This window comes from Anopheles marshallii, chromosome 3 (genome assembly GCF_943734725.1).
Source record: "Anopheles marshallii chromosome 3, idAnoMarsDA_429_01, whole genome shotgun sequence".
Classification (NCBI taxonomy): domain Eukaryota; kingdom Metazoa; phylum Arthropoda; class Insecta; order Diptera; family Culicidae; genus Anopheles; species Anopheles marshallii.
The window spans coordinates 69079031-69218631 of NC_071327.1; the positions used below are offsets into that span (position 1 = coordinate 69079031).

The following is a 139601-nucleotide window of genomic DNA, read 5'->3' on the forward strand; positions in this document are numbered from 1 at the left end:
AGGAACCGACACCAAACGGAGGAAGTAACAACAAAGAAACCGGCTTTTCGAGAAGGTTGAAGAAGAACGTGAAGAAAAAAAACCGGCAACACCCCGACGGATGGCGAGAACGAGGAATGGAAAGGAAAAACGGTGGAAAACATCCAAAACAGGGTGAATGTGATCGAGGCCGCAGACGATCGTACGATCTTTGCTGGTGGTGCGGCGGTTTGTTGTGAGACTGGGAGGTTTGCAGCCGGTTGTTGTTGTTACCATTGCCGGTGTTGAGAGAGAGAAAAACAAAACAGCACCGAGCAAGAAAACGAGTAGAAACCAGTATAGAGAAAGGGGGGTTTTTTTACAGGTGCCCATGTGCCAAAGAATGAGTAAAAATAACGATCAACAGCGGCGCGTTTCAATGCAGCTCACTCGTTGTCGAACCCGTAAGCGCACAAAAAACACATTCTGGCACCGTTCTGCCTGTTTTGTTTCGAATGACTCGTATGATACCGGGAGGGGGAAAAATGGGAACCTGCATGGAAATGGAATCTACACTAAGGTTTGGGTAAATCGTTAGTTTTGTGTGAACTTGAGCGAACCGGTTCGTTCTTTGCGAAGAACTGAACGCACGAAGCAGATCTTTCGTTCTTTTGACCGTCATCCCTTAACTCGTTCGTACAGTTCGCTCACCAAATGTTCCTCCTTTCGACGAGTAGTTCACTCAATCTGCCGTTCCTGATCGCTCCACCTACGTTACATTCCATTCAACCGGCGTTACAGCTAGTTCAACGTGCGTTACAGATAACTCAACGTGCGTTATGCGTCGTTCAACCTGCGTTACAAGCCGTTCATTTATCTTGCTTCATAGTTCGTTAAATTACTTTTACATTTAACGCCATAAGTCACTCGACCTGTCTATATTTAACCCGGCCGGACTATTCGCAGCAACTGCAGCAACATAGTTTGACGAACGAAGTTCGTTCGTTCACTTAAAACAACTGATCGAACTGTAACGGATTTCGTTCTTGTGACCCAACTCTGATCTAGACCCGGAGGGGTTGGTTGGTTTTGTGTATAAGGTTGATTGGAACCAAGGAGTACCTTGCATGATCAACAATATCTAGCGATCTTAAGGAATTCTTTCCTTTGAGACACATTTGTCGCGCATCTTTTGTTCTTCTACAGTTTGCTTCCAAGACTCGGTTATTGACCAGCACTTTTGCCAGTGAACATCACATTCATCAGGCAGCAATATACAACGCCACCATCGCCACCATCGTCTCCGAAAAAATACGTTAAACATTCGCAAATTCCCGTCTCCATTCACCCAGCTCCTTTATGCCGATCACGGACCAACCCGTCTGCGGCTGTTCGGAGGGGGCCATTCCATCATCCACTACCATCAACACACCCCATATTGTTTTTGTTGTTGTTGTTACCGATTACTACCATCTTACCTTCCTATATGGGGCGGCCAGACAAAAGAAGGCGCAGCGAGACGGCGAAGAAACAAACTAGCACCATTCGTCGTGGCCGTGTGTACGCGGTTTTTGCACATTGCCCCGGCACTTGGTTCTTATTGCCGCGCGGCTTCATGATCTTCTTTTGCCTGTAGAAACCAGCGAACCACCCGGATGGCCAGCAGCCGTGTGGAGAAGTGGCGTGTAAAAACAGAACGGAAGAAAAATAATAACAAAGCCGGCTGCCGGCAAACGGCGGTCATGCTGACGAGGTGACGTGAGCGAGACACACCGAGAGAGAGAGACGGGGCTCAAACGCACCGGGGGACCAACTTTGCACCCGTAACCGGCCTGCCACAGCCAGCCAGCCGTACAAGGCCAACATACTAAAAGCAGACACGCATCGACGATGGTTACGGGAAAGCAAAGAAGAAAAAGGAACCCAAGGGACAAGAAGATCGTCAAGAAGCAGGCCCTCCTCGGCGATCGCAAACCGTGTCGTCGAAGGTTTTGTTTTTTTTCTCTCTACCGCTGCTGCTGCTGCAGTCGAGCGTTGTGTTTGTTTTGGTCGTACAGTTCATTGAGACGAAGCAAAAAGAGAGAAAGAGAGAGAGAGAGAGACGCATGAAACAAGACAGCAAAAAGGATAATGAGAAGGGTAAGTAAAAGAAATTGGGACTGTTGGGGTGATCGTGACCGATCGTCTACATTAAGCGCTTTTAGGCGCATTTACGCTTTTTCGTGAATTTTTGGCTGCAACTGCACAGTGCGCGGGCATTATGGTCAGAATGAGTTTTTGAAATATTATAATATAATTTAAACGGATCTTTGATTTTCTTGGCGTAACGACATACTAAATCATGCTTGCCATTTTTTGGCTTATTTACACTTATTTTACCACATAGCTGGATAATCATCCCTTGCTACGGGTGAAGATCGCGCGCTGATCACTCCGTCCCCTGTGCAAACGTTCTCAGACAAAAGTATCCAACTGTAGAGAAATGTAAAGGTATCATACACTTTGATAGCGGCACAATTAACAATTTGAAGCTGTCTAATGCATCATTCATAAGGTTACCATAACGCATCAATGGAGTCTCGCGTATAAGGTTAACAGTAAGCACCTGCATCGATTCTAGCCAGGTAACGCTTGGCTGCTTTTCTTCCGATGTTTCTCTCTTTATCACTTCGCAGACTCATAATTAAGTGCTAAACAACTGAACCCAACCCTCCCCACCCTCAGAAGAGTCAGTGCGTTTCGACCACTAATTAAGAGTTTCAGTTTCAGTCCGATTCTTCAGGGCGAGAGACCCCTCCCAGCTTTACGATGCGTACAAGGTGAATGACGCCTTGGAATCCGCCGTCCATTGCCTTTGGTTGTTTCCTTTCTAGTGTGCGTTGAATTAATTTTAACGATTGTTTTTTTTTAAGCTAGCTCTAACAAAATCAGTAATAAAATTGATTTCTATTACTCTATCGAAGCAAGATGTCGTTGCGTGGCATGTTTTGCGCAAAAGTTTCTTCATATCAGCATCAACTTTTACCCCGCAGTATGTCCCACGGGATGGCCATCCGCATCAGCGTGGCGATGTTCCGTACAAGGTTCATTCCTTCAACTCACGATGTTATGTTGGAGAGAACAAAACAAACCCCAAAAAATAACGGATGGCCTTTCCAAATGCCTTTCCAACGCAGACAGCAGCATCCGGAGCCGTCTCGGAGAGCCCACTGGGACACCGTGCCGGAGAGCACACGAAGAACGCATCGCTACGCAGCCTTTGGCAGCATTCTTCACGTCCAGCGACCAACGATTCCCACATGTACGGAGATGTTGGCAGACTTCTCGGAATTCTTCTCTTCGCTTACGAAAGCGATCGGTCGCCTTTCCGGCGCTTTCCGTCACCGCCAGGCGGGAAAAAACAGGAACGAACAAGTTTCTCTCGGTTGTGGATTATATACGAGATGCGAAGAACTTGTGTAAATAGAGTGGAATTGAAAAGAAAGGGGGAAAACAACTACCCCGAAACGGCGCAAGAGGTTCTGTCCAAAACGAAACCATAAAATCGTTTGCGACCGTTTAATGTGTAGGCATGGGTTCAATGTGTCGGTTTGGCACTTTCCAAACGGTGGAGCAGTTAAACGAAATTATCCGGTTGGTATGTATGGAGCTGGAGCCGCACACTTAAATGGTGGACGAGACGGATAATGATTTTCGTTGCGTTACGGCTAGCAGCTGGTATTATTTTTAATGCTTTAAGACATCCCGACATAAAAAAAAAACGCCAAACTATGAAGTACTTGCCGAACTTCATATAAAACTAGTAACATATTTCATCCCTTTGACAATTAAGCGAAAATAGCAAACCAATAAATAAAATTCTTAACTGCCGGCGAGGTGCCATAATAAAGTAAAGAAGAAAAAAAAAAACATTGGTCTTTTTATGCTTGTGGTGGTGTGGCAGCGAATCTTCCCCGAAAAAGGAAACACATGTTAATGAGAGGAAAAAAGAACTGTGGCGTTAAGAAACAGGAAGATTACAATGTGAGACGAGCCGCATTACCCGCAACACATAGAGCCATGTGACCGGGGCGAGAGTGGAAGCGAAGCGAAAGGAAGCGTCTATTTAGTTTTATGAATGGGGTTTTGAACTTAGAAATATTCAAGGTTACTATCAGCAAACAGGCTGGTGATTGGGGAGCGTGATTATGGGAATCTGGCACATTTTCTTCGCAGTAAAAAAAGCGAATTTTTAGTATATTTTTGTTTTTCTAGAAAGAATAACATTATTTTACAGGTCTCAAATGAAGATGAGTTGTGAAAAAAAACGCATCCTTTCATAAACATTGTATATGAATAAGCGTTAATTAACCTGAATTTTGCACCAAATAGTTGAAATATGATAATAACGAACATAATTTTACAACTTTTTTTTTAATTACGCATGACCGACCATTGTGCAGTGAAATTTGGAAAGACTGCGTACAAACGAGGCTAGCGCCATCTCGTGAGAAATTGCTCTACGCACTATGCAACGATGGTTGGACAATGTTAGTAACGTAATTCAAATGGCGCATGATTCGTTAATTTCGATGAGGAAAAACATTGAAAATCGCAACAACAGTACAAAGATAGCGTACTTAAAAAAAACTTTTAAACAACATCAAAATGGTGACAAACTTTCATGGCCACATTACCCTCAACTCTACGATAGGTCCGGTTTCACTATGACAATTGATTAAAATTTGTTACTTGTATAATTCAAAATTATTCCTTTCGAAGCTTTATGGATTGAAATGAACATTCAAATTTCAGTTTTAGAATACAAATGTGGACAATAAACTTCTGATTCAACGAAAGAAGCTAAGCTTAAGCGGATTTAAAAGCTAATTTTGTATTTTATGTTAATTTATTTTTTGGCACAGTAATACAATGCCGTCCGCTAGATAGATCAGATAGGCTCCTTTTCTGGAAAAATTTGGAACCAGTTGTAGCTGGCTCCCGCTCTGCAGCCGTTTTCCTTATAATGCCTAACTGAAGTTAAAAATATCTCAAAAAATATATATTTCAAAATCTCCAACAATTTCTATCTGTCATTTTTTGCCCTTTTATCATTCTCTTTCCGTATTGTAGCATCAGCAGCATACATAAACCAACAAACTTATTATTTTGTCCAACACTGTAACTGTCAAAGTAGTTCAACAGCGACCGCCCGCCGTGATGTAAAAAAATGTCAAAATAAACCATCTAGAAAACCGGTGTATTGCGAAGGGCATAAATTACCGAAACAACATGTTTCTACCTGTTTAGGAAAACTTAACAAAACCAACTCAATACTGCTATCGGCAATACTGTACGCGAGACAGGAGGAATCGTTACTTCACGGCCCTGATCAAGTGTGGCTGCCAGACATAAATGTTCAGGCGCGACAACTAGAAGAGTTGATTTCGTAACTGCTTGTTATCACAGCAATCCGAACCACTCATAACTGTGTTGTGCAGCGGGCAGTTCAATAAACAATAAAGCAGTAGGCCAGGATCCTGCCGATCGGAAACCATGAGTGGATATTTGTTTCGAAACCTCGGCAGTCGCTACATTTCTGTGAGTCAAAAATTGTGCTGCGCTGCACATATTGTACAGCTGCATGAAGAATGAAATCTAGTATGCGAAAAATCACTTTCGCTTTCATTTCTGTAAGCAAAGGGACAGGGTCATCTGCTAAAAATAAGTTTACTCAGATCGTTGCGTACGGATTCAAAGCAACGCCAAGCAATATCGGCCTCATTATCATACTTATTAAGCTGACGTATCGTTCCTTTGTTGTTCGTTTTTTTTCAGATACTTAGCCGCGTGTGGTCGGGAAACTCACAAATGGTGAAAAATTCTGAAGCAAACTTAAGAAAAACACTCGAGACCAAGTTCCCCCAGGTAGGTGGAACCCGCGTGATAATAATACAATAGTGTCATCCCTCGGTAAAGGGCATCGGGTCGTTGATCGATCGTTGTTGAAGATTACCTTATCAGTAGCTTTGGCTCAATACACAATGGTACTCAAATTACGTTTTCTCTGGGATTTGCAGGCAAAGAACATCGTTGTTACCGATATCTCTGGCGGCTGTGGATCGATGTATGAAATATTTGTCGAAAGCAAAGAATTCAAAGGACTGTCCACGGTCAAACAGCACCGCCTAATAACGGAAACACTCAAATCGGAAATTAAAGACATGCACGGTCTCCGGATACACACATCCATTACTGAGTAACGGCCGTACGCCCATTGTACAAAGCATAATGTGCATAAAGCATTAATGTACTGCTGATCATCAGGCTATGAATAAAGATAGTTCGTAAGACGTGACCGCACCAATTCTGAATTGCATTGAAAATTAAATAAAACGATCATAAACACATACCTCGTTGCAGCAGATAACTTCACTTGTCACACACGCACACCTAGCACAAGCACAGACGGTAGAGCAACAATGGAGGATCGGATGACGAGAAACTTTCCGAAACAAATTTGCACGGAACGGCCAGTGGTTATAAGCGACGATTAAAACACAATGTTCTTTTCCTGTTTCGAGGAAATAAATGAACACGCTGTTGTACACTTTGATTGCTGACCACAGAGAATCAGTTATCACTTATCAGAACCACAGAGACTTTCAAACGATTATCAGCATTTGAACCGTGTCTTTCTGTGCGTTTATGCGCGTAGAGGATACGTAAGTAAACAATTGTTATTTGCGCTTTTGTTTATCAAAGTTCACTAAGGGCTGCCAGCGGACATCGAACTGACATTTCGCATGATAGTTTTTCTTCATTTGTATTTCGTATGTATTTCGAAAATCGGAACGGAAATCGTTGGTAAAATCTTGGATTATGTTGAAGTATTTTGTTTCAACGCATAAAGCATGAACGTATTGTAGGGGAAATGGTAAAATATTTCAATGTACTTTGAAGATTACATCTTCTTCGTCTGTGGTCTACTTCGTCGTTCCAGAAATCTTTTACTTCGCAGCTGTGCTTCACAAGATGGGTGCAACATCCACAAGTGGCCAAGGTTCGGTTCCGGCTGAGGTGTCTTCAAGAAATATCTGTGTTACATAAAATTTAGCAAAATAGTGTTTGTATTTGCAAAAGAGTTATATTTGTGGTTGTGGAATTAACTGTACAGATATGTTCAGGAACTGTCTCAAATACTTACGTCTTCATACTCAGGTTGTGCCGGATAGAGTTTTGCCAGGATTTGATAGCAAATTCACGATAGTATGGATACTTGTCCATTATAAAGGAGTAGATTTTGCAAAGCGGCAACTTCTTTTGCGGAGATGCGCTGATAGCTTGTATGATGAGCTGCGAATAGCTGTAAGGTGGTCGCTCGCCATGAGTACGTGGTGCCATTTCTTCATTTGTGCACAAGGGAACTAACTGAAATGCATTAAACATACAAAACAAATGTACACTTTAAAGGCCTTATAACGTTAATACCAACCTGAGACTCATGATGGTTGCAAATGCTGCCTTTATTCGCTTCAGGTACGACGGTTGTTTCGTTAATAAAACTTTTAAAATGGATTACATCCGTTGTGCTTGGAAAGCGTATGATGCAGCTGTAATGTAAAGTGGTGTAGGTTCATTAACTACTTCATAATTATGATACTGAACAATACAAAACACATTACACTTACTGTTGAGGTAGAATATACGGTTGCTCTCGTTTACCGTAAAACGTTTCATCAATCATGATGCCATTCTTGCTAAGGCACAGCAGAGTGAAGTTTCCATCAGAATCGTACGCAATAGTGAAATGTTTGCGAGATATTTGGTTGCTAGTACCAGCAGGGAAAATCTGCGGCACTGCCTCATCCGTTACCCGGCCAACCGTGGTCGGCTTGTCATTCAACAGCATTAAATAATCCGCACTGGTCAGCTGTGAGATTATGCCCGGATTGCTGGCACGATAGGAGCTAACCAGTGATCGTAAATTCTCGCTCGTCATTTTACAAATCGATATACAATCACAGTATGTATCAGGTTTCGTGTTTGCCTTAGGAGGCAATGAGTAGGGATTCATTATAACGGGCATCCTGAAACTGAAAAGCAACTTAATTTTAGTAATCGTAACCCTGCAATATGAATATGATACGCAACGACATAGGATCAACGATAAACTCCTCCTAGGAACAGTTTCTTGTAAATGGTGTACATCTTGAGGATCTCAAAGCTTTGCCATCTGGAAGTTAGTAACAGACACAACGTTAGCAACTCTTTCGCCAATGCTACACCAAATGGGGAGCACTATCAACTCTTCGGACGAGTAGCAAGAGCAGCAAGCGTCGCCTCTGGCGACTTTCTGAACAAATTACAGGATGGGCTTGGACTTAGATAGTCCTTGAAGTCAACACTTTTAGAGTATAATCGGCTGTAAATTGTGAGTGCTCAGGGCCTCCGTAAATTGTTAAAGACTGGTACAATTTTCCTCGAAGAAATCAATGGTAAGGCTCAATGTTTTCTAAATTGTTCCAGCAAAGACCGCTCGTAATCTGGAGGCTCGCGATATATTGACCTTCCAAACAGTTCTATGATGAATTCCTGATGAATTCCTATGATGAATGAAATGATGAAAGTGAACATACCCGTGAGGTTTTTCCTGTAGATCACTTCAAATGATGTGTTCTCTAAGTCGAATTCTCTTGATGTAACTAGAAGAAAGACTGAATTTACTGGGCCAGTGAAATAGAACGATGCAGCAATGGTGTTGTGCAAAATTCGCAAAAAAAGCACACGATGGCTACTACAGAACTAAACGAAATGAAACCACGCACTCGAGCCAACTTTGATTTTGACACTTTGGCGGCACCGCCTGTTTAGATCGAACAAAGGTTTTTTTTGGCGGAAAGTTGTCATGATGCTTGAAGCCCTTTCAGTTGAGAAGAGAACAACAAAGATCAAAGTGTGCATGGTTCATGTGCCACGCTTACTGTGCAATTCTTCAAGTTCCGTTCGCATTTAAAGTTTGTTCCAGGTAAGATCAGCGCCACATGCTATAACTTTCTGCAATTGAAACCACTGCAGTAGATTAACTCTTTGTTATGCAAGGTGCTGGTATGGCTTGTGTCATCCTGTGCAGAAAACTACATCGCTCTCGTCATAGCGATATTGACTTCCGGATGTACGGGTAGATAAGTCTCTGCGTAAATTGTGAACTCTCCACTGCTGATACGTCCGTTTCAGACAACTAATTTTAACTTTTTTTTTTGATACAGGTAAACTCCTATAGAGAACAAAGGATCTAAAATATTGCCAGATGATCTTGTAGCTCGTTTCTAACTTTCAAAATATACACATTAAGGTTAGACAGTCATTGAACAATATCTTCAATCACAATTGTGCCGGCTTGTGGGATATAGCGAGTCAATTTCAAGTACTCATAATGATGATTAAGATCTCAATTTTAACAAGACGAGCATTCGCAAAGCCTATTATCATAGATCGGTCCAAAAAAGACTAGTTTTCCAGAATAGTATTTGGCTCACTGTACGTTAAAAAATGTGTTCCAAAAGAATGGAGAGTCTTGTAGCAGTTCACAAGTAAAACTCGAGCGTTGATCAGTATTGACTTCTGAAGAGACTGTCTTGCAAGTAGTAGTAGTAGTAGTAGTAGTAGTAGGTGGCATCTCGGGATCTACGTTGATTTATGGTGTCAAGATGTATGTCACTGAAGATGATCGTGACGACCTTTCTTTTGTTTGGAGGTTGTTTCCTGAAAGATGGTCTAGAAGTATTTCCGTACGACTCATTGTCAATCAATCAATCCATTTATCAATAGGAAAAATGTTAGACATTGACGGACAGATATCGCGAGATATACCTAGTCTGTAACCGTTATTATCTCTTCCAGAGGTGCGACAAATAGAGCATGGATCGTAGAAACGGCATGAGATGGTTTAAGGACTAACGAGGACATTCAATCGTGAGCTCAACAAGGTAGCAGATACTAAGCAGACATGAAAATGATCAAAACTTCAAAAGTAGACAACACAATCTATACAGGCACGGGTTGTCTTTTGTTCACAATGTTAATATTGTTTTATTATACAATCTCTCTTCCTAGTGCTTCTCACAATTCGTCACATCTCGCAAGAAATGTTAATCGTTTATTCCTTCCATCGAATAGACTTAGTACCACCTAGTCGTCACACTTACACTTCATGATCATGATGAATGTTAGCATATTTGTCTTAGTGGGCGCAGTCGACTACCACACGTTTGCGATTGTTACAGCTTCCACCACCGGGTTTTGCGCAAGCCCGCTTTCAGACGTAAAAGCATGGTTCTGTGTGTGTGTGTGGGTGTGTGATTTTTTTGATGAAATATATTTGTAACAAATTTACATTGCAGCATACTGTCTCTATTCTAGGCTGTACAGATTAAGATTTACCATATGTCTTAATTGGCTACGTAACGCGTACCATCCCTGTTTGCTTTGCCCGTCTACTTAGCGCATCGTGACACGCGGACAGGTAATTAAGCCAGCGTTCAGTTCCTCTTCCTGTGCTTGCGTACGCTCAATTCGCATTGCCGCGGGACGGTTTCACACCCGCAGACGCATTCGAATGGCGATATACTTATTGCCCGTTTGCTGGTTTTGCTCACCACTCCGCCCGCCCGTTAGCTACTATTTCCCTTTTGTTTTTGTTCCTTTCTGTCCATTTTTGCTCGAGCCGATCGAGCCACAACAATGTCAATCCAACAGGCCAAAAGATGCAAATTTCCTATATTTGAACCCCCGTACTAGTTGTAAGACACTTCAAGATTCGCATGATTTCTTTCTTGGTGCTAGCCTAAGTACGCACCGATTTTTTTTCCTTTATTTCACTAAAATAGTTCGTACTCATCATCATCTTCATAAGCATCTTCGCGCATTCGTCAGGTTGGATATTTTCTTACGCTTTCTTCATTTTTTATGCGGTTTTTTTTTTAAAAAAGGACATTATTTTGCGCCTGTGTGTGTGTGTGTCCTGGTAAAACGGTTTGCGAGAAGGGGGTGATAAGAAAAAAATAATTATTTCACACATGCAATTATAACTTTCTTAGAAAGTTCGAAATATGTTTCGCGTCTTTTTTTCTATGACCGAGTAGAAAGACATTGCATGGTGTGGCTAAAAAAAAAACAATAACTAAACGTGAAATTAGCAAAAGTTACACACTTGCTCTTGCAGTCACACACTGCACAACATAAAACAGCTGATGAGTAGTAAAAACAAGTTGGTAGGCGAATAGTTAAAAGATATCGGTACTCAACAACAGCATGACAGATATATCGTAGCCCTTTTTTAACCTTCCTTCTGTACAAGTCACCTGTGTTTGCCTACTTTAGATTTGATATAGATCACACCTAGAGACTAACATGCACTCGTACGCAAGACAAAAAAAAACAGCTGAATGGAAACGATAGGCCAATCCTGCTTCCTAATAATCGGTATGATACCTCCGAACTAAGGTATGTGTGTGAGTGTGATACGAGCAGATCAGTAACTTGCATACATTTACAGCATATTGATACCGGTCGGTCCACCGGGTAGCGTTATACCGTCCAGCTTGATTGTGCTGCCCGAGGGTTTGCCTGGTGGAAGATTGAGTGACGATTCTTGCTGCTCGCGCAACTGGCGCCTCCGTTTTTTGCTCCAAAGCTCGTGACAATCCTGCCACGTTGGCAACTGCGGGGGAGGTAATCTGTGGGACAGAACGAAAGGGAGATGAGAAATGGCCTGGCGCAAATGGTGGCATACACCACGGTTGTGCGCTACTTACTGCTCAGGTATAACGTTTTTAAGCCAGTTTGATTTGAGCGCATCTTCGGCGGTGATGCGTCGATCGGGATCCAGCACCAGCATGCTGTCGAGTAGATCGAGCGAGGGTGTGGGCATGAAAACGAAGTCCTCCCTCAGCTTACGACGGTACTGTTTCTTTGATTTGAGCGTATGGAATAGGGGCAGCTTGATGACGTTCGGCCATACGGCCGGCGTGGGCGTACCGCATAACCGCGATATCATTTCCAGCTGGGCGGGTTCTTGGTTGGCTTGGAACAGGGGCTTCTTGAGGAACAGTTCGCCCAGTATGCACCCACAGCTCCACACGTCGATCGCTGGACCGTAGCGCTCCTCGCCAAGCAGTAGCTCCGGTGGACGGTACCACAGCGTAATTACTTTGTTCGTATACGGACGTTCCCGATTGTCTGCATTGTACAACCGAGCGAGCCCAAAATCTGCCAACTTCACCTCACCTCTGCAAAATAAAAGGGGGGAAAGAGAAAAGGTTACAGCCTATCTCAATTTATCGTTTAATTTATACTGTTATTGGAAAAAAAGTTGATCAACTTGAGGTTTTTTAGTTGCTTGGGTATGGGCCGGTGGCTGTCCCTCACATGACCAGAACCGGAACCAAATCGGAACGAAGTATTGAATGACGAAATACTGTGCAGCTAAAATTACCTGTTGTTCATGAGAATGTTGGAGCATTTGATGTCACGGTGGAGGAAATTTTTCTTGTGACAGTAGTTTAACCCATCCAACAGCTGGCGCATTATGCTTGCATTGTTCTGCTCATTGAAATCCACCATGCCCGACTCGAGCAGCCCCATCAGGTCGTGATCCATGTACTCGAATACCAGATAGAACGAACCCTTGTCCTTGCGAAATTCCAGCGCGTCCTGTTTGTCCGTTACAATCTCGCGCAGATTCACGATGTTTTGATGGTTGAGCTGGCGAAGGATCTTAATTTCCCGCACGGCCGTAATCGGGAAGCCTTCCTTCTCGTGCTCTAGCCGGACCTTCTTGAGCGCAACCAATTCCTTCGTTTGCTGATCTTTCGCTTTGTAGACCTGTACAAGCGTAAGTGAACGAATAACCGTTATTAGCGGCCGGGGATAAATTACTCGCCGTGCAAATACACTTACCTGTCCGTATGTGCCTTCGCCTATCTGCTCAAGCATATCGAACACTTCCACGCACCGTTCGCCCCAGTCCTTTCCACCGGACGCGGACATTGGCGCTGTCATGTTGCGCGAATGGCGCCGGTTTAAAATTCTTGGCCGTGTCATTGGTACCTTGCCCGCACCGGATGATGGCTGGTTGGCTGAGGCGGCAGCGGTAATCGCACTAGCGCCACCTCCTTTATACCGATTGTTTAAACTACTGTTGTTATTATTATTGACACTGGTTTGGCCTGATTGTGTTTGGTTCTGGGTGAGGTCACGATTGCTCTGCAATATGGGTGATCCAATGTCTTCGTCGCCACTTAAATCCTCCGATCCCGGTACCATCGGTGGCATGGGTAGATTGAGTAGACCCTTTTTGATGCCGCTGACGGGTAGCGTCGAGGTAGCTGGTGTAGTGGTGACTGCGCTAGAAGGAACTGCTGCCAATGTGGACACATTCAATGCGTTCGGTTTGCCGTGACTGTCTGGTCGCTGTTTGGCATTGTTTGCCACTGGCAGCGGTACGGCACCGGTAGTCGTCAGTGTAGGAATGGGCATAATTTTCATCGTACTCACTGCAGCGACCGGGCTGATTGGTCCCGGTGGGCTTGGCGTTTGGGCACCTTCCAGATCGGCCACATTAACGCCGGGCGGCATCGGCAGATTGGTAAGACTTTTTGGCTTCGTTGGTGCGATGCCGCTGCTTGTGTTGCTGTTGCCCGCCTCGGAGCCATGTGCCGCCGGCATCATTGGTTCAGCATTCGTTTCTACGTGCGCTAGATTGCTGAAGGTCGTACCGGAGAAGGTTGCTGCAGGGCAGTGATGAGAATGATGGTGCACTGCATTGTTCGTTATCACAGGTATTCGTGAATCGGGAACCAAATTACTATTGCTGCCATTGCTAATGTCACAACAGTTCGCAGAATGTGCAACCGCTCGGCCATCGGTTTGATCGCTGCGGGATGAATGTTCCGCCGACTCCGGCATTGGAATATCGGTAACGTTTGCCATCGACTCTGGGTTCCTTTCCTTTATTCCATTCGCATTGGAAGCTTCCAGCGAGTTCGAGGTACCATTGTTGCCATCGCTCTTCAGACTCTCGCCGTCCGGCGTTACGCCATCGTTAGCGGCACCCCCACCAGCAGACGATGCATCATTTTTCTTCTTGTTTTCCAAAATCTCTTGCAGCGTTTTATTGCGCTTGTGTTTGTCTTTGATCAGTTCTGCGAAGAAGCTGGTATCCGTGATTTTCTTCTGTAGGTCCATCTTTTTTGCTGAAGGCACCTGCGGTGAGCGGGATCTGCTGCTAGAGTAACGCTTGCTAGCGGATGATGAGAGGGGCGAACGTCGCGGGCTTCGCGAACGATGCCTCGAGCGGGAAGAAACATAGCTGCTACTGCCCCCGGTGCTCCGTTCCGGCGACGGGCTATAGTATCCGCCCTTTCGCGAAGATCTAGTCCTGCTCGTAGAGGCAGGTGATGGTGTACGGCGCGATCGTCGGTTACTGCTTGGGCTTGGAGTTCTGCTACAGAGGTACAGACAAGAATAAACCAACAATTAATAACCACGGCGATACTGCGGCTGTTCAGGACGGTTCCGTATAACTGATCGAATGCATACCTCAGGAACCGTTTATGGGATTCATTGCCACGGCGATCATCCCAGTCCCTTTCTCGCTTGCTGTAGCTACGGCTGTCCGATTTCCGATAGTAATCCTTCTCCGGGGGTGATCTGTCTCGCCGCCGTTTAGTAGGTGGAGGAGTGTGTGGTTTGTGTCGAGAATCTATAAAACATAATTAATCAAAGATTATTCAACATTATTTGTGGTAAACTTTCGAATCGTAAAATGACTCGAGTTTAGTAATTAATTTAGTTAAGTATCCACGTAAGAACTTTCCGTAGCAAGGATTTTACTTTGTAGCAAACATTAGTGACACGATTTGTTTACCGGATTGGCCCATAGTGGGTTAAATCCGGGTGAAAGCCAATCGGAATCGATTTTGACCGGTGGATGCAGGGGTTCCAACCCGAACTCACTGTGCCCATAGGTCGAAGTTGCTAGGGCTTTCTTATAGTGAAAGCTAGTTTGAAGTGGAACGGTCGATCTGATTCAATCCGAACGTAAAAACTCGTAATGCTAAAACAAAATCTTACTTGGCGAAGGTGTTCTTCTGGCGCTGTATCTTCGATCGTTTGATTGACTGCGCCGCCGACTGCTATCCCGATGGCTACTGCTCCGCGTGTGACGCAGCGCCGGTGGCGGTGGACTGTCAAGATCGATTGGACTACTCGGGTGCTGCTGGAGCGAACGATCATGGTACGACGATGAGTTTTTCTTATGCATGGCGACAGGTGGTGTATGAGGGGAAGATGTAATGTACATTTTGCGGCCGCTACCGCTGCCGCCAGCATTCGACGAACGATCCCGTTCCCGGTCGCGATGATCACGATCACGATCCCGTTCGCGATCATGGTCAATATCTCGTTCGAGCGGACTACGGCTTCGTCCAGCGGCATCATGATGACTGTCGTATGGACTGTTCAGCGAGTGGCGCGTTGAATGATGATGGTCTTGCAGCGGAGGAGTCCCTAAAAGCGAAGCAATACGACATTAAAGTCCACTGTTCGGTATTAGCTAGCATTTGATACGTACCTGGCGAGACTGGCGTAAGACTGGTGTCGTTGTGTACCGGCGTGTATGATTTGCTACCCTCGCGACTACCAACTCGATAGAGGGGCGACTGCTTCAGCGGCGGAGTCATTGATACTAGCAGCGAGTCTTCGCTCTCCGAGATCGTCTCAACGCTCGAAATCGATTTGGTGCGCAGTTTTCGCTTCCGCTTCTTTGCCTTTTTGTTCCGCTTGTGCTTTTTATCCTTCTTGCTTTTCTTGATCCGCTTCCTGCTAGAGACCGACTGTCCCTCATTGTTGATATCGTCTTCATCCTCCTCATCTTCATCTTCTTCCTCTTCCTCATTTTCATCGTCCAACTCTTCCGTACCAGTGCCGCCTCCATTCCCGTCCACTTCGTCCACTCTTCCATCGGCTTCGACGCTCCCATCGCCGTCTTTAGTTCGCTCTCCGTCCTGTTCATCCGCCAACGGATTTTCGGCGACCGTTTGTTGCTCATCGTTCAGTTTCGATCGTTTTTTCTGCATTCGATACTTCATGGATGAGGTATCGGACGATATCGAGTTGATCCTTTTCGATCGGTTGGACGAGCCACTGATGGAAGAGGTGGCAATGGCAGCTTTTGTTTCTGCCAACGACCCCACCCGGTTCAGATCCACCACATCGGGCAACGATGGTGTTCGGCTTCGCCCCTCCATTTCGCCTCTTTTTGACTGCGGTGTTCGCTTCCAACGCTTCGAGCTGGACCGATGGGAACTGCTCTTGCAGTGACCGTCCACAAGCGACGACTTCTTGTGTCGATGGTGCCGATGGCGGTGCCGTGACTTACTATTTTTACTTTTCTTGCTTCTGCCCATATCGTCCGCTTCATCGTCACCGCTGATAAACGAGTCATCGCCATTATCCACTACCACACCGTCGCCTTCCGCCGCACCCGACACGTCCGTTTCGATTTCACCCGCTTCGGGGGCGGAAAAATCGTCCGAACTGACGTCGGAATACTCTACGCCGGATTTGCTACCGGATAGGGTAGTGCGGTGCTCGGCATGCACACCTTCCAATTCGCCACTGCTATCGTCGTACGCATCCTTGTGTGATCGCGTGTATCGTTTCGCTTCCTCACCGAACGAAGGGGAAGACAATTCTTCAACATCCGAAGCCGATTGGTGTCGTTTCCTTTTGGACTTCTTGCTACTTTTACGGGATCGTTTCTTTGAGTGTTTGATACGTCCGCTGCTGGCGGCACCAGTTCCACCACCCACACTTCTGTCCCGTTCTCGGTCACGCTCAAGCCGTTCCATCGGTAACTTTGTGTAGCAAGTATTGCAACCCGCTAGCTAACTGGTACAAATGACACCAATTGGTTCGCGTGCCCCGCAGTGTGTTTTAACCGATAAACAAACACCTTTGCTAGTTCTTTAACTGTTAGCAGTGTTTGTTACTAAAATGCTGAACTAGAATAACGCATGAAGGTTGGATTTGTTATTACTGCTGTGGTCCAAGTGCGAGAGGTAGCCGATGCAGACACCGAGTGACGTGGAAACAAATGGCTTTTCCTAAAAAGAAATCGTAATAAAAACAACACAAACCGGTTAAAATATTGTACGCACATATAACTTATGGAACAAAACATGAGCAAGGGATGTTGTTTTCAACGTGTGGAACCGGAAGATCCGCGGCTAGGTGTGCAACACATTATTATCCTTACATAGCATGCCTTGGAAAAACTGTATTGACGTCTTTTGCTTCCTTTACCTCATACGTGAACCAAAACGGGGACGTTCTTCTCCAAATGGTTGGCGATGGGCTAGTGAAAGGGATTGCTTCGTCTTGGTGGTTCAATGTAGCGCAGAGTTTGTTGTTTATGAGTACTGCGATCGGCAACTGTGGATTTGCTCTGTGAAGAAGTTTGGTTGCATCGCTTCTTCGCCACTGTATGTAATTGTGATTCCGATGATTTTGGTAAGGAATGGGACAAACACGATACCGATTATCACTGACGGTCGATGTTTGACGCACCCCGACTGTATGTGTGTGTGCGTGTATGTCCAGTTACCGGAGTAGAGGACTTAGTCCTAGCACAAGCGGCACACAAGGAGAGACACTACGCACAATTCACATTGCGGCCATTCGTGTCCGATGGTTGCTACGTTCCAGATGGATAAATAAAGTCCCTTCTATTAGGGAAGGATCGGCCCGTAAAAAAAAAACACACACAGATTATCCGCAAGCAACCTCGGTTCCGATGCTACACGTCTCACTCGTTACTCATAATTCGCGTTAACCACTTGGGAGCCGCAACTGTTCGGCGGACAGTCCCGTGTCTGTATTCACAACACTCCGTCGTCGATGTTCAACCCGCGACGTAACTTTTATTGCACTGTAGTCACTTTTCTGCTCACTTTGGCGCATACACTCACGACCACGCACTTTTCAGGCCCGAAAATGCCGACTGTAGAGATTCTTATTTTCCCATCGCGGAAGTGGAAAAGTTGGCGGAGTCTCCGGACTTTTTTACAATGACGGCAAATGAGGGCTGCGTGCGTACGGTGCCCCTTTGTATCTAGGTGTGTGTGTGCGTGTGAGTGTACGTGATAATAGGTACCGAATGAAGAAGAAAGTTCTTCCGAGTACTTGTGAGGGTACGCTTATTAGCTAATATTCATCGAGCTTGATATCGCTTTTGCTAGCGCGTTCAGCCAGAAGGCATACCGTGAACGAACGCCAGAATGTAACGTTGTTCCAAAAATCAAAGGCGAGATGAAAAGTTCGAAAAGTTTTCATCAGTCCAAAAACTCAAGAGCTACGGAGAAAAAACGAGGGCATTCCGTCCGTGTTCGCTTTTGGCAAGGTGTACGTTTGAGCAGGTCCTGTCATGGTGTGGTGAGTTGACAGCACATGACAGCACCAAGCAAAGTAGACGTGGTGTGTTTGAAGTTTGAGTGCAAAAAAGGTACCGAACGGAAAAATATTGCTATTTTCCATGTTTGCTTATAGCTCGTGTTGGCGATGGGCGATTGTTTAGCAGTTTCAATAACTTTTACCTTTAAGTTTTAGCTTTATTACGTACACACAATGTAATTAATGAAGGGAAGTTTGAGATGGAAACGTCTGATCTGATCTGTTCTGAAGTTTAAAAATGTGGTTCAATGCAGTAATATCAGATCAAATATTTCTCCGCTCGTCTAAAAATATACTATTAACGTACACCATGCGAGGTACATCAATTTTCCTTCTGATTGCTCATGTTAATAGCGTTCCCAGGACACCTGTGCTTGACCATTCCATCTCATCTCATTCCATCTCTGAGCCATTCCTTTGCCGCTTGTAGATCACCTTTCCCATCCAGGCTTCCGACACAACGACATCCGATCCCAAATTTAGTTTTATTTCGTATTGCTAAACTCTAGGTCGGCCCGGTGGCATGATGGTAGAGGCGCCGATCTTCACACGAACGGACCGGACCAAAATCCCATCCGGGACAATCCGCCTTACGCAGGACCGACTGTCCATCTACGGGTAAATAAAGTCACTGAAAGCCAGAAATGGCAGGCCTAGACCTCTTGAGATTGTTGTGCCGATAAAGCAGAAGAAGACATAATATTCAACATTGCTGAGACCATCTGTCAAATGGATGAGCGACCAACAAATTATTTAGCCCAGCCTGCGTTACAAGAACAGGTGTCATGTACGGTGTGTCAAATTTTTGTTGATTTAATTTCAAACGAGCTGTTCGTAATTGTGTTTTTAAATTCAATCGGAATGTTATATGCATTTTAAAAATAGATAAGTAATGCTGAAAGCAAGTATTAGTAGTACGGCCAATCCTACAAACACAAAAGATTGATGCAGAAAATATATGAGGAACAATTCATTAAAATTATGTTTCATAGGTTCGATGAAGTCGTCGTTAGCGGATGAAACATAAGATTAGTAAATAACCTGCCATAGTGACATACAAACGCATAAGGATAGATGATCAATTTAGCGCTTAAATAGACTATTTAATAACTAAAAGCGATAAAATAGTGATTTGATTATAGCGCAGTTGGTGTTGGAAAATAATGCTTTAGTGTTCTCTGGATCTCGCTTTTGTACTCGTTTTCCGAGGCAAACAATCGTACAAGACGAAGTTGAATGAAGAGTTTAGTGGTTGTATTGTTTGTTTCTACAGTTTATTGTTTGAATTCGATTTTCAGAGTATCTTCACGGAAATAAGAGGAGCTCCAAACTGACGCTACTGCCCTACATTACATTTGCCCGTAATATTAAGAATAATTGTGGATTATCATGTCGAGAGATACTTGATGGTTGGATTACTTTTGAAACGAGAGCTTATCTGTGGATATTCTTTCTTCATTTGAGAGTAAGTCGCCTCTCGCTCGCTGTAATAATAAGTGGAATCAACAGCCAGTACAATAATGCTACCTAACAGGTGAACTGGCTTTATAGTATTACCCTCTCCCGAACGAAAGAAAAATTCCCCACTCTACAACGTAGTTTTGTCTTCCTTATAGTGTATCGTTGTACGTTGGATCCTCCAGAGCTAGTTTGTTTGTTTGCATTTTCTATTTCAGTATGAGGCTGGCATGGAGTTTGATTAGGACAATATTCGAAAAAGGTAGATACATGGGTTAATAGTGGAGCCACGTGACCGTGCGAAATCCCGACCAGTTTGAAATTTGCTCTATTAATAATACTTTTAAGCTGATTGAAAGCATTTCGTCTGTGTTCTGCACTAAACAAACTATATGAAGGGGCAGGAGTGCCGAAATGCATCACCCACCCATACTTGCATCGACTAAAAACCTAAACCGGTGTATTAAGAAGCACCACCCACCATGTAACATTTTGTTCGATAACGCTTTCGCGTGTTCGTAATGGTTACCGATATTGCGCAAATTGTTTCATGTTTCCAGTTTTTTAGCTTTCTAAATTTCATCTTTTGTTTTTTTTTGCGCAGTATAGATTAATGTTCTTCTTGCCCGGACGGAACGTAAGAAACATTTGTGCCCGTGTGTGTGTGTGTTTGTATGCGGCTTGTAACTTTTGATTATAACGAATTCATTGCTTAAATCGTGTAATTTGTGCATATATACGTTCGTAAGTAAAGCTCCGTTTTGTTATTGTTATACGACATTTTTACGCTTATTTTGTTTTACAAACACGTTTCCAATACTAAAAGATCAGATCTCGCGGTAAATATGAGTGAGAAATAATAGATTTCTTCTTCTAAAACAATTTAAGATCTTGTTTACCCCATTAGTTTTTTGATTTTTAACGTTCCATAACAAACTAACTAGCGTGTTACAAATAGTTTACGTTCCCTGGGTCTGGAGTTTTGCAGCATTCGGCGCTAATCATTATACACTAAATAACACAGACAAGAGAATCATTTTTGAATCACCTAATGTGATGATTTTGAACGTGAGGAAACATTAAACTCGAACATTCGGAAAATTAAGTTCGTTTTCTAAAACACAAACAGGAAACACAACAAATTTCTACCTATAAACTGTGTTGTTCCTCCAAAAACCTATCTGCACATTGCACTCATTGTACACTTATCGAGCATTGTTTGTTGCTGTGCTTTAAGAATAGTCATGCCTTTTAGGAAACGTGTATGCCATCGCTAAGTACCACCCCTAGCACGTGATCACGGATCGAGAGTATTTGCAATCAGGAATCAAACTACAGCTTACAATGCTACTTAAATTAGCCCTTTCTAAATAAATACGAATTATGGGATCGATTGACTGCTTACTGTATAGTTGTATCACTTTCCCAAAATGAAGGAAACAGGATGACGCGGATTCTTTTTCGGGGTTTGTTTTGTTGTTGGAGTACAATGTTTTGCTGCGCTTAAAAATTCAGCATAAACTTGCTGCAATCGTTTGTTCCATGAATGAATGGATGGAAATTGGTTCGCCTTGTCTTTAATCTGCTCCTTCCATGTCTGCTAAATTATGAGTAACATGACAAATTTGCATGGTCAACACAAACGCTTTACTTACTGCTTCATACACAAACACATCGACACGATCATATCTACATCCCGCTAGTTGTTTGCGATTCCCACGGCCTCTTTGGGACAGTGGCAGTTACCACCGTCCTATTTTCTTCTTTAAATTATCCTAGCCAATCTGCTAGAAATGACAATCATCAGCTACCCTGTGGAATAGAATAGAAACACACGTGAAATAGAAGCGGAACGGTGACAAACTCGAAATATGCTTACATCAGGTGAAATATCTGCCTGAATCCAGGTGTACAAAGGTTTGCGTATTAAGTTTACCAGTTGATAATGTAGCGAATTAAGCCCATCGCTATCGAATCGTTTTGCACCATTGACCAGCTTTTCGTACCTATCGTTTTGCGGGACAAGAGAGATGATTGATTGTACAACAATAACAATTCGTATGTACACGTACCGTTTGGGATTGGCCTTTTCCTTTTTGTGGTTTAGCATCGTATAGCGGGCTATGTTGACCGGGTAGCGGGCGATATGGAAACCGACATGTTTTAACCTGAACATAAATCAACCATTAATCAGCATGTTATGTTTTTTTTATAATAAAATAAAACTATCAAATATAGTTAACTCAGGCTTCATGACGGTTTAAAACCGTACCAATGTACCAGTTTTCATTGTTATGACGAAAATTCGTTATGCTCGGGAGGTTCTATGTCACACAATGCATATGAAAAAAATCCAAATAATTCGTTCCACGCCGGAGCAATGCTCATTCAAAGTGTTCATAATTTGTTTATCAACGTGATCAAATTGAAAAACTGAACAAACGCTGGATCGTTGAAACGTCTTTGTTTTAATATTGATCGAAAGTAAGATCCCATACGGTGCCATTCGTAGATTAGCGGAATGAAATAATATCCCATGCTTTCAACCCCTTCAAAAAGCGTTTGGTTGATTGAGGATTAGACTTGTACCCTTTGTAGCTGAAACTTTTTTCCCTTTGCACCTCCATAAGTTCTTCGGTGGATATGGGTCTTCCTCGTGCTCTGTTCGACCTTCTTCGGCGATATTTTTCAATTCCCAATGCAAAGCAATTAGGGGAGTTAGTATTGATCTTAGCAACTTCTGAACAATCAAAATCAGGCTAAAGTTTCTTAAATGGTTTCGAATTCCAGGAACCCTCATGCTCATTGTGCGAGATTTTCGTCATAGCAAGGGGTATTTTCATAGCATTTCGATTTGCCTTTTATGCGCAAAACTCGTTAAAAGGAGAAATGGTTATTAGATTGCGTTAATATCATTTAAAAATATTGATAACATACCTGTTTGACATGTCGTCATCTTCGCCACCCCATCCCCAGAACGAGTTGGAGAATCCGTTCACCATGCGAAACTGTTTCTCCGTCATTGCAGACACCCCGCCAAAGATGGTGCTGTACGGTAGCTTGAACCCGAAGGTATCGACAGCAACCGACATGTGGCGCGGTTGGTCCGGGCACGTATAAAGGTTGCGATCATCCATTGGAAGCAAATCGATATCGTGAAACACTATGCATTCCCAGTTCCTTTGTTTCATCGCTTCGACAAACCCGATGTTCATGAGCGCCGCACGGTTAAACGACGATCCAGCAGTCTGCTCCACTATGTAAATGCCATACTCAAGCTGCTGCTTCATCAGAAATGGGTGAATGTTCTTCAGGAAGATCGGTAAATGTTGTTCTCGATCACGGTACGGTACCACGATGGCGACACGGTTCCGTGCCGTACAGTCCGATGGCGTGTACTGGCCACCGGGCTGCAGTTTGAAAGCGAACCGTTTTTCTACCGCGCTCAGTGGTTCAAACGCGACATCCACATCGATTGGTCCGTCTAAAAAGAGGCAGAAATAAGAGCGAGTTTAAAAGTTTGATATCGACCATATAGCGTTACGTGGTTATTTACCAAGGTTTGGAGGAATTGGCGGACAGCTGTTAATGGTAAACTTTTCCGATAAATCGTCCAAACTGACGGCTCCCTCCCTAGCAGTACCGTACTCTATCGGTAACACATTCACAGGTGCGTCCAGCTTCGATGCCGGCACGATTGAGGAATTCACTTGTACATTGTTAACTGCTTCGTGTGCGGATTTGTTGCTGGCGGTGCTTTCCTTTTCAGACTTTACGTTATTGAACCCGGAGATATTGCCTACATTATCTATGCTATTGTTACTACTGCTAAAATGACTATTTGAGCTGCCAGACTTAGTACTAGGAGTTACGTTCGAAGAAACGTTACTATTCGACTTATCACCGTTAAGTTCATACTGTTCAGATACCGTAGCTGCTGCTGCTGCTGCTCCTGTGCGTATGGTTGGTTCTTTCGCATGGTTTTGTATCACATTCTTAAGTTCACTATTATTGTGCTGTACGTCCAAATCGACCGTTTGATTTCGTTCGGGCATTACGCGGATGGGTGCGCCCGATACGAACCCATTGGAATCGTTGTTCGGAGGTTGATCATCGTTGCTGTGATGCTGGTTGTTCGTGTTCGTGTCCTTTCCATCGTTACCTACCGTGGACGAAGACGAGTGTAACTCGGTGCTTCCGTGAGTTCGTTTTGGCCATGAGGTTGCACTATTGAATGACAGATCGGAGAATGAATCACATGTTTGCAAATGTTCAAGAGCGCTTTACATACCCCGCCTTCAGGTGTGGGTATCGGTTGGCGCTGCCGCTGCTACTATCCAACTTGGAGTTAAGTTGGTACAGAAGGAGAAGAAAAACCCCTGCAACCAAGACTGCCTTAATAGCGAGCGTGCGGTTACAATACGCCATGTATCCATTTACGGAGAAAAGGGGGTCAGCAGTGGAGAACTCGTCTTCGTACCACAGCACATCGAATATCCAGGCACCAGGTCCTTCTGTGAAGGTGAAACAAATCGCTTTTGTTATGCTACTCCGTTCTTATCTAGTTGGCCATGCTGCAGGTGTACACCATCGCAGTATTTGCAGATGCTCTTCAGATTACTTTAATGTATGATACACAGAACGCTATGTAGTACCGATTATCTACAAGGTTGGCAGTGATGGCAGGTGAATAATTTGTTAAAATTTAATGAATGTATTTCGTTTCACCTTCAAAAAGATTCAGAACGAAGTCGATTAGGCAAGCACGAATTACCCACTTCATACATTCATTGGTCTAAAGAAACCTTATCACATGATAACATCAAGTGGGTGAGTAAATGCACACTTTCTGCTTTACCTTGTTCGCCCTGAATCAATCTTTACGAGTGACTGAGCAGTTTATAAAATCATTTAATGTTTTCTCCACTGCCTACCGTACTAATTACGGAACTGTGAACTCACTTGATTAAACCGATTTTGGTGGCCGAATTTCTCTTTCCAAAATGATTCACGAACGATGATGCTCGTGGCAATGGTTCATCTCACGTTGCTGAAGTAGTTTCCTCCATGCTAGGCATCCGCACAAAACCGTTTGTCCACGGAATCACCAATCAATACTTCACCAAAAAACTAATCAATCGTACCGCAGTGCACTATATGCGTAACCGTCTCAGCCCCAGGATAGTTTTAATTTACTTTACGCGACTTCCCTGTACTGTGTGTGGTTGCGTTTGTTTACTGTTGGTAATCCTTAGCAGCTCATTTCCTGGAGATCTATTTTTGGGAAGCAAGTTTTGTCACAACCGAACACCGTTTTGTTAGCTGCAGGCCGAGCAAAACCTTCAACCTGAAGGACCGGCTAATGTGGTCCGATTTTATGTAATTTAGCTAGCCACCCTAAGTATTGTTTGTGTCTGGTTAGGGCTCGACTGAAGCAAACAGCAAGTACAGGGGGGAGTGTGCGTTGAGAAGAGAGTAGAGATTGATCGTTCAATTGACACACACACACACACCTTTTTGGGACGCTTACGTCAAACGAACCGTAAACGTCAAGCAACGTGGCCCAAAGCACAATCCAATTTAAAATGACGGTTTATGAAATGAGTGTGAAAAGCCGCTTTAGGGTAATTTGTCATTTTGAAGCAATTTATGCAGCAGAAATTAAAGTTACATCAAATTAATACAGTAAATTAAAAACATTATCAAACAACACGTATTTACAATGGGTTCCAATCTTCATTAGGTTAACATATACGTATATTTCGAATTACCTTGAACGTGAGACATTGTATGTTAGTAAGTAAGGCATTCAATTTTATTAATTGTAGTGTTACAAGCGCACGATAAGTTAGGCACCACCGTAGAAGCGTATTGGTAGAAAATTATTTCTTCGCCTTTGTTACTGGCGGTTTGATGCCCATCAGTGTGCATAGTTTGTTGCGTATTAGACGTGCCTCTTCAAGTTCGCCGTCCCATTTTTCTTCACTGAGACACACCAACACTTCGTCGAGTGTTTCTTCCGGTATGGCTGTTTGATCGCCGTACACTAGCAGTGTTTCGTACATTTTGAGAGCGGTTTCACGTCGAATGTTGACGCACACCATGCCCAAATACACGACCAGCTTGCTCAGTACTCGTTTGCATATTTTCGGTGACAGCATCAGGGTACAATAGACGGGAATGGAATCGATGTGCTTTTTGGTTTGGGTTATCAAACCATTTACCAAATTAAATATAGGCTCGGCAAAATCCACTGAGCTGTCTTCCGAAACTAGCAACACTTTAGCGTTCGCCGACGAATTCAGCAGCTCGGCGAGGAATTGAAATGTGGATGTAATAAACAGGGTATCTTTAACGGTTTTTTCCTTCAGAATTTTCACCACCACTGCTCCGAATGTTTCAATAAATGCTTGATGCGTTTTCAGATAATCGTTCAACGTTTTGGACGCGCACGTGTGAAGAGATTCGGTCGGTGCACCGACGCTTAGTATCAATCCTGCCGACACGTGCTCCACGTACATCGGTATGCCAAGCAGCTGAATGAACATCGGGAATGTGTGGTGCGGAAACAACCACAGAACCTCGGTTGTGTCCCGTGAGAATATACTTTGCAGTTCCTGTCTGTGCTCTACGTGCGGAATCGGTGGCTCGTGGTAGATCAGCGAGGTGAACGTTTTACCCGCCACAGCACGGATTTTATCGATTCGTTCGACCGATTGTTTCGCGATAGCGATCATTGCATCCTGCACGTGCTGTGGGGACAGTAATGCGGGCGGACATTTGGTGAGGAAAGCATAGAGAGCATTAATGCTGGCTTCTCGAACCCACGAACCAATATCGCCCCGGTTATCCAGCGCATACTCTTCGAGCGCTCGCAGATAGCAGCCGAAGGCGGACCCACAGAGAATCTCGTTCGATTTGTCCGAATGTGAGAATCCAACCGTTTGGACAATGTTCATCAGCGCGCGTATGCAATCACGGCGTAGTTCCGAGTGGTTGTATCCAACGGCAAACATTTCCGGAACAACCGTTTTTACGTCGATCACCGTTACGATTTCTTGCAAGCGCAATTCGAGCATAAACAGTGGCAAAGCACCAAGCGCAGAAACGATTCCTTGTGCTTTGTGTTCAATCTGCGTGTCGCGCATCTCCCGGATGTAGTTATCGATCAGACTACCCATACGATCCGCCGGTTCCGTCCTGTAGTAGGTATCACAAAATTTCGAAAACGCTGTCGTGGCCTGTTCCCGCGTCGTGGACTTCTCGTCGACGATGCTTTCGTCCAGCAGCAGTTGCCAAGATTCTATCGGTGGAAAGAAAAATTCGTTAAGCAATGATCTTTTGAGTAAATTTTACCATCTTACCTAAATATTCTCGTTGCGTGATCGGTAGTTTGGCTTCACTACAATTTCGAATAAAACTGGCACAACCGTGCTTCATGTACGTTCCGCTCATTCCCTTGAATTGTCCGCGTTGCCGATATTTGCCAATCAGTTGACCGGCCAGTTCGCTGATTTTATTGTTAATAAAGCTCTCCTGCCCGTCGCCAGTTTGCTGCGAGCTAAGCGTTTGCAAAGCATTTATTACTTCTCCCAAGGCCAGCACTGCACCGTGGCGCGTGTTGAGCTCCGTCGACTCAGCCAGCTGGAATAGCTGTGGCACGATCGAATCTCGCATGTATTGTGGGGCGTGCTTTGTCAGATTACAGAGCGATTGGGCTGACAGTTCGCGGATATTCGTATCCCAGTGATTGATTTTGCGACTAATTAAATGATCTACAACAGAGAGCAGGCGAAGGATTAATGTTTGAAATTATTCATGCGATCATTCACTCACCTATTAAGTTGTATTTGTATTCATCAAACTTTGCGATGTATTCGCTGATGTTCAAAAATGCATTACTCCGCACGGCGACAGAGAAAAAATCGGCCGTCGTAAGAATATCGATACCGTGCGGAAAATTGCCCAGTCGGCCGACGCTTTCCTGGAATGCAGCAGAAGCCGCACGTCTACAGTTTATTTCCCGGTCGAAAACGGCCGTCACTAGCAGGGCCGAAGCAATGCGCTCCACAAACGGTTGCAACACGGACGGGTGATACGCCCTGGCGAAAGCCCAGCTCATGTAGCAAGCTGCGTCTCGTATGTTTTGTCCCACATTGCGATATCCTTGAATTTCGTCGTACACCAGCGCTTGGAGCAGCAGTGGCACAATTTCGGATAATCGCGAGGGAAGTAGTAGACCACGTTTGGCCAGTTCTGCCAATGCCAGGCAGGCACCGTGCCAAGCATCATCCTGCTCGAGTGGATTTAGAAGTTCGATTACCGATGACACAACTTCGTCGCCCAACAGCTTCGGTAGCCGATTCGTGATACGACCGATACCCTTTGCCGATGACCAGCGCACAATCGTTGAATTGCCTTTCAGCCCAAGCAATAATCGCTCAACAATTTCCTCAATGTCGCCCGGAACTTCCTCGTCGTCGACATCATCCTCCTCTTCCGTACATTCGGGCAACGACTCACTTTGCTGTACCTCTTTCAAGGACGCCAGAGTGACCGTTTTCTGAACGTTGGCTAAGAGCGAACGTGCACCTCGCTGGTAACGCCATTTGGCAATTTTCGGTGGTAGCAGCACGAGCCCAATGCGTTGGCAGATTTTGATGCATGTTTTGTAGATTTTGAAGTCCTTCGATATCGTTTCGTACTCCAGGTGAAGTACCCAATTGCTAAGCTTTTTCACGTACGGAAGCAGATCCTCACGCTTTCCGTGCTTTAGTATGGATGCAATAGCCGTCAGTGGACCAATGTTAGCATCAACACTGTAATCCTTATTGACGCACATTGCCCAGTCGAATATCTTTTCCAAGTACACCATCTTTACATCGTTTCGTATGACGAAACGGGCAACCAGAAACGCGGCCACCGGCGTACAACTATCGTCCTTTAGACAGTTGACTTTGCACAGCTCGTAGATACGTTCCATCGTAGTGGGAGATCCCTGTTCCGAAGTATCCAATCGGCTTAAATCGAACGGATTGAGCACCAGTAGCGATAGCCACAGCAGTCCCATATAGCGCGTTTCCCAGTTTTGCCAGTCGTCGAGATTCTGTTGCTCGACCAAACCCAGCACGAACGGCAAATGCCGCACCTCGTGGGGGAGATTCTTTACGAATGCCTTAAACGTGCGCACTTTGCATAGTTGATAGAGATATTTCGCAGCACGATGTTTGGTGTGCAGCTCTGTATCAGGCTCTTGCAAGAATGGAATGATTTTGTTCACTATCTCCTCCAGACTACGGTCCAGCAAGTGGGGCTGCTCTTGGTACTTGGAAAATATCCCTGAATATTCCTGGTAAGCATGTTCGAAATCGTCCTCCGTGACCGATTTGTCATGCAGCTCGCCTATCAGCTGCAATACACGCAGTTTGTCGTTCTCCTGGAATGCGTCCAGCACATTTTGTGGCCCGTCGTCTCCTTTACAATCGTCAATAGTGGTTTCACCCATGTCGGTAACTTTTAGCAACGAATTAACAGCGATTTTCACTTATTCCTTCACCAGATGCGGTACGTAGTTTATTTGTTGTTGCTGTTTACCGTATACAAATTATGCGATGACTGACATTTCGGGTGGCTGACAGTAGCAGCCCTGTTTACGCCGGCTGGTTGAATGGGTTGAAAAGCGAATCGACGTATCGCTTGGTTCGTGTAAGTTTCATCGATTTGTGTAGATCGAAAAACCGCAGTTTAAATTTGAAATTAGCACCCCTACACGTGTGTCACTCGAGACGGAAGAAAAATTGTGTATTATGGCTTGATTTATCGTACATTAACGCTGATAAAAACAATTAATAAAAGCTCAAGTTGATATCAGATAAAAAAAAAACAGATCAATCAAACAGGTGCAAAACACGTGTTCAATTCGTTCAAGAATGTTTGCTTTCATGTAAAGTTATTTGTTAGGGCAGCTTGCTGCAGCAGTCGTTCATCTAAAAGTTCTCGCATGTAGGAGGTGTCGGGTTACATCACAGCAAAAGTTTAAGTAAAGTTGTCTCAGTTTGTTGATAACTCATGATGAGAAATCTCATCATCATCTCATCATCTCATTTCATACGAGCCAGGTGAGTTGACGCAAGCGAAATCCGTTCTTTTGTCATCATTTGTACATCAACGCTTCGACAGATAGAGTAGTATCTCGCCTTTAGTAATCGTTTCGAAAAAGATAACACTGATTTATCAAATCAATCAAATCATCCCTAAACAACATTTGAGATCATGACAATCACACCTTGAATTCATCCTTTCACGGGAGCTCCTTCTCATTCGTGGTCCGTGAATCGTATGTTTTTATTGACTTCTTTGCATAGTTGGATCATCATCATTTATACAGCAGGTATCGTTACACGAATGTATTTGACTATAACAATATTTACAAGAAATTCGTATCATTCTATATCATCCTCGTATCAACTTCGAGTTGTGCAACACCGAGCGTAAATAACAGATGTTTGATAGTTTGTCTATGGTACTCTGGGGTTGTTTTATTTGTTTACATACTATACTCTTAAACTTTTCCAGTGGAATAAAAATACGCACAGCTTTGGATGTCGGGATGGGTCGGTTGTGCAGTTCATCCCGCTGCCCACGAGGGACAAACTGCAGAACCGTTCTCTCTCTCTCTCTCTCTTTCTCTCGAGCACCTTTTAGTGTGGTTGACCCACAGAGAGTACCACAGTATATATGCTAGTAATTGGGTGAACACTATCACAATCGATTTGGAAGTACATTGCGGCGTGCTCGCGTGTATCGATTGTGATGCAGTCACAACAGACCATCAACCATGTTGCGGGAGTATCATCCGACAGGCAATCACCGGGTTATTTAACTAGCAGTGAGTAGGATAGTTGTAAATATTGGATTGCCGCAAGCCGTAGTACTACTTAACTTCCATAGTTTATAAGCTCTGACCGTAGATGATACTCCTGCAAGTAGTTAATTGGTGGTTATGGATTCAGCGCTTATCCATTTCATTCGTTGCTGCTAGTAGACGTACATTAAAGTACATTAATTTACGGGGTTCATTCAACATTCTGCTTACCGTGCGTTCATAAGATGTCATAGTTAATCTACATTTACTTCCGCGTATACCTACATCTTTGGAATACTATCTAAACTGGTGCGCTCGTGCAAGCGCAAACTATTAAGTGTTGCCCAATCCCCGGTCGTAGTGTATCGTCTTTCGCAAAGGTGGATCAGAATCGCGTTCCTACTGCACCTGCGTCCAGGGTTTGGTGTCCGGGCGTGGTTTCCGCCAGGACACGTGCAGCTTTGCCTGTCAAGTGCCACCGATTTTACAATTGCTCGACTTATTCACTATCATTAGCATGGTCGTTGGCCCGGTGACAGATTGTTCCTGCGTACCGGCACCATCTTCATCGACCAGAACGTCACCATCTGGTCGCATTTGTTCGCCGTGCTGTTTGTGGTGATGTTGCTGCTGCTGCTGTTGATGAGACCGATGATGATGATGGTGGTGGTGCATGGACTGGGTGCCATTGCCGGCACCGCTACCATTGCTGGCGGGTTTTCCATGCCCCAAACCGTTGCCATTATTGCCGCCCAGCGTGGACGAATTGTTCCGGCTCGTCAGCTGTAGCGTTTCACCGTCCAGGCTTTTGGTGAGCGCCAACCGTTCCTCGACGGAGATCGGTGAGATCTGTGGCTGCAAACTGCCCGGATGATTGATGCTGTTGCGACCATGCTGATGGCGGCTGCCATTGAATGACGTCTGCTGGGTGTGTTGCTGTAGGATGGCAGACAGGAAACACGGGCCACGCATTAAAAGAAACGTTAACGCACTATAAATCTTTGCTCGCGCCACAAGTTCACGCGCGCAAAGTGGAAGGAGAACAATAGCAAGTGACGGCGAATGTGTTGTGCGCTACAGTACAAGGTAGTAAGGAAGAAACGTGAAATAACCTTAAATCTGGCAACTCTTACACTGGCCAAATGGTAATTGCTTCTAGTGCTGGGGCTCACGTTCAAGCGCGTGGCCGTATGGCAGAGCGAACGATCATCGTAACCACCGACGCGGCCACCGTACGCGTGCGAGCTTCTCAGACAGCGACACTTTTCCAGTGCATTTTTAAACTCGCGTCGGAATTTGCCTGAAAAGAAAGTCAACGGAACATATTTTAAATTGTTGTTAGGCTGTACTAAAGGTGGAGCAATGTTGCAAATTGTCTTATAGTTGTCAAATGTCATTGGAAAACAATGAGGACGAGTTACTGATTTAATGTTTTGATACACCTTCAATTACAATTCCATTTGGTAGACCATTTTAAGGGGGTAGTACACTTGTTCCGGTTTAATTCGATCTTGAGAGTGTCTATTGTATCCTAAACTTTTCCCCGAAAAAAACTTTACTAAAACTAAACTTTTTGCTCTTTGTTAAAAGGTTCTTCTATGTCTATTGTTGCAATGAAAAGTTTGCTTTTTTAAAAATATCTCTCAATTATTCATTATTTAACGCACAGAAAATTTGTTAAGTATTATGATAAAAATTTTGATTTTGATTTAGCATAAACAATGTGGCTTTTAAAACAGTCCGCCAAACAGCATTTATCTTTGTAACCGGAAAACAGCAGCATAAGCTGCTGGTGAATATTTTCACCATATATTTGTAACAGAAAAACTTTATCCAAAAAAGAAATATTAAAAAAAAACATTAAATTTCTTAATTTTCTTCCGTTATAACCGTCAGAGTGTACTACCTCCTTAATTGCAACGTAAACTGCATACTATCGTTAATTAAATACTTCCGTATGTACAGTGTTTGGAAGATGCAATTAAAAGGAATTCCTCCTGAAACAAACAAAGAAAAAAATGCCATATTGGCAAATCCTTCCCCGAAATCAAAGCAAAACATGAACCATTTGCTTTCTAAAGCGTGTTTAATTTAACGATGCAAAATTCCAATGTGTCCACCGGCAGTGGACGAAGGATCAAAAGTTAATCGTGTCACGCGATGTACAGCCCACTCAGGGCGAGAAGTGTAGATGGAACGAATGGCCACCCACCCGGCATAACCTGCCCGTAGCACTGCGATACGTTGGGCGTACATACATAATTGATTTTGCAACCTTTTGCAACAACAACGCAGTCGATCGTACAGTTCCCGTACAATATTGTCTAACGAAGTGTGTAAACACGGTCCATGATGTCGCTGACAGAATATTGTTTTCCTCCCACCCTCCACGCCTCCCTTTTTTTGTTGTTGTTGTTGAACATGTTGCACCAGCTGCTTGTCGGTGTCCTCCTATGGGCTATGAATAAAACAAAATGTACGTTGCACGCCAAAAAGGGAAACGCTTGTCAAGAGCGCATATCGAAATGCTTCTGGGGTTATGGCATTGATTGCAGCAAAAGCGTGGAAGGATTGTTTTACAACAAAAAAGACAATATGAACGTTTGTTCTTGTAACGCGTATTTAGAGTAACGTTTTTAATCGGACTCCGTTGTTGATACACTTTCGGCATAATTTTGCTCGTGGCTTCGGCCGACTGTTAAACCTGTTGTAGGAGTTGCTTCAAAATTCGACAGCAAGCAGTTATTTCGTTTTTTTTTTTCGAAAGAATCGATTGATAAACTAATGTACACAATGCATTGATGTTGTGCAGACGTACCGCTCATGAAGTTGTAGATCACAGGGTTAACGGCACTGTTTGCGTAGCAGAGCCAGTGAGAAAATAATGATAGCACAGCCACGATATCACTCTGTCCAATATCGATAGTATACCTGAAAAAAATTAGAAACAAACACAGGTAAGAATTTATTTGTGCATTTTAACAACATAAAGTTAGGTATATAAAGTTTATATAAATTCCTAAAATATAAATAAGTTCATGCTCTTAAAAGTTGATCTTTTAGTGAAGTTTTGCAATAACGAATCAATTGTCATGGGTAGATATTTACTGTGATTCTTAAATTAATGTTTTAGTAACTCATAATATACCGCATCTAGCTGGTCCCACCAAATACAGAGCAAGGTCTTCTCACCATGAATGATCAGCTCAGTTGTTTAGCCAGAGATTCCGAGTATCCAGGGATTACTCGAGGCTTATTTTATGTGCTACTGGAGTAGTCAATCACAAGTCTAAAACAACGGTTCCAGATCTCTCCTGTCTTAAGTACCTGAACTTAATCCAATTCTGCGCCTTTTGGATCATTTCCATTGCTATTATAAACGATGATAAGCGGTTAGTTGAGTTTAATCCTCATTCTTTAACGATGCTTTGAGACAATCCTTGCATTCTAAATAAAAATTACCATCATGGAACCATGTTTTCATGACATTTGGAACCATGTTTTCCAACTCAAAAACCTTGGTGGAAATCATAACTCAAAACCCTCTTTTTTCCAAGATAGTTCAATTTTGTTTTAGTTTTGCAACATTAGTATACAACCCTACGTACGATTGGATTGGAAATTTATTGAAAATTATGAGAAAAATATCATTTTTGCTTTAATTTTATCAATGCATCGTTCATAATGTCCGCCATTTTGTACTCTCGTCCTGATACTCGACCTACTAGATCAGCCATATTGATTGATTCGCCTGTATTATGTGCATTTTTGAGGTTAAACGGAAATGTCTACCAACATAACCGTAGGAACTTATTTCAATACCCAACAAATGAAGAAATGATTGAAAATTAACCAATGCGACCAACGGTTCGCTGTGTTTGCCGATTCTGTTTTAATGCATGCGATACGGATAATACCCCTACGAACATACACTCGTATACTAATCTTCGCTTCGGATGGGCTCGGTAGCGTGGCGCCAATTCGTATCTAATGTTTACCTTGCGACGTTTAGCATGTGCACGGGAAAATAGCAACCGGCGAACATGATCACCACTGCTACCAACATTTTCGCTGCTTTCCGGCGTGCTCGCAGCTGTCCCATGGTGCTAGTGTTACCCACGCAGTTGAGTGTCGTCCTGGTGCTGTGCACTGTGTGGATGAAAGCACACGAGCAAATGGAAGAGAGAGAGAGATACCAACAAAGGAAGAAAAAAAAAGCGTTATTCGATAAAACAAACATAGAACGCATGGAGGAGAAGGAATCGTTGGAGCTTGACGTGTGATACAGCACACAACTATGTGTGTGTGTGTGTGTGGATGGCTTTAGTCCTGACCCACCTAACAGGGTGGTCTGGAATCTGGATGATGGCAGTGTCGATTTTTTACCCACCCATCATCGTTAGGATGGGAGAGAAATTGCTGGCCACCAGCTAATGTTGACGTGTGGCGTTAGCGCACGGGATAAATGGGAAGCAAACGCTTAAGGGTAGAAATGGGTTGCTAAACGATCTTGTGGGAAATGATGCCGAAATTCAGGTTTCGCAGTTTTTGTGCGAAACGCAACCGGAACCGGAAATTAACAGCGTAACTCGTACGGATACTTACTGCCACACGGCTGATTGCGGGATTCCCGGTGGCCGGGTATGGTGTCCGAGCGCCACAGTACGCGCACGATTTGGAAATAGGCTCCGGTCATGAATAGCAGCGGGACGCTGTGGAGATGTGGGCGAGAAATCGGAAGACACAAGTAAATACTTTTACCAACGCTTCAAACGCTAAGGTCCACCAACGCCACGAAGGGACGAAAAGGGATGAATTAAACGAAAGCCGCACGATATTGCGTTTGGGGCTGTACGTTGCACTACGACAACCATGTCACGTGAAATGAAAACAATAAACAATGGTGATAATGATTATTGGATATGAGGGGGGTTAGTAATGTTTACATTGCGACCTGGTGTGGCAACTTAACCGGTGGAGTCACGGACATGTTGTTTTTTTTGCCCCGGAAAGACACTAAGTTTGTTTCGTATCTCGATACGTACAGTGCTGTTCAAAAGTATGGGATTAATACGACTTTTGTGGTTTATTCAATATTGTGCGAATTATATCATTAAAGAATGTTTTCTATAAATTGCGGATGAACGCTAAGGGTTCCATAGTAGCAGTCGTAGTCGTAGTAGTAGTACAGACACCCCCCGAGATACGCTGTTATAGCAGACCGCTTTTTTTCCTTGTTCGATCTTATCTTTCTTTGGGCGAGTTACATTCGTGGACTTCTTAACTTATTCAGAAAATAAGGAGACTTTTTGAAAGAATACATTAAAATAAACTGAAAACAAATGTTTTATATGGCAAAGGAAGAATGCACCAAGGGCTTTGACCAATTTTTCACCTTTTTGGTTCGATTTGGTGCTATAAACTGATTCAGCTGTAAAATTTCCGAAAATTAAAAAAATTGTCAATTGTCGTGGATTGAATGACCATCATGCCAATTAGTTTCTAATTTATCTCAATAGATGTATTAAATTTCTATAATAAAAACTATATAACTTTGTCTAAAATTTTCTGAACATGTCCAACTTTATTAACTTTTTTTTTAAGGTGAAAGTTATATAATTTTGAAAAGACCTGTCCATCGTGCTACTCTTGATTGCACATGTAGCTATTACAGGGTTTTCCATTTCAATAGAGTGTTAGTAAGTTGAAGTGAAACATATTCCATCTTTCTGGAGGTTAGCTTAGTAGAATCGATTAGATTTGAAAAGCCTGGCAAATTAACACTTTAGCAAAGCTTTTTGACATGAGGCAGTAAATAATGCTTTGTACTTCAAACCTCTTTATCTATTAGATTACATGTCAATATTATACTTGTTTACGGGATATTTAGCTTGAACTGGTAAAATTGGAACTATTCTTTGATTATGTTTACATTGTAGTGGAGAACATTTGAAGGTAGACATGGAATCTTTCCATTCTGCTTGAGAAACCCTGTAAGCTCGTGGTTGTTTCGTTGTATCACCCGTTTCAGCCAAACATTCAAACTCTTTCCGCCCATTTTCCTTGGCAAATGTTTTTTGTTTTTTTTTGCAAACACAGACGACAGGTGCCCATTTCCTCACCACGCATAGCTCACTTCTTCCGGCAACCCCTTTACGAAAGCGGGCGGTATACATTGGACACGTGTGCACGAAATGCGTGTGCGCTGGGTGTCACTATACAGTGCTATGATGCGCAAATCTGATGGGAAATTAAAATGATTGGGTTCAGCAAAATGTCACGTGTGCAATTCTTCGGATTGTCGTGGCAAATCCATTACCCCTCGCGCCCGTGCCGCTAATAAGCAACGATATGTTTAGAACAATTGGCGGTCTGAAGGGGCGCGCACGAACATACCAGCACCAATGGGGTTGGTTAATGCGAGCGGCACCGTACATGGAAATGCTTCCATTTTCGTTCCGAAACGGAATGTCAAATAGAATTCTTGTGGGAGAGCGTAACGCGCATATACATCCAACATCCGCATCCGGTGGCGGTGGCGGTCGACAGTGAAACAATGCGAACCGCTTCCCGTGGTCCCGTGTATGCCGGCAGGATATATTGGGTACAGATTTTCTGCATAGATTTGTTGTTTTCGTTGAAAGTTGCTGCCAGCTGCCAGGTTGGATGTTGCGTATGCGTGAGACAATAAGCGTCCTGGTCGGGGAGCGTTAGACCCCCTCGCCCCGGAAGGCTTTTCCCGGTCGATGGGCGTTGATGTCAGTGAATAAGAATTCTGCCAGGTTTATCAGTTGGATAAAATCGGATTCGCTACGCTCGAATACGAACGTGGCCGTATGTCTTCAAATTTATTTCACCCACTTTGCCCTCCAGCCTTTCGCACGGCTTTCTCCCGTTCCGTTATCGTTTTCCGGTAAGCGACCGCTTCCGTCTTTAATTCACTCCGTGTGCTCCGTGTGGTCCGGGATTACACAGCGTGTGTGTGTGTGTTTTGCTTGTGTTTTTCACGATATCGGGGAGGTGCCATCGCCGGTGGGATACATTTTTTTTTGCTTCGATACGAGTCAAAATCAAAGCTGTCGTTACTATGGAACGGTGGGGCCATCTTTGTTTCTTCGTACATTGCCTTCCGTGGGCCGTGGGTGTTCATTCTTCCTCTGCTCGTGACGGTTTACTGCCGGAAGCGACCGTGCGAGGTGCCGGTTGTATCGAAATCGAATGTGAAAAAGATATCTTTCATACCATCACACACCGGATTGAGCCTGCTGGCAATGGGACGCCCCATAATGCCCTGCACAATCGGTGGGGCCCGTTGAAACAGATGGGCGCGCTCGAAGCCGGTTCTAAGCTGATTATAGCTGATTCGTTCCAACCCGGCGGCCGCACACACGCATGTCCCGGTGGGTGGGTGGATGGGCGAGCGAAACATTGTGAGATTGTTTTCGATTTGTTGTATCGCATGGGAAGACCATCGATGGGCCCACCGATTGCTGGGCACAAAGTGTGTAACAAATACGAACGATAAATATTACGCACAAGTCACATTATTAAACCTTAGCACGAATGTTCATCTGTATGTGTGTGTGTGTGTAGTAACTTGTATGACGCAATTGTGATCATGAGATAACAAGGTTGAGTGCGGTTTGATTAGGAGTTGTTCAATTGTATGGCTAAACCTTTTTTAGCTGTTTGCCCAAGATCGTGATTTTCCGGTTGCCGAAAAAGTTGACACGTGAAGGTGTTTAATCCTGTTATCTGGTATCAATTAAAGGTAAATCTGGCTGATTACCAGCCGATTTGTAATGTGAGTGTGTGTGGCGAAGCAATGGAGGTATGGGAATGGGAAAAGTTTTGAATGATTAATTCTTGTTTGTGTTTGATACATGCATGGTGTCCTTATGTGTTAAATATTTTTACTAATGCTGCGGGAATATGAATCAAATATCACGCCGTACATCAAAACTGCATGATTTATTGTTATGAAAATGCATAAATCTACAAAGATTAAGCAATATTTGGAGGGTGACAAATCTGTAAAACTTTAACTAACTTCAATTAGTTTAAGTGTAACTCAAGAACTCAAACTTTAACTAACTCTAAGAGATTCATGACACTCCAAAAATTAAGTCATTTGTAGAGCTTAATAAATGTTTGAAGAACAATGAGTCTGGATGTTTTTTTGATAACAGTCTTGTGTACATATGAAATAACCCTTCGATTACTTAGACTAATTGAGCTGAAAATACCATCGTTTTGTAAAGTTTAAGGATTATAAAATAGAATTTTTGCTTGACAATTTGGCATCGCCTCTGATACTTTTGAATTAATAAAGAAATATGGAAATAGATAATTAAATAATAAAGTTTGATAAGAAATGGTAAATTAAGTTTTATTTTCAAAATTCAAACATAACAATTGTATAAACTTCAAAAAATGTTTTGAGAATCTACTCACGATTCCAATGATCTTTTAGTGATAAATTCAAATTTTCTCATACAATTAATTAAGAAAAGTAGTAAATTTTGAAATAAGTAAACACAATCCACGCCAGAGTTCATTTAGACACTTCGAAAACGAATACAAGCAGCAAAAGAGCAAACGAAAGATGGCCAGAATGGTATGGAATGTTATTGGTTCTGAAAGCGGAATGGCACAACTGTTGTCGGGAAAGCGACACTTTCGTTAGCCATCACTCACCAGGAAACGCTCTGCCACGGGCAACCGTGTCGCCCTGGCGAACCCATACTTACGTGTAGAGCAGCACAAACTTGACGATGTAGAAAGTTTTTTCCGTCTCGTTGTCCCACGTTGCGACACATTGGGTGAAAAGTTTGATGTCGAAGCGCAACTTTTTGCGTCTCGTTGTCAGCACCAGGAACTCGGGCAGGTCTGCCGAAGGTGGTAAGCGATACGCAGTGCGAACCATGGAAGAAAACGGAAGGAGCAGTTGCAAAGTGAGTTTTTAATAAAACAGCTAAAGGAAACGTGCTTTGCTATGACATAAACACATACGGATCGGTTGATGCAGCGAGTAAATGAAAGGGAGTACAAACAAACGAACAAAAAAATGGCACCACGTACCCGAGGTCTGCAATGTAATTGAAATTGTTCGCCCGGCTAAGCCTTTTTTTGCGGGTTTTTAATTTGAAACGTTTAAAAACCCTGTCTATCAAAGCTGTCCAGTTCGTGCAGTTTAGTTGTTTTCTTCCCTTTTCATAAAATTGCACGTTCTTATATCGATACCACGAAACCATGGCAATTAATTTAATATTAATATTAGAAGTTATTGTTTATTAACAACAACTACATTTTCTACGGAGTTTAACTAGATAACTCTTTCTAGAAAACTTTGAAGTTCCTCTCTGGTTAACCGATTAAACGGTTAAGAATTCAAAACAATTATACTAGCTGTCATTTTTTAATTCACGGATAATCCGTCCGTCGGTTAATCGGGGCCCGGATAATCCACGTTCTACTGTATTTCGTTTCATTAGTCTTGTGAGAATTAAAAGCAGCAACGATTCACTCCCTATAGAATGAACATGTGAAAAAACCTATCAGTCAAATGGAAAATTTCAAAGACTCAAATAAAACCTTTTGTGTTCATATTCATTATAATCTATCATGATTATTCACTTATTGCTTCTTATTGATTTGTTTTTTAAGGATTTTGCTCTTCTTGCTATAAAGTTCTACTACAAAAAAGTTCTCGTGCTGCCTGATACCACATTCGGAACAACAAGAATTAGAATATAGACAAATCAAAATTGAGGTTTTATTTATGCCGAAATCTTTAACATCAAGAGCAAGAGCAGATTCCAGCCGGGGAATTGGAGGAGCTACTGTCGGATTATATTTGTACCTTTTGGCTAAAGTTTTGTGTATTTAGCAGCAGTATTAATCAGGCCCTTGTTTCAGGGCAAAAGATTGGTTTCCTGTCTAAGTTGGACAGGTCTGAAACTTCTCGGCGTCGAATAAGGGACAAGCTTTATCGGAATCCTCGTGAGAGGTATCGAGCGGTTGTTGTTCTTTCTTATCCTCACTGTATTTATACAGACTTTATTAAATAAAAAGATGATATTTGGTTTGATTGTACGTATGAGAATCGAAACCACCGTTGCAAAAACAATTTTTCCCTGTTCGTGTGGTGGGACCTGCATGAAATCTTGTACTGTGAGCTGTTTCGGTCAAAAATAGATATGGCAATGATGTAGCTGTTTTGTCTAGACATGGAAGCATCTTACGTGATTATTTCCACTTAAACTCCACTCTCTCCCTTTTACAGTTTTAAAATAAAACAAAAAACACGCTAAAAATGGTCAATCAGCCGGTTGTCCACAAACCGAAATTGGCAAGAAAAGTTGTCACAAAAATTGGGAAACAGCACGAGATGAAATAAGATAAACAACCGTCTAATATCGTGAAAACAAAGTAACAATTTTACAACTGCTATTCGGTTGGTTTAAAGTGCACACAAATCAATTGATTAAATTTGTGCCACCATCAAAATGCTGCTGTCAGATAAAGCTGTTCCCTGTTTTTTGAAAGCATTTCCTCACGCAGTTTGATGTTGCTGGGTGCGTTAAGGGGGTTATAAAATCTAACGGCGGCCGGGAAGCCGGAACGCAACTGTATCTGTCCATCTGAAGATGTCCGAATGGCTTGCCTAGTGTAGAGTGCCCGGGACCGGGGATGGAATGCCGCTGCAAAACATGATGTTTTCCAACCCTCGATTATGCGGCAGATGGTGGTGCATTAGATTAAAGACACCATCGTGTGAAATGGCGGAACGCAATGCCTATGGGAGGTGCCGCTCGAACTGGAATGTTAATTTCCCTTTGCTTTTGTGTAACTGGTTTGTCGCTTTGTTCTTTTCCACTCCAAAGTTTTGGCCGTGTGGTTCCAGTACCGCAATAAGTTGAAATGGTTAGCTCGGCTGTTAAATATTTCATTTACAATCCGTTTTGCATCGAGCTGGGGATGGTTTTATGTTTTATTTTGTGTGTTTTTGGTAGACCTTTCGCTCGAGACCGCTTCATCGAGTGTTGATAACTACATTTGCATAACAGGGAAAAACCATGTAGCACATGTTGGCTATCTTTTTCGCAAGGTGCACAAACAAATAGTAAATGACCAAAAAATGTACCGAGCGAGTGTGAGCCTTATTTTAAAAATGAAATTAATACATTATCTATGCAATAAGCAGTTATCGGAGGAGGGAAAAGAAACTCAACAAACCGTGCTGTAAACGTGCTAACAATTAATCATAAATATTGTGAAATGTCAATTGATGTAACACCGCAGGAGATTGCGATGATGCGATATGATAGACAACGATGAAGCCAGCTTAAGGGTCGATTTTTACCGACCCGACCGGCCACTTACCCGACAGGAAGCCAATGAGCCAAATGACGGCAATCGAGCGCCAGGCACGTTCGGGTCTCGGTTTGTAGCGCAGAGGGAAGCATATCGCATACCATCGATCGATCGAGATGAATGTCAGCGTTAGCACCGAAACTGTCACCGAAACGGTCTGGAACGAGTGAAGGAAAGCGTGTGAAAACGGGGAAACGCAAGGTGAACGAAGGTTCCGGCACTGGCCGGTGTGATTTGTATGGGTCAGTATTTGATAGCTAGATAAGCGCCGATGGGTTGCCTCTCGTGGGGTGGGGTGGTTTTTGTGGCTTACGGAAAACATTGAAGTGCCATTTAGGGACGTAGTGAGTGGACTATTTTTTACAAAAAAAATATAAAAGAGATGCTCAAACGGATAACATTCCACTGTAAATTTAGCCTTGTCGAAGAAGTTGCTATTGAAAGGCAATATTTTAAAGCAAATTTAAGGCAGGGTAAATAAGGTTTTAAATTAAAAGATGCTCAACAATAATTAAATTAAGTATTATTAACGTATCTACAAAAAAAAGATTTAATTAGCAATTAAACTACATTTATATACTGTTTGTAAAATATTACACTTAGTAGCTATTCCCGAAACCGAGTTTATTCAATTGGAAAATCAAATAAGATCGGAACAGCTTATTCAAATTAGAAAGTCGTTTAGTTGCACTGGAGCGATTGGCAGGATGTAATAAATGTTCCACCCCTGTGCGCTTTGCCCAAAATTTGTTTTTAGCTAATAAGATTTCCATAGCTTAAGCGATAATATCAGCTTAACCGCTTCAATGCTCACACTCACAGCTTCCCACACTGTTACTATTGCTCAGACACAGAAACGACCACAGTATGGTCCGCAAAAATTGGGCAGATCAATTTCTAGTCCTGATTTTTATTGCTAATTTATACAAAGTGATGCATAAATATTCGTACGCTATTTTGCTCGCTGTAGTGCCGTTAGAAGCTGCTTCGTTTATTGGAAAAAAAGAAGCGTTATCTCTTTAAGTGTTTCTTCTAACACCCGAGTTTTTCTTATCCGCGTTTCTAACATTTATTGCAAGTATATGTTGTAATGATTTACCTTCCATATTTGGAGTACTTTAAAGGAAAAAATATAAAGAACTGCTCAGACTATTCTGCTTCAGTGCTATTAACTAACCTTTCAATTGTTTAAATTGTTTGACAGTTTTTTTGTTATAAAACAAAATATGCTAAGCCATGAGATCCAAAGTCTTTCCACCGCCTCATTTCCGGTGCAAAGTGATTTAATAAACAAGTTGTGACGTATAATCAGGCGAATTAATCGGCAAAAACTTTGAAATCTCGGCGCGAATCTGGTGTGAAGTTTCCCATCACCAATCCGGTGGGGACGGGTTAACGTCCATTTAATCACCGTAACAGTACTTACGGTCACGTCTAAGACAATGTGCCCAATAGGCTCCTTAACAGGTAGATAAACACTTGCGGACGGTGTCATCGTTCGCACTTCGGCACCATCTAATCCGAGCGTCATTGATCGTTTGTTTGAAATCGCTTCGACATGAAATTGATGTTATGCCTCACTCACTTGATGTAGTCTTCGCTCGCTAATGGAAAATATTCCTCTAATGCTCGGTAAACACGACGAGTTGCCTAAGTAAACAGAGACTTAAATGGAGATTGCCTGGCACTGGCGAGCGGTGCTAAAGGTGCGCCTGACGTTGCAAGGGATGTACTTCACGTTCGGTTTGTTCGTACGATAAATAAGATTCGAATCCAAAAAATAATTCTTACAATATTTTGTCTTAAAAGTTACTAAGACACTAAGGAATTTATGTTCTTAGTGAGCAGGTTTAATCAACTATCTAATGGCTTTTCTTCTCCCCAAAACAAAATTCGTCTGCTCAATCTGCACCTTCCCGAACTACTGCAAACGTTCTAAATGCCAACCCAGAAACGTGCCCAACGGGGGATAATCGCGAACGGCAGCGATATTTTTGGACGACGCAAAGCCAGTGGACAGCGGGCGGTGGCGGTGTCCCCCCGCCAAAACTGAACCAGGATGTAATTACAAATGTACATAAATTACAACTAATGGTATGTGGCAAATGTCGGGACATTCTCAAGATTTATGCAACGTTTTGCTTCACGGGCACGAGCCGGAAGGTACGGAACGATGCCATTAAGTCTCGTTTTCGCTCGTCGGTCGACGGTCTGCTGCGGCCACTCCACTGAGGTGTCAGAATGAGTTTCTTAATTTTGCACTTGTACCAAAATCGATCGAATTTCTGGCGAGCTGTTTCCTGCCAGGTGTACGTCAAACGGTACCTCCTGTTGAGCCCACTGATCCGCTAGGTGTGTAATTGGCTTACTAAAACCTACTAAATCACGTTGCCACGTGTTGATTTCGGAAGCTTTCCAGTAGAAACCATTTCGGGATGCAATAAAATAAACCAAAACTCAGTTGAAGTAGTATCATCGGCCAAAGAAATGGAAATTTAAAGCTCGTGTCCGGAAAAGTATTGATAAGTTGGGATATAGTTGCAGTGCTAATGAAAAAAGTCTCAACAATGAAGTTGCATTTGGAAACTAATGAATATTGCATTATTAGGTATTATTGGTTTGTAGCTGGCCTTCGACTGTATTAAACTTTGCCCTTTCCAAAGAAGTACATACATTAATAATGCTTTTCAGTTCATCGCATCCGGCAAATGTTGAAGTTTGATTAGCTCGGAATTCTATGCGATTCTGTCTCACCAAGCGAAACTATATCTGAATCAAAGTATTCTTAAGATTCTAGACCTTCGTTAGACGGCCTTTGATCGTGCTCAAGCCTTGCGATAAGGTTTGCCAGTGTCCATAACTTAATGAAGTGAAGAACTCCGGTGCATCCGGTAGCGTTGATTGAATTTACCTCCGAAGCAACAATCTTGAATGTTGCTCGTGCGTAAGATACATTCACAATAGCTGAATACAAATCCACTCTTCCCGGGATGTACACACACCGTGGTGTTGTGTGCAAGCGCACATGCGTCCGTCTTGTTTACCAGCGCTTTATAAATGGAGTGCTTTTGACGGTGAAGATGAGTGCTAAAAATGATGAGAAACCATTTATAACAGCCAACGCCGAGATGCTTGGCGTAATGAAGTGCGAGGGGAGCCTTTGAGCGCACATCTACTACACGCAGTGCCGGTTGGTGTGTGTTGGCTAGAAGAGTCACTAGGATAAACCGCCTACTAAGTACCGGAGATAGTTCAAAACATAGATCACCTCCGATTGCCATGTGTTTCGTGTTGCTAGTAGCAACCGGAAGGTCCAGCAGGATGGAACAAGAAAGGATGAATGGATGTTTTTCTTTCTTCAGCGCGAAATGAAGTTCAATTTTCCTGCACGACTAGGAACAGGAAGGAAGTAGAGAAATAACTGGAAAAATTCAAACATAGTGTTTCGTCGACGACGGTCATGTCCAAAGGAGGAGTCTCCTATAATGTCAGAACACATTGCAAACGATGATCTCAGCATCGCCGCACCGTAGCACTATCGACGCGGCACAGGAACGATGCCGTCAGAGGACAAAGTGATTGTCGTAATTTGTTTATCGCTACAAGAACTCAACACTTCCTGCATCGTTAAACTTTTGCGTGCGAACGGAGTGTAAGGCGAAAACGGCAAAGGTCAACCCGGTGCAGGCTAAAAAACCTTGGCGCAGCATCTGGAATCTGTATCCACCGTAAGGTGGAAGGATTTTTGTACTTTCTTCCCTTGCCGGGCTGTGCGACTCCGGGTGGAGGTGGACTAATAAGAGGAGTAAATGAAGTTTGCTCCATCTTTTACGTCACGTGGTGTCGAAAGTGGTTTCGCAGTCAGTAGGTGGAAAAATAACCATCAATTGCGTTTCGGTTTGCTAAAAGCTACACGAGACGCTGTGGTTGCTTGCCGGATTGTTCTGTGTGTTTGACGGGGGTTAAAAGCGTCGGTAGGTGGCCGTGGGTTGAGCTCGGACCTCGTGAGGTTAAGAGTTGCAGAAATGGAGTTTCTTGTGCGTTTGGTGTGTGGTTCATTACTCATTCGGCAGATTGAAATGTTCCGAAGTGATGCACCGGTTAGACAGCAGGTAGAATTTAAACATCCGACACGCTCGAATTTAAACATCCGACAGTATGTCGTTGCAAACCCCGAAAGTGGAATGAAAAACCTGGATTCCCAGTATTCCTTTTTCGGGGATAAAGCCTTAGATTTGAGTATTTTTAACATCATTTTCTCTACAAAAAAATATCTTTCTGCCTTTTATTCCGACACAAATTCTAAGAAATTAGGATTATGATTGAATTTTCATACATTCGCCTGTACAGCCTGCACGGTGCTGTTGCTTTCCACATAACTTCAAGGTCGATGCTCTGCAGAAGCCAATTTTTCGGGCCGATCGATAAGTGATTAATTTCCACGAGCAATTTCTTCGGCATCTTAATTTATTTCAATTCCGATACGTTCCAGGCACCAGCGGATATTGGCTGCCGGTCGCAGCAGGATGCACCTTCGAAATAGACGAACGAATGACCACCCAGTGCCAGCCGTGGAGTTAATTTCGGTGGATTCGGTTGGAGCCAACGGCCAGCCGGCAGTACACGGTCTGTAGATAGAGCGACGATGTTGTTGCTGTTATTGAAGCGATCTTAAATTTGCTTTTAAAACTGATGGATCTCGTCCGTTTGTATCAATCTTCCAAATATGCGCATCTTGTTCAACGAGCCGGAAATATTGTCCTACGACGTGGAGAGGGATTTGGGTTATGGAGATCAATTTGTAAATGTATTGCGTGTCATTTGTCAGCGGAATGACGCAGGTGCTTTGGGGGGAATGTTACAATATCACTCACCGGGAATGTTTCCGCAGGACGGTACAAGTGTCTAACGTTAATTGAAAGTAGAAAAAAGGCAGCTACGAATTAGCCAAAATAGACCCTATACTGTAGACAAACCTTGCCAGTTATTTCATCGTGTAAAGGTTAATTAGCATAATGAAGCGGATTGCGGTACTGTGTGACAGTAACATATTGCGCTTTGATGGTGTATTGATTGATGTTTATAACGCGGAATAATACGTTGTTCCGGGTAGCGCCGTTCGTTCCGAAACGTTCCTTAATCATGTCAGCATTTAATTAATATTTCATTTCCAACGGAACGTTCCAATTATTACAGTGGTGAGCCATACACGCGCGTTTGGCCATGAATACCACTTGATATCACAAAAACACCACTTGTTAACGCAACACCATCCTGCTCTATTTGCATAAACTCCATCGTCTGTCAACACAATCGACAAGAAGCACGCTCGATCTTGTTTGACTGTGAAGTAAACCATCTTGGGCGCAAAAAAACAGGGAGAACATTGAAGGTTGAAACCGTGGTGTGGAAAATAGATTTTCCGTTCCAATGGACACTGCAACTGGCAGGTTTCGGGGGTTTACAATTGCATGTTTCACCGGCGAGCACGAACGCGCATACATTACGGGCAGGCGCAACGATCCGTCGAAATACATTTCTTCGACCGTGACCAGAAGCGTGAAAGTGGTTAAACGTTTCTTCCACATGCGCGGGTGGGCCGTAGCGAGATGCCCGGTTTCCGAAGGTAAATTTGAGCTCTTTTTTCGTTCGTTTGGTCGTTCGCGGTTGCGTCAACCCCGGCGGGGAGAGGCCGCTCCGGACGATCTTTTTGCCGCGAGTCATAAGGGGCGTGATTTTTCGTCCAGTCTTGATCGAGCGTGTACGTGGAGCGGGGAGGGGAGGGGGGGGGGGGGGGGGGGAGGGCGAGTTTGCGGTCGGTTCCGATGTTTACTGATTGCTTTTCTTCACACCATTTTTCACAAATCTTTCATCAACTTTCCGGAAGGCCCGGGCAAGGGAAAAAAGAACCCCTTTCGCTCGCAAACGGTTCGCCTTTTTGCGCACCTTCGCGCCGACGGTGTTTGGCGAAGGTGGTAAACAAACATTGAAATGGAGAAGGCGAACCTTTTTCTCGGGTGAGCGGCTGGAAAAGGTGAAAATATTGGCTGAGAATGTTTTAACACACGTTTGCGGTTGCGTTAAGCCGGTGAGCTTTTGCGTTTTTTTTTTTGTTGCGGTGCGACATTCCACGCGTTCATTCCAATAAATATCACCGTACGGGCGTGGGGATGCGAGTGCTTCAGGTCACGATGTGCGGTCGTTGGGAAAAAGTCGTTAACCTTCATAAGCGCAGGTAACTGTAAGGAACTTTCCCAAACCGTCCCCGGGGAGAATTTGCCACCGGGTAACTTACTTCGAAGTAGTGATGCGTGCGGCCATTTGCCGGCACCCACTGTCGCAACGGTAGGTAAGTGACAGGATTTAGGCTAGAGTTGGCCGTGGGATCACGCAGCCCGTTAGCGGTGCTGAGTGGGGCATAGAAGCATTCAAATAGAACCGGGCATGTTACCGGCGAACCGGCGAACTGACACGCGTGTGTGGTGTGGGTTGTACGGGTGAGCAATATTTCATTTGCCTTATCATAATATTTATGAGCTTAGGGAGTTAAGGCAATTGCCGGCCTGCAGCTAGGCGGTTGAGTGAAGTTCAAACGGGAAGCGCAGCGGGTTGGAATGAAGCGAGACGAGAGTGCTCGCGATGAGTAGCGACACGATGATGGGTCGTCAGAAATCCAATCAATGCTGCATCCTGGGTTTGGAACTGGCAGGCAAATACTGTACAACATGAAGATGTTTAAAAAATATTTCTTGGCTTGAAAATCATATAATATTGCATTGCAACGAGGAATGCATAAATGTATAGTGTTGCACAATAATAAGCCAATATGGTTTATTTATGTGCTTATCTTACATGATGCACCGAAATATCTGGTTGCAAATGCGGATTCGAACGACGTTTCAAAAATAATCCATCACTGGTATATTTATTTTTATGCGAGGCTAGTCGAGATGATAACCTTGACTTCTAAGAAACCGGAAGGATACATTTAATACTCCGAAAATCAACCAAACTCATACTGACAGATTTATTTTGCTGCAATCGAAAAATAATCTCTGCCGCTGACGCAATGTTCGCAAACGCAACTAACAAAACATATATCCGATTGGCTTTTCCACCTTCATTGGCTGATTGTACGTTTGAATGTATTTGGAAATTAATATGTAAATTTAATATTTTCCACCTCAACTTAAGCGATGGCAGAAAATAACCACGTCCAGTGACGGTTGGTATAGAGGTGTGTTTGCTTCATATTGTGATGTAAACAACAGGGGAATGTTTCGGTAGTATTGGTGAGAAAAAAAAGTGTAAAACAGGAGTATGAGAAGTGTTTGTAAATCTATTTTATACTGCATTGAAACGTAATCGAAATGTCGACAAAGCACCGTGAGAAAAAAGTTGTTTGTGTATTTCAACCAGCACCAGTTCTATTTACAAATAGTATTTTATTATATTTCTAGTTCGTTCAGCCTTTTCTAAGTGGTTTTATATTTTTTGCTAGCATGACTAAAGGTACTTTACATGGGATGTTTTGAACAAACATGTTTTCGTCAAATAAACGGTTGTGCTACACGTGGCCGGCATTTCTAAAATAGAGCAAAACGTGTGAATGACACATATTGAATACCTTTCCAATATTTGTGGATAAATTTACCGAAAGCTTGAATAATGATTATTATTTTTGGCTCATTCAATAGGTAGGATGAAAAGAAACACAACGTTTGTAGTGCAGTCAAGTGACTTTCCTCAGTTTGTATTTAAAATATCATTTCTGTATTGAAGTATTTTTTTCCTTTTCCATATTTTTCTCCGAATTTTATGACACTCATAAATACATAGAGTAGTGAATTATTTACAAAAAACAAATTAAAATAACTTTATTTTTGTTCGACTTCGGTATTAAATGGGACAAGTTTTCCACGTGCTTTCTTATACGGGTGGAGGCGCCCAGTACTTGACTTTAAAATAGCCAATAATGTGGTCTATCGATCCTTTTGACTAATCTGCCAGCTATCCTTTGAGCTGACAGAGTAAACAAGGTTATGACCCCGCTCTGTAAAAATCAAAACAGAGCTTTAATTTCGAAGCTTATTTGACAGTCCTTCACTGACCTTGGAGGTTGACCTTTTTTATGCAATAAATGTTGTGCCGATAGCAATTGTGCTGTTTTAGCTAATCTGGTATATAATTTCAGTAAACACATACACTGAACTATTTCACACATCATTATCCAACGTATTCGTTAATTTGTCGTCCGTTTCCTGTTGCGCGAAAGAAAACAAAAAACACGCCATGATGTTCAAGCGACAGCCCAAAATGGCGATTCGGAATGACAACAGCACCAAACGATGATAGTGCCGTTCGCTTGAAATGGGCACCGGGCCATTGTAGTACACGGGCGCTGTAAGCGTATGCATGAAATATTGTCATTTTCTTCGGGAACAACCGCGTCCGATCGTTAAACAGACGAGCCGGGGATAATTTTCCGACCCGAATGAGTCAGCGCCCACGAGTGGAATGCGCCGTTGCCCGGGGGACCCAGGCGACCACATTCAAAACAAACACCGGCTGGTAAGATCTTTGCTCCCTTGACTTGAGCATTGCTGTCGGGGATGGATCTGTGGGGTCGATCTGGGATGATCTATGGTCATTAATCATTTCGCATCGGATCGGCGAGCGAATTGGGCAACGTGTCAGCCCGCCCGGTACGGCACATGTACGCGCCGGCAAGCAACGCACCGCTTCCGGGTGTCACGGAGTGCCTGGGGAGGGTGGATTTGTACGACATTATGTCAACGATTTTACGAGAAAATCTCTGTCCCGGCATTCTTGCACAACCTACCGCATCGAACGCGTCACGTCACGCGCTGGTGGTTTAGCGCCGTTTTTCTTTTGTGTGTGTGTGTGTTGGTATTTTTTTCTTCTTTGCAATGGCTCTAGCTGCCGGCAGTGTAGAGCTGCAAAATATCTACCGAAAGCTGCCAACAATCTGTGCAGGAATATCATAGAGCGTTTAATAAATATTTATTATGTTCCCGACGCTACGACGTGGTATGGAATGGAACCTAACATGGTTGAGCCGGTTTCGTACGACGCTGGTGGGAAAATTCGAAAACTTTCTGCAAGTGATACAACGAAGCCTTCAACAACGACACATTCAGTAGGTAAAGTTGTGTAAGAGTGAAGATACCTTCAGTGTGTCAGTTGAAAGTTTATATTCACGCACGCGAACGATGTATGCTTTGTTTCCCGTAACATGGGGCCATCGCTAGAGAAACCCAACCCTCGGGCGCCATTCGTCGCCATTAATGTTCCAATAATTTATTAATATTATTAATATTTTTATGGCACAAACCGTCTCCGTCGCACACCGCCAAGTACTGCGGGAGTGTCGGTCTTGCAGGTTCGCTAGCACGCGGCATCACTTGCGGGCAGCAAACGGCGCCTGGCCGGGAACGCCGAAAGGACGCACGTACGTACGACAACGCGTGATAATGGTTGGCATCATTAAAGAAGCATATTTTACGGGCGCTTAATTTAATTTACTTCCCATCCGGACGCCGGGTTGACTATGCCGCAAAGCAGATGGTTACGGTCGGCAAGGTTTAGTGTGATCGGATCGGTACTGAATGTTGTGGCCACGGGAGTGTGTCACTGTGGAAGTGGTGGCAGTTCCGGAATGTGACAGCGTTGGGAAATGCTGGGGCGGAGTGGAAATGGACCCCGGGGGTCGTTGGGCGGGTGATAGATTGCAATAGTTGAGTGACGTTCGCTGCACAGCTGGAAAAGCTCGTCGGTTAGCTTTTGCGAACCGGACGCGTCCGTCCGGGATGGCGTTTGACCAATTGGCACACAATGCGTCGCGTCGGGTTGACGAAAGTGGCGCTGGTTAGTTTAATTAATAGGCTAGCTTTTCAAATGTTACAACGCTTCGCAAAGGGTGGCAGCAAACATTTTGAACGTAATAAACCGAATGTTGTGGGCAATAGTTTCAACCAATGGCTAATTGAGTGTGATTTTGCTAGTTGAACAGGGGTGAACTCGGGGGGATTTAAAATTGTGTTAGTTATATTGATGTTTAATTAAATTTTATCGCATTACTGTCTGGCCACTGCAACCCGTTACCGATGATGATTGGGTAGATAAAATATATTCAATGCCGCTGCATCCTTGCTGTAAATGGACCACCATAAATGGAAGTTCATCCTCCCGCCGGGGGGTTGATAGTGCCGTTTCGGAACGTGCAAAATCGTTAAGTGATTTTGTTCGTAAAACGTGCTGTGGGTTGGAATGAAAAAAAAGAGGGAGATTCTCCAAACGATACTCCTCCATTTTGAAGCGGGTTCGTATTGCACAACATCACACGAAATGGAACTATTTTTCTATTGCGAAATCGATTCTTTTGATGCACTCGATAGGTGTCGGTGTCGTAGAGCACCCGTACGCAGCTAATAGAAATGGAACCAAAGGTATTTTAGGGAGGGGAGATTTATTTAACAATCGATACCGGAATGCAGTGACGGTGTTTTTTGGAAGCATCCATTTTGGCACTATCGCGACGCTTCCCACGTTCCTTTAGAACATTTGCAGTAAAAAGGACAAAATTGTCCTTCACGTTTATGGTGCGTGATTGTGGTGAGCGTCGGTTGTTTTTATTAGCAATTACCATAAACTTCGAGTGCTTGCGTTTGAATGAAGCATGGAAAAGTTGCCACTGACTTGGGGATACAAATTCGTCGGCAAAAGGTGTTGTGAAGCAACTGATCGGGAAACAATCGGATATTGCAGGCTTGAGTGCATATGTTTTTATTCCGATCGAAAGCACACACAAACAGAGCAAACGTCAACAAAAGTAGCTTTGAAACAGTGTATCGTTTGGGAAGCATTTTCAGTGCAAGCTCATGACTTGGGCAGCAAACAAACAAAAACAATAAAAAGAAACGCATCGTTGCATTCGGCACAATGGGCGGATTCTCACAAATGTTGGCGTAGTGCTTTTTTGAGGTATTCATATGTTTGGATTGATTTGAATACATGACTTACGATTAGCGATGAGATGGAACACTAACATAAATGTTGTTTTAAATAGGTTTAAAAAAACAGTTTTTAATTGTGTAGGTTATTCAAAACACTTGATTTGTTGCTCAGCCCTTAGCAGGCCAAGAAGAGAAAGTTTAAATTGTTAATAATTATTTCAAATATTACTTATAAATAGTAGAAAGTAGAAAAGTGTTCCAAGTTCAAAAAAGTTTCGATAACAATTTAGCAAAAAATATTATTTTCGATTTGCTATGCCATGGGAAATACTTTACAGTGAAAGTGATTCATTTATTGGTTAAATATTATTTTTTTTTGATAATTGTTTTGTATGTAAACAGCTTTATAGATCTTTTAAGAATGTTTTAAAGCATTTTTATGAGCTCTTCTGAAGCTTATGCAATGTTTAGAGATATTTACATACAAGATATTTACATAAGAGATATTTAGATTTGTTAGATAGACCAAAAGGTCCCTGGATGTAATTTACACACTTGAGGATTGAAACTGCCTGCTGAATTGCTTTACATCCGTTTAGAAGTTTAAGAAATACTGTTTAAACGCAATTGGGCTCATTGAATTGGTTTCTAGCATCATTTCATATGTTTCAAAGAAGCAAGCTTGATTTCTAGGTATATGTTTTTATTTCTTAAAAATAAAAGAGTGTTTTCCCTACCTAATAAAAACATTTTCAATCCCTTTACCTAGAAAAAATGGAAATTTCAGTCCAGAATGGTAAAAACGAAATGAAGAAATTGGGCCTTTTTGAAACCGCCGGCACAATTCACGCCAAAACAGCCGTAGAATGCAGTAGCACTGTGGCTAAGTCGTCTTTTGTTTCATCCAGCCCCGTTTGTTCGAGGACACGCGAAGGAAGAATTGCGTGAATGGTTCGCAGCACAACTTTTTGAATGGAATGCCATATGTGCGCCACACGGGATAAGCATTCATCCATGGAGGCGCCTGGTGTTTCAGATACGCTTGTTATTAATACAGAGATTCCTTTCACAAAACGTTTCAAATTAAGGAAAATATGGGTACGGGACGATAGGATAGAGATGCTCAAAGATATAAACAATTTGTTTGCTTTATTATCACCTACGCTGTCGTTATGAGCCTTGTTCTAATATTGTATGTATAAACAAATGATTTAATTAAGCATTATATGCCTGAACCATTTTAAGAGTAAAAGTCATTCAGGGTTTCTTTTATTAATGCTACAATAATCACTTCTGTTCAAGACTTTTCACGATGAGCTCACTCAGCAGGCTGTGGACCAAGCGTAAAAGTTACAAAACACTAGGCGTCTCCATTACAGTGCAGGACAAAATTAGTCAAACCTGCTGCAGAACTTCCTCACAATATCATAAATTCAGTATTACAATATTCATTAAAAAACACACATTCAAACGCTGCTACGTTGTGTACACAATGTGATAAAAACAAAACATTTATAATATATTCATGAGATAAAACATAAAACCAAAAATGAATTATTCAAAATTCGACGCACCACCACCACCTTAATAAAACATGTATTTTTCATGACTATAGCATTGATTATGTTTTTCTTTAAAATATGAATGTTTGAACCACCAAAAAAAAAAAAAAACAAACAAACAAAATAGTCACACTCACGTGGCCGGAAATGCTTGGCCCTCGCAGCGGTGGATGCTGTATTCCGGCGTTAGGATTTGTTGTGTCAACATGATAAACTCACCTGAAAGTAGATTACCACCTTGCACATCGCCTTCCCCATGAACCACGTTTCCGTCACGTCCCACACGACGGTCGGTGGCAGACAGAACAGTATGACGAAGAAGTCGGCCACGGCCAGGTTGACGATGAAGATGTTTGTCACGGTGCGCATCGTATGGTTGGTGTAGACCGCGATGCATACCAGCGCATTGCCGACCTGCCGGAACGAATGGGAGAGAAAAGGAGAAAGCATTAGTCGGAACTTGGTGACGGTGACCGTGTGTCGGTCGGGCAGAACCGACTGTGCTGCACTTCCAAGCGCCAACTTCTATTGAAGCGCACTGTAAGCGGTTCATTGCTTTTGCTTGAGCATTTGGCAGCATGACGAGGAGTTGGGCGGTTTTTTTTGGCTACCTTACCTACAGAAAAGCATAAACTTATTCGTAAAGTTGCAGCTACTCTGGCTGTCTCGTACGGTTCCCATGCACAAAAGACGGCATTGTGACATATTGGCATTGTGTTGCCCCATCGAATTGAAATTTGTTGAGCATAAAGAATGAAATGTTTCCATTTTTTGCTGTTTGTTGAGCCAAAAAACATCACTTTCCGATGCGATAATCAAATGTGAATGTTTGTTTTGTTTTTTTTTTCGGCTGTTGATGTGTTATGTGCTGAGCTTGAGGCATCACACATCCCGAACGAGCAGTGAAGACGCCCGTTTCGGTGTGATTTTAATGTGCACCAGGGCACGGGAGGGTGTGTGTGTGTGAAGGCAAGAAAAACTGATCGGGAAAACATGGCAAAAGCAAATAATTTAATCAATTTCGCTCGATGTTGCAGGAATGTCCGCTATCGAAGGAGAGAGACAGGGCGAACAAACTCACATGGCCCGTCATGGCGATGCGAAGTGTCGGGAAAATGCGTACGTATTTAGCATATGTATGTCTTATTATAGTACTGCCGGAAGCCCTTGCCTTGCGTCTGGTGCGTCTGGCGAACCATGATTAACGACTCGCAACGTGACACAACAAACGGGCGGAATCTTATCCGCCATCTGCCCACCGGGTTAGGTTCCACTGGATACAGCCGAATTCGGCGTCCCATGATCTTAATGTGAATGGCATGATCTTTTGTCGATACGGCCCCGGCATTGTCCATCGTCACCGCGCGTCATCACCCGCACTCCGCAACCGCAACCAGTTGATGGTAAGATATCGCATTGTTCGGGGGAGGGGGGGGGGGGGGGGGGGGGGGGGTTGGGCAGTGGGGAGTACCGGGGCCGGAGCAAATGGATTTCGTTGCTGGTCGCTCAATTAGGTGGGGAAAACACACATCCACCCCGGAAAGGGGGGCAGGGAAAACTCCGAAGCGAGAGATGGCGAGATATATAATGGGTATAAATAAAGCGATTCTCGACGTAGGCTGTTAATGAGCAATCGAATCGATCTAAATTTAGGGGCTTAAACTTAAACGAAGGTCGGTTCCAGCCGGTTGGCGTTGGCGAAGAAAGTTGTGTCCTCTTATGAAACGAAGCCAAGGTGTATGGGCTTAAATCTTTAAGGGGGAGGGGACAGCATCTTGCTAAGGTAGCAATATTTCATCCTTCTCTTCCTCTGCTACGAACAGTAGAACGCTCCGGTGTGTTATGCAAATGAAGTTAAGCGGGCGCATGCAACATGCTAATTCCTGGTTCCGTAATTTATGCCTACACCCAAGCAGCGCAACCAACCACACCCAGTGGATGATTTCCGAATGCCGTTTTCGACAGCTGTTTGCTTTGCTTTGAGGCACTGCCAACACGTTAATGAGAAGCATGGGACCTGCTGCTCTGCACCGTTCGCTGGTATGCGCCGCAGTAGTGGGTTAAAAGTGAGTTAAGCTCCCTCCCTCCGCCCACCCGAACGCCGGAGACAAATGAAGGTCGGGCAGGGTGGGTGCCTGTAGTTGGCATCTCAACACCCCCCCCCCCCCCCCCTTCCCCCTACCCTTTTGCTGACATCCGGAAGGCAAGCTGTCACAATGCAATTATCATTTAAGCTTGTTATAATGTTTGCTCGTCTGTCGGTTAAGACCCTTTACCCAGTGGGAGAGTTTAGTACGTGCTTTACGTTTTCATACCCCTTTTTGATGAATACGTTGTTCACTTAATTGCATGAACATGCAGGCACACGCAGTCAGACAGCCGAAAATGAAGTCACTTCAAATTTGCCAAGTGTTTAGTTTAATTGACTTCCGCAGGAGTTGGACGGAGTTCGGGAGGGGGGAGGGGTAGGTGGACGGGTACATGTAGTTGTGGGACTATTTTAACTCGGTTTCGCTCATTATAGCGTGCAGTTTGTAATATATTTAAGCGAAATTTGCTGCTTTTTTTTGGCAGTTGGCGATGCCAAGTGGGAACTCGTCACGATGCGTAAGACGCTACCGCACCGCACACCGCGAATGAAAGCGAAGCGTTTTGGGGTGAATTGTTTGGATTACAGGAAATCCATTTAAGTCGAGACGGTGGCGGTGTTTATGCATTACACTCCTAACCCAAACACACGCCATCCCATTCCCGTGACACTCCGGTGTTTTGTCTACGCCGCATCCCAACCGTCCGTGTTCGTGTTCCGCGTGTTTATTGCAGTCGATTCTGGCCGGCCCGGATGATCGGCCTTTGAGCCGAAGCGAAGATGAAAGGCACGGCGGACAGTACACAGAACGCGTGCCACACGGACAACTGTCCACGTCTAACGTCCCATTTTGCGTTGCTCTGTAAACAGATGGTACTTGGAGTGTTTCGTTCGCAATGCTGCTGGCCGGTGTATTATGTTCGGCATGTCGCCAATACGTCGCGCAAACAAAAAAAAAAACCCCTTGTCCTGGATCGAGTTTGGGATGGAGTTTTGGGTGTCGAAATCGGCCAGCAGAAAAAAAAGACAGAGTAAAAATAGCTACTGCTAGGCCATCTGATGAGCCGCTGGATGATTGATACTCTTTCGAAGGTTGAAGAGAAAGCGTAATTGAAGGGTGTAAATGAACTCCGGCCGTGACGCTCGTTGGAAATGCGCGAACCAAAAGGATCTTCATCAGGCGGCTAATAAATCGATTTGGGTCCGGTTCTTTAATGCGACGCGGAGGCAATTTGCTTTAAAGCAGTGTAATTTAACTACCGCTGGTGGAGGAGACACTGGCGAACGGAGAGCGTTTTGGCCTCTGACTGACGAGCAGCACTCATTTGTGCGCTGCTTGCGTCTTGTTACGAAATGCCTGTTTGGAGTTGCGCATTCCTGCATTGTTGCGCGTGTACACCCGCGTGTTCACCCCGGTACCGACCATTAGGCCTGTCGAAACCCGCTTTTTCGGTGGCTTTTGCGGTGAGCACCCGCGTACATTGGCATCTTATTTCGATAATGAAACTTTCAATTTACCATCGCATCTCGGGCGGGCATTCTCGGGGCGAGACGCCAGCCGCGGATATCGTTTGAATATCCGACCAGCAAACTCGATCAACCGTAATGCGTGCGGCGATGGTGGTGGTCCCGGCCAATGTTTCCTCCTTCCGGATTATCGCAGCTTCACCAGCGCGCAGTGTGAAGCTGGGTGTGATGGAAACTATTTCCAAACGCTAACCAATCACTCATGTTCGCAAGGGGTGAAAGTATGCGAGGAATTTCATTTCACTCAAGGTTGTGCCCTTGTTTTCCTCGTCGTTTCACGGATGGCAGTGTAAGTGATGTTTTCGGATCGATCGACGGATGGGCTTGCTTTCCTTTTGATCGGGATTCTGTGAAGAAAAACCTCGAACCCGAACATGGACTCGAACCCGCAGCTGCCCCCGGAGCGATAAATCATCCCTTCTACCTGCTCAATCGCTCGTGCCTACGCTCATTGTCCAGCGAGAGCCGGTTCCGATGTGTGTCAAAAACGCTTCAAAGAATTTTGATTGTAAAAATTGGCAACAAAAAAAGCTACCATAATCTACCAAGCAGAGGTCTCCATGCCAGAAACTCCAAGGCAAAGCAGAATAAAATCTGCGACACTTCAAAAGTGTCTGGGGCGGTTTGCTTCAATCTCGCACTTGAACCACAAAAGAGAAGGATGCGGGAAGCCATATCCGGTGTTGATTTGAAGGCACTTTCGGATAAAGTTATGACCTAGCCAGATGTCATGAAATGACCCACACACAAACACACACATATATGTGTGTCCGTGAGGCAATTTTTCGGTTTCTCTTGCTGTTGAGCAATTTCGCTGGCGGTGTTTAGTGACGGAAGATAAATTGCCATCGCTTAGATCTTAAGAGTAACGAGTCGAGAAGGGGGCAGGAAAAATATATATATACACCGACCACCCAATTGGAGTTGACATTTTACGGACAATAGAAACAAACGGAAGGGCCGGAGTACAGCACCCAACCTGGAAGCCCATCTATCAATGCGGAGGTTGGAATGTGTGACCCGAAGTTGTTCAGCTGACGGTAGCGACACTGGCCTCGGGCAAGGCGTTACAAAACGTCAGATTCAGAACATCGGAAACCCTTTCGCTATTCCAGGGAAGATATTAAGAATAAAATGGAATAACTCCACTGCCGTTAGGTCTGTACTAATGGCGGTAGAGGAATTGAGGTGAAATATAACGTTGGAACTACCCTGTGGTGAGTTAACTTTATTTTATAATGAAACTTTCAACACTCGCGCAACGGCGTTAGTCCGTCTGTTAAGTGGCTAACCTGCTGAAGAAATATCTACAGCCCTGATGAATAGTTTGTCTCCCCACCCGGGGGAAACTCCGGCGTAGGAGTTCTCCCTTTCCGACCGTGCTAGAGATTAGTGCCAAGTTTTAATGAAGAAATAATGCAATCATCCGTGGGTTTTGGTGGATAGTGGATAGCAAAATATGATTTTAAAATCAATTCCCCATCGTTTCTTCTTTCCTTTGCCGGGTGGCTCAAACGCTAGCAGTACTTAGCGGAACTCAATTATCGGGCATGGTACACTCACGGGTGTTAATCGAATGATCCGGCATGTCTGTGATTTGAAGGAAGCAATAAGAGAGAGATATATCGATGCCGTTAGTCGGGCAAATAATGTACAGCTTGCCGAACGGGCCATCGCCAATCTTCACCTGGAAAGGGACGAAGCCCTTGTCCATCTTTGCGAAGAAACAACTTTCCGGAGAAGTGGGCAGCAACAAAAGAAAAACGGACACGTCTGTGGGTAAAAAAGTTTTCCTTTGTGCTTGTACCACCACGGAAACGGGGTCGCTGGTAAGCAATACGGGCACCAAAAAAAATGTTGTTGATGATGAGCCGGGGCAGAGAATTTGCTTACCTTCAAACGATCTTTCGCACCGTTTAGAAGCGCAAAACTGGAGCTACCCAAAACCGAAAGGAAGTGTATCTGTTGAACGCCGCACAAAAGCGGCATCCGAGAGCATTTACCCTTGGAAAGCTCATTTCGGCAAAGCATGTACTTCACCGTGGGGTAAAAAAAAAGGCTCAATGTTGTCTATAATTCAATTGTGAATTTGTTTTTTTTTTGTTTCTGGCATTACTCAGCACACTTGAGCCGTACGCACCGACCGTAGATTATGCTTTTTGCTAGGGAACCCCTCGAACGGTGCTGGGATGTCGGGATGTTTTTGGGCCCCCTGGGGGACCCGTCAATGTACTGTGAATAGTTTAGCAAACTGAAACTACGAAGAAGTTTCGTAACGAGTAGAGTTGGGGGCCTCGTCCTTTGCCTAATTGGTACGGGTTAATTATTCCACGTACATTCCCGGCTGGGCGTGGGCTTTTTGTCTTTTTGTTTCGTCGAGATTTGCAGCTGCGATTCGTGAGCTAGTTAGAGGAACTCTTCAGGATTTGTTCGATATAGAACCAAATTTATTGCATGCGCCAAACATCCCTCGTTGGTGCTCGTCTCAATATGAAGTAATAAGGTATTGGATGTGCAGTAAAGTTTTTGTAGAATTTATGCAACTTTTTGCCAGACAGCGTGAAGACGTCAGGAAGTTTAAGATAATATCCATCGTTTGCATTCACTTCTGTTCATCTTTTAGACAACTTTAAAGTTCCTTAACTTCCGTGCGGCTAAATAGATTGTAGATTGATGACGCCATGTGACGCCTCTGAAGCTTGAAGTTTGGAGAAATTGCCCTATGGGCTTCAGTGCTCATGTCTCAAAAGTGGACTCAAAATTTACTCGTGTCAAGCTGTGTACTAGACGGAGTCGGAGTCTTATTATAGGAGCTCATAATAAACAACCTCTAGACCAAATGGACAACATCACTTTACTGGCAAGGATATCGGGTTGGCACGGTGTCTAAACGGGAGATTCTATGAATTCTATCACCTGGAGGTGCTAAGATGACTTCTTCCATCGAACGAATTCGGGTTTAGACATCAATAAGAAAGTGTAGCCATCTTTTCAAACACATTAAATTGTTTCTAAACAGAAAAAACCAGAACTGAAGTATGAAAGGCAAGGGTTTATTAGACGCTGGTCCACTTTATCAACTATCCCCAGCCGGTCTTGACGCAACTACAAGCCAACCCCGTTTTATTTTGCCACCAATCCATTAATAATGACAGCCGCGCTATTACCGATGGCAATGTGCAATCTACAACTATTTGTCAACTCTAGTTCCTACATGTCTCGTGCATAATGTAGCGCGAACCGTGCCGGATGGAAGGCGGGTCGGGTAGGTTTGGCAAACACGCGGCCGCGCATACTCACCAATCCCATGAGAAAGACAACGGTGTGCGAGGCGATGAGAATCCATTCGCCCGTCGAAGGGTAGATGTAATCCATCAGCAGCTGTCGGTACTCGCCGTACGTGAGATTGCAGAAGTCCGGATCCCCGACGCATGTAACGTTGTGATCGATGAAGCAGTTTTCGTTGTACTCCATCTGATCGGCATCGTCGTCGCACAGCGCGTCATTGTGGTCGTTCAGATTCACGGCCGCGTTGCTGTGGGCGGTGTGATTACCCTCGAGCGGTGACTGGAGTGTGCCTAATTCCAGCTCCTTCCCCATCCCGAACGCGGACTCGTTCGCGGTGACGTTACGGTACGGTGGTAACGGCACCAGCAGCTCGTCCCCGGTGCTGGCGGTGGTGGTGGTGTTGCTTGCACCGGTCATTAGCGTTGGTGACCGCTCCCGGCTTGTGGTGCAATTTCCGTCCATCGATCCAGGATCTTGGCAAATGGTGCCGGCAGACAATGGGTCTGCCCACGCTCGCACCGACCGTAATGTATGGTGCAGTGACGTACTTTGCGCTTCGCTCAAATCACGCCGGAACCGGAAATGTTTTTCCACCGTGGTGCGTTGCAACGGGCCACCGTGCTCGGGCTGGTAGAAGTTTGTCACGCTCGTGCCCGTATCGACCCGCGAACCGTCTAACCTTAGCTGGGCGGATGAGCCACTGCCCCGAGCGGCATGATCTAGCGAACTTGTCAACAATGTCACCGGGTTGTCAGCGGTTCCGGCCAGCGGTGACCATGGGTTCGGTTCCGGTGGACGCCACTCATTGCTGCTTATCACTGCCCAGTCCCCGTTCCGTACCGCACCGATCGATATGTAGCTGACGTGAATCAGCATCAGCTTGGCCCAGAACGTCCACGAAGCGGCCCAGTACATGGTCGAACGGTGGTGCCAACTTTTATGCCACGCACTGCGCCTATACGCGCCCATTGCCGTGCGCTATCACAGACGGGGTTTTTTTTTTTGCGATATGTCGAGATGACTGGTCTGGGCTGCCTTAACAATGCAATGTAGTGAGCCTAGCGTAACGAAGGTCGCTCTACTGCTCCACTGCCGTTCGGACAGTTCATTCGACGATAAAATCGCCTCCAGTTGGTAAGCTTCCGATGGTGCCCTCTGTATCGACTAGTAGTGTAGTTGGGGAATGTAGTCCTGCTGCTGCTCAAATCAGATTCAAGGAATGTTGGAATGCCTGGTTGTGAGAAGGGAAAGAAGACAAAAAAAAACACACAAAACATTCGTTATTGGTATGCGCGGTGTGAGGTGGATCGGAATGATTTTACGTAAAAAAGCAAACACACACACACACATTTGAGCAGGATGATTCATTAGCGTAGGAAAAAGTATTTGTATTTTCGGTGGCAGTTTTGGGATGTGTTTTTAAATGGGAAACTACTGCTGCTGTGACGATGGTCTACTGGTGGGATGCTAATGGCATGATTAATGAGACGTTTGGTTACATCTTAATCTCATACTTGAGTTGATACATCTATCTGTTACTAGTATAATTGTGTAGTTCACTATTGTCTAATAATAAAAAAAATTATAGTCTTAATAGCAGTTATTTTATAAAAAAATATTTATTTAAACATAATTTAAAAGGAAAAATAAGGTAAGATTAAACTAGAAAAAAGCTACTAAACCTAATATCTTAAAGAAATTTTGAAGACGTCATAAATCGACCAAATGACTGGAGTTGACACGGTTACATGGGATTGAGAGCACAATAATGGAATCGTAATAACTACCTAATGCTGCTACAATGCGTCTGCTATTGACAGTAGTTAAACCCAACTCCTTTTCCAACGGATATCAAAGTTATGACGCAAATGTTACGTACGAAACCCTCTGGTATGAGGTACTCGCACTGTAACATGGTAGAGCCGTTTTATTGGAAGAAAACCTTACTGAAATTGTCCCGAGGTTTTGTGAGACATGTTGGTGTGTTGATGCTTTAATTTCTTCTGCTCAGAAACGGGTGCCATAATTGAGTTAGAATTTAATTTCAACGTTTAGCATATTTTAAGCCTTTTTATGAAGGCCAACTGACTGCCGGTAGCATACTTTAAACTAAATTAGTTTGGAAACCATCGTCAAGCATTCAAGCACACCCTGTAAACCGAATACTATTCCAGCATATCGACAGCGAAATGGGGAAACGCGTTACCTTAGTAACCTGTCGATAAGTTTTTCGTTTTCTTTCAACTCTATCGGTTTATCGGGGTTACATTGTAGTAAGTGAATCGTGACCCAAAAAATTGTGTACGGTGTATTTTTTTTTTCGGTAGCGCAGAAGTAGAAAGACATTCCATGGCAGTGCCATTTACGTTGAACCACAACAGAGAGTAAGGATTGAAGGCTTTGATTCAATTTGTGACATGTTATCATGTTTGTGAAAATTGAATTTTCAACCACAGCCCATCGGGTACCGCTTGCTACCCGAACTGGATACTATCCAGTAAAAATCTCCACTCGCACTCACACACACACAGAATGGAACCAAATTTCATTACAGTGAAATTGACCTTTATGGAGAGCGCATTGAGCATTGCGCCATGATTTCAGGAGGTTTTTCCCTGGCTGTTATAAGCAATATTATTTACTGGCATTCGAATGTTCTTTGCGGGACTTGTAGGGGCGGGAAAGAACAATTTTATTTTAAGTTCTTTCAATGGGATTTTAAAGTTGGGTGTTGACTATTTTTATTTATCTCAATACTCAACTTCATTAACTTTGCGGCAATTGAGGTTATTTACAGAATAATTTAACACATCTGTTTAAACTATTGGGATTGTTGCTAGGTAATTAAGTACGAAATGTAGACGAACCGGAAAATAGGAATGACATGGGAAATGAACTTATAGAATGAACTGAGAAATGAACTGTACATGGACTTAGGAATAAACGAGTTTCAACTGGACCCTCGACGTAGTTACATCTATCCTTTGAGAAATGGCAATATCGATCAACACCTCCAAGTATTTAAATTTCCATGATTTCCCATGTAATATTATACAAAAAAAAACGCTAACTTCAGCAAATGTTTTTTTTGTAATAAATTTACTGCATCTGCTTTTAATAAGCACTTAATTAACAGCTGCTTGCTAGCGCCATGTACACGATAAGTAATGAATGTAAATTGATCATCTCGTGTAACAGTGCAGATCATAATCACTCTTTTTTACGTCCATTGCGGACTTGGGGTCGGGAAATTTATTAGTCTATGACCGGGGCGCTTCGTGTAACCTAATCAACCACAGCCTGGCGAAATGTAATACCGGCCAACCGGGGGAACCGGCCGAGTTAATGAGCGAACCAACAAATGGGTCTCGAGAATCAAGTCTCATTGATTGCTGAGGGTGTTTTAATCCTTTCGTGATGTACTACGCAACCGCAAGTCTGCCGTAATCCATGATAAAGTGAATGTGATTGGATTCTTGGCCGTTTGGTGTGCGGTTAAACAATCATTTGAAGGGAAGCCCACCATAGAACTGTTACGTCCAATTACATTCGATCACGGGGCGAAGTTTGCGCAACAGAAACTTTATTGCTTTAAACAATTTAACAGCGTTTTCGTACATGAAGGAGGGAGTTTTGAATGTTTATGTAGTCAAAGCTTAACGTTCAATGGTTATTGAATAACTATTTTGAAGTTTATTTTATTACGATGAGTGTTTTTTTCTCATGGTAAAGATGATCTTCTTGCAAATTGGGAAGGAGAATTCTTTTTTATTTATTTATTTACTCCATAATCATACCGTCATTATTCTAATATTTAATATTTATTTATATTTATTTCATTATAATTCTTATATTTAAAAAAATGTTAGAAATGATTCGCTCAACCTGCATGGTTTTATAATTTCGCAATAATTTTCACTTTATCGGAACTCTCCCAAAGCTGCTTCCCATTTTGGAGCAGCCAACATTCGTCCATTGCATCACGCAAACACGTGATTTTAACTGATGCCTTAGTGATGCTTCCCCTGGCCGGCAATGTGACTTGGGCCAAATCTGAAGAAGCAAAATAATTACACAAATTCCGTGGAATTATTTTATATCCACATCCTGCACCGTTGCCGTCCAAAGGCGGAGATTGCATAAAACCCCACGAGGGGTGTGTAAATACCCGCACTCAACTATCGTGCCGGCCCCGGGGCTTAGTGTGGCGGGGATTGCGAATATTTTGCGTAGGATTGTTTCCTGTCTGCATTGAAAGCAAATTGACCTCGGGGGAAGATTTGCCGAGTTGCAGCAAAAACAATTTCATTCCTGTGCTCCTATTGCTTTGGAACCATATCATGGTTCGGGTGGGAGTCAGAGACTTTGCAGCGACTGTCTGCGATTTATTTCTGCCCCGTAGCAAAGCCGTACACGGCATCAGCAGGAGTCGTTGACCGAATGTATGGTTGTACGGTAAGATGTGATACAATTTGTTTCAGCTTCGACTCGGGAACTGTCTTAAAATAAACTTTGCCATAAGTTATATGAAGTCATCAAATACTGGACATTGCATAATGTGTTTGAATGTCTAGAAAGAAGTGTTAGATTATGTTGCATAAGGTTAACGTTTAGTTCTTTTTGAAACAGACAGTCAAATTAGTATCTTATTGAAGAAACTTTATACTTTTTTATTTTACATTTATTTACATTTTCACCAAAATATAATAAAACTTTCATATTCTACCTTACATAACATAAAAATAACCCCCGAAAAGGTTTTAAATTTACATAATAGATACGATAAGTCTGATATATGGTGGTGTAAAGCTTCGCAAGAACTGAAATGCTTTTATTTGTCAAAAAAGAAAGAAAAACTCCTATCCTCCCCGATCTCCGGTGTGTTACCAGCCATCAACCAAACCACTTTCAGTTGTCGGTTTGACAAATGGGAGCCGTAACGTTTTCTGGCACGGTCATTCGTTATGATTGCCATTTGATTCACCCAAACGTGCCCCTTACATCTGGTGGATTCCTTCCTCCCCCGGAACGGAAACGGAAACACTCTGCACTCTTAAATTCTTAAAGTACTTTTATCATTGAAACGTCAACCGTTTGTTTTCGATTCGAACAGCAAACAGCACCGCAGCCGATAAGATTAAAAGACCAAAATTACACTTTTGCCTTCGGTTTTTTTCTTCTGCTGCTTCGTCTTTAATATGGGGAGTTTTTTTTGTGTGTCTTACCCGTTGGCGTGGTGAATTCGCCTTGACATTACTTCCTTGAGTGGTTGTTGATATTTGTCTTTTCGATTACCACCAACATGCGATGCGCCATATCCCGCGGCAGCGCACACATTCTACACCATTCGACCCTTTCCAAGGACTGCAAAGGGCATTCCCGTGTCCTGGAGCTCCTTTATCAACCATTGCATTCCACAATGAGAGAAATAAACCCAGTCCGGTGCAGGAAAGAGAGCGAGACAGTGCGAGAGATGGTGTCGTAAATTTAAAATCGTTTATTTTTTCAATTTATTATATTTTTATGGTGTACTCTTTATGGTTCCATTTTATAGCTCCCCACGCAGACGATTGGGTGCGCCTAAAGGGAGACGCGGTACGGTGTGTTTGATCCTCGCTAGCTCCAGCACTGTACTTGGTTAGGTTAGGACTTCGCGGTTGCCGCTACGCTTTGGTGCATAGAAGAGCTGTCTTCGCACACCGTAATATGTCTATAAACATTCGGGAATGATTTACATTTCCACCGATTTTCTGGTCATTGGACAACGAAAAAAATAAAGAATGCCAAATTCGGGGCTTCGTAAAAAAAAGTCGCATTATGAGAAATCAGTGCCCGCAGTACACAATCCATCTTGAAAAAGGATCAACCCTCCCGTGATGGATGACGCTAATCGGATGATATAAGTTTGGTAAACCGTAGATTTAGCACTTGCATGACGTGGAATATGAAAGTGGAGTAATAAAATTTGATTTACTGGTGTTGGAGGAATTCTACAATGCGGACGGTGAATATTCTGCCCAAAATGAAGTCCTGCCCGATGCATCATTAGATAGATTTGAGCAATTTTAATTCATGTCTAATTGGTCGATAAGAATTACTCTCAGAGCATTTTAACGAAAAAAAAAAGATGCAGCGAAGTTGTATTGTGCCCAATGCCCAAGGTATAACAACATGTTTTGTTACGTGAGACATTCATCGAAATGTGGGTATGAGGCATTACGATGGAATATACTAACAATAACCTAAGCACTTGTTGCCATGGGGCGATGTTTTCTTTGCGTCCCATGCTAACAATGCTAACTGTCCGGATGAATGCAACGTTAAGGAACCATTTTTCGCAGATCTCCTTTCGACATACATCACAAGCATCGGAAGTAAGAAACGCACCGGTCGTTATAATAGCCTGATGACTGTATGGCATGTGGGTCAGTTTGAAATAAGCGGCCGTTGGATATTGTTAACGATGAAATGATGTCCGTGTTCGGGTTGTATTCTACTGTTGTTCTGCGTAGAGCGTTTGGGAGTATTATTTCCACTTTCATTTTCCACCATTATCGCTTAAATCGTACTTTACACAATTTAGTTTCATATCAGGCGCTACAATCGCTTTATGGTCGAGCGCCTTCGTCTGGCAATCCCAGCCTTTCTGGCGCATCAACGCCATCACTCCAACTCAATTAGGGCCTTTCACGCCTCTTCTGTCCATCTGGACGACCTCAAATGACTTTACGGATTGGGTCGTCCGGTGTCATTCTCATGACGTGACCAGCCCACCCGGAGTCTGGCGAGTCTAATCCGCTGTACGACAGTGAGTTGTGAGTGACAATGAGTGAGTTCTTCGTACAGCTAGCAGAGCTCGTGTCATAAGATCGGTTCCTCCATTGTCCTTCCACACATACGGGGCCTAGAATTCTTCTTAACATCTTCCTCTCGAGCGCGACTAAGTGGGTTTCGTCAGTTTTGTACAAAGTCCATGTCTCAGAGGCGTATGTGATCTTCACACGAACGGACCAGACCAAAATCCCATCCGGACCCAACCCTCCCATACGGAGGACCGACTATCCAGCTACGGGTAATTAAAGTCCCAGAAGGCCAGAAATGACAGGGCCTCTAGACCTCTGCAGGTTGTTGTGCCGATAAAGAACAAGAAGATGGCTCAACCAACGTTGTTGTCGATGTCGACTTGGGACTCTTTTGACCTCTCTGAACCTCACCCCTGTGTAAGTTGGGACTTGTTAGTAGGGTCGCTGGCAGTGCCACCATCAGCTCGGTTTTTGCCTCGTTAATTAGATTGTTCGTTAAATTGCCTCGTCAAGAAAAACCTCAAGGTTTTATCGGCCTGCCTGCTCAATCCTTTAGTACAAATTGTAGCCATGTTGGACATATGGGTCCCTTTTATTGAAGAAAATATAGTTCACAATAGCTTAATGCACTTTGTTTGCGCAAGCTTGATGTAACTAACTAACCTCACAGACGAGCGACGCAAGAATTCCTCTGGAATTGAAAGGCTCTTAAAGTCATGCCAACAATGACGGCAGACGCTCAAACATTCCTTTACCAACTCTTGTTGGATCTTCCATTGACCGATATGACATTGTGCTAATGACGATGAAATCGAAACGTTCTGTTTTGTTTTGTTTTTTACTTTACATCAACAACCAACATCAGCACAGGATGAGCCACGTCGACATCTTGACTTCATTGTCATTCCGCAAGCATTCGGTTGGACGAATGGCACTAATTAAACGGGGAAGGATGTCATCGACTTGCTGTGCCCTATTTTGCCCGCCCTAACCCCCCCTTCTGTGTTGTTCTTTGTTTTGCTTCGAAAGCCCTTCACCTTAGCCTTTTGGCTCCATTGGGTCGTTGCTAAAGAAGGTTTCGTTTGTTTGTAATACAGCTCGCTTTTAGACTTCTTGTCTGCATAAAAAAGTGCGTTTCGGTGATATCTTATACACCTTAACCACTGTAATTTAAGCAAAACAACCTTACGCGAAGAACGTTATCACGTACATCGTTAACGCTGCAAGTATTGTTGTGGGCCAGCATTGTAGCAAAAGCATACCGGAGCATAGCTACTCACAACCCGGTACGCTTTCACGACAACAAACCGGGTCCGTAAACCCCCACCGGACCGTTTAAATTTATGTCCCGCCCAGCAACACAATATGGCACACTCGTGCACCATCGGGGCAAAAATGCATTCAGAGATGTGGGAAAATCCCAAATCCTCTAACATCCGCCACCGTCCGGCCGGGGCATTGCGTGTTCGATTTGTTTCTGTTGTGGCAGAGCGGTGCGATGGGGCCCCATGCCACACAGAGCGCCGGGTGGGAAGGTAATTATTATTACACCCGTCCAATCCGGCCGGCTGCTGGGGCGGGAATGATTGGAAGCAAATGTGCGCAGCATTGTTGAATTATTTATCGCCCGAATGCACGTGATCGTACGATGGCACGATGCACATCCGTCGGAAGCGCCATTGCAGGCCGGCCCGGTGGAATGATGCTAACGGCAGGAATGACTAATTTATCTCGTAAAGAATGCTGCCGGGTTTTTTTACTCGCCATTTTCAGAGGAATTTCCACGTGTGGAAGGGAAGTGCACACATAAATTACACAAACTTTTAAAACAGTAGTTTGTAAGCGGTGGGGCAATTTATGCAAAAGAAAGTGAGCGTTAAAAAAAAAACAGTTTTAGACGACCGATTTGCTCTTTGCTTAGAGGAATGCGATTTGCATCCCCTAAAAACTCCCCACGGTCATTGATTGTTCCGGGGTTGCATGTAATCGCGTCTCGCCCCGACACCGCCGCCCATGACCTTTTCACTTTCGCTCCCGGTCGGCGCGTCGTTTTTCCCACAACGGTCGGCCTAGTTTTTTGTTGTTGTCGTCCTGGTTGTTTTTTGTTTTTGTTTTTCGGTTTGGCTTGCTGTACATTTATTTGTGGCAAGTAAATGTATTTCACTACGAACCGCGGGAGCGTTGTTGTGGCGCGAGTTCAAGTACATTGATTCATTTCGTGGAAGTTTGCTGCCATCAGGCAGCCGTTCGCAGAACAGAGACACGATCGGATCGGAATTAATATTTATCCGGGAGGGGGTGGGGTGGAAGAGGGGGGAGGAGGGGAGGGGGGGGGGGGATCGGGTTTACAGCAACACCGGGAGCAACAGTCTAGCTGGCCGCAGTTGAACTTGCCTCGCACTGAGTCAATGCTAGTACTGGTGCGGCACACTCCCACATCCCACCGGGTTCCGGTTGGTGGTGGTGGTAGTGACCGATTTACACGGCAGTTGATGGTCATTTGTTAATGAAAGTTCCGCGTTCACCCGCACCGAGCGGCACCACCGAAAGCACCCGTGCCCGACTCATCGCGGTGCCTCATTAGCTATGCTAATGCGGCTTGTTATAAAACACAATCGATACGCGCCGTGGTGTGACTTTGATTTGCTTCGTGCTAATCCCATCGCTGCCGAGTATCGCGTACCACGTACCCGGTACCGAACGGTTTACTTCCATTTGCGGCCGATTCGTCGATCGGGAAGGTATTCGCGCTTGGTGTGATCGCGCTTCCAGTGGGTAACAGCGAGTGGTGTTTGTGGTACGATTGTGCCCCATCGGACGTGCCGTTGCTGGGGGGTTGCGTGTGTACAACATAAAAAAAAACAACCGGGAAGCGACAACTTGTGACGGTGACGGTGGCGTACGATCGCAAGATGATGCAGCAAAAGTGTCCCACCGTACCGAGCGTGTTCGCCGGGGCGGATGTGTTCATTACGGGCGGTTCGGGCTTTATGGGTAAAGTGCTCATCGAGAAGTTGCTCCGCTCGTGTCCGCAGATTGCGCGCGTGTTTGTGCTGATGCGCGCCAAACGGGGCAAAGCGCTCGACGAACGTCTCAAGACGATCACGGACGGGGTGGTAGGTATTGGCGGTGCGTTGCGTCCGAACTGCCGGCCCCCGAACTGACGAATGTTTTTTTTTTTTCTCGTACCCGGCACCGCAGCTGTTCGATGTGCTGAAGGGCAGCAATCCGGCCGCGCTGAACAAAATACACCCGATCGAGGGGGACTGCACGCAGCTGCGGTTGGGCATGAGCGCGGCCAGCGTGGAGCGCATGCGGGAGGTACAGTTTGTGTTTCACGCTGCCGCCAGCGTGCGCTTCGATGATCCGCTGAAGGATGCCATCCTGATCAATACGCGCAGCACGCGGGAGGTGTTGGAGTGGGCGAAAACGCTGCCCAAGCTGCGGGCCGTCGTGCACATCTCCACCACGTACTGCAATCCGGAGCTGATGCGCGTGGAGGAGAAGATCTACCCGCCGAAGATGGACTGGCGGGAAGCGATCCGGATGGCGGAATCGTTCGACACCGCCATGCTGGAGACGGTAAAGGAGAAGTTGGTATCGGTTGGTGGTGTGGCTGCGCCAACGACAACAGTGAACTAACCCGACCCTTTTGCCACCTTTCCCCCCCCCAGACTGACACAATTCGCCCCGAACACGTACACCTACACGAAGGGGCTGGCGGAACAGATTTGCCACGAGTACCGTAACGATGTGCCGCTGGTCGTGTTCCGGCCGTCCATCGTCACCAACTCGGAAAGTGAACCGCTCGTCGGCTGGGTGGACAACTTCAACGGTCCGATCGGGTTGCTGCTCGGCTGTGCCTCCGGTGTGGTGCGGGCCGGGCTGCTCGATCTCGAGAAGCGCATCAACTGCATCCCGGTGGACGTGAGCATCAAGGCCATTATTGTGGCCGCGTGGAAGCGGGCCACGCTGGACGCGCCGGGCACGCTGTCCGTGTACAACAGCGCGGCAGAGCCGGAGAAAACGATCAACTACGGGACGATGCTGTACGATGGCAAGATGCTGTTCGAGCGTACACCGTTGGGCAACATGTTGTGGGCCCCCGGTGGTACCACCACCTCCAACAAGTACCTCTTCTACCTGCTGTTTTTCTGCTGTCAGCTGCTGCCGGCCCTGCTGGTCGATGCGCTGTTACGCGTTGCCGGCCGAGCGCCATTGTACGTAGGCGGGGGGGGTTTTGGGTGGGGGTGTAAACAGAACATACTGACTATCAATTAACGCTCAACCCTTCGCATGTAATTCTACTTTCATGCTTGCTCTGCGGGGCACAGTTTGCTGAAGCTGAATCGCAAAATTTTCGACGCCCAAGTTTCGCTCAGGTACTTCATGAACAACGAATGGGTGTTTGCCAACGATAACTTCAAGCAGCTCGAGCACACGTTGCTGAAGGACGATCGGTAATAAGCGCAAAAAAAAAACGAATGCATGTCTGTGCGGCCCTCTGAATGAATTCTTTCCGTTTTCTTCCACCGGTTTTCTACTGCATCCGGCCAAACCAGGAAAGACTTTTCGACCAACTTCTTCCTGTGCGGCATGATGGAGTACTACGCGCGGGCCATTCTGGGCGGCCGGCGCTATCTGCTGAAGGAACCGGACGAAAACATTGCTGACGCGCTGAAAAAGTATCGCCGCCTGCGGGTGTTAAACTTTGCGCTCAAAGGCACAATGGTGTGCCTGATTGCGTACTGCATCTACAGCAGGTACCTGGCGTAGAGGACCTCCGTCAAAGCTGGAAGAGGCCAAAGTGCGGACGGGAGGAAGCTTCTAAGGGGGGCGGAGAATTTTCTAGGGAATTATCGCCCGACAGCGCAGCTAAACACCAGTTAAAATCGTTTCGTTATCAATCTTCTACCCAAAAACCCCTCATCGACACTTCCGGCATCTAGTAACAAATTACCGTTTGCCCACCAGAAGCCACCCATTCTACAGTCGCAGTTTCAATCCACCGCTTAGAACCGTTTTAGAATAGCTAATCAATATGCAAAACAGGGTGTGTGTTTGGCCTACCGTTTTGCCACTTAAATCACCAATGAATACACAAACAGTGCGCCGCCACATTCGAATGAGCCAGACGGAACCGTTTTGGCCGGGGTGACGAGCAGCGAAAGCAAACCCCGGAACGCTAGCGAAAAGGTCGCCTCCAGCCAGGTACGGGTTGTTGGGATTGCACTTCGGTAAACCATGAATGTGTTAATTTTCGGCCATGTTTAGCTGTCTCCCGTGCCCATTCGCATGCTGTCGTCAGGCGTGTGGCTTTTGCTGGTTAAAGACGCTGGTTAAGCGGTAATGTTCTATTAAAACGTGTACCCAGTGTATAGGACAACTGAATTTAAACACCCTTTAGGAGAGGTTAAGATTGCCACGGAATAAAGTCTAACCGTTGTTGAAATGTTACTCCAATTGCTTTCTAAAGTTTGGCTTTTATTTGCATGAAATAATCAATTGAAACGAAATAAGGGTGGGTTGGTAGTAGCGATGGTAGCTCGCTAGATAGTAAGAAGCCCAACGACGCTTATCGTACGCGGTTCAGCATACACATATGCTCCGTACGCTTCATTTGCATGCAAACATAAGCAACGCTTAAGCTTATGTGCTTTGTGGACTTGTCGAGAGCGGTGGTTTATGAACTACTCACAGGCGTGCCGGTTTTAAGCAGCCCTTTTAAGCTGCGTCAAATTAATGGAACGGGGGTTTAAGATTTTTCTTATCAGACCGTATCGATTTCATTGTCCCAGAATACAAAATCCGTAAACTTAAGCCATCTTTTCTCACATATTTTTACAAACACAAACTAAATTGGTCACCTTTTAGGTCACATACCGGTTTAATTGAGCAAAAGCTTCTAGTTTGAGAAATGGTTGAGGTCGCCCAAGAAAATAACTCAAAATAAATGAAAGAAATTTTGAAATTATTATTTATCGTTATTTTAATTTGAACTATGGACATTTTTGAGGTTTAATTTCAAATAACAGACAGTTTGAAGCAAACGTCGTGAACTTCACCAAGAACCGTCATCAAAGGAGTTCACAAATCACATTTTTTCTATGCTAATAGTACAATTATTTAATTGTTAATTTTCCACCGCCCAAATAGACGTAAAAAATCTTGCCTGTCCGCGGTTTCGATCAAATTGTTGCTTCTTGAAAGTAGTTCAATCTTCGGAAAACAAATGCGAAATCACTCGATGTGACATTTCTGCGCCTACTGTGGTGGTTTTCTGCAGTGAGTTAAGTTAAAAATTCAAATTGTTTCTTGTTGCAAATTTAGATAAAAAAGATTCTTTGTTAAATTCCGAGTGTAAAATGCTATATCACCTTAGTTTTCTCGTTAATAATTGTCTCAAGAAGCGATTGCGCTAGATAAAAAGACATCAATAAGGTATTTACGCTGGAAGCAAAACTGCTAATAATGCCACCGGTGGTGAACTGGCTGATGGCGACAAAATATATATTTATTTTGTGTAAAATTAGGACCAAACAGATGCCAGTAACTTTATAAATTGATTGCAATACATCATGGTAAAATTCATAGGCGGTGCGTTTAAAGGATTGTTATGAAAATATTCAGCTAAAACAAAAAAAAGTCCGGAATTTGAAGTTGTCCGTAATACGAATCACAACGATAATTTCCTAATAGCTTCCACAAAATATATTTTTTTTAAATAACATAAAGTAATATAAACAAAATGCAATAAATTCGAAAACTTGAAATTCCATTGTACAGTGTGTAATGGCCCTGATCGCTTTAAGCGTTCAACTAGATTTCGTTGGATGGGTAGGGACTTCCATTTTACCGAAGAATCGATCTAAAACTTTGATACTTTTCCAGCAGTATTCAAGCAGCAGTAAAACAAATACAAAACTCACATCAATTACACATGGTATGGATTTCCTCTGCACCCTGTATAGAAAAGGGTGGCAGTAAGGCAACCCACTTGATGTGTTTGCGCTCGAACACATCACATATGTTTTCCAGCTTGCGCTATCAACGGACATCAAAACGTCATAACTTTCGAACCAGTCAACACTATCGAACGATTGGCCACCAATTATCACCCTTCATGCCTTGGCATCCGTTTGCCGGCGAATTTACCTTCATTTCCACCGCGGAAACCGAATCCTGGCGACCCGGTGCGGTCCGCCTGGCCTGGCCCAGCAATGGAATTGGAATCATAAATCAATTACGGTTAATTTATTACATCCATTTTTACTTTACCTCGCGCATACAAGCGCAAAGCGTTACTTTTTCGCTGAGTGGAGCAGCAAACGTGTGATGATGTGGCATCGCGCAGAGGAACGAACGGTTGAAAACATTGCTTCAAATCAAACTGCCCGCGCGAAAGATGGATTAAATACAGTTTAAAGGATTTACGCCGGGGCGCATCAATCCATCAATCCCGGCCTCCAGTGCAGAACGATGACGGGACCAATCGGGATCTACTGACGAACCTACAATCTCCTTTCATAGATGGTGAAAAAAAAAGTTGTTTTCTATGATCAAAAACCGAAGGCAAAAGAAGCGAGTTTGCTTGAAAGCATCTTTATGTTTTCTATTTTCACGCAAAGCGAGGTGCCCAACCATCGCGAGGGGTATGTTTTATTCCAATTCAAACAGATTATGAGCCTCTCGTGCACCAACTGCCAACTTCTATGCTGCTCTTGACCCCCCTTCTCTCCCTCCCACACACACACACACACGCACAACATTATCTTCGTTATCGCGTGGCGCCTGTGGAGGAAGCTTTCTCACAAGCGATACCAATTACATGCTCGCTTTGTTTTTACGCTCGGGCACGGGAAATGATTAATGAAGGGACTTCCGTATGGTCAGCCACGCAACCGAAGGGAGCAAATTTTTGATCAATGGACGGGCGCAGTTTGAAAAACCGAAACTGAACGAAACAAAACAAATTCAAAAGCAAAAAAAAGGAAGTGATCGAAATGTAATTTTTTTTTCTTCTAATATCAAAAAAGTAAAACCGAATAAAAGAGGGATTATGCTTTGAAGAAGAAAAAAAGTTTTCCATCCCCAACATTCCGGGTTTGGCGAGCGTGGTGAACGCAATCACTGACGCCTTGGTTTTTTGTTGTGGGAAGCCCCCGAGGGTATTGGAATTTCAGTTGTATGGTTTTGCAAAACCAGCACGCCACTTGTGTATGATTTAATGCGAAAAAAGTAATAATTGGAAGCTCCAAAAGATTTATTTATTTTTATCAACATGATGTACTCCGTTTAGACGAGCTCATTTCCTCGTTGCCGAACAGTGTCAGTAGTTTGAGGAAGGTGGACTTTCGTAGGTTTTGTTATTTTAATTTAATTAATTTAATTAATTATTACCAACTTAAGTTGTTGTCAACAAAGTCAGACTCACAACGACTCGGGACCATAATGGTCTTGGAGAAGATTGGTCAAAAGAGTGTATTGTTACATAAAATAATACTTTTTCTGACAATGTGAGGGCTTTATGAATTTTTCCCACCAATTAGGCAGCAAAAGAACAAAGGAAATTAATTAATAAAGGTAATCAAGAAAGTCGATATCCGACGCGTTAACAACGCTTCCACAATTTGGCGATAGCGATCCTGTCAAACTGAAGACGAATGCTGTTAGCACCAGGCCGCCTGCCAAAACTTAACCAAAATCAACAGTTCAGCCATTAACTTTGGACAGAATCCATGTTTCTGAGACGTACATGAGTACTGGAGCTACACTAATAGTGCCTGAGTGCAGCCTGAGTAACCTCCACCGAGAAAGCTGCTTTGTGCGGAGAAGCTTCATCATGACCACGACCGCTCACTGTCATATTATTATCGGTGCCGAACTTTTATCCAAAGTAAGTGCAATCTTCGTTAACTTTTACGAACGGCTGCACATAACTTTGAGAGCAGCAAATCAATAATGTTATTAATAAATGCTAGAATGTTTATTGGTTTGCGGAAGATGGTCCTCAACGATTCCCAAACCGAGTGTATGACTGGCCGTGTATAGCACGGAGTTGACGAGTTTATTTGCTTGCCGCTTGCTACTATCGAGCAGCAGTTTGCGGTGAGTGTTCCGCAAAATTTAATCTAGAATGTAATGGCCATTCGGATAAGTTTGGTGCGATTTGTCGAAAATCCAAAATAGATGAATATCCATTGAACTTACGTCAATACTTGAACTGGACGAATAAACAATTTGAATCTCAATGAATATTTTATTCACCGCCAAAGTCCAGACGAGCATGGAGGCGCCTAGTGGTTTAGTACAAATTGTACAATTAGAAGTGAATATAGTCAAAGACAAGTTGGAAAAATAACAGATAATGTTCATGTTAGAGCGGTGCAAAGAAAACATCACAACAATAGAATAATTATCTTGTTAAAAATTTGAGGAATTCGTAAAGGGAACCGCAAAAGGAGTCGCAAAACAACATGGAGTAAATCTAAAACAGTAGATCATCTGCTTTACAGGGTTCCCGTCAATAGACATGGAATTGCGAGCCCATCTTGCAGGGTTTTACAATAGATAGTATATGTCGTTCCCAACTTACTGAATCGCGCAACCGAATTAGATAAACAGGGAGATTGATAGTGGAATCGCGTGAACAATTTAGTAACTGTCAAATTGACTAGACTGTTTACGCACATGCGGATTCGAGAGTTGAGATACAAAAAAAGCACAAAATTTTACGAAATTTTATGCAAATCATGTGCAGAATAGGTAATCATAATTTTGTTTGATAATGATAAACATTAGTGATTGGTGTTCATCAAATTTAATAAAAATGAACATAAAAAAAACATTTTTTATCTCAACTCTTGAATTCGCCTATACCTAAACAGCTTAGCCGGTTTTGTAACTGTGTTTTTTGTGTATTTAGATAAACAAATTCTTTTTCTTTTTAAATAATCTCATTCTTTTATGGTGTTTAAGCATTTGTTTCGATAAACAACCTCCCTTCAACCTTATATTTTGCTGCAAGACCGTCACCAACTGTGCTATATTTTTTGTTGATGCACAACTTGCAAAATGCGTATTTACGTGTGCTATGTATGCTAAGTTATTACGTGTGCTTTACAACATAAACCCAAAAAGAAAAACACTATTGAAATCACTACAGAAAGCATTAAACAGCGCTCATACTCAAAACGCAGCCACCCTCATCTAGCAGATCAATTAAATAAGGAAAGCTTTCAGTCGACTCTGTCGTTGCACACTGTTACATCTCTGTAAATAAAATTGTGTGTTCATTTCACGATAAGCAGCACTACTGCCACACGCCGCTACTTACGCTTGCAAGCATACCGTCTGAGTCTTTGACTGGCAGAGAGTGGCAGCGAAAGGGGTCTGTGGGGATGTAATATTTATTTGTCCTCCAAATTGGTACTATTTGCGTACTGTTGGCCACGCTCGGTGCACGGTGCCCATGCAAGGGGTACCTCGGTTGGCAGCGTTCATGCCCGAAAAACCACCCGTGCAGTGCTTGGCACAGCGAAAGAAAAACAACCAACACCAAGTAAGCGTCACTTAAGCTGAAAGTGGCAGCGGCTTCCGCTTAACTTTATTAGTGCCGCGTAATGTTGCTCGGTAAACAAAGCAATCAGCGAGATTCGGCCTTTTTTTATGATTCGGCCCCAAACCCAAGACCCATATATGCATACGAGTGGTGTGCTCGACCCACCCGCCTCGCCCTGCTCCGTTCGCATGGGTAATTTGAGGCTAATTTCAGCGCTAAGGTAAAACTTTGTTTCGGCAAAATTGCACGAAACAAACGGCCCGAATGGAGGATGTGCAATATATTTACGAGCTGTGTGTACTGAGCGCGCTGAGACTAGAGCTCTGGCAGTGGCAGTGCGGAAGGTGGTCGTTGGGCAGAACTCGGAGTATTATACCGAGAGATGCAATAAACCCCTCCTGCTCGGAATGGTAATGCAAATGCGCTTTGAAGCATTGTGCGATGTGCAGTTTTCGTTCATTTTGTAATAACGATTTCTACGCCTTAATTAATCAAACCATGCTTTTTCGAAACTCTACCCCACAGCTACGAAAGGAGTTAAGCGTAGTTTCATCCAACACGCGTGTGAAAAGTCGTCCGAAAGCATCCGTCGTCGGTAGAAGAAAATACTTAGCAAAGAGTGAAGCAATCATACTTATCGCCCGCCATTTTGCTGACCACCACCATCACAGCGAGCCATGCCATGGTCGGTCGGTTTCAGCGGAAGGTTGAAACAGAAAATGAATAAGCACCGAATAAAACGGCCACCGGAGCTGGTGATTACTGTTCGCCCGAGGCTCCAGAAATTAATAGTGATGCTTCCAAGGGAGAATAGCAAACACACAAACTTTTTCCTACCGGTTCAATTTACGTTTATATTTGCCGCTTGCTAGCGTTTCCGTACGAACCTTACCGACAGCTCGGCAGATATGCTGGCTGTGCTGGGCCGTACGGCGACTGTGAACGGCCCTGGGCACGAACAAGGGCTTTAGATGAGCGAAGCAAAAAATAATAATTTCAAATTATCAACCGGGACAAGGTGCGCCTGCTTTCCGAAGGTTGTACCTGATGTAGCTTTGGCGTTGGCGGCTCAAAGTGGTGCTTAAGTTTTAATTTGAATTGTTATTACGATCGGTTACCCTGCATCTTAGGTGCCGAGCTAGGTATGGGTAGCGCCACCGTGTCTACGATCGACAGGGAAGACAGCATGGCCTACACTGTTGTGTTCGCTCTGTCTCTAAAAGCAAACCCACATTTGGTTCCTTATAGCAGCCGAACGTACGCAAATTGTAATCACCAAAGTTTTTCCATACCCGTGGGCACTGGGATGTACGCTGCTGCAGGATGGTGTATGGGAATGTGTGAACTTTAAGCATCATCACCATCATTCTTATGAGGCTCATCACGGGAGATGAGAGCTTTCTACACACGCTACGAAAGTGATATGTTTCTATCGCAAGACGCTAGTGAAGGCGGTCGAGAAAGAACATACAAATACGAGTGTGTAATTTAATGCACAAGACACATCAAATGGATGATTCGGTTAGCGAATAAGTTGAAAGCGTTTATTTTAGTTTTTAGTTTCTGTTAAGCAACAGTCGCTCACATGCTCTTTGACCGGGAATAGAAAAGCGTCTAGAAGATAACTTAGTTTGGAAAGTATTTTATTGCAGGGTTTTCCAGTTCGAATCAGCAAGTTTGAGCCATACCTCGGTTTTATTTAAGTTATTGTGCACCATTTTAAAATGGGGAAGGCATTGTCAGGTACAGTCTGAAGAAGGCATTGAAGCCTTCTTGTCTGAGCCTTGTCCTAGTCTGAGGTCCTGTGGCTATTGAAATTGATTCCACACAAAGATTTTCCGACTAACACCTTTTCACACTTCAACAAGTTTTTTTTTCTTTTTCACTCGTATTTAAAATTCCATCTTTCTAATTTGACGACAAAACAACCTCAAGAGGTCTACAGACCTGCTATTTCTGACACCATTTGTTATAAAAATAAAATGTGTCTGTTATCCGTGTCATCCTACTATCCGGCGAGTCCTGCTAATCTGCGCTCCACTGTACTTACTTATTATACTCTCTTATTAAGGGGAATAAAACTGCTCAGTACTTAAAAAAAGGAAAAAAAATAATCAAAATAATTTTGAAAAATGTTGGATTGTAAAAACTACAACACCAAAAAAACATCTAATGCCATTATTTCGGTACACTGAATCGTGAATGACTGTAGTACGAAAACTCCTTATCCTTCCTTATTGGTAGCGTATTTTTTTTTCGATTTTTCCTTCAAAATACACACCGGCCCTCATTGTACTGTCCTTCAAGCGGTGTACCAACTCGACAAAGAATTGCCGCATGCCGCACACCACGTCGACATTCTGACGGTCAAGGGATGTATTTTTCAAAAGAATCCATTACCGGCCATTTTTCATCCATTCTGTCTGGCTTTTATGCTTCCCTTTTTAAATACTTCCTACCCAAAACTCCAACTTCCCGAGTCCGGGTTCCTGCTATCCCACAATGCCATCGTTGACCCGTGGTGGATGGTGCAACTTTACCATTACGGTGCGATTACACTCTTTGTTCTTAATGGTGCTAAATTTGGTCTACATTCATGCGAAATAGCGCTGCAATACCGCCAGTGTGCCGCCGGGCGAGGGTTAGGTTTTAATTTATCCTTCTCCCGCTCTAAACCTTGAACAGAGCGTGACATTCAAACCGGGCCGCTGGACGGCGGGCATTATTAGTCGCATGCAATGACGCAGACGGTAACATGATCATGCTCCGCAGCAGCATGGAGGCAAGCTTTGTTTAGGGCAAGAATAAAAGCAACGCTGGGTGAGATGAGTCGCATCAACATGATCCACAGCGTGTACCTTCATCTTATTTCTACTGACTGATCGATGCGTGTTCATATGTCATTATGTTTCCCTTTTTCTAGCCCTCTAACCAGCAAAAATTACTCGCCCACATTACCAGCTTCAGTTCCGCAGCCGTGTTACATGATAAGAGGGAGAATAAAACAATCATATCGGATTACTTTCGGTTCGGCTTGGTGGTGATTGTTCCTTCCGATGACGGGCACAATATCAGTTTGACTTTTCGATCGTGCCACTGTCAAACTGGGCACCCCCGGGCTAATAAATTACCGAATTGATTTACAACACCCAAACACACGGCAAAATGCTGGATCCGGTAGCCGATATTCATGCGTTTGGAGCAGAAGAAATTCGTTTACCGGCACCCTCCCTCCCACTCCTTCCCCCCTTTCCCATTCACAGCCAGAGTGTGATTTATGATTGACCCGGAAAAGGCAATACGATTCGATACCCGTCGCGCGAATGATAACGCCTTTCGCTAGAATGAATGGTTCGCACAATATAATTTGATTCTGCCTATCAGCGCATCAGCATCCACACTGCCGCAAATTAGTGTTTGTCACGTACGGCGATTCTAGAGCGGTATATTTTACAGCCCACAGTACGTCGGGGGGCCGTCAGGCGTCAGGCGTCGGCGGGGCCAATTGAAATGTTTTGGGCACGCCTTGCATATGGTTGGTTCGGTAGCGGCAAAGGTTGACTGAACTAAGTCGTTTTTCGTGCTACGCACCGATGAACATTGTGGGGCAGCGTTTTACCTTGACGCCTCATTGGAGTTATGGAGCATAAAATTTGTCTTGTGCGCGGGTGCTTTTTTTTTTAAGTACTTATTCGTGCAAAACGCAGCAAAACACCTAGCAGAACGTGGGGCAGAGTTTGGGCAAATTCTTGATGGTATTCCCTCAACGGGCCACTGTTGACGCCGTTAATGATCGGCAGTGTATAATTAGTGTGCTTGGAAATGGGAGAGAAAGAAATTAAATTATCGTACATAAACGAGCCAAAATTGCCAGTGCTGATTAGCAGAGACGAACTGTAGAAATCGTGTTTTTATAATGGTTATAAAGCATAATGCTCACTGATTACGGCTACGCACGCCATCATTAAATCAAATTTTACAAGATTGCGTTACAGCTTCCTGCAAGATTGTTTACAAAAAAAAATATCTCGCTTATAATTATAGCTACATAGTGTATTTTAATTCTAAAAAATATTACAGGGTTAGCTTAGTTTTTGAATAAAATTGATTCGTTCTGCTAATTATTGAAATAAACAGAAGATGGTGTTGCCGTGTTCAGTAGATCTTTTGAGTGACGGTAGAATATTGTTGCTGACAACGCGGTTGCTATGGATTTGACCGAAGCTGCGATGCTATTTACTCAAAAAACAAAAAAAAATGACAAGTAGCCGTGGAAACTTTTTTGACAGTTGGAGGAAAAAATGTTTACGTTTATAGTCCATACAAAAGTGTTGATTCGCAGAGGCCGATCTTCCGAAGAGTGGACCAAGCGGTCATTTAGGGGCGAGTACTTCAAGTGACAAAGTTACCAACAACCGTTGGCGCATGCTACAGCATTGGCGAACTGTTATTCACTGTTCCCTTTGCTAGCAGCAGTGTTGCCAGCAACATAATACAATTGTTACTCAATATCTACATCACGCTGCACTTGCCAAAGTAATCCTCAAAAACCCTGTAATACTTTCGTAACATTTTGTAGAAGAAAAATAACAACTTTATCATTAAATTACTTTAAGTATGTGGCACACAAATAGGCACCAATGCTGCATTTATGCAAAACTTCATCCAGGTCATACGAGAACTCGTTTGTTTTTTGTTGTTGTTGCTCAAGCACATCGCATTCATAACCAACCCATTCTACCGGACGTCCAGCGGGAATATGATGTTGTTTATTAACATTCTCGCCCGACAAAGTTTCTGCTGTTGTGCATTTTTTCCCGCCCATTTTGGTGCATTGTGTTGTTTTCATCTATTTGAAACTTAACTAGCAATGGAACGGTGCCATTGTTCGGGGACGTTTCCAAGTGCAATGGAATGTTAATTAATTTTGATATTTAGTACACTACTGTGTGTAGTCCGTGGTTGACTGAGAACGTTTATGGAATGAAAGCAAAGGTGGATTTTTTTTTTATAAAAAATCATGAAAACACTAATACATTGAGTACCTTATATTATAAAGTTGTTGAAATCAATGATTACTTATTAAATTTTAAACCATACCGGTTATACGATACAACTTCAAGAGGATGGAACTATTTATTCACATATGCATAAGCAAATGGCAAGCAGAATGTAACACACAACATTTCCTACCACTGTTTGCACGTTCTGTGAACACAGGTCCACACAAATTTGCATCGGAAATGTTCGTACGCTTTAAAAGGTAACATTCATTCAGGCAACATGATGTGTCCATATACGTTCAGTATGCCATTTTGTTTGATCATTGCTTTTCTTAGCCCATCACAGCAGCAGCGTTGCGTTGTTTGGACGTTGTTGTTGACGGCTTGCGGTTTGACAGCCGTACGTTTCACCACATTCTTAGCATGAAAAAGGATTTCAGTGGGAAATTGTTTCCTTCCGCAAGAAAAGGCTTTAAAATGGTCGCCTCAAAGCCTCTAAACAAAATGAAAAGCTTATCCTTTGGCAGAGAACATTTTAAATTCAGGTCGACTTTAAAGCTCGTGTTATCGTAAAGAGTTCCAATAAAATCAGGGAAAATAAAAGAAGAATTTCTACTCTAGATTGCATGGAAATCTAATATTCGCTAGCCCAAACCGTAAATAACATTCGAGTTACCATATCGGTTAGCTTTCCAATGGTGCTTTATCGCATTATTATTAACACTTCAAAACCCTCTAAGTATGATGTGCACACGATGTTGCAGTAAATGTGCTCCCATTTCCAAACCCAAACGAATCTTTCATTCGTTCGTATCTCCCACGGCCACGAAAATGGAGGTAGGTGTCAAAAAGCCATCGGTAAGAAATATTGTCTCCGTCCGCACATTTTCCAGCTCAATCAATTTCCGCTTTTACGCCCCCAGCCAGACGGTTCCGTTTTCCCAGCCACTTGGAAGTCATTTTATGACCGACAATTGCAAAAACCCAACCCGCGCGCGAAGAGCTTTGCTTCACACACTACTCGAGGCCATGCAACAGACGCTCACTGCTCGTGCAGCTCGGGCGTATCAGCGTTGTGATTTGCACCTACACAAGGAATCGCGTTTGCCACCCCCAACACGGTACGTACCAGCAGCGGGCAGCCAAGTTCCATTTCCTGCCAGAAGTGGAATCTGGTAAGTTTTTCAATTTTGAACTTTTTTACGGTTTTGATGCGACCGTACGCGCGGTGCGGCGGTTGAATGATGGATGGCCAATGGTTTGCCCAAGCGAGTTGTAACCGTGCCGGTGGATCTACACAATCGCAGCAACATAAATCCGGTCGCAGGGGGGCGGAAGTATTCGTTTGAAATTCGAGTAAGTATATGAGAATTCACGTACTTCCGCTTCCGAACACGATGCTGCTGTTCTTCCACTTGAGGAATCATCCTTTAGTGGGTTGGTTTCCCCCTCGTTTTGGCGCCCTCTCGAAGGAATTGGGCGTATACGTGTTGATAAAGTAAAGTGAGTATGCAGTTGATCAATTTATCCATTTCGTATCGAACGCACGGATGCATTACGCTGTCTGGGGATGAGTGTGTTGTACGCGAAACGGTACAGATATTCCCGATAGACTCCTTTATGGTTGGTCTTTTCGGGAAGTTTTTCGTCACGTCTGACTGGATCCCGATGGGGACGTCGTTAGCAGGGTTGAAATCTTAAACAAACGCCATCCGATTCGAATGTGACCAAAAGCGGGCGGCACAACAACATTCGCCGTTCCGAGGTGGCTCTCGAAATGACATGATAAGCCGATCGTACTTTGCAAACACTCGCAAGCAGCGAGCCGTTGTTGGGCCATGTAAATTACGAATGCATGGGGTGTAGTGTAGCAGCGTCGTTAAAAATGAGCTGCAAATAAATTTGACAACATAAATTCTGAAACCTGCCAGATTAGATGTGACATCCAACCGGGAAGGAATGGTACATTAGGTACCAGGCTTTGCAGAAGGTATTTTAATATTTTAAATATATAGCATTTTAATTAAAAGATAAATCAAATGAAAGAGTTTTTGTTTAATTTCACTCGTTTATCTACTATCACTAAGTTGTTCCAAAACAATGGGAATTACATTTCCATTGAATGTCACACTAATCGTACAAACAAAAAATGACGCTAGAGGGCGCCAGTAGTTATCGCAACAAAAGGGGAATAACTCCAAGCGTTATGTGTGATTTGTAATTAATTAAATGTACAAAAGCTATTGTTTGGTTTGTGCCTAACGACCTTCCAAGGGCACAGCCTGCCATAAAATGGCGGGCTGAATTTATTTTTATCACGTATCCGCATTAGATTGCCTTCGCGGCAGGAAGCACGATCCAAATGAGGTTTGACCTATGACCTTAGGTGTATTAGACTGAATGCCAATGCACAATGCGATGGAATCGACAGCATATTAACAATAACGCAAGGTGAATGCAAGATGATTCTGTTGCTGTGGTACAATGGTTCAATTACTAATTACTTATAAAGTTGGTCATTTATTACTCCAGTGTGCTACTTCCGGTGATATTACAGCTGAAGTGATAACTTTTTCATTAAAAAAGAGTTATGTAAAATATTTCAAACCAACGTCGAACGTTCATCCTTCTCGAAAGTGCACACTTATAAATAGTTTAATTAGTTGGAAACGTCCCGAACGCAGCAAAAGAAACGTTTTCAATCATTACAGTGAAAAGAATGATTGCTCATACTTAATTCAATCCAATTAACATTGTTCCCGTCTCGTATAGCGTCTCATTAACAGACCCATCGGGGATTGGATCGAATTGAAGATACACGGAAGGGCTCTCGTGCTTGTCAGAGATAAAGCTATCGAAGATAACTCATTGGATCGTCCTTCCGTTACACGTAAATGGCAGAAACATTACCAGAAAGCAGAGTAGTTGGGGATTATCGTTTGCAAACTGAGGATAAGAAGCCGTGAAATATTGATGCGAGCTTATTCCGGTTTTGCGTTTAAAATTGTTCTAGATTTTGCAATTTTCATTGCCGCTTATGCTATGAAATAATTATCCTAATAATTATTTAAGCCATTTATTTACTACAAATGATTATAGTTATTCCACAAGGCTACAGACAGAATTCCACCATTACTTCCATCCCTCTCGACAGCAACAAAAGGCAACTCTCTAATCGGCAAAAATCGGATCAGTCTCCAAAACAACCTCCAGGAAAAAACCCCTTACTCCCGGGAGAGCACCATTCTTAACTGATTGCCATTTTTATTAACCAGCACCATCTGTACGGAACTGCCAGTGGGGCCTTCGACCGGCTAATGTCTCATTTAGCCTTCGTGCCCGGGCGTCACAACAGCAAACCGTCTGCCCGGGCGAAAGATGCTTTGTCGACATGTTGGTCAACACTGCAGATGCTGCCTGCGTTAAAGTTGCCGAACAATTTAATTCGATTTTTCAATTTGATAAACTTTATGAATAGCCTCCCCAGCGTCAGTACACTTACAATGGCAGAGCAGTGGTTTCAACGGCCTGCCTGCCGTACTGGCATTCCTTTGGCGGTGATACATTGCTTCGACACTGGCGCGAGCCTGATGATTCTGGGCAGACGGTTAATTCGTTTATTTTGATTCAACGCGTAATCAGTGTGCTTACTTCAGTATTGAGGCCGTTTGGGCATTCGACTATAAGGTGCTTGGTTTCGTGATTACCGATAAACTGTAACATCACGTCTGGATCGTACGATACGCGTGGAGTTCCCAATTTAGTTGACATGAAATACAAATCTGTACGGGGTAAGCAATTTTTTTAAAGTTTGAAGCTCTCATTAAGATTCCCTTTTGAAGGTTATATTGACCATAAACTATCATTTTAAATCTAAATCAATTTACAGTACCTAACAAAAAATTATCGTCACTTGGTTACCTACAAAACTCCTACAAAACAAACTTTCGTTTAAATTTATTATTTTCTTACACATCCATCCCATTCACATCCAATTCCCATCTTATAGAAATGCTATAATTTAATTGTTATAATGTTTTATAATGATATTTATTAACATTTTCACCAAAAATATTAGGACCTAAAAATGTGAGGTTTGAAAAATAAAACAACACATCAAAAAGTGCATCAAAATAAATGAAATTTTAAATCTGGGGTCTGATGCATTTATCAGAAATAATCATAATTTCATAATAAATTGTGTTTGTATCGACATTTTTTCAATCTTGCTTATTTTTAAAAGCATTTGGTCTTATAATTATGTTCCGCACTGTAAAATTTTAATTTGATTCCACTTCCAAGAAATTACGAAAAGTCATTATTAAAATTATAGCACACAACGCAGACAAAAAAATATTTCCCAGAATCTCTCAAAAAAGGACATGTATGCTTACTGTGCTTAACATGATCTTGTACATTAACGTACCCGAACCGGACCATAAAACATAATTCGTTCACTTTTTAAGCCCAAGATCCATTGCATGACACTTTCTGCGTATGACATTGGATTTCAACTTTTACATGCCGCCACACCGATGGAGCCATGCCAGGAAGCAAAATTGTCCCAACCACTCTGTTTTTTCCCCCTTTTTGCCTTCATGTAAAGATCCCGCGTTCCTTACCGTGACATGAACATTGTGCAATAAAACCGAAACACCAAATGCTGTGGACCGCTTTTATTTCGAAGGACCCGCATTTTACCTTCTCATGACAGATAATGCTTCAAAGGCATGGAAACGTGACAGCGGCACCGAAATACCGACCCCGGGTAAAGGGTAGTACTACCAGGGGGCCGTACACTACAGTGCGTTTATCATGGTGCACACCATTAACAATCGTCCCGCTGACACCCGTGGCCGGGTAGTGTCCTCGCTAATTACATTATTCATTCGATGGTCGGATTGTACCGGCACCGTACATTGCCCAATGGGTCACAAAAATTGAATTATGGCTAATGGCAAATGATAGATATAGTTTTGCGCTCCCATTCGCCCTTTTGCGCAAGCATTCAATTTCAATTCGATCGTAAGCAGTGCGCAATATTTATCCACGACTTTGTTTGCACAGTAATCAAATCAACCGGTCAAGGCTACCCAAGCTCGGGAATTTCGACGTTCGCCACTGGTGCTTACTACTTGAGGATGGTTTTGTGGGGTGCAAAAAAAGAAATCGGAAAAAGTTTTTCCGCATTTCCCAAGCATCAAACTTTGGCTTTCGCTTTGGCGAACCATCAAAGAAATCGCCAAACGCCAACTAAGCCCTTGGTGCGTAGGCCGGTATTTTGTGCTTCATTGAGTGCATGATTCTATAAATTGGCAATTTATCCCTTTTATCCTCTTAAATAAATATGAAAATGTAATGCGTGGCGTGGGACGTACTGCCTGGAACAAACATGGTTCAATCAATCGTTTCGCATTACAAATTGCCTTATATAAAATGCATTTGTTTCGAAGACCTTTCGTGTGTTGTTTTGTAAAGTAAATAAAAATACAATATTAAAATATTCACAATAATTTAAGGCCTTAAACAACCTTTTGCAATTTGGAATAGCTTGTCGTTCGGTTTGATTAAACATCCCACAGTATAATTCGACACCATTAGGTTCGAAACTTCGCTTTCTTTACACGTTAATTAAACGTTATTGTAGAAAAAAAAAATCATCTGTAGAAAACCACTCACCTCCGATGATAATCGAAGCTTGTACGATGTATGCTGCACTTGATGCACTTTAGTAGCAGAAACAAAAAATCTCATCAACTACTACTGCCGCACGCACCAATAACACTCGTCTGTCTACTGTAATTCAGTGGTACCACACACACAATTACCAAGGACAATGCCATTATGTGCCGCGAGTGCACCGTTTTGACATGACATGCAGGTACAAACAAACGTACACCAACCCGTGCCACATCCGAGAGTGTAATCCTGGCGGAAAGGATAGCTGTTAGCGCTACTCCACACACGGTTGGCGACAATTAGCACAACACACTACAATCTTAACAACCACAGCAACACGCTCACCAGCTCACGCGCATCGTGCCGAATGCTAGCATTGCCATCGTGAAAATTTGGCCTTCCACCGCGCTGTGGCACGCTGCAAATCAAACGCACTTCACAGATGATTGATTTTCGTACGGCGGGCTGCTAATTGGGGACGTGATGTGAGCGTGTGCAGATATGCATACAGTGCTAAAATTTGGAATCCCCTCGCACGTTGGTGTTTTTTTTTGTTGGATTCGAATTCCTTCGGCTCGCGAAGATTTGAACGAGTGGAAACGCGTAACGCGGTCTAACAGCACGCACCCGCGTCCACACGAACACGGGCCTGACACAACGTAACGCACCCGTAACGGTTGGTGATAGCCTCCGCGCGGTAGGACTGCCGTCACGATACTGACAACGCGATCGCCAAACCGGCGACACCAAAGCGCCCGCAGCATCCAACTGGCGAACCCGAACAGCTCTTACAACCCCGAACGCCAGGCGCATGCTCACCACGGCCATTTCTCCTGCACGCGCCGTTACGTGTGGAGGCCGGTGAATGAAAACGTTCACCGTGCGGTGCATCTCACCGAGTGGCGCGAAATGGAGCTTCAGCATAGCAGAGCTTTGCCAGCTGTGCTCCAACGGCAGTAATCTTAACAGTTCTTGGGAATTTTGGCTACAAGCCAAAGAAATGTCCATGACGTCACACCGTTGCAACGGCCCAGGATGTGATTGGCGTTGCAGGTGCATTGGCTGCACCTGTTGCTGGAACTTAATGTCTCACAGTTCCCCGGATCCCTCCCCACCAACACAACTCCATTCGCGTGGCACGACTTGCAACGGGGTGCTTATTGAGTTAGAAGTAAATTAGTATCGTGCCGCCATCGTTAACGAGACCGCCAGCATCTATCGCCCGGTACGTACGGCGTCCACTTTCATCTGCCCCGAGCACAGCGCTCCGTAGAGCGTGGTAACGTGTCGGCGAAAGGAAATTGGTTTTGCATACGAAATTAGCCGCCAATCGTGGCGTGGGCCAACGCCGGTACCGGGCTATTGTTTGGTGACGTTGCGGCGTAGCTTAACAATCGGTGCCTATAATTTGACATCGACTCCGACTAACCTTTGACACGCTCGCTGTTAGAAAAGTGTGGTGTGAGGTTGTTGGATCTGTTGCAGGCGCAATGAAGCTGCTCCATTCAATGGCTTACGCTGACGAGACACAATCAATGCGTCTGGATGCCTATCCCATCCATTATGGCACGATTCCTTTATCCATTTCTATTGTTTTCGGATAAATATTGGGAGCTGTGGAATGGAGAACTCCCTGGAATAAGTGTTGTAAAGCAACAAACTACCTTTATTTAACCTTAAGACATCGTTCATCACTACTCATTGTTTCTACCACTGTTGACACACTCCTGGTGGTTGATGTAGCTATTGAAAGAGTTTATGCGACAAACTTTGCCCAGTGATGAAGTCTTGTACGTGAACATCATCTGAACGAAGTTAGTCGCATAACGCATGTGGACTGTGAGGCGTCCCTCGGTCGTCCACGTTTTGTCGTCACTGCAAACACTCCATTATCACACTTAGATCTCCGGGAGCTCCCTGAGCACACGGTTCACGGCGCTTGCTGCTAATGGATACGTCGACATTAAAGTACAACTACTGTGATATGATCGGTAACTCAGATCACAGCAGAAGTTCCTTCAATATAGACGCCCTAGGGTTTGGTCCGCGTTTCGCCACTGCACAGTAGTCTGAGCCGCTGAATCACACTGTGTAGCGAAGCTTGCAAGTGTAAAGTTAGTAGGTAACTACTGCTGTGATATGGGCTGTTTACCGTAACACATATCACACCGGGAGTTCCTTCAGACTTTCAACACTTTGATACTCTCCCGTAGGAACACACCGCAACCGGTTTGGGGCACTCGCTTAAATGTCGATATCTCGACGATTTAGGATACGAGTGTTCGGTCTAGTCACTTTTTGTCAATTCTACCACAAGCGACTACTCCGACATTCGCCCTAAGCCGTGAGCCGGAACGTTTAAGCACACAACACGCACTGTTCGTTCTACTCGCAACAACACGTTGCATCACAGCAACCCGGGAAAGTGGAGATGTAACGTTCGGCGGGGATCGCTCACACACTTTCTTCGATGGCGATCGAAGCTGCTGTCGTAATGATGGTTCACCGTCAACTGATAGCCTAAGCATAATTTTTACTCAACTTATATATGAAACCATTTTCCATAACGTAGGCTAACCAACTCACGGGTAACCTCAGCACCCACGGGGTAGGCGATGGGCTGAATTTCCCCCTTTGCGAACAGGTAACAGGCGAGTGGGTAAAACTGATGACTCTAGACCATTTCGACCAGTTGGTCAGCTTTGTCCAAGGTAGCTCTTTGGTACATCAACAACACACACCAGCGCATATGAACCCGCGGGGGCCGCCAGGGTACAGAACAGCGCCGAACCGATTGGGCCCAAAACTGCTACCGGTGCAAGTTGTGTTGTGCGGGTTGGTAACGTTTTTGCAAAAACCCATTCCAGTACCAGTAAATGGAAAGGAAGCACCTCCTGTTTTTTTTTGCTGCCGTTCTCCAAACACCCAAGCCGTTGACACGGTCCCCGGTTAGGGCAGGGTACGAACAAAAAGTCCGTTAAAAATGTAGACTTGGTTAAATGGCGAGGTACAGCTCAAGAAGCGCTTGGAAGCGCTTGAAGCGTTGCAAAGAACAACAGCAAAAAAAAAACCAACAAACACATGTGTACAGCTTAATGTGCTCAAAACTGCAACAGGTAAGCGTGCATTTTGTCGCGATAATGGTTAAATGTTTAACTTTCCTCCGGGTTTTGCGATTCTTAATGCGAACTACCAGCGCGACCGCGTCCGCCGGGTAGCTGGGGTGTGGCTGACTCAAGCTTATTTTTCCGCATAATTATATGTGGATTTGGCCGGTTAGTGGGTCAGTAGGTATAATTATTTTATTTTGTCACATTTTTTTTGTTGCTACATTAGTTACATGCACTGGCTGACCTACATCGTAATGGGCCCGAATGATTTCCAACGGACTTTGGGCTAGTTGAGTAAACGCCTTTTTGTTTCTAAATATGAACGCTTTGCATCGTGATGAATTTCTTAACCTACCCTAGTTTGTAATACTTTAAGGGCAGACACACTAGCTATAATGTTGTTCTTCTTGTCGTTGAACAGCTTTGCAGTCGTTTGGCACCAAAATGTCGTTAAAATTTGAATATCTATTGTCAGCTTATAACCAATAATATTTCGTGAAGAATCTCGATCGATTTAGTCTAGTTTTACCCCCTGAAATTGTTACAATTAGCGCGTATGTCCCATGAGTTTGAAGGTGTTTTGAGAATAAATCTATATTGATCGGTAATTCCCTTTTAAATGTCTATGAAGGCACCGAAAAGATTGCTGATTAAAGATTAAACTGTTGCTGCGCTTATGAAATATTACTTTTGCAATTGGTCTGCAATCGGGCTTCAATAGGTATTTCTTGTTCTACGAACATTTGTTGCTTAATACAACACTTTGGTTTTAAATAAAATACACAATTGGATCATTCCTCATCACGCACTTCAATTTTTCATTGCCTTTGTCTAGTAATAGCATTCACGAACATACGCATTAGAACGTCATTTTGTATAGTGACTCTCATATTGATTGTCAACAATGTGCTGATAAAAACGAGCACCATCATCAACATTGGCACCGTGCCGGAACGGCAATCCATCATTCAAACTGTGTTTTTGACTGATTCAGAGATGACCGAGATCTGTGATGTTTTCAATCCGTTCGCTAACCTCATTAACTCGGCAATGGCATTAGGATATCGACGACGCACCTATGGCACTTTAGGTAAAGACTCCGGCTATATATCACTCTATATCATGTCCCTTTTCTGGAGCACTTCTGGACGTCATACCACTTTTATCTGGATAGAAAGACATCCATGCTGTAGTGTTCTGCAAACAGGTGGCTGCACAGTTACGGCAAGTGTAACCAATTACTTAATCCTAAAAGATGATACGGCTTAAAGCCGCTTCCTTCTTCCTACAAGTTAAAAAACTCAATATTTTGTGAGTTTCCCTACAATATCTTGTTGTGCGTATGAAGCTTCTCCGAATGGAAGAGGCCCTTTTTTCATTAGCTAATAGGTCAACTTACTGACCCAAATGCACCCGGTGCTCTCTTGCGGTTTGGAGAAGGCAATGTCTCCAAACCAATTCTAAATTTTACATGCAAATACAAAAAGGTCATATTAACCGCTATTACTGTAATTTCTCAGATCCTCAATGCGAATTCGCGGGTATTCACACATTTCGTTAAAATGTATTATTAAGAGGTAAACCATTGAAATTTCCACACCTTTCTGTCATGTCTATCCTTAACACTGACAAAAAGACGGTTGTCAAGTGGTCGAATCATGCAAAAACAATGAATAAATGTTTCATCTGTTTGGAGATCTTCGGAAACCAAAGAATTGTTATGTTTTTGTAAGTGATTATTTATAATAAGTTTTCATGATATGTTATCTTTTTGTAAACTTAAAATTCTCCTGTTAAAACAACGAACATTCGTTAGTTCTTTTTGAACATTATATTCTTACATTTATCACAAGAATTCATCAGTAGGACTATAATTTCATATCTAAAGAAGACATTTCCCTCTTCAAACACTGGAAGGTTACCTTATCCCTGATGTACTCGGCCGAATTTCGGTTAAAATTTAGATTAAAATATTAATTATTATTCAAAATGTTTCATGCTTCAAATTAACCGTAAAAAACGAACACAAAGACCGAAGCCTAATAGTTTAATGAACGCGTTACCCAAACCTCCAATTTAAAGTTCGGCTGTGGGGTTTGAGTCTTTGAAAAACAAAATCCACTTTCCCAACGTAATTAGAAATTGTATGCCGTTAATGTAGTGCACGCTGATCTAGCTCCTGGTACCTAGCCCTAGCGCTCGGTACAGTGCTGCAGGTCCGGGTTGCCCCCGTGCCGAAAAGTTATGAAATTTATTCCCTCGAGTGTCGTCAATACGCCTTAAATGAAAGTTGGCCACGATAGGAATCTATTGTGCGATTTAAGTTAAAGGCAAACTGCGCTGCGATTCTCGAGTGTGCTAACTTTTCGGCCTGATTTTGACAGCCGGAGCAGTAAACGCGTTTTGTCCGTCGCTTGCACACCGCCGTGAACGTGAACGCAGCCTAGGGACGATATTTTTCGGGCGCGGGTCGGTATGTGCACACCGGGAATGATGGTTGGGATTTTTTTTTTGTGGGATGCCGGGTCGCATTACAATCGTACGACCACCCAACGGATGTTACAAACACTGTGCGGCAAGTAGTTGATGCCAACAGTACGCCAATCCTCTGTAAGCTTAATTTGTCTTTGGAGGATAGTTGCAGAATAACTTTCCTTCTCCCGCCCCAAGAACTTCTCCATCCTGTGTGTAGTTTTGCGCTTTGCCCGTCCTTTAAAGTTCGCCGAACCACCTGTTCTCGCGGGAAGTGTAAAAGTTGTATTTTTTGTTGCGTTTCCTTTCGCCCGGCCCGGCCCAGCCGAGCGTGTCGCAAATCTAGCATTTCATGGTACCGAGCGTGGATATTTTATGTTGCATAAAGTACAATTACGGCAGCGTACATGAAAGCGAGCGAGAACACGGGCTCAAAAGTTCGTCCTTGTCGCATGTCGTCCGTCGTTGTCGTACCTTTGGTGAGCCGTGTGAGCGGAACGGTAAAGTAATCACTGTTCCAGTACGGAGAGCTTTACAGTAAAAGTGGTAGGGAGGGGAGGGAAGCATAAATCTGCAGCTGCACCGTTGCAACGGTATCGGTTTCAGTGCAACGAGTGCAACAAATACGGCGGAAATTTAGCACGAATGTGCGCGTTTAGGCGAATGTGTACCAACAAAGTACCAAAAATAGGAGCATCACTGAACAATCTTGAACTTAGAAGCACAGCTGAGGTGCTTTAAGCGAAAGTAGGGGACCTCGACTGTGAGGAAAGTCTGAACACTAGCTCCAAGAGTTACTACAGGTATTACTGTATAGCTATTACAGCACTGATTAAATCTCTACTACTGGATAGATACTGTGAACTGGAAGTATGTATCATCATGAATATAAGAATAAACCACAACTTGAAAGGGACTCTGATATTAAATATTTGGGAGTAATATTGTAGCTCAAATTTGACACACATTTGAACGTTATTATAAAGAAAGTAGCACAGACATGTGGAGTTAACGAGCAGGTTCGATGAAGACCTGACCATTTTTGCCCATTAAAGTCCAACTTTATAAATGATTCATCGCAAGGCACCTTGATTTAAGTGCATCTATATTGTTCCTCAGAAATGAAAGTCAATTAATTAGACTACAAAGATTACAAATCAGCATCATGCGATTAATATTGGGCTGTGGTCGCTTAAATGCCATCTGCCATCACGATGCTGAATGACGTACAGTGGATATCAGTGCAGTAAATAATAAGGTTTCGGACAATGTTCCCAATACTCCGTATTTTGAATGGAATTCCTCCCAGTTATCTTGGGGGTGAAAATCATTACAGGGTTTAATATTGAACGGTATCCGACAAGAAGATCAAAGGAACATAGAATCCCATGCTTTATAACAAACAGTAACAGACACACATTCAAGGGAATTCAATGCTGCACAAAAGGATGCCTTTAGCAATGGCTCAAGCCGGTAGTCTTCGAGAGTTTAAACGTATGTGTTCTAAGCATGTGAAAGTGTCATTTGATAAGCTTTAAGTAATTTATTTAATCTCTTCCAACAAGAAGCGGTGCATCAATGTTCGGCAGTATCTCTAATAAGTAATTGTTATTCTCCAAAATGCCCATTTAGCGACCTTTGGCAAGATGTCGACCTATTCTTCAAATATATTGGAAGAAGAATCAAGAGAATTGATGGTGATATTATTCGTCATAAGATAAATATTTTTCTTTATGCTTAACAACCAAACTGAAGATGCAATCTGAGAGATTAGATAACCTACATTTTGGTAGTCTTGGTAGTTTGGAAGTACCGCCCACTCTCCCTCGGAAAGCAGAATGATTCGCACGTCCTATCAAACCTTGCAGCTACATAATAGTTAGCTTCGGAATCAGCCACCGCCATCGATGTTGGTTGAAGCGTACGGTGGCCGATAAACTCGACATGTCATGTCGTTCATGGCTATCGTTCCGACACCCAAAACAATACCGACTCGCAACCGAGATAAGCCAAGAGTACTCGAACTCCAACCGCTTCGGGCATCAATCTTGCCATCTCATCGCACACGCGACACTCGAACGGAGCGTACACGAGACGATGACGTCGATGCTGTATGCGATTGGAGCATTGTGTAGCATTTATTCCACATATTACATTAAGCCGTCGCGGCGAACAGATCGTAAATCTCGCGCTTTCAACCACGTTCGAGGAGATGGACGGTGAGCAAGCTAATGAGCTTACGCGGTGGCCTTCGGTCGATCGGGGAAGCATCGAAACGATCAAACAGTGGCTCACCACCCAACCTCATCTGCCACAAATTGAAGGTAAATCGAAGGCAAAGTTTGGACAGTTTTTGAACCACAAAAAAAAACATTTACCAGCCTGTGTTGTTTCGTTTGCATGACAGATCATGAAATAGCGCTGTTCCTGCACGCCAACTATTGCAATGCGGACGCGACCCAGCGTACGATCGAGAACTATTACACACTGCGCACGAGCCACCGGGAATGCTTCACCGACCGGGATGTGTGGAACGAAGCGTTACAAACGGCACAAAAAATCATGTGAATATTACGTTGATATTTAAGTGACTTCATGTACAAATTCTATCAAGTGATGGATCACCTTTTCTAAACCCCCCCCCCCCCCCCCCCCTCTCAGTGTTTAGCGTAAACCCCCAAGTGCGAAGCCACGCGTGTGTAAATATTATATCAAACTATTCATTCTCAATCGGCTCCAGCAGCGGTGTAGTTGTGTGCTGGACGCGAATGTTTGAAGATTACCCACAATAATAATTGCCGCCGTAGCGTTATCGAACAATTTGCTTGATCTCGAAGATCTCACACACACCAGCGTATTGTGGGAGTGTTAAAGTAAACAAACGTTAATTCATCGTTACAGGCATGATATTTGCTGCGACCAGCGCACGAAGCTGGTGCTGGTTGGTCGTCGGTAGGCAATTTGTCTGTCGATGCTAGCACTCTGTGACTGTTGCGGGTCGTTAAATGTATCATGAATTGTGTTAGTAGCTGTGGGGCAATGTTACTGCCTGAATGCGGGATACTTTAAAGACCGTTCCTTAATGTTTCTAACGACACGTTCTCTCGACGGTTAGGTTAGAAATATTCGGGGGTACAAAGGCTTTAGTTGTTGATGAATTTGTCCCTGACCCTGAGGGTGGGTTGAATCTGCTGTGAACATTTCATGCATCGCTCAGGTACAGATAGGCCTGGAATGGAGATTGCCCAAATTTTAGACCATAAAAAAACGACCGTTACAAATAGTAAAACTAAAAGCAAATTGACAGTAAGGCTTATTTTATAGAACAATAATTGGAGACTTATCGCACAGTCACATGAATCTTATATCATTTATATGATCTTATGCTCACTTATTATCATTCATGCTCTAACTTTCCTGTACCGTTTCACAGGATGTTCACCGTACTGCCAGGAGAGACGAAGGAAGGCTACAAAATGGTTTACACCCGACTGCTCATCACGGATGTTGCCGAATTCAATCACGCGCAGATTCTAAAGCTGTGTGTATTGTAGCCAAAAAACCAATTCCAATCCTTCGCTAATAAGTTCCTTCCCGTTCCAGCATGACCATGTGTCTCGATCTGTGGGTGAAGCTGGAGGGCAATGCAAACGGGCACATCATGCTGTCGGATATGCAGGGTATGCATCTGGGCCACATGACCAAGCTAAACATGGGCGCGGCAAGGAAACACATGTCTTACGTCCAGGAAGCGTTGCCAATCCGACTGAAGCAAATACACTTCATAAATGTGGTACCGTTCATGAATCGATTAATGTTTCTTATGCGCCCGTTTATGCGCAAGGACGTGCAGGAGATGATCAACATGCACGTCGGCATGGATACGCTCCACCAAGCGATACCTGTGGAGAGCTTGCCGAATGAGTACGGTGGTACGGCCGGGACGTTCCAGCAGCTTCACGGTAAGCTAATTGACTTCCTATTTGAGCAGGTGGAAAATGCGGAATGGAGCTGTTTTACGTTTGGATTAATGCTTCGATTGCAGATTGCTTCAAGGAGAAGCTATACGCACACAATAATTGGTTTCGTAGTGGGGAGTCCCAAAATTTGGTCGATGAAGCAAAGCGTGTCCCAAAGCCAACAAGATACATGTTTGGGCTGTTCGGCTAGCGGAACCGGGTTTTCTAAGGTAATGAGGTAAATTTCCATCACCTTTCTAGAATATCGCACGTGAGGCTACGGTTCGTGGAGATAATGTTATTTAATGGATAATGAATAAAAAGGCGTTTTTATCGTAGCACGATAATTTTAATTTGGAGTTCTTGAAAATGTAGATAAATTCTTTTTCTTCGTGATATACAATTTAAACTTAAATTTGGAACAGCCATTTAGATTAATTAATGGAACAGACTGGTGGGGCGCACAAAAGAATTGGTATTGAACCTAATAATCTGTTCCATTTTTACTGCATTTATTTACAGTTAAATAGAGGGATGTAAAAATTTCAATAAAATTTATTTTGAAAGCACAAGCAAGCGCATACATCCGATTTTTAATTGAAAGTCGCAAAGACGTTGTAGATATAGTAAAATTAATAATTTTGAACGTGGTATCGTTCAAAAGATCTTTGAAACCAACCCGTTAAATGGTTTCTAATTGTTGTGGTTTTGCAAAATGCGGTTGAGTTGCGGTCTTCTAATTTACATGCTAAGAAAATTACATTTGAAATACGCCCAACGGTCATGCGCGCTCTATTGTCACTCGGCGTTGACAGTCGCCTGCTGTAACTGTCAAAATACGCAACAGACGTCAAAACCATTCTCCCGTTGTGTATTTTTATTGTTTGCGAAAACACACATAACATTTTCACCGCTGAAATATGCTCTCGAACGTAGCGAAATCGATTGGCCAGCGCAATTTGTTTGGCACATTGGTGAGTAAAACCGGTGAAAACTAATGACTAATGCAGTGGCAACGTTTCATCGCGGTACATTGCTGTTTATCTGTGGTTGAAGTGTTTCATTCGGCGCAAGATATCGCTCGCCAAAACCAGTCTCCTCCACCATTCTTCGCCTAGCGCATAGTGATTGCATAATGTAGCATCGCAAAGGACATGGAAAAGTGAACCAGATACGAAGTATTGTCCGGGGTTTATCTAGTGTTTATGGTGCACACAATTGCCAACGGCCAGAAGCGAATATAAAATCCGATTGATAAACGTTCGGAACCTTTAGCCGTACATCTCAGTATGGGATTGTCTAAATGGGTGAACACAATCTTCCGGTCGGGCAAAACGGCTGCAGCCGCTACGGAAGCAATCAAAACGAATAACGCGGCCAGTTCCAGCGGAGTTAAGAACAAAGTGGTTAGAATTGTTTATCTGCTAATAAACGCGTGTGAATGCATACGGCATACGTATTGAGCTTTTTGAAGAACTGTGTGCAAGTGTATTAAAGAGTTTTTTTTTCTCCTTTCGTTTTAGAAAACTCTTTCAAGCCAGCAGCAGAATGGATTTGCCTCGGAAGCTTCGTTTGAGACACGGGTAAGTAATGTTGGTCATTTTAATGTTGTTAATAGTTGTCCAATCTCTCTAGTTTATTTAATAATTAAACGACCTACTGTTGTTTCTCTTCTGTGTTCTTTCCACGGACACATTAACCTGTCAAGGTCGTTCATTATCAGCTATGGTATGACCGTATGCGAAGATGCTGTTGTGTTTGATAACACGTAATTAATAGATTACTGGACTGATCGTAATCGTGTCCGCTAATACGAACAATAGTTTGCTTGCATTTGTATTTTCTATTCACAATTACAATCACAGAAATCTGGACACATAATTTATTTTCCGAAGTTATGTCCAACGGATTGTTTGCACATAATAACAGAAGGAAAACAATGCGTTCTCTATTGACTGTCTTTAACACTTTTTCGTTGTTTGCGTTCGTGTATAAATCGTTTGCCTGCACGATGTCCTTTCCCACCTAATAAACGTCATCAGGCTTTCAAGCTGCATAACCTTGAAGAAGGTCCATCGACTAAGGTAACTGTCACGAAGGAGGATGCCCTAAAATACTACGGCCAGATGTACATGATCCGGCGCATGGAAACGGCTGCCGGAAATCTGTACAAGGAAAAGATCATCAGAGGGTTCTGCCATCTGTACTCTGGACAAGAGGCTTGCGCTGTCGGAATGCGTGCCGCTATGCGTCCCGAGGATTCCTGCATCACGGCTTATCGTTGTCACGGATGGACGTATCTGATGGGCGTCGCTCCGCAGGCCGTTCTATCGGAGCTGACGGGCCGTAGTAGTGGCTGTGCTCGTGGCAAGGGAGGTAGTATGCATATGTACGGTAGGAACTTCTACGGCGGAAATGGTATCGTCGGTGCCCAGGTTCCACTTGGCGTCGGAATCGGATTCGCGGCCAAGTACAACGGAACCAAGGGGGCTTGTATTGCGCTGTACGGTGACGGTGCTGCCAACCAAGGCCAGCTGTTTGAGGTGTACAATATGGCCAAGCTCTGGAACACGCCTTGCATTTTCGTCTGCGAGAACAACGGCTACGGAATGGGTACCAGCGTTGAGCGCGCCTCGGCCAACACCAACTACTACACGCGAGGAGACTTTGTGCCCGGAATTTGGGTCGATGGCATGGACGTGTTGGCTGTCCGCGAAGCCACCCGTTTCGCTTTGGAACATACCTCATCCGGTAAGGGACCGATCCTGATGGAAACGGCCACCTACCGGTACTCTGGCCATTCAATGTCCGATCCGGGCACCAGCTATCGATCGCGTGACGAAATTGCCGAAGTAAGACAAACGAGAGATCCGATAACATCGCTACGCGAAAAGATTTTAACCACCGAGCTGGCCACGGTAGAGGAGCTGAAGGAGATTGAGGGCAAGATTCGGGCGGAGGTAGACACGGCAACAAAAGTGGCAAAGGCGGACAAAGAAATTTCCGTCGAGGAGCTTACCGCAGATATTTACGCAAACCCACAAAACCTGACGGCCGTGCGCAACACGTTGCCGCACGCGGAACTTGCACACAAGAGACTTGGACAGGCGGTCAATATGTAAAGAAGCGAAAACGAAACGGTATGATAGATGTTTTGGCAGTCCAGCACCATCACGATAAAGACGAGAAAATTATTTGTTTGCAATCTCACGAAGCATTTGAATGGGGATAACAACTGTTTCCGGTGTTCTTTTTTTTTGTTGGTTTTGTATCAGTGATATATTTACCTGCACATCATCCTTCCTCAGGGTAAGTCAGGCTGCAATGTGACTCTAGAGAGCAGGTTTGGACGAAACGGGACATTTATTTCATTCTTTCATCGTAAACGGGTTGCAAAGCATTTAAGACGAACCAGAAATACACTTGAAACTCATAGAGTAAACGAGAGTACCAATTTGCTTGGAATTACCTTAATTGTGACATTGCTGAAAGAAATCTTATAAATAAAATAAAATAACGGGCTTTGCAAGCAAATAATGTATTAGAAGCGTTATTTACAATTGAATTGTGCTGTTCATGTAAACTTGTTATATTACATGCACGAGTTGCAGAATCCAGTTCTGATTTAATTTCTGGATCACGTTCTTGATGGTGCGATAAGGTCAAGTTGGATCAACTATTTGATCTTTCCCCTAGAATCATTCTGGAGAATTTTATCTTTCGCTTAGAATTCATGAAAGATCATCAGTATTAGATTAATTAGAAAAAAAGGATGCACCCAAATTAAGACGTAGTTTTTAGGCAATTCTTTGTCGATCCACGCATAGCTGATTACAATATTCGAAAAAGATCTTGGACACCCACAAGATCGAAAAACATTCGATGTGTGCAGCGCCACCTAGCGCTAGGTAGCAATACCATACGATTTTTAAAATTATCGATGTTTGCTTCGTTTGAATCAACCCATTAGTCACCATTACCCCCACAACCAATTTAATTATTCATTCTACCATATATTCGCATAAAAATATGTTATTTTTCTACATTTATTTTTGGTAAATTTTAGTATGGCCTCAACGTTTAATAAGGGACTTTAAATGTTTTATTAGTTAACAATTCAAAGTAAAATTGAATTTCCGAAGACACTCTGTATTCTGAGCAACTAATACTCTCGTAATTTAAGGTCATCTCTTGTTTTCGTAAATAAAAATGGGTATCCATCTGGAGCTTTTATTGAACTTTGTTTAGGTTTAAAATTGGCTTTCGAAAACCGCTGCATATCTATTGCCTACCATTTTAACGAAATTATTCATAGTCGTAGAGAGTTTACTGATGAAAGTTTATGAAGATTTTCCAAACTTATTTTTTGTTCGAACGATTCAAAATGATTCATGGTGCAATGCGCAATAAGATCAGTATTTCAATTGCACGCAGCATATTGATCGCCCAATGTACTCAAAAGTTTAATTTAGAGGAATTTAATATGATTGTGCATTTGCATGGTAAATGGCAATGGAGACAAGCTAGCGATGGAGCAAATAAATTTTACCACTCATTGTTCCCGGAAGTAGTAAACAATCCAGAAGCTGTTCAGCGATTATAAACCCGCGGGCCCTTCATCTCCCTCCGGTCGATCGGCGACATCGGACAAAAATCGTTCCACATCAAAACAACAAATAAAAACAATTGCTCTCTGCACCCCAGCGCAATATGCGCACCGCTCGGCACTGCACCGCCTGCAACTTACCGGCTCGAATTGAAGGTGAATGGTGAAAGGATTTCGTGCTGTCGTATAATCTTCATACCGCCAAGGTAAGGAATAGCGCTTTGCAGACAGATGATGGTGCAATTCGCGACCTACGACAAGGCGCAATAAACAAAGCATTACCGGTGCCCTTCAGCTGCACGTCCCGCGAGACCTTGAGTTATTTGATCTCTTCGCATGGTCGCGTGTCGGTAGCCATCGGGACGGTGAAGGAAATCGTTCGTTGACTTTTGCAGCATCGACCACCCGTTCGCCCTCTGTCGCCTTTTTGTGCAACGCGGGCGTACGTTCTTTCGCGTGACGTACTTGCCCCATTTGGCAGTTCGGAAAGGAAACCCAATTGCGACCAATTGCAACGAACGCACCGGAACAACTCGTAATGTTTATTGCAGCACTACAAACTTCCAGCAAACATTGCCCTACAAATGGCCACCAGCGTTAAGCAGCCAGCGATAAGCTGAATGATACGATCGGCGAGTATCATACGTGCCAGCTTTCGTTTGGCGTAGGGAATCGTCTCGTCCGGATCCTTCATCAGGTAGCGTCTGATGGTGAGGTACGCGTTCTCGAGATATTTGCCAGTTAAATTCCTTGGCATGTACCATCCGAAGGTGCTCCTGTGGCAGGATCGTAGGGCAATACAGCAAGAAAGAAGGAAAGGTTAATACAGCAACTCACGCTAGAGACGTTCCGTCGGTCGAGTCCGTGTGCACTTACCGATCCTTCTCGTCCAGTAAGTCGATTAAATTATTTGTCTGCTTTGTGTCGAATTCCCACTCGTGCCTGACGAAGTAACGCAGCGACATTTCGGAACTATAAATTCTGGATTGTAATCGCATTAAACTATCGGAGAAGGACGAGAAAATTCATGAGCATTGCAGTGCGGACAGTGCGGGTGGTTTTAAAGTTTCGCTTTTCACACTTACAATGGTTTGTGTCCAAACATCCGGATGAGGAGATCCAGCAGAAAGGAAGGTAAAAGCATGGTGAAAATGAGCTACAAAACGAGACGCAAGGAAATTGATAAGTTCCGGTACGACTAAAACCTCCAAGCGGGGTGTTTTTTGGACATTAAAAAAAACCTTCGCTTCTACTTCCTTCCAATAATAATTACTTCCTCACCTTGAAATAGTATAATGCTTTCCAGTCCGTTGGATATCCACGGGGCACCCACAGCATACGGCTGAACGGTACCGCATAAATGTACTCCTTGCCGCGGTCCAGCATTTCCTGATACTCCAGCGACTGCTCGTATGTGACGGCACTGTTGTAGATGGGCAGATGGCTCGGACCACACGTACGCTCGATGGTTCCCCGCTTCCAAGCGGCCAGTATGATGGTCTTCACGACCACGTCCACCGGGATGATGTTGATGCGATTTGTCGGCTGAAGGTAGGCCGTCCGCGTGATGCCCAACCCGGCACTGACCAGCATACCCGTCGGCCCGTTAAAGTTGTCCACCCATCCGCACATCGGTTCCTGCACGGTGAACAGCACCACCGACGGACGCACGATGGCCAACGGTAGCTCGTTGCAGTAATCGTTGCACACCTGTTCCGCCAGCCCTTTGGTGTATGTGTACGTGTTTGGAGAGTTTTGCGAAAGTCTGCGGAGGACGTAACAATGATCAAAGGGTGTGTCAAGAGTAACGCTGTCACGCTGAAGGGCCTTACTTTGACATCAGTGCATCCAGTGTTTCCGGTTCGTAGCGATCGACGGCTTGGACGAGTTTTTTCCAATCATACTTTGGTGGGTAGAGCTGAGTCAAACATCAAGCGTAAAGCAAATAAAAGAGTAATTGGGGAAATTTGTTGGACGATTTTTTCTTTTATTCAACAGTTCACCTTACCTTTTCCTCAACGTGACGATTCTCCGGATTGCTGTACGCGGTAGATACGTGCACGACGGCCCGCATCTTGCTGGTGGAGGTTTTAAGAATCTCGAACAGCTCCTGCGTTGAGCAGATGTTCGTTTTGATTGCATCTCTTAGCGGGTCGTCGAATCTGACACTAGCGGCCAAATGGAACGCGACCGACACGTTGCTCAACCTCTGGATGTCCTCTTCGTACATTCCCAGGCGCAACTGTGTAATATCACCGAAGATGGGGACCACCTTGTGCAAGGCACTCTTGTTTTCCTCCCGCAACCGATCGAACAGCTGCACGGGTGGGAAAAGCGTGTGGAAAGAACAAAACACAGCCGGAGGTTAGTACACACTAGACTTCACACCACCGGACCGGACCACTCACCGGACAACTGACGAGTTCGGATACGCGTGTGTCGATCGATTTGCCCCGTTTGTTGCGCATTAGCACGAAGATACGTCCAATGTCTGGGCACGATCGCAGCAACTTCTCGATCAACACCTTCCCCAGGAATCCCGTCCCACCGGTCAGGAAGACATCCGTGTTGGCGTAAAAATCCGTCACGGACTCGTAGCATCCAGACTGTGTCGTCATTTCCGCGCTGCTAAAGCCTGACACCTCTATGGATGAGTTCTGTTTGTTTGTTTTTGTTTTGCTGCAGATTGATGGCACTTGCACTTGTCACCACTGATTAACCACCGGCGATACTGCTGCACTGCACTGCCCCGCGTACACGGCTACTCGACTGCGATCGGTATTGATCCACTGCGAACGCCACACTAAACCGCGTCCCAACGGTGGACGCACGTTTTTATGCTTTCCGTTCCTGCCGCGGTACACCGCGTGGACCGCTTGGTCCAATCCAAGGTCCTGCCCGATCAACGGGGCGGTGCGTTTGCAATAAAAGTGATTGTAAGTGGCTCATGCGAGATCGATGACTTGCACCGCTTGCAGCGGGCGATCCTTGCCCGGTGCCAGGTTCAAGTACGCGAAGAAGGGCAAAACAACCGGCGGCATTGACATTGAATGTGCATTGTCTCGTCCGGCGTTGCCCGGTGCACTACTTTCTCTTTCAGCGGACGCGTCTTCCGGCGGGTTGCGGCACCGATCGTTCTTGGTACGCTACACTGTTGCCGATCGCATTTGGATCACCTCGAGATGGTACCACCACCTAGCACCTACTGAGCCGCGATCGCCCGTGGGCGCCGGTAAAATATTATCTCACGGAAGGAAACGTTCCACACTCGAATGTACCGGACGGTGCTGGAGGATCACCCGTGCCATAAGCAAGCCAGCCCGGGTGTGCTGTTAATCGGTGCAAATTAATTCTGGATCATTGCAAATGATTTAATCGTCGGCGGCCGTCTATTGCACTTGCCTTTCCGGGCACACGCTGCCTGTGTGCGTTTTGTTTTTTCTTCCGTTCGCCAATGCGGTTGTAGTTATTGCATATTAATCGAGGGATGTAAATATTGCGTAACGGTTTGCTAAATTGTAGCAAATTTTAACTGCCGGCGATTGGAACCATCTCGAGCAGGGTACTCGTTGCCGACGTTGCAGTACAATGTTGACATTACTGAGTGGTCTTGCGGTAGTCGGAAGCAACAGTTTAAATTAGACGAGGTTTAGAATTTAGAGCACAGCACAGAGCAAATCGATCATAACGGAAGAACGCGCCTCGATAGGCACATAAAGGGAATTGCTATGTATACACTACTAGCCGCGCAGTGTTTGGCTGTATTTGCATATGCACCTGTGATACGAACTCTTGCCAAACACAGGGCACCCTCTCGACAACACATCCATTACATCCGGCACACGTGCTCTCCATCGTAGTCGGGAGCCAGTTGCTGTGTAAAGTTCGGTACACCAATCGTGTTTGCCATAACTTCAACCTTTAGTGCTCCAACCTGCCGGGCCGCTTGTGCCACTGCGCTGGAACTTTATGACGAGTGATAAAACTTCTTCCACCGTTGGCAGTACTGGCCCAGAAAGTACCGATTTGTCGATCAGCCGTCACGTCACGCTCACCTAACGCTCTGTAGGTCACATCTTTAGGTTTTGGACAGGGTAAAAGTTTATTTTCACCTCACTAACCACATCCTTGAGTTCATTGATTCACCTACACGTTGCTTCCGATGATGGCTACTCATTCGTAAGTGACAGTAGCGCATCCGATCTGTATGCACCTTTGAGGGATTTCCGTCAAAGCCAATGGATGACTTCAGCCAGCGTAATGCGCTCTTGGACTTGGATAAGGAATTGTGAAAATGGTGACTCATTTAACATTCTAAGCCTTCGCACGGTGCAAACATACCGCCCTGCAACCGCCGGCAGCGAACACTACCAGCACGGCTCAACTAAATGGCGGCGGTATTACATGTACCGTTTGACACGCGTTAGGAAATGTCAGCAACTTCCGTTGCCGATTGCCGCTTTGTACTAGCGCTCATCGATACAAACCACCTGATTGCTCATACAATTTTCACCACCCACTAGTAGCAGTCGGTTCCGGGTAGGATAATACATCGGGAACTTTGCTGTACACCAACAGGGACCGCCGTACCATTGAAATTACTTTGATTTGACAAACTCCCCCAGCACCGATGATGCCGCACAAAAGGACAAATGGTAAATGGGAAGATTGTGACCCCAGCTGGAGCGTGACTATCGATTGAATATTTGATGTACACGGGCAGTGTAAGTTTCACGGAACCCCGGGTTGCCACTTTTTCGACAGCCGTTTTCCGTTTCCTGTTCCGGAAGCACGAAGGAATGTTTGGAGTGGTGTTGTGTGTAGTTGGTGCACTCGATACTATCAAAGCACGCTTTCGAATGGTTGCGGTTCCGTTCATTGAACAGTTTGGACGAAGATTTGTGATCCCGCTTCGACTAGAATGAGGAATGCTCATGATCCAATCCAAATCCTTATCGTCTTTATGCAAAACTTAAATAGTGTAATTGTTTGTATGTCTAAAGACTACGATTTTTTCTGTGTGCTGTTGATGTCTTTGTTGATTTAATTTTAAACAATTAGACAACTAAAGTTTTTTACGAACTTGATTACTATATCCTTTAATTTTAAATCAAATTATAACTCATTTTGACATAAACTCGCACATGTCACTACTGGTGAGGGTTTTTATCACGATTGTTCAACCGCATTCGAACCGCTTTAAAGAAGTCACATTAAAAAATTAAATGCTTTTAAGAAATCTTGGCTAGGTGTATGGACCAGACACCACTTCATCCAAACGCCATCCCCATCCCCCGGTTTTGGGGTGTCCGTTCGTGCCAAAGTAAACATCGACCAACTGCACATGCAGCATGGCAGTTGACCTATATCGCACAAGGATAATAGCGTAAAAGAATATATAAAATGGCATACTGTGGAGCAACTACACTTTCATTCCTATGCTTGTTGGTACAATCAAAGCAAGCGGAGCAAAGCTTGAGTGGTTCCAAAGATGGCGGCTGAATTCGTCAAAACTGTTTCTCTACACTGGACCATCATAAAAGGGAAGTCTATACTATTAATGCAAAGTATTAGTATTAGTAGTATTAGATATATAAACTGGTTGAACTTATTCCATTTTGTACAGAATGTTGCGCAACACAACACAACACAAATGTTGCGTAGGTCAAGTTTTCAAACTTCACCTTGGATAAACTAAACTCGATGAGAAAAGCGGATACTTTGCGGCGGGTTAGTCCTTAAAAAGGTGAGTTCTTCACCAGGGAACTCTTGCAGATCACAGTCATAATGCTTCCTTTCCAAGAATTTCTATTGACGGCGTTGTGTTTAGTAGTTACATGTGGCTCAAATTGTCGTTCAAAGCTTCTTCTTCATCGGTACAACAACTCCAAAAGGGCTAGCTGTCATTTCTGGCTTTCTGTGACTTTATTTACCCGTAATTGAATAGTCAGTCCTGCGTACGGGCGGTTGGTCCGGAAGGGATTTTGGTCCGGTCCGTTCGTGTGAAGACCGGTGCCTTTACCAATACACCACGGGGCCGCACCAGCTATTCAGGCATTAGACATCGTTAAATATGTACTCTCCTCCTTAAAGTTAACCAAAAAAAATAGTGTTCTGCTTTGACACACTTTTGCGGGTCACTGGTGAAATCGATGCAATGAAAATTCCTTAGCGAAGTAGTGCGCTTTTATTGAATGCTTGTGGTGTGTAGAGCCCGATTATGCAAGCGTATGGTAACGATGTAAATCATGTTGATCCTATAAACCAAACATACAACGCTTTGCAATCCGAACGACATGCAGCTGATGGCCAATCGAAGACAAGGGGAAAGAGCAGTAGTTGGTAGCGATACATGAGCTTATATGTGCTTGTATGATGTTTTAACATTCCTCAACGATATGTTTACCAACCGAGTGCTATGGCCGGAGTGACGGAGTTCACTGCACAGTATAAAACGTCTAGTGAACCACCGGTCACGGCACCGGGATTATACATTTATTCTATCAATCTCAGCATCCCGTCGTCCATGCTTGGGCCATCGAAAAAGCTTGGGGTTCGAGATTTTGCATTATTTGATTTGATTCTGCGTTCCGTGGCAGTTTGCCCATTGCACGGTACCCATTCCGAATCCATGCGGGAAAGCGAACCCGGCTCGAATCCCTTTCCATTCTCGATATTACTACCGACTCATTCAGCGGAACGCTTTGATCTGACAGGGTCGCTTCCACATGTCAGCGACCGGTGCCCTTTTTTTTTTTGGGGATTTGTCCCGTTCCACATTTTATTGCTTGATTTGCTTTGCCCCGTACTGATATATCTATCCCCCCGTGTGACTTTGGCTCACCAATCCAACAGAAGAAAGCGTGGTGTATCGGTCGTCTCGTTAGCCCGGAACAAAGCGCACCAGGCCCGTGATGCTGGATAAGGTTTCAGTGTAGAAACTCAAAACATTTTCCTCAAAAGTTGCACGTGTCCCGTCTATCTTCGTTTGATCCCGACCTGTTACGATGGAAGAACAAATAAAAAAGAAAGACTGCCAACAAAACCAATAGCCGCGGGAACATCACGCTGTCCATTCTTCTGCTGATGGGCGTCCACACGGACACAGTTTCCCCCGCACACTTTCATCCAACAACCAGTACCAGCTCCAGTGCGCCCTGGGGCTAAAGTTTATCCATTACCGCGCGAATAATTTTACCTATTGCCGCAAGAGTTTGGCTTGCACTGGTGGTGATGGTGGCCAATTCTCGTAAGGTTAGATTTTATGCTTTGATCTAGCCGTAAAGTTGACCATATCCCCTTTCGCGGGGGGGGATGGTTTATAAAGCGGAACGGAATACAGCGATACATGCTAATCCTCCCCATGGTCTGTCTCTTTGCTATGATAGGTTTTGTGGTACGCTGTGAGATAAAGTGAATCATTTTACATTAGAATTTTGTTTACATCCAACATTAAGTGTGTACACCAAAGTTGATGGTTACTACGCTGCCGTAAACGAATGGCAGACTGTCGAAGTTAGAATTCGATACACAGCATACGATAAACTTCTACTAGCTGTTCTGTAAAGTTTTGCAGCTCATTTTTATCGATCTTTCAGGGATTTTAATATTTTCGATCCGTTGTTTGGCTTCAGTTTGATTGCTTGGTAATTCCCGACCAACTGAAGAGGTAAGTCACGAAAGTGTCAGGAGCAGTAATTACTGCTAGGGCACCAATAATTCCCCGTGGAATGCATTCTCCCTTCGTTGGAATGCTCGTGATGGCGCACGGCGTCGTGACATAGTCCGGTCAACAACTATATTCCAGGATGGTCGGTCCCTGACTGCAATTTCCCATCCACGTAGGCTCCGACAGGTTTTGTTTCGTTTGATCCAGTCAGCGAACTCGCAGTGTACACCTGGGCCTCGTGCCGAACTGGGGGTCACTGTCGAACATTTTCTTAATGGGGCTTGAGCCGGGCATCCCCATAACATTCCCCTGCCATCGTATCCTGCCACCGTCAAGATCCAGTACAGCTCAGCAAGCGCGTAGTTCATCCTTCTCTTCCACACTTCATGCTCCAAAGATGGCCCGGAGGATGCCATGTCAAACACGACCGGAGCGGTTACATCCTCCGCTCGGAAGATCCAAGGCTCGTGTCCATAGAGGACCACCGGACGAATCAATGTGCGATACATCTCACATTTAGTGCGGTCTCGAAGTCTTCTGGATTTCATCAGACGGTGAAGCTCGTTGTTTGTCTCCGGATTTTGTTGCTTGTTACGTTGTCCGAAGTAACGACCGGGCCAAAATAGTAGAACTCCTCTAACATCTCGAGGTTATCGCCGTCAACTACCACGCGCTGAGCCTCCTGCAAGCAGGTATTTCGACTTCGTCGCAGCGATTCTCAACCCAATTCTTGCTGCTTACACCTCACACTCCTTCACTGTCGTCTTGCCAATGATGTCAATGTCATTCGCGAAACCAAGAAATTCGAGAAACCGGTAGAAGATCGTGCAACGGAGGTCGTTCTCTAACCTCACGCTTTGTACGACACCTTTCAAAGCGATATTGATATAGTAGACAGGAGAGTCCGGTACCTTGCCTCAGACCCCTGTAAGATTCGAACTCCGATTCCGGTCAACAGTAAAACAATTGCGATGGCTATTAAGTTAATGGCGCGTTATTGCTAGTTTTTTTCGATCAAACTCTCCGATTCATTTTGATATTAAGGATGTTGGGTTTGAAGAATTCCTAAAGATATACACCCAATGGCTCTGGATCGCTTTCGCTTGGTAATGTAAACACAACTTCTTCTCGAAATCGAAATATCTACATACCGTGTTGTGTACAAATCTTTCAGAACTATTTTATTAGTTGGCGTTTCCATAGTGATGGACTAACTACTTAACTCAAGACTGAAGTCAGAGGCATATCACGAGCTAGAAGTTACTGGGGAATAATCAATGGAAGAATTTACAATGTTTAGTCCCTAATTAGTGTTTTTTTTTTAATCCTTCATCAGAGCACTTCATATAGAACTTTGGTTTTGATTGAAAGCATTCGTCCACTAACGCCGTGGATGTCTCAAACATGCTGTTTGCTTCACACGCCATCTTCAATACTGTCAATACCATCATCTTACGTGCTTTCCATGCTGGATTTCCGTAACGCACACCCATTCTGATCCCGAAATATTAGAATTTTTGCTTTGTCGATGCCACCTGCCTGTCTGTCCTGTCAAGGTTGTGTCATAACAGCCATGCTGTGCGGAACATTTGACTGACGCTTTAAGGCATTTCCTGTCAGTGAAATGTTAGCCAAAAAGAAAAACCTGCGAATTCCAAGGAAGAAGAATTGTAAATTATTAAAAAGGAGGGAATATTTCACCACTTTTTCATTTCACGTTTGTTTGGCAAACATTTCGTTAGCGGGAATTGCCTTAAAGAGTCTGTTAAACATTCAAGACAGCATGACTGTTATGACACAGTATCGACGAGACAGACAGACAGCCGGGTATCGACTGCATCTTCTAGTGAATCATTATTTTTTACTTAACTTGTTTCACAATCCGCTTACCATACTGGCCAGAACGGTGACAAAAAATGGGTAACGTACACGAAGTACAACACAAGCAACAAAGTACGTGCAATGGGAACAAGTTGTGTTTTTCGCCCAAACTAGAGACATTCAACAACCGTCCCGTTGAAGTATGTCGCCCGTGTGCATAAAAGACACCCGTGCGTTGTACAGCGGTGACCGGCAGGAATGGTCTTAAACGGGGCACTTGAATTGTTAGTCACGCGACCGACCGGCCTGATTAAAGCAAAACTCCCCCCCGTAATGGTAGTTACGCCATGTTTTCATGGCGATCCGGGAGGGGATACAAAACCTCCCAAACCCCGATCCACGCCCATCACAATGTAGCCACAGATTAAGCTCCGGTGTCTTAGTCTCGGGGAGAATGCATTAAAATAGCCCGAGGGAGACGAAGCGCGGACGATAAGCGAAATTTCACGATAAGCGGGTACCGACCCGCCGTCCAGCAACAGCATCAAACACTAGCGTTGTGATGAAGCATTACAGGATGTGGTATCGTTCCAGTGGCGTCCTTTTCGTTTATCGTACATTTTCCCGTCCTTCGTTGAGGATGGCTTCCCGCGGCAGGGGAGTCCGTACTGGCATCCGTAGGTAATGTCGCACCGACGTCGACGCAATGTCGGAATGTTAATGTAGTAGCCTCACGTGCTTGTATTGTTTTGCCGAGAATGTTTGAAGGATTAATCAAACGAGTACGGATCGCGCACCGCCCATCGCGGTGGAAGATGTAAAACGAACAGTGTAAAAGTAAAATCCTTCCCTCGCTCGTTCCATTCTGCTCTTGATGCTGCCGATTATGATGCGTTCCCGGTTGGCGTGATGTTACTTTCACGCCACACCGAAATCACATGTTGGGGCCCATCGGGCCCACTAGTTCAGCATCCAGCAATGTACGTCGTTGCGAAAGCGAACGTCGGAACTGATACGCGGCGCACAGCGAACCCAGCACTCGAATCGGGCTTTGGAACTTCATTCGCCTTCCCCTGTGCACGAAATGCACGTCCGGAGGCAATGCGCCGACTCACCACCCCTAAAAAAAAAAAACCAAACAGAACAGGGGAGTTTGTTTTTGTTGACGTCTTCGCCTCAAAATCGACAAGAAAGATCCACCCCAAACCGTAAGCGCCCACCGGCGGGACCACCTCCGGAACATCCTTCCGACCCACGACAACTTTCTAGTAGCATCAAACAAAAAAAAGGAGCTGACTAACCACATATGGTTGTTATTGTATTTTATGTGTTTTTACGCTTCGTAAGCTCATGCTCGGCGCGTTAGTAGTCCGTTCTGTTCCATCGGGTCCTTTTATCCTTGCCTCGTCTGCCTATAGGACCTCTCTCAACAGCGACAAAAAAACTGGGTGTCATGCTGCTTTTACGCGTATGTGTGTCTAACAATGCACTCTTGAGCGCGGAATGCCTCACCTACCCATAATAACTCTTTCGTATTCCAAATGAATGACTTGTTTGGCTGAATGCCAAGCGGGTGGCCCGGGACCGGGGGAGGGTTTTTTTTCCTATTCCACCAGGAGCAGAAGCGTTGCTTTACCGTTTGTTGCCATTCCATCAGCGAGGGGACCGTTTGCTGAAGCCAAGAAATTGCAATATGAATAGCCGCGTTGAAAACATAGTGCTTGAAAATGTGAAGGTCACTGGTGTGGCAGAAAATTGGTTCCAAGAAAGCAGTGGTTTACTAATAACAGCACACACACGCTGCTGTTTGCGCTGCGCTGCTGCTGTGTGGTTAGTACATATTGGGTGTAGTGCTTGGGATTGCGTTATTCGGTTAAAGCAATCATACTGCTGTTGCTGTACACACACATTAAGGTGTTTTGAATGGGTGGGTTTTTTCACTATCAGTACATGTGCTATATGAGCTTTATCCAATGCCTACAAGTAATATGCAAGATCTTCAGAGTAAGTATTCTGCTGCTGTCGGGGGAGAAAATGTGAACAGGAGAAATTCGGGGTTTGTGAAGTTTTTCCTTCAGTCTTGATTAGGTTTTCAATCCAGAAGACGAACTTCCGGTGTGAAACACCCTGTACAGGAGTTGGAACTCCTGATGTAGTGTCTAGTGAGAACTACTGTTGTACTTAAGGAATCTTTTGAGAAGAGTCATTCGTGTGAATCTTTAACGAGGAGTCATTCAAATGTGGAATCGATTCTCATAAGGTTCATGAATCCTTAGAGCAGCAGTGGCTGTTCATTTCCCTTGGATGTCTAAAGCGGAATGGTAGCTGAGTCTTTTTTTTTCCTAAAGACTGAAGATCTAGGCGGAGACATGACGGGCGATGTACATGACGGACAACCTCATAGGGCCGCAGAACCGCAGAGGTCATAAATCTCAGAAGGTTCATGAATTTTTGAAATAGAGATTCAGATTCATCTATTAGATCTGAATCAAATTCTTCCAACACTACTGAGCATCTTCTCTGTCACATGTTGTACGGAGCTTCCTCATCCAGAATCAAGGTCTCTCGAAGATATTTTCATTATTTTGCCTTTTATCTGCAAGATGCTTTCACCTCTACATTACAAGGTTTTCTTCCGCAGATCGTTATAAGATCAGCAACTTCAGAACCACTAAGTTCCTTCATAGTAAATTCAGATTGCTTCAGTCTTTCTAGTGTTTCTATTCAAATTTAGTACAGTTCTAATTATTTTTCTACTTCAAACGGCCGTGGTTCACTTTATTCGACACACGGAGTCGTCAAAGTTTTTTAATCATAATTTTCGTTGTAAAGGATCTCTTACCCCCTTGGACAGACCAAGTACTCCAAGTGTATGTCGTGACATGACGAAGAAGAAAGTTTTCTTTGTGCATCCGATGCTATCCTCGGTCAAGAGTCCTCAAGAGTCGTGAATAGTTTCAGATCGTCGGCATACAATAAGCAACAGTTCTCAAGGATGCTTAGCACAATAATTCACAAGTGATAAGCAGAGTGATGATTGCAGGACACTTCCCTAGGGGTACTTCAAAACTGATAATGAACCAAGCGTACTTTCTTCTCCCGAGCCGCCATAAAATGTTGAATCTTTGTATGTATTTGCGAGAAACAAAAACTTCGAAAATATTGTTAAATTGCACTGCCAAAACTTGGTGCAGTGCGTATCTACAGTCTTTCTATCTGTACACGGTTCAAGGGATTGTAACACAATTAATAGTTTTGTGCAAAGCCTTGGAGCCAGGGTCATCCCGCTCAGAGCACGGTGCTTCATATTGAAATTGACTCGAGTGCACGAGCTGCGAGTACCGTGTCTGATATCATAGCTGTAGCCTTCGTAACACTAGCCTCAATAGAAGAATGGTCCTCCATTGCAGATGCAAATTTGATTACAGCTTCGTTCTATGCACCTTGGGACAATACATTCGATCGAGATAGCCATGAGCATTGCGACAGTTCGTCAGAACACTAATCCGCCAGGTGCAGGAATATCCTTTGCAATTCGAACTATCGCGTTCGAAACATCCACACTGGCCGATGAATTTGAATTCCCTGCAACGCAGAACGATACTATCAAATTGGATTAGTTGTAGCTGGTTGTTGGATGTTGCTCTTCTAATACGACAATATATGTTCCTGCATAATTGATATTTTCGATTTGTTGTGTCCACCGACACAACACACAGCTATATGGTCCATATTTTCAACGATTAAATTGACTATTGCCACATCATCTACGCGGACGAACTATCGGTTCGACCCCAATTCCTCACAGCGTTTATACAGTTGTGCCAATTCTAGCATCCTTCCTTAGACTTCACAACTTTTAGAAGTCCGTTTTTATTTAATAAAGAACGGCCAGTCCGAATTACTATTTTACAACTCCGTTCTACTACAACGTTAAATTCAACGTAGTAATTAGAGGAAATTACTTTCTAATCGCCCGTACAACACCTGATAAACGGGCCCAACAGGAAATGCTTCCGTCCAAACGCGGCACGCACTTATTTCAAGGCAATAAATCATCCGGAGCGCATGTTGCTTTCGAGTACACAACGGGAAAATTACACACTACCTCCCCCAATACAACAAATAACAACCATGCTGTAAAAGTTCTGAAGCGATTATTATTATGATTGGCTTAAACAAAAACCGGTAGATAAGTAAACGCGATTTTTTCGATTGTTTTATGGTGGAGCAGCTAATCAATCTAGCTTTCCTGGCTGTGCCCGTTAACTATTCACGGTACGAAAATAGAACGTGATTACAGCCTATTTACAAGTTTGTAGAATTCAACAACATGACATGAGATTAAATATGTGAGCGCCACTGATATTCGCAGCGTATCTTCGTGGCGTTTTATCTGGGGCACCAAAATCATTCGTATGGCACGGGTATCACTTACATAGGGATCTTAATCTTAGCATTCCAATAGTCACCACACGTATGCTGCTGGTATATAGGGCAGTGTGATGGTGACACTTGACAGGACCGGTTTAAACTCCGATCCGGACCTATCCGAACCCGTAAACCAGAAATGACAGGTAGGTCAACTTTGGTACCAAGTTGACCTAGTAGGCCTTGAAGATATGCTGTTGCAGTACAAGGGTGTTTGAGAGTCAGGAAGACATATCTTGGGTGGATGATTATGGCAATACCCCAAATGCCATTGGATGAACGGTGGTCAAATCGAATCCAGTACCAACAAAGATAAGATCTTGTACCAGTGTGAGGTCTGCTGCTAGATCAGTGTCCTATTCGTGCCATATTGAAGTGCGGGAAGTTTATGTAGCCAGTATTATAAATGTTTACCTTACCGAAGACGATAAGAGGAAGTCATCGTAATATCCTTACCATGTCTAAACTAATGTTCGTACTTCTCATACTAATGATCGGATTTAGCATTGGGCTTAAAGTGAGACAGCTTCAACATGACATTCGGTCAGTTTAAACTTCCTTATCATGAATGTTTGGGACGTTTAATTTCTTTAATTTCGATTTATTTGTACTTGATCAACTTACAGCAACTGTACAAAAAGTGTAACAGTAGTGTCAAGAAGTGCTAAAATAACTTCTAAAAATACCTTGAATCACATCTCTATACCTCTAGGAACCAAAACTCGTCAAGCAATGTATTGCTTATGGCTTTCAGGCTTACTGATGTTTACAAGGTTCAGTACAAAGTACAGCTGACATTCGCCTTCAAATCGCACCGCTTCTTGCCCGCGTCCCAGTAAAGTCCCGGCGCACAGAGCGCTTGAATGGCTGTTCCCGCCCGGCAGATGAAGTACTCGTCGCAACGTTCCACCCCCGGCAGAAACACGATCTCGTTCGGATCATCCTCCTCCGGACAGAGTTCCTGTTCGCACTTGACGCGCTCCACGGGATTGCAAACCTTCTTCTGTCGATCAAACGCATATCCTTCGGCACACTGACTGACGAACGATGCGCCCTCCGAGCAGGTTATGAATTGAGTGCAATTTTGTGGATGTGGCAGAATCTGCACACCCAGCTTCTCGGAACAAATGTGGCACATCACCTTGTCCTGGTAGTCACACAACTGTTCCAGCTCGTTGTAGTAGAAATCCCCAGGACACTTGTTGGCCGTTGCGGTTTCATTGCGGCAGTAGTGATACGATTTGCAGTCGTTGAGATCGCGTACAAAATAACCATCCGGAACTCCAACACAAAGGTTTGACACTACCGCGATTGGGTCACCGATAACTTCCAGCCCCATCATGGCCACGATCGAAATAAGCAGCAGCGCTTTAAGGCTCATTGTCTGTCTGTGTCTGATGACTTTCCTGGTGCGAAAATTGCGTTCCACTTCTTGGCAATACTGAATGAATGTTGCTCGATTGCCGCTCAATATATATGGGATTTGATCTTGCCCAATCGCGACCGCATTTATCGCACGCGCCATTCCTGTGACAAAAGTTGCATCGTAACGTAATCCGCCTTTTCGCACTAATCTAATCGCCTTAATATTGCAGACATAATTTTATCAATTACGTGGGAAGTAACCGTGGCACATTAGTTGTATTTTCGTGATAAACATACGACCTTTCCCCATGGCGAGAGTAACGATAGCAGTTGTTCTCGGAGGAAAAAAAACAAATCATTCGCAATTAAATGTCCAAGTTGCCCGTATGCCATGAGCATGTGTTTAGCCATCCACGTTAGTTTATGATTCCAGAGCGATTGTGATTGACATTCGTATGATAGCGAGTCGAACTTTATGAATCAACCAAGTACCATCTGTAGCCTTTACCACCTCCGAAACTGGCTGGAATCGATCAGAACCGCATCAAAACAACGCTCCCTTTAAGCTATTCAGTGGCTGTCATTTTTGACATACATGGTAACCAGACGAATGATCTACTTACATACAACTGACATTTATGTAGACGTTTTCATTGTCAAGCTGGGCTACAATTCCGATGAACGAACAACTGGGCTAATCAGCTCGGCCAGGTTAGATCACAACATTTTGAGAGGAATCTCCATTGTTAACAGTTTCCTATCCATAATTTCGGTTCCAAGGACCAAGATTTTCCACTATCTGATCGGTCCGTTCGAAAGCATCACCTACTTAGAAATGCCTTGTCCTTGACAGTATCTTTATTACTATAACGATATTATTGGTAATATACTTACAACATTTTTGAAGGTCCAACTCTGTAATTTGAAGGTCCACTACTACTTTTAGCAGATCGTGGACGGATCCCAAGTGTAATGATTCTTGTTTAATCAGCGAATAACCTCTTTCTTGGCTATATATTAGCTGTAACGTTTATGTATTTGTTACACTAAGTTGTTTGCTTGGAGTACGGCCGCTACCGCCGCTCAGGACGCATGATATCCGTGGCGCCCTCTGTTGGGTACTAGCGTTCTTTTATGCTTCAATGCTCTGCTTTGTGGAAGAGCTTCAACTAATATAGAACGCTATTGTAACTAACCTGTAGAACAGTTTAAAGCAACATACTGATTTATTTACTTATCCGGCGCTACAATCTGCTGTAGTTCTCTCAACTGCGCTCGGTCGATCGCCGTCGCTAGCTACCGGTCTAAGCAGGCATTGGATCTCAATTTGGATGTTTGGATGTGGGCAACTTTAAAGAACTTTACCGGCTGAGTTCGTCCGGTATCATTCCCATGGCATGATCAGCCCGATGAAGCCTTCTCGAGTTTAATCCTCTGTACGACAGTTCAAAGAAATTATCTTTGTCAAAAGATTTAATTTAATACAGTTTCACATGGTACTTGTCCAAGTCGTGTAAGCTTTTGGCTGAGATTCCAAAAGGTCTCAGTAACATTATATAGTTAACGCTGGTTATGCTATCAGATATTTCCATTGTTTATCATCCAACTTTTGGTAGGTAAGAGCATTCTTACTAAGGTTTTATCATTAACGACACAACAAAATTGGTTTTAAAGTTTACAAAATGATTTTATTTATAAATAATAATACTTAATTTTGAAATTTAGTATCTCCCTCAGTGCGGTACACTGAGGGGCTTTGGTTCCTTATGGTTAAAAATTTCGAGAATTCCACATTTACTGCATGGTTCAGTACAAAGTACAGCTGACATTCGCCATCAAATCGCACCGCTTCTTGCCCGCGTCCCAGTAAAGTCCCGGCGCACAGAGCGCTTGAATGGCTGTTCCCGCCCGGCAGATGAAGTACTCGTCGCAACGTTCCACCCCCGGCAGAAACACGATCTCGTTCGGATCATCCTCCTCCGGACAGAGTTCCTGTTCGCACTTGACGCGCTCCACGGGATTGCAAACCTTCTTCTGTCGATCAAACGCATATCCTTCGGCACACCGACTGACGAACGATACGCCCTCGGAGCAGGTTATGAATTGGGTGCAATCTTGTGGATGTGGCAGAATCTGCACACCCAGCTTCTCCGAACAAATGTGGCACATCACCTTGTCTTGGTAGTCACACAACTGTTCCAGCTCGTTGTAGTAGAAATCGCCGGGACACTTGTTGCTCGCTGTGGTACCGTTGAAACAGTAGTGGTAGGCTTGACAATCGTTTAGATCACGCACAAAATAGCCATCCGGTTCACCAACACACGGGTTTGACACTACTCCAATTGGGTCACCGAAAACTTCCTGCCAGCCCATCGTGGCCACGATCGAAATAAGCAACAGTGCTTTAAGGCTCATTGTTTGTCCGTTTGATGGTTGTTTTGCTGTGCTACGAAATTGATTTCGACTTGTTGGCAATACTGAATGATTTGTGGTCGATTGAGCCTTCATATATATATATATGCCTGGATCGCACTCAATTCCCAGCGTTTATCACTCACCCCATGCATGTGACAAAAGTTGCATCGTAACGTAATCCGGGTCTGTTCATTAATCTTATCGCTTATTTTAAACATAATTCCATCACTTACCAGTCACCCAATTGTGGTATAATCATTCCATTCAATCATTATTCCTTTAGTAAACAAGCGTTTTCCCCCGAGGGGTTTTGTGCAGTTGTTTCGAGAAGCAAACACAACTCATTCACAATTAAAGTTCCACATTGCCAACACGCTGCATCTGCAGCGGTGACGAGCATCTGCTTGGCGTGTGCTATCCGTACCTTCGTAATGGACCAGAACTCGTAACGGCTTGCAGGCGAACCTTTCGCAGCGGAGTGAATTAAACATTCAAACTTTAAGCTACGTACGAACGGTGGCCGTGCGGTGCACCAGAACAATGGCTGCCCGGATTGCTGGCATGTTGTCCCGGACGGTAGGGGCAGCCAGCCGGTGGTATGTCAACAAACTTTTTCACTGTCCGGGCCCAACACCGGGGGCCCGGGAAGCTCAATTGTTTCTTCCACCCGACAAATCGGAGCACGAGTGTGCCATAGCGTTGCTCTGGGTCATATGCAAACTTAACGACGTAATGCAGGGCATCGAGCAAGCTTTGTGCAAGGACGAACGAGATGGGGGATGTCATTTTAATAATTGAATAATCCTACCTAAACTTTCTTCGACCTGATCGTGTCCCGGTGTCATCGTCAGCCGAAGCTTCAGCTGCACTTACACGAAAGCTGCCGACCAAACCAGCCAGCTGGAACGTTAATTGTTCTTGTACGGCGAGAGTCGACGACAACACACGGAATCTCGGGCATGTTGAAGCTTCTGGCTGCTGTACAGGTTGCACTGTGTGGCTTTTGTTGGAGACGAGACATGCCACAGATGGATTATTGGCAATAATGGTTTGCGTTAATGCATATGCTAATGGTGGGGGAATATTTAAACAATGTCGTCCGTGTGTTTTAACGCGCTTCTTGCACTTGCTGGGAGAAAATGGAACCACCATAAGTTGGGTAACACGTTAATGAATTTCATCAACTGCAATCTGTGTCCTTCCGGAGAAATGCCACTTTGTATTTGAAGTGATTCTACGTGACTGGGCGTTTAGTCGTATGTAGCATCTTAGTCCTGGTCTCCTGTTAGGTGACTCCTCAGACATTGAATACCATTATTGAAAGTGTAAAGAATTTTAATACAACATAATGTTTGTGGTATTTCTATATCAATTCAACACAATTAAGGGCCCCTTACGTTCCAACACACATTATTGCAACATCAAAATAATCCTTCGTGCATGTTTCTTTCCAAGCTAATCTCTATGTACAGGAAGCCATTAAACAGTGAACTTTGTGATATCAATGAATATGGTGACTCGCATTTACAGCACCTGTTATTCACACGCAATCGCCAGTAGTATCAGCGTATCAGGCTTACTATTAATAGACGATTCGTAACGCCGGAAGGTTTCGCCATTCGCGATAATCGGCCAATCAAATGACCAATTGTGAAATGGTGTGACAAGTTCCAGTCTCATGGTAATGCATTTCCGAGTGCAATAAATGGGATCTTTGCAATGGGAAACCAGTTAAATTATCTGAAATATTTAATATTATATATATAGGAGAAATATTTTAAACGTCATACAGTTTGACGTTATATGAGCTGTTATGACTATCCACATCATGCACTTACTGGAATAGATGTTTTCATCACATGTTTACCAAGCCCAGCGATTGACGTCGAAGACTTCTAAACGCGGTTAGTAGTGCATAGTAATGTGCTATCAGTTCTATTTACTATCAACCTGTTATTAACCTGTTATTAATCCTCATGGTCTTATTACAATTTTGGTATGATATATGTACTTAAAAATATACAGCTTTGCTTTACTTACTAACTTACCCAACGTCATAACCACTTCGCGGTCTTTCAATCCCATAAGACTCCGATCCTCGTCTGGAGGGCCTCGTACTTTAGAATTACTGGATGCCACGAGTGCGAGTGCCAGTCAGTCAGTCATATGTTTCATTGGAATACTTTTATGATGCATGAGAAGAGGATTTGAAACAAACAATGTTCTCAATTTTTTATTTGGTTGTTGCTACAAATTGCTAACAGGCCATTCAAATCCACTCTAGCTCATTGTGCACTATGGTCGAAAATTACTTGGTCATAATTAACATGCAAAGATGACATTTGTCAAAATGACATGCGAGAAGTCAACTCACACACACCCACACACATTTTCAATCACTCTCCGAAAATCGGTCTCTGATTCCCGATCCGTTTTGTATAAACAGTGAAAGTTACATAACTCAAAGTACGTTGTTATAATAGTTTTCCCAGTTAAACCCTTTTCGTACACTGCCACTAAACGCACTTCCAATTGCATCGTTTTCAGAATGGCTGGCGGTGGTGATGAAAGCAAACTTACCGGACTCTCCCGTTACTTCAATGGCGAGACCATGCGGGGCCGTGCAAATGTAAATACCGTGCATCTGCCGGAAAAATTCCACCTGCTAACATTAACGCATTGCTCTTTTCTTTTCGCACGTGTCTGAAACAGGTCGCGAAAGCCACCTATGCATCCATTGGACTGCTGATTTTGTACTTCTCACTGAAGCCGAGCAAGAAGTAAGGAGCGCGAACGCCGTACATGTTTACGCTCGGTTATAGGATTACTTCGCGAAGTGTACCCGGTGGTGAAATACATTATGCAACAGTCAAGTAAAACCTAGAATTTCGTGTTCCGGTGCTTAATTTGCATGCGAATGGACGTGGGTCGGATACTTTCGGATGCTAACTGGACTAGAGAAATGAGACAGGATCGTCAACTTTTGCCATCCACCACATCCTTCTTCATTAGTGCACCTTAAAGCGTAAGGTTCTGTAGATCTAGCTTACGAATAATGTCTTTCGCTTTGTTCAATGTGTGTCCCTGCGTGCTTGAGTCTGCCATCTGATGCAAATTCTCCAAATACTGATCGATATTGTCTACTGTAGCTCCGGGACAATCGCTGGAGATGGGTAATCCCTGCAGTGCATTAGCCAGTGTGGTTCGCAACTTTAGCAGATAGCTCTCTAGCACAGCATTCCGCGCATCCAGACTGCTCGTTTCACTGTCCAGCTTTAGAATACCATTTTCCATGTTTTCAACGTGCTTTTCCAGCACGGAATTCTGCTGCTCATAATCTATGTTGGATTTGCGTAACGTACGCAACTCCGAATCGACGACTTTGTTGTGGTCAAGAAAATCTTCCGTAAAGATGGGTATATCATAATCCCCTTGGCGTGACACTTTAGGCTCCACTTTCCCATTGACATACGGAATGGCCGGTATGGTTACCTTTGGTTCCGCTACTTCCTTCTTCGCCACTTGTGCCTCGATCTGCAATGCTTTTGCTTTCGCCTCATTGTTCAGTTTGTATTCCGATATTTCCTTGTTGTACCGTTCCTTATCCACTTCGGCCGCTTCCAGGTACGGTTTCTTTCGATCTTCCGGTAACTTGGACCACTCTTCTGCCATAATTTTCGTTATCTCAATGGGCGTTAGAGTTGGATTTTTTTGCCGCACACCTTCTCGATTCTCGTTCATGTAGCGAACATACCCTGAAGAAAGAAAAGCAGAGCGGATGTCATTTGCTTGTGGGATAAATCATTCCCAGCCTGGCTTACCAGTAAGCGGATGTTTCGGAGCATTTGCATCCTTCGGTGGTTTTGGTCGCTTTTTCTTCGTGGTTTTCGGTGTCGACTGTTTCGCTGCCGGTGCCTTTGTTCCACTACCGGAAGGAACTGCATTCGGGATCGGATCGGGAACTTTTTCCTCACTTTTAACTGGTTCCAGTGCTGGCGGTTCCTTTACCGTATCGCTCACATCAGCTGGTGCGGGTTTGTTGTCCGATTCTTCAGGTTTTTCTTTTTCCATCGTAAGCGATACTGAAAATCAAGCCAAAATACTATTTTTCGACGGTGTGTGTGTGTGTGTATTCTTTTTTGTTTGTATTGTTGAAATCAATAAACACAGTTTAAGCGCACTTTTGACGTTTCGGTGCATTTTGAGACGATTGTTTATATGATGCAGTCCGGTTCTTCATTTTACAAAGGCGCTGTAAAATAATCGTGTGTTGCGCGTTCGTTACGTTAATCTCTATTATTTTAACAATTCGTAACAAATATTCACGTAGATATATTGAGCAACCCAAACTGTACGAGAGGGCTCTAGTTTATCTATTTTCGTTCCAATAAAAAACGATGCAACTCTCGGTGCCTAGTGAGTGCCGACTGCATTGCATTTTGAAAGCCATATGTTTTCCATCTGTCAAAGTCGTTGCATCACAAAATACAAAAAAAAAACACTCGCAGCGAAAGTTTTTGAAAATCCATTGCGCTCAACGCTAAACAAACATTATTTTACATTTTTAACTGCTCTGTATAAACGTAGCTTTCGCGTTAGTGTTTAGCGTTGTGGTAACGTGTTGTCGCAGTGGAATTAGCGAGCAGCAAACACCAAACACACCCACCCATACAAGCCCGGCGATATTTTTGTACCGCCAATTAATTTCAATTCGCCATCTATTCTCTCCGCTACAGAACCATGGTTTGTGGTTGCTACCGTGTTAGTTAGAACCATTAACGCAATAAGTGCAAAAGTGTCCGGTTCGTTGGCTCCGATTCGCGTGCCAACACAAGTGAACGATGGCTATGAAGTTGCTCCCGAATAGTACGCTAGCCCTGCGGAAGTTCAATAAGTATTTGCGTAAAAATGTGAAAGATCAATCGGCCAGCATATTACGCCTGTGGACAACGCAATGCGAGTTCCTGTTTGCCCAACAGTTGCGAAGAAGCCAACAGATATTTGCCCACTACGCTAAGATCTGGGAGGAACGCGCGCTACGTGAATTGCTGCGGCGTTTCCGTGGACAGGTAAGGCCCCCCAGGCGCCATCCCGAACGAAAGGGAATTGGGTTTATGTAACAGGACACACACTAGCGACGAATTTATAACCAGGACCCCCGAAAAAGGAAATCAACAAGATAACAGTATATCAGCTCGCGATGGTTGGTTTCGCGGTGGGGTTCGAGCGAATTGCGATAGGGTTTATTTTTAGCCGACCACAAAGCAGCAACACCCACCTAATCATGTATTTCCGATGGCTAGCAAAACAAGCACTGTTTACGGATAGAAATGCACTTTTACATTGCATCCTTACTGACGTACATCTTTTTACGACGCGCGCGTTCTGTTCATTCGTAGGTACAGCGGCATGCCAAAGGGTTCATGCTGTCGTCCGCGGCACTGCTCACCTTCGACTGGGAACGCGAACGGATCGAGCTGGAATCGGTCCAGGAACACATGGATGACTTTCAATTTCTGGAGCGTCTACAGCTGGAAACAATCTACTGCAAGCGGTGCGAGAAACGGAAGCAAATTGATTCTCGCGTCGAAGGAATCAACTACTGCTGCTGCCCGAAGAATGTGACGGAAATGTTGTCGGCCGAACCGAGCGTTTACACTGCCTGGGAACCGTACATTGAACAGAAGCGCATGATAACGTGGCGTCAGGAAATTAAGCCAGGACTGTTTGCCTACAAAGGTACGCATATGATCGGTACGATCTACGCAGAAACCATTCCTCACCATTATTACCATTTACGCAGTTTACGTGGAATATCCCGACGTGACGGCGGAAGATTTTCTCCACGTGCAAATCGATGTCGAGTATCGGAAAAAGTGGGACAACACTGCCGTCAATTTGGAGGTGATAGACGAAGACTCAGCCAAAGGATCCAACAGTCACATCATCTACTGGGAAGCTTTATGGCCCGTATGTCGTGCAGCACACGTATAGTATCGGCCTTTTAAACGCTTATAATGTGTTATCTTTGCTCCCCTTCCCAAAACAGAAACTCTTTGCCAATCGTGATTATGTGTACAACAGGCGCTTCTTTATCGATCGCAGCCGGCGTGTGATAATGATCGTGAACAAAAGCGTGGAACACCCCAAGTGTCCGGCGAAACCGCACACGCAGCGTGTCCACGAGTATTGGAGCTACATGGTGATTAAACCGACGACTGCCTTCAACAAGCCAGGCGTTTCCTTCGTGCTGACGTACTTCGACAATCCCGGACTATCGATACCGAAGTACATTACCACGTGGGTGGCCAAAAAGCAAATGCCCGACTTCCTACGCCAACTGCACCAAGCGACGGTGAACTATGCGAAGGCGAAGCGCCAGAATGAGACCCGCATTATTGAGTTTTGGGATAAGCATAAGGATCCAGGCTTTGAGTATCCGCCGGATACGCTGCTCGGTTACAGTACGGAAGATTTCCACGAGGCACAAAAGCAAGAGGAAGAATCTAGTCTACAGCAAGGTGCGTACACGGTGCTTCCTTTCTTTGTGTTTCATCCGATCGGGTTGGTGGCTGTAATACCTTTACGATGTATCTAATCTTTGCTCGTATGTAAAATGAATGTTCGTATTTCTCTTTCTCTTTCTCTCCCATTGCCATTTCCTACTGGCCGCCCATTGCCATGTTTTTACATTTGGGGACATTCCATTAATGGTGCTGGCAATCCTTCTGCTGTACGTATGTTCCAATTACAAACCATTTTACATTAAACCTTTTACCATCCATTCCGCCCATTAGTGGTAGAGAAAAAGTTAAAATTTTGGCGCTATATATTGTTCAAAATTAAATAAACCGTTCCATATTGTTAGACTAATGTTATGAATAGAGGAAATGGTTTTCCCGATCAAGAAAAAACAGTCAACGAACGTGAGGTAATAATTGAAAGTTGCTAAAGATGTCACTTCAGTATCAGAACACATACTTTAAGTAAAAGCACATTGATTCTTAGTTCGTGGTCATTGTAAAAGTACGTGCTTCACTTTTAATGTTTCGTGTTTACGGGTGCAGTCTATGTTTGTTTTAATTGTTCACTCAATGTTTGGTGATCATCCAAAGACTCTTTCTCAATTTTGTTGGCTGGGTTTATGTCTGTATGAATTTTCTATACTAATAATTTTCTTATTTATTTTTCTGCAGTAAATGGTAATTATGTCGAAGCCAAAGCATCGTCTCGTGCTCTTGCTTCAGCAACTGCAAAGACGAACACTGAGCCGCTGCTGCCACAGAACGAAAAGGGCAACAGTTCGTGCAACGGTGCGAAAGATCCCAGCGACAGTCAGCCAGAGGAAAGTGCACCGGTAAAGAAATCATCCTGGTGGAGTTACCTATATTCGTACATTTACTTCGTTTAAACTGTACCAAACTATACTACCACACTCAATCCGGCTTAGAGCAGGGTGGTCCGTGTATGCCGGATGCACATCGAAATCCAAACTAATCTATTACAAAATATTCCCAGCTGCGCGCGCGCGTGCACGGGAAAGCCCAAAGTCCACATTCAAGCAAATGAATGACAACGTGTTCGACAATGTTTTCGTAGGGCACTTCGAAACACTTGCAAACAAAACAAAATAATAAGCAAACAGTTTATCACCCATTAACTAACGCGACAACGTAGTAGTGAAGCTCGTAAAATACCTCAAGTTTGCCGGTTTATACCTTTGCTCAGCATATTAAATTAAGTAGGAAAAATGGAAAACGGTAGCGAAACTGCAGGAAAAAAAAAGCCTATGCAATAATACCTTTAACCGATCGTTCGCTTTGCAACAGTTGTGCAAACGTTGTGTTTTACTCTTTTAAAATTGTGTTTTGGTTTGGTTCCTCTCTAACCCAGTCAGTATAATGTTGATAAGTGCAATTGTTATATTTTATTAGGGCTTGAACAACTTGTAAAAAAAAAATAAATCCGATTGTGTTTAGGACTAGGCGGTAAGGTAACGGTCGCAGTCATCTTTCTACGCTATATCGTTAGAATACTTAGGGAATGCTTCGGTACCGTTCGAATGGCGTGCTCTTATTTGTTAAAGGTTATAATAGTTCAACCAATCAATTCAAACGAACCTTGGGTATTTTTTTTCTATGTCTCCTGTTCCGAAATTTTCATTTAATTTTGTTACACGTAAATTATTTTATGAGCATTTATTGAAGTAGTTTATTTTGTATTTTTATTATGATAACATGCAAAAAGAGATTGCACAGATTAAACAATTTATTTTAAAAGCTTAAAGCTTTAACAAATATTCGTAGCGAAACGTTGTCCAAGAGAGACCAATGTCTAAACCGACCCACAGCCATTTGAACGCTAGTAAATGTTTGCTCGCCTAAGGTAGTACGCGTGTGGCTAACGTGTGTCAGTATCCTTACCCTGCGTGCGTGTTTTGGGTATAGAACGTTTTGTGAGCAACGAACATGTGTATACGATGATAGACGATCTATGCGTCACCGTAGCGGCAAACAGTACCCGGTTATCAGAAGTCGTACACTCTGTCGCTAAGCAACAACGCAGCAACCCATTTTCGGGTACCCAACACACAACACGTCATACCATCGATCAGGCAAGGTGCGTGCACAGGTACAAACGGAAGCAGCAACAGTGAAGCGTGTGGCAACAATGCTATCAGTGCAATGTGAAGCTTTAATTGAGGTAGGAAGCCACACGCCCCGAGGTAAGTTCCATCGGCCGATGCAGTTAAGATTCCTTTTCCGTTCGCCGGCGCACAAAAGGGTAATCAGTCATCGGGGCGGTGTGTGCGATAAGTTTGGCTTTACCTACTGTTTTTGCGCCCGAACGACAGATCATCGCACCCTATCACCGCGTCGGGAACTGATAGCGTTGTTGCGGGACTAGAAATTCGGAGGCCCGGCTTTCTACATATGGTAGACGCCGCAACTGCGTGGAACGGTCAGTTCTATTCGGGCAGTGAAACTGTCATCTAGTGGATTTGCGCTTTGGTGTGCGTAACCAAGCAACGGGGGAAAAAAAAAGATCATCCAGTGTGCATCGGTAGTGTCTGACAGTTCGTCGGTGTGAAAGGAATATACGACGCGTGCAAAGAATGCTGCGCCAAATAAGCAAAGCGGACCTGCTGGTCAAGCAGTTTGATAAACTGCTGGTGCTGCCGGTATTCTCGACGAAACAAAGCCAATTGCGACACAGCTCATCTTCGGCACGGCCAATTTCGTTCAACAACCGTCCTCTGCTGGCTGATCGCAACAAGCATGGATTCGGTAAGTATTGGGTGGTGTTAGTATTGCATTGAACTGGTGTTAGTATTATTCCTAAAGGCAGGCGCAGATCTAGAAAACGAGTTCTGGACGATTTGACGCAACCGGTTTTAGCCGTTCATAAATGTGTGGTGATCGATTTCATCTCCGTTGTGTAAGAGAAGGTTATAAAATTGGCAATTGATCAGTCGCAGTTCTAATGCATTAACAATGAGTGCACACATTAGATTAGCAATCTCTAAGCAGAATCAGGGCCCTTTTTATAATTCCTCCTTTCAGGCAGTAATAACAGCCAATCGTCCCCCTTTCGCAAAACATCCTTCACTAATCTGGCAAGGCTGCCCTGGACCATTATCTCTCGAACGGTATTTTTAGCGAAGGACCCCCGCGAATCGATTTTCGCACAGTTGCTTATCAACGTTTCAATGTTCTTCGCACTGCACCGTTGATAAAAAAAAAACACACACACGAAACGGCACTGAACCCACGCTGGTCCATTTATGTGCCAGTGACGTCCCTGGACTAGCCGGAGATTACTAGCTACCCTGCAGAGTGGACGAGTGACGCGTAATAAACTGATTTTGGACGGAAAATCTACAACTTGATATGGTGGCCCCCCACAGCACGTGGTAACAATTGTGCCGGAAGCACTGGTACCTTTTGCGATAACATTACTAAAAGGAGGAAAAAAAACGTGCTCTGACCCTTTCGGGACACGCCATCGTTCCAGACGTCTGCGATGACGTCTGTAAAGGCAAAAGTTCGCACGCACTTGCGCGGTCCATCGTAATTGCGTTTAAACTGCCCTAGAGGGTGTGACCCCAAATGCTGGATTTGATAGTGCAGAAAGAGCTGGATTTATTTTTTCTGTTATAAAATATTCTAAAATACGCAATAATATTGTACTGTATCACTTTGCTTATCGCTGCTACTTGCTTTTATTTGTTTAGCTAAGCTAGTTTCCAGTGGTAATGGGCTGAGATTGACGAGCATCGAACACCACATGTCGCTTATCAATAGTTTCAATTGTCTTCATGGCTATATTTAAACAATTGTATTTATTTTTGCTTTATTTTTCTTCAAAAGGAGGAATCTACATTTCTAGTCTTTTTAGTAAAATTGTTGAAGTACTCAATAACTCAGAGATGTTGAATTTCGAATCCCTTTTCCAGTAAAGTCCTTGCTCGCTATTTTGTATTAGGTTGTTCAGCATTGAATTTGGATGAAATATTTCACCTTCAAACTTCAAAGTTGTATGCTCGAAAAAAGCTTACTATTATATCAAGCATATCGTATATAGCAAGAACTTCGCAAGTGTAACATTTGTAGAACTTTTGGAATTTAATTTTGCTGATGAAAAAATGACTTACTGTACTGTTTTATATATTTCTAACATTCAAATCTTTAAACATCTTAGAACATCCATATAAAATCTGAAGTGGTAGATCCGATACACTCATATAAAAATAAGTAAAAAGACAAGAACACTACAAAAGAGGAAGGACTTCGCTGAAACTTTGAGGAATTCTTGAGGAGGGACCTTTTGAGAGTCAACTCCTAATTTGAATGACTCCTGGTTAAAATTCATATGAAGAGTGACTCTTCTCAATCAAGTATTAAGCACAAAACTGGTAGAAACCGGTCATTGGTGTTCTATAAGAATTCGAAAAACTTTGTGATATCCATGTTTGTATAGCAATCGGAGAAGTTGTACTATTAGCAGCCTAATTCAGTGTCGACAAAGGGAAGGACACAGTACATGAGGAGATGCCTTCTATTCTATTCTCTATTCTAGCGATAAGAGAATAATTAACACAAGCGCTCTAAGTAAACTAAAAGTAACGACACACATTTGCACAGGATCTTTTGCTTGTCGTATTATTCATTCCTTTAGCCATATTTTCGTTGCCCAATCTATTTATAATAGACAAAACAATTTTATTTGAAACAAAAAATACGAACGAACTGCGTAAGCAAGTACAAACACACACACATAAAAAAGGGCTCATAGCGAAGAGTATGTGCGACGAACGCATGTGCAAAATGTTTTGCTCTCCCTGTATACTTTTTGGCCAATGGTGAACCAACACACACCACTGCTTCTGGCGTTGATCTTCAAACACAACTATGTATCTGCTCGTGTACGATCATCGTTACCCATCATCAACCAATCGATGTGCCGTGGCTGGGTAAAAGCTGTCGGTAATAGTCTTATCAACTTGGCACACTAATTGATTTGCCCTTGGTTGCGAATAGTTCATAATCGAAGTCTCGTGCTGTTGTCGCGTTTACTACAGCTGCAAGCCGAATCCCGGGTAGGTTGCTTTATACGCGGGAGCTTACCGGTTCTTGTCGAGTGTCTTCAATGTAGGGCGAGTTTGTGTAAAACTTATCGTGGAGTGTCCCCATAAGTGTATTAAGCTTTATCGTGAGATTTACTATCAGTGTAAAAGGGAATGATTAGCCCAATACGGGAACATCTCCTCAATTAAACGATCGTACCATAATCACACTCCAGCTCATTCCACTCCTATAGTGAACGGTTTAGTTTGTTGTTGGTCGGCAATCGCCCGAGCCACTGTAGTGTCGTCGTAAAAGATTTAATGAGTACCATTACTTTGGCATTGCAGCAAAAACCACCGAAATGGCACAAAACGGATACGGCCATGCTGCTATCCAGCTGAAGGCACAACCAAAATCTCAGGCCGTGTTCGATCGGGAGGATAAGTTCGGTGCGCACAACTATCATCCGCTGCCGGTAGCGTTGGCCCGCGGCGAAGGCGTGTACGTGTGGGACGTGGAAGGCAAACGGTACTACGACTTTCTAAGCGCTTATTCCGCCGTCAATCAGGGCCACTGTCATCCGAAGATCGTGCAGGCACTGACGGAACAGGCGCAGGTGTTGACCCTTACGTCGAGGTAAGGAGCCCGCAGTCGTCATTAACCGTGCGCGCTAAATGTGGTCATTTAAATCGCTTTTCTTCCTCCCCTTCCAGAGCTTTCTACTCGAACGTGCTCGGTGAGTACGAAGAGTTTGTGACGAACCTGTTCGGGTACGATAAGGTACTGCCGATGAATACTGGTGTGGAGGGCGGTGAGACGGCCTGCAAGCTGGCACGCAAGTGGGGCTACAAGGTGAAGCAGATACCCGAGAACAAGGCGAAAATCGTATTCGCCGAGGGTAATTTCTGGGGCCGCACGTTGGCCGCCGTATCCTCCTCGAACGATCCAAGCAGCTACGCCGGTTTCGGTCCGTTCATGCCGGGCTTTGAGCTGGTACCGTACAACGATACGGCGGCACTCGAGAAAGCCTTGCAGGATCCGCACGTGTGTGCATTTATGGTGGAACCGATTCAAGGTGAGGCTGGTGTGGTCGTACCGGACGACGGGTACTTGCGTACAGTGCGTGAACTTTGCACGAAGCACAACGTGCTGTTTATTGCGGACGAGGTCCAGACGGGTTTGGCCCGTACCGGGCGTATGCTGGCCGTCGATCACGAGAATGTTAAACCGGACATTCTCATCCTTGGCAAAGCTCTGTCCGGTGGTGTGTATCCGGTGTCTGCCGTCCTTGCCAATGATCAGGTGATGCTCTGCATTCAACCCGGTGAGCACGGCTCCACGTACGGTGGCAATCCGCTCGGTTGCAAGGTAGCGATCGCCGCCCTCCAGGTGCTGGTAGAGGAAAAGCTGTCCGAAAATGCCGACCGCATGGGTGAGATGTTGCGCCGCTCGTTGCGTGAACTGCCCACTGACGTCGTATCGATCGTGCGTGGGAAAGGACTGCTGAACGCGATCGTTATCAATCCGAACTTTGACGCATGGGAAGTGTGCGTGCGGCTGAAGGAAAATGGACTGATCGCAAAGCCTACGCACGGAGATATTATACGCTTTGCGCCACCCCTGACCATCAACGAGCGGCAGCTGGAGGAGTGTTTGCACATCATCAAAACAACCATTATGTCGTTTGTGAAAAACTAGCCAACAGAGCATTAGTGGCGATTGATCGGCGAGATACGATTGAGATCCATGGATCGGGTTTTAAAGATTACCGGTAGAACGGAGCGAGAGTGGAAAACGTATGATATTTTGCATAGTCCGTAAGTTCGTTTCATAATCCAGCAAAGTGTAATAAAAGATTAAATTTGGTTTTAAAATTTAAAAAGTACTGAAAAAAAAAACCAGCTGGAAATCCATTTCTAGTAGCGTCATTCTTCATTTGCTATCTAACATAGCTCTGGAAGGTGTCATGAGAAGATGCGGGTTTTCGATATCCGGGGCACGAATTTCACCCGGTCACTTTAATTCCTTGGATATCTGCGACAAAGCGTACACCCGCCTTAAGGATTGGATTGAGGATCAATGCGACGATCAAGACAAAATATCTGCTCGCCGGAGACTCAGACTTTGATACGGTCCGTTTGGGGAACAGAGTATCGGTTGACCGGGATGATCTTGTGGTAGTAGAGGAATTCTGCTCCTTTTTACGATCGTAATTTCGGATAACAACCTAAGCAACGAAATCCGAAGGTGCATCTTGTTGGGGTTCATCAAACTCTTAAGAACTTGAAGACTCGTACACTGATACGTCCAGTAGTTCTATATGGCCTGGAGTCTCGGATGATACGGGCGGAGGACGCTAACGCTCTAGCCGTTTTTAAATGGAGAGTGATGGTGGCTAAACCCGGAAGAATTCGATTGCTGGGACACGTGATGAGGATGCTGGTCTAATACCCTACCAGGGAGATACTCGTCAACGACCCGTTCGCCACGAGGCGTAGGGGAGAGTAGTGAACTCATTGGCTGGATCCAGTGAAGCTAGACCTGACGAAGATTAGACGCAGACGGGAGACAAGAAGAGCAGCCCTGGTCCGGATTGGAGACCCAGACCAGGCCATGCCAACACAACATGCTCAACTGTGAGCCGGCCAAGAAGAGAGAGAGAGCATCATTCTTCAACACTTCAAGAAGAAATGTGTGCTTACTATGAATGTCCAAATTCATATTAGATTCAATCCAAGATCTAAACACTGTTAGACTGATCTCCTAGCTCTGAGGCCCTCGAATCGTTCGATGCCCGTGTTTATGTGGAAGTGTGAAGAATCTCTTCATGTTCCTTTGCGCCCCCTAGCCAACCTAGGCGGACTTGATTTATTTATTTATATCCCCCATCCGAAAGGCAACTTCCTGCTTATTCTAATGCCCCGAGACACAATGTCATTGACGTTCATAAAACATCTCAACAAGCTGGAATGTCAATAATTGGGACTGGAGGAAACATTATTCTGCACTATAATTAGACGGACACAAAATAAGCAATGCGTGCAGAAAATAGGAAAATAATAAACAATACTTACCCCTGCTGAAAGGACCGGTAAGATAAGAACCGGTTTCTGTGTGGCTTTCGTTCCGGTCAATCTGTGCACAATAAAACGCGTTTTATGGACGCTGCACATCAAAAGCACATAGCACTGCTTCATTAACCACGAAGATCTCTTGAGAGATTCTTCGTCGTGTTCGTTCTATTTACAATTCCGCGCTATTGCTAGGAGATGTGTGTGTGATCATCCGTGGTAATAGAAGCTTTTACCCTGTGGGCATCATGTGAAGCATCTGAATCTTTTTCCGTCTTGGCCAATGGTTACGTTCAACCGAAGAAGTGCTCCATCGTTGTTCTCGGCGTCCATGTTCCACCTGTCGACGACCTTTCTCGTCTGTGTGTATCGATGCGCTTGAAACGACCCTGATCCTAGTGCCTGGCTGCACCACGCGAGTACGTTCCTGCATTCCTGCAGCACCAGAATTAAACTGAAGGCAGAGAGTTTCAGAACATTCCCAAGAATGTGCGATGTCATGTACTCGGTAATTACAAACGAAACATGTTCGAAAACGATTCGGATGAAGAAGCGCACTTTCACCTTTTAGTCTTTTGGTATTAAAGATGACTCTTTGAGCATACTCTCCTGTTCGAAGGGCTCTGGAGTTTATCGACCAAATGCCACTGATCACAGCACCAAGGGAGGGCAAACTCAATGCCACAGTATTGTCCTTTGACAGTTACGAGGTAAAAATCAGGTCTAATAACCCAGTTTTGATCAATCATGATCAAGTAGGTCTTTACGTACACTCAAGATCCCTAATGCCTAATGCTTCTCGTTCAATCAGAACGAATGTAACGCTTTTAAGCTAGCGTTAGCGTATATTGAATTTAAACACGGGAAAAATTGTTCAACTTCATGGCAGAAACGGTAAAACAAGGAACCCGAAATGAAAACATCAAACTTGGAGTTTCCATTGAAAACAAGATCAGGCTTGGAAAATCGTACACATGCATACAGGAAATTCCCACCGCGTTACATTCGAACCAACACATCGTAAAGACGGTACGCTTACACAGCCCAGCATCACGCAGCCCGCATATGTTCTGCAGTTTCGCTACGTACGCGAGAGCGTGAGAGCGAACCCCGTGTACGCAAACTCATCTCAGTAAGATCACCAAAATCAAAAAAAGAAACGAGGCACATTCTCTTGCTTGATAAGTTGCTTGAAAAGAAGAATCCTAACCGTAGTGCAAGGCGCTGCAGAAGTAAGTCTTCATAAAGCTCTATTATCGAATGTTTTCGTCTCTGATTCAAATGCTAAAATTGTAATGCAAAAGTAAATAATTTTACGAAAGTACCAAAGCGGAACGAAATATATAACGCAAGTCTGATAATATGGCAAATGCCGTCATTATGGAGTCGAACTTAGGAACATTTGGTGAGCGAACTATATGAACGAGAGAAGGGACTAGCGCCAAAAGAGCGAAAGAACTGTACCGTGCGTTCAGTTCTTTACAAAGAACGAACCGGTTCGCTTCAGTTCATACAAACCTAATGATTCACCCATCCCTACTCGCGACACTTATCGCTCCGCACAGTTTTAAAGCAACGACGAGCTAAAGATCAACAGCTTCGAGTCACGTTGACGGCGAACGGCAACGGCAGTTAGCTTGTGGAGAGTGATCGTACCGGTGCATCATCCTCGGTTGCATCCCACTTACACTGCGACGGCACGCACGTTGATACTGTCGTTCGAATCGCAATCGGTTCATCGTGAGTGTGATGGAGCTTCGCCTAGCGGTACTGCTGCTGTTGGCGATTACAGCCATTACAGGCCGGAATGGTGAGTGTAGCCTACAACCGGATTGCGGTGCGATGACATTCCGTGTAACGGTTGTTCCTTTCCAGTGGCAGCACTGTCCATCCGGGCCGTGCAGGAACCAAGTGATCCGGATCTGGACGACATGGAGTACGATCGGGACAACGGAGGCGACTCGCTTATTCCACCGCCGGTCGTGATGCGGACGGATTTTGGCGAACCGATACCAACGGTACAGATTCCGAACAAGGCGGGCGAGTTTGAGACGATGGCACGGATGGACGTGCAGGAGTGCAAAAGCAACGCTAGCTCCTACGAGGCCACCAGGTACGTCCAGTGCTATCTGTACCGGGCGAACACCACCGAGGATCGGTACGAGTTTCACTTCAACGGGCTAAGCTCGATCGTGCAGGCCGGGTTCAAGCGCGACCTACCGACGGCGATCCTCGTGCACGGTTGGCTCGGCAGCTCCGAATCAGTGGTGATCGACCCGCTCGCCAAAGCGCTGCTGGCGCAGGAAAACAAGAACGTTATCGCGGTGGATTGGGAACAGGGGGCGAGCACGTTGCTCTACCCGATCGCCCGTTACCGGGTGCCGAAGGTCGCCGCACTGGTTGCCGCCCTGATAGACAACCTGGTGGTTGGGCTCGGCCAGGACGTCAATAGGATCGGCATCATCGGGCACAGTCTTGGGGCGCACATCGCGGGCATCGCCGGCAAGAAGGTACGGTCGGGCAAGATAGGGTACATCGTCGGGCTGGATCCGGCTTCGCCCCTGTTCCGACTGAAGAAGCCGGCCGATCGGCTCTCCTCGGACGACGCACAGTACGTGGAGATTATCCACACGAACGGCAAGGCGCTCGGGTTCTTCAGCAACATCGGGCAGGCGGACTACTACCCGAACGGTGGCGTGCGCCAACCCGGCTGTGGTTTCAGCCTCACCTGCAGCCATTCGCGGGCGGTGGACTTTTTCAAGGAATCGCTCAAAATTCGCAACTATTACGCACAGCGGTGCGATGGCCTAACGAACCTTGGACCTTCCTGCACTACCGATCGCACCGTGCTGGGCGGGTTGGTGTGGAAATCGTCGAAACCGGCCGGTGTGTACTATATCGCGACCGCCTCCAACGAACCATTCCTGCGCAGTAGCGGAGCTGCTGTTGTGAAACCGATATCCATGATCATCCCGCTACTATCACTGCTCATCACGTTACGGTGCAGGTGGCAGGCATGAGACAAAGAAAAAACGCAACCTTTCACCGTCACCGGGTCCAGCGATCGTGTTTCGAACCGACTGCAGTACCGCCGCAGGAGATTATTCTCTGGACCTGGTGGTAGCTTACTGTTTACATGGCCTTTGCGTTGTTGGGCTGATTGTGTGCCCACTGCCCGCATTGCCATTGCCCGAAAGCGAACCCGTAACACACACACACACCATAACACGCTACCCTGTGTAGCGTCGGAGGAGGAGGAGGAGTTCGAGAGTTCGAAGCACCCGGTCAGCGGTCATACAATTCTTATCGGCCCAATCTACACCAGCAAGGCAAACAGGGAACAATTGTAAAAAATGTGTTTACTTACACATATGCGCTATATTCTAGGTATTTTGGGAGTGATCGTACCGCCAGCACGCCGACACGCGCTGCGTTACGACGGTGATGATCTCGGTGTGGTTGTCGCTCCCAGCTGTACA

General features: G+C 44.1%; 17 protein-coding genes across 17 annotated transcripts; 8 read left to right on the forward strand and 9 right to left on the reverse strand.

The window, feature by feature from the left end:
* The first annotated feature begins 5493 nt into the window (after positions 1–5493).
* Positions 5494–6200, forward strand: LOC128714306 (bolA-like protein 3). The gene is made up of 3 exons (XM_053809182.1): positions 5494–5538; positions 5776–5865; positions 6018–6200. The coding sequence occupies exons 1-3, from the start codon at positions 5494–5496 to the stop codon at positions 6198–6200; spliced, it is 318 nt and encodes a 105-aa protein (XP_053665157.1).
* A 701-nt stretch (positions 6201–6901) lies between these two features.
* Positions 6902–8026, reverse strand: LOC128713079 (forkhead box protein K2-like). The gene is made up of 4 exons (XM_053807943.1): positions 7629–8026; positions 7421–7550; positions 7145–7368; positions 6902–7034 (listed from the first exon to the last, which is right to left on the reverse strand). The coding sequence occupies exons 1-4, from the start codon at positions 8024–8026 to the stop codon at positions 6902–6904; spliced, it is 885 nt and encodes a 294-aa protein (XP_053663918.1).
* A 3462-nt stretch (positions 8027–11488) lies between these two features.
* Positions 11489–16850, reverse strand: LOC128710858 (cyclin-dependent kinase 12). The gene is made up of 7 exons (XM_053805714.1): positions 15572–16850; positions 15073–15507; positions 14539–14701; positions 12898–14443; positions 12434–12822; positions 11754–12227; positions 11489–11675 (listed from the first exon to the last, which is right to left on the reverse strand). The coding sequence occupies exons 1-7, from the start codon at positions 16848–16850 to the stop codon at positions 11489–11491; spliced, it is 4473 nt and encodes a 1490-aa protein (XP_053661689.1).
* Positions 16851–21711: 4861 nt separating this feature from the next.
* On the reverse strand, positions 21712–24336 carry LOC128713080 (beta-1,4-N-acetylgalactosaminyltransferase bre-4). Its single transcript, XM_053807944.1, has 6 exons — positions 24200–24336; positions 23465–24135; positions 22846–23392; positions 21981–22076; positions 21788–21914; positions 21712–21720 (listed from the first exon to the last, which is right to left on the reverse strand). Exons 1-6 carry the CDS (start codon positions 24334–24336, stop codon positions 21712–21714), a joined length of 1587 nt encoding a protein of 528 aa, XP_053663919.1.
* A 1454-nt stretch (positions 24337–25790) lies between these two features.
* LOC128714344 (tubulin-specific chaperone D) lies at positions 25791–29413 on the reverse strand. Its single transcript, XM_053809219.1, has 3 exons — positions 27745–29413; positions 27273–27683; positions 25791–27211 (listed from the first exon to the last, which is right to left on the reverse strand). The coding sequence occupies exons 1-3, from the start codon at positions 29411–29413 to the stop codon at positions 25791–25793; spliced, it is 3501 nt and encodes a 1166-aa protein (XP_053665194.1).
* A 1827-nt stretch (positions 29414–31240) lies between these two features.
* Positions 31241–62559, reverse strand: LOC128715735 (neuropeptide SIFamide receptor-like). The gene is made up of 9 exons (XM_053810647.1): positions 61603–62559; positions 54906–55100; positions 42158–42305; positions 39523–39661; positions 35378–35484; positions 34771–34921; positions 33591–33703; positions 31885–32072; positions 31241–31708 (listed from the first exon to the last, which is right to left on the reverse strand). Exons 1-9 carry the CDS (start codon positions 62557–62559, stop codon positions 31241–31243), a joined length of 2466 nt encoding a protein of 821 aa, XP_053666622.1.
* Positions 62560–71305: 8746 nt separating this feature from the next.
* Positions 71306–73169, forward strand: LOC128713081 (putative fatty acyl-CoA reductase CG5065). The gene is made up of 5 exons (XM_053807945.1): positions 71306–71509; positions 71595–71986; positions 72068–72613; positions 72728–72853; positions 72956–73169. The coding sequence occupies exons 1-5, from the start codon at positions 71306–71308 to the stop codon at positions 73167–73169; spliced, it is 1482 nt and encodes a 493-aa protein (XP_053663920.1).
* A 24261-nt stretch (positions 73170–97430) lies between these two features.
* LOC128714976 (alpha-tocopherol transfer protein-like) lies at positions 97431–99388 on the forward strand. The gene is made up of 5 exons (XM_053809859.1): positions 97431–97542; positions 97626–97782; positions 98652–98759; positions 98822–99180; positions 99264–99388. Exons 1-5 carry the CDS (start codon positions 97431–97433, stop codon positions 99386–99388), a joined length of 861 nt encoding a protein of 286 aa, XP_053665834.1.
* A 1078-nt stretch (positions 99389–100466) lies between these two features.
* On the forward strand, positions 100467–102299 carry LOC128715485 (probable pyruvate dehydrogenase E1 component subunit alpha, mitochondrial). The gene is made up of 3 exons (XM_053810391.1): positions 100467–100583; positions 100701–100760; positions 101220–102299. The coding sequence occupies exons 1-3, from the start codon at positions 100467–100469 to the stop codon at positions 102297–102299; spliced, it is 1257 nt and encodes a 418-aa protein (XP_053666366.1).
* A 2037-nt stretch (positions 102300–104336) lies between these two features.
* On the reverse strand, positions 104337–106401 carry LOC128716186 (putative fatty acyl-CoA reductase CG5065). The gene is made up of 7 exons (XM_053811106.1): positions 106192–106401; positions 105792–106100; positions 105616–105701; positions 105065–105548; positions 104869–104939; positions 104660–104785; positions 104337–104559 (listed from the first exon to the last, which is right to left on the reverse strand). The coding sequence occupies exons 1-7, from the start codon at positions 106399–106401 to the stop codon at positions 104337–104339; spliced, it is 1509 nt and encodes a 502-aa protein (XP_053667081.1).
* A 12078-nt stretch (positions 106402–118479) lies between these two features.
* Positions 118480–119085, reverse strand: LOC128713082 (peritrophin-1-like). Its single transcript, XM_053807946.1, has one exon. It carries the CDS (start codon positions 119083–119085, stop codon positions 118480–118482), a length of 606 nt encoding a protein of 201 aa, XP_053663921.1.
* Positions 119086–120875: 1790 nt separating this feature from the next.
* Positions 120876–121484, reverse strand: LOC128713083 (peritrophin-44-like). Its single transcript, XM_053807947.1, has one exon. The coding sequence runs from the start codon at positions 121482–121484 to the stop codon at positions 120876–120878; it is 609 nt and encodes a 202-aa protein (XP_053663922.1).
* Positions 121485–124032: 2548 nt separating this feature from the next.
* Positions 124033–124268, forward strand: LOC128713842 (ATP synthase membrane subunit K, mitochondrial-like). Its single transcript, XM_053808713.1, has 2 exons — positions 124033–124113; positions 124197–124268. Exons 1-2 carry the CDS (start codon positions 124033–124035, stop codon positions 124266–124268), a joined length of 153 nt encoding a protein of 50 aa, XP_053664688.1.
* A 234-nt stretch (positions 124269–124502) lies between these two features.
* LOC128714302 (high mobility group protein 20A) lies at positions 124503–125555 on the reverse strand. The gene is made up of 2 exons (XM_053809177.1): positions 125306–125555; positions 124503–125239 (listed from the first exon to the last, which is right to left on the reverse strand). The coding sequence occupies exons 1-2, from the start codon at positions 125553–125555 to the stop codon at positions 124503–124505; spliced, it is 987 nt and encodes a 328-aa protein (XP_053665152.1).
* A 770-nt stretch (positions 125556–126325) lies between these two features.
* On the forward strand, positions 126326–128895 carry LOC128714572 (stAR-related lipid transfer protein 7, mitochondrial). Its single transcript, XM_053809446.1, has 5 exons — positions 126326–126553; positions 126884–127223; positions 127288–127454; positions 127534–128005; positions 128681–128895. Exons 1-5 carry the CDS (start codon positions 126326–126328, stop codon positions 128893–128895), a joined length of 1422 nt encoding a protein of 473 aa, XP_053665421.1.
* A 1704-nt stretch (positions 128896–130599) lies between these two features.
* LOC128711133 (ornithine aminotransferase, mitochondrial) lies at positions 130600–134749 on the forward strand. The gene is made up of 3 exons (XM_053805997.1): positions 130600–130771; positions 133399–133687; positions 133765–134749. The coding sequence occupies exons 1-3, from the start codon at positions 130600–130602 to the stop codon at positions 134747–134749; spliced, it is 1446 nt and encodes a 481-aa protein (XP_053661972.1).
* A 3122-nt stretch (positions 134750–137871) lies between these two features.
* On the forward strand, positions 137872–139142 carry LOC128713084 (phospholipase A1-like). Its single transcript, XM_053807948.1, has 2 exons — positions 137872–137932; positions 137998–139142. The coding sequence occupies exons 1-2, from the start codon at positions 137872–137874 to the stop codon at positions 139140–139142; spliced, it is 1206 nt and encodes a 401-aa protein (XP_053663923.1).
* The last annotated feature ends 459 nt before the right edge of the window (positions 139143–139601 follow it).

What these genes read in the sequence shown, in the direction of transcription:
- LOC128714306 (XM_053809182.1), top strand. Translation starts at nt 5,494, where the DNA reads ATGAGTGGATATTTGTTTCGAAACCTCGGCAGTCGCTACATTTCT. An exon ending in TCGGCAGTCGCTACATTTCT is followed by an intron (nt 5,539 to 5,775) that starts GTGAGTCAAAAA and finishes GTTTTTTTTCAG; the next exon opens with ATACTTAGCCGCGTGTGGTC. An exon ending in TCGAGACCAAGTTCCCCCAG is followed by an intron (nt 5,866 to 6,017) that starts GTAGGTGGAACC and finishes TGGGATTTGCAG; the next exon opens with GCAAAGAACATCGTTGTTAC.
- LOC128713079 (XM_053807943.1), bottom strand. Translation starts at nt 8,026, where the DNA reads ATGCCCGTTATAATGAATCCCTACTCATTGCCTCCTAAGGCAAACACG. An exon ending in CCGTATATTCTACCTCAACA is followed by an intron (nt 7,551 to 7,628) that starts GTAAGTGTAATG and finishes TTTACATTACAG; the next exon opens with CTGCATCATACGCTTTCCAA. An exon ending in CACAACCTGAGTATGAAGAC is followed by an intron (nt 7,035 to 7,144) that starts GTAAGTATTTGA and finishes TATGTAACACAG; the next exon opens with ATATTTCTTGAAGACACCTC.
- LOC128710858 (XM_053805714.1), bottom strand. Translation starts at nt 16,850, where the DNA reads ATGGAACGGCTTGAGCGTGACCGAGAACGGGACAGAAGTGTGGGTGGT. An exon ending in TCTTACGCCAGTCTCGCCAG is followed by an intron (nt 15,508 to 15,571) that starts GTACGTATCAAA and finishes CTTCGCTTTTAG; the next exon opens with GGACTCCTCCGCTGCAAGAC. An exon ending in TCCCATAAACGGTTCCTGAG is followed by an intron (nt 14,444 to 14,538) that starts GTATGCATTCGA and finishes GTACCTCTGTAG; the next exon opens with CAGAACTCCAAGCCCAAGCA.
- LOC128713080 (XM_053807944.1), bottom strand. Translation starts at nt 24,336, where the DNA reads ATGGCGTATTGTAACCGCACGCTCGCTATTAAGGCAGTCTTGGTTGCA. An exon ending in GCCAATTCCTCCAAACCTTG is followed by an intron (nt 23,393 to 23,464) that starts GTAAATAACCAC and finishes GCCTCTTTTTAG; the next exon opens with ACGGACCAATCGATGTGGAT. An exon ending in GAAAAGGCCAATCCCAAACG is followed by an intron (nt 21,915 to 21,980) that starts GTACGTGTACAT and finishes GCAAAACGATAG; the next exon opens with GTACGAAAAGCTGGTCAATG.
- LOC128714344 (XM_053809219.1), bottom strand. Translation starts at nt 29,413, where the DNA reads ATGGGTGAAACCACTATTGACGATTGTAAAGGAGACGACGGGCCACAA. An exon ending in ATACAAATACAACTTAATAG is followed by an intron (nt 27,684 to 27,744) that starts GTGAGTGAATGA and finishes TCTCTGTTGTAG; the next exon opens with ATCATTTAATTAGTCGCAAA. An exon ending in CACGCAACGAGAATATTTAG is followed by an intron (nt 27,212 to 27,272) that starts GTAAGATGGTAA and finishes TTCCACCGATAG; the next exon opens with AATCTTGGCAACTGCTGCTG.
- LOC128715735 (XM_053810647.1), bottom strand. Translation starts at nt 62,559, where the DNA reads ATGGGCGCGTATAGGCGCAGTGCGTGGCATAAAAGTTGGCACCACCGT. An exon ending in AAGTTTGTGCTGCTCTACAC is followed by an intron (nt 35,485 to 39,522) that starts GTAAGTATGGGT and finishes ACATCTCCACAG; the next exon opens with CGTCCCGCTGCTATTCATGA. An exon ending in TAAGAGTTGCCAGATTTAAG is followed by an intron (nt 31,709 to 31,884) that starts GTTATTTCACGT and finishes GCCATCCTACAG; the next exon opens with CAACACACCCAGCAGACGTC.
- LOC128713081 (XM_053807945.1), top strand. Translation starts at nt 71,306, where the DNA reads ATGATGCAGCAAAAGTGTCCCACCGTACCGAGCGTGTTCGCCGGGGCG. An exon ending in AGACGATCACGGACGGGGTG is followed by an intron (nt 71,510 to 71,594) that starts GTAGGTATTGGC and finishes CCGGCACCGCAG; the next exon opens with CTGTTCGATGTGCTGAAGGG. An exon ending in CTGGAGACGGTAAAGGAGAA is followed by an intron (nt 71,987 to 72,067) that starts GTTGGTATCGGT and finishes TCCCCCCCCCAG; the next exon opens with ACTGACACAATTCGCCCCGA.
- LOC128714976 (XM_053809859.1), top strand. Translation starts at nt 97,431, where the DNA reads ATGGACGGTGAGCAAGCTAATGAGCTTACGCGGTGGCCTTCGGTCGAT. An exon ending in CAAACGGCACAAAAAATCAT is followed by an intron (nt 97,783 to 98,651) that starts GTGAATATTACG and finishes ACCGTTTCACAG; the next exon opens with GATGTTCACCGTACTGCCAG. An exon ending in GACGTTCCAGCAGCTTCACG is followed by an intron (nt 99,181 to 99,263) that starts GTAAGCTAATTG and finishes CTTCGATTGCAG; the next exon opens with ATTGCTTCAAGGAGAAGCTA.
- LOC128715485 (XM_053810391.1), top strand. Translation starts at nt 100,467, where the DNA reads ATGGGATTGTCTAAATGGGTGAACACAATCTTCCGGTCGGGCAAAACG. An exon ending in GCGGAGTTAAGAACAAAGTG is followed by an intron (nt 100,584 to 100,700) that starts GTTAGAATTGTT and finishes CTTTCGTTTTAG; the next exon opens with AAAACTCTTTCAAGCCAGCA. An exon ending in AAGCTTCGTTTGAGACACGG is followed by an intron (nt 100,761 to 101,219) that starts GTAAGTAATGTT and finishes AAACGTCATCAG; the next exon opens with GCTTTCAAGCTGCATAACCT.
- LOC128716186 (XM_053811106.1), bottom strand. Translation starts at nt 106,401, where the DNA reads ATGACGACACAGTCTGGATGCTACGAGTCCGTGACGGATTTTTACGCC. An exon ending in CCGAACTCGTCAGTTGTCCG is followed by an intron (nt 106,101 to 106,191) that starts GTGAGTGGTCCG and finishes CCACCCGTGCAG; the next exon opens with CTGTTCGATCGGTTGCGGGA. An exon ending in ATCGTCACGTTGAGGAAAAG is followed by an intron (nt 105,702 to 105,791) that starts GTAAGGTGAACT and finishes TGTTTGACTCAG; the next exon opens with CTCTACCCACCAAAGTATGA.
- LOC128713082 (XM_053807946.1), bottom strand. Translation starts at nt 119,085, where the DNA reads ATGAGCCTTAAAGCGCTGCTGCTTATTTCGATCGTGGCCATGATGGGG.
- LOC128713083 (XM_053807947.1), bottom strand. Translation starts at nt 121,484, where the DNA reads ATGAGCCTTAAAGCACTGTTGCTTATTTCGATCGTGGCCACGATGGGC.
- LOC128713842 (XM_053808713.1), top strand. Translation starts at nt 124,033, where the DNA reads ATGGCTGGCGGTGGTGATGAAAGCAAACTTACCGGACTCTCCCGTTAC. An exon ending in CCATGCGGGGCCGTGCAAAT is followed by an intron (nt 124,114 to 124,196) that starts GTAAATACCGTG and finishes TGTCTGAAACAG; the next exon opens with GTCGCGAAAGCCACCTATGC.
- LOC128714302 (XM_053809177.1), bottom strand. Translation starts at nt 125,555, where the DNA reads ATGGAAAAAGAAAAACCTGAAGAATCGGACAACAAACCCGCACCAGCT. An exon ending in TCCGAAACATCCGCTTACTG is followed by an intron (nt 125,240 to 125,305) that starts GTAAGCCAGGCT and finishes TTCTTTCTTCAG; the next exon opens with GGTATGTTCGCTACATGAAC.
- LOC128714572 (XM_053809446.1), top strand. Translation starts at nt 126,326, where the DNA reads ATGGCTATGAAGTTGCTCCCGAATAGTACGCTAGCCCTGCGGAAGTTC. An exon ending in TGCGGCGTTTCCGTGGACAG is followed by an intron (nt 126,554 to 126,883) that starts GTAAGGCCCCCC and finishes GTTCATTCGTAG; the next exon opens with GTACAGCGGCATGCCAAAGG. An exon ending in AGAATCTAGTCTACAGCAAG is followed by an intron (nt 128,006 to 128,680) that starts GTGCGTACACGG and finishes ATTTTTCTGCAG; the next exon opens with TAAATGGTAATTATGTCGAA.
- LOC128711133 (XM_053805997.1), top strand. Translation starts at nt 130,600, where the DNA reads ATGCTGCGCCAAATAAGCAAAGCGGACCTGCTGGTCAAGCAGTTTGAT. An exon ending in TCGCAACAAGCATGGATTCG is followed by an intron (nt 130,772 to 133,398) that starts GTAAGTATTGGG and finishes TTGGCATTGCAG; the next exon opens with CAAAAACCACCGAAATGGCA. An exon ending in GTGTTGACCCTTACGTCGAG is followed by an intron (nt 133,688 to 133,764) that starts GTAAGGAGCCCG and finishes CTCCCCTTCCAG; the next exon opens with AGCTTTCTACTCGAACGTGC.
- LOC128713084 (XM_053807948.1), top strand. Translation starts at nt 137,872, where the DNA reads ATGGAGCTTCGCCTAGCGGTACTGCTGCTGTTGGCGATTACAGCCATT. An exon ending in AGCCATTACAGGCCGGAATG is followed by an intron (nt 137,933 to 137,997) that starts GTGAGTGTAGCC and finishes GTTCCTTTCCAG; the next exon opens with TGGCAGCACTGTCCATCCGG.